This window comes from Ostrea edulis, chromosome 4, assembly GCF_947568905.1.
Source record: "Ostrea edulis chromosome 4, xbOstEdul1.1, whole genome shotgun sequence".
Taxonomy (NCBI): Eukaryota; Metazoa; Mollusca; class Bivalvia; order Ostreida; family Ostreidae; genus Ostrea; species Ostrea edulis.
Window position 1 is genome coordinate 74478321 of NC_079167.1, and position 144179 is coordinate 74622499.

Below are 144179 nucleotides of genomic sequence, written 5' to 3' on the forward strand. Positions count from 1 at the left end.
TATATAGGGAAAATCTTCTTAAAAATCACTGGCCAGGGAAGTTTACATCTACATGAAAGCTTCATGACATAGTGCAGATTCAATTTTATAAAAATCATGGCCCACGGGAGTAGGTTGGGGCCACAATCGGGATCAAAGTTTTACATGCGAATAGGAAAAATATGAGTCCAGGTGACTCAGGTTAGCGATGTGACCCAATGTCCTCTTGTTTTTCTCAGGTTTTGTTTTAAGAGAGACCTTAGTCGTTTAAACAGGTAGTGACAATTCCATCGCCAAATGCTCAGCATCAGGAGTGAATGTCACGGGTCCTCGGAGATGACCTTAAAAACGGATGTCCCGTGTCACATTAGGTGTGGAACGCTAAAGAACCCTCACTGCTCAATGGCCGTAAGCGCCGAGCAAAAGCCTAAATTTGAAGCCCTTCACAGGTCTTGATGACATCGCTATATGAGTGAAAATTTTTCTAAAGAGACGTTAAGCAAGATACAATCAATCTATGTTTTAAGAGTACGCAGAGAAACATTGTGATCACAATCTCAGATGTGATAAGAGAAGATGCAGGTACAGTAGTTATAGTCCTATTGTATTGAACATGGAGGTATCATTTTTCACTGTTAATGCAATACTTATGAAGTAATTGCAAGTATCTTCTCCAAAACATTTTTTCATTGATCTTAGAACAATATGTTATAGAATTTTTAGGGTAGGGGTTACATGTATAATTAAGGGTTGGTCCTTTTAGCAAAACCAAGCAATTTTTATTTTAGGCCTTATTTTAGGTGAATATAGTCCAATTTCACCCCATTTTATTTATTTTTAAATGCAATGGTTATAACTTATACAGTTTTTATTTCAAGGATTTATCCCTCAACAAATATAAAGATGCAGGAAAATCAAGGTTTTATGCATTTTATATCTGACAGCTAAAATCATCAAAATTGTTGTATTTGCTTTTTTTTTCAGGCTCCTTGTTGCAAGAAGATTTACACCTGTCGCGTGTGTCATGATGATAAAGAAAACCACGAGCTCATCAGGAAGAAGGTGATGCAGGTGTGTTGCCTTACCTGTAACAAAGTCCAGCAGGTGAGTTTTCAACATCATCATTATTTCAGCATATCAGATGTTTTCATACCGTATATATTCGCCTATAAGTTGGATTTTTTGGAGCTAAATTTTGGTCCAAAACTCTATGTCTGACTTCTAGGAGTGTCCTAAGAAGATTAGTATTTTCTGGACGGCGTAATGTATAGCTTAGTATTTTTTTAACAACAAAAACATGGACAAAATAGTAACTGTTTAATTTGTTGAGAATAAAAAATGAAATATTGATGTATATATCCCATAATATTATTGAACACAGAGAAATACAAAAAGTATTGATATGAAATTGATTTGTCGAGAGAAAAAATCAAATATTGACACACTTCTCAAAATATTATTTGAAACACAGGTAAAAACATTAGAGCATTGATTTGAAATTGTCAACCGATTCTTGAGAATTGTTAAACCGACTTATAAATGGGTCAATGGCAATTCCCTCCAAAATAACCTAAAAACTATACACCCAACTTATAGGCGAACCGACTTGTAGGCGAGTATATACGGTATTTGAAATCTTACACATTTTCACATTGGAATTCAGTGTTTTTACACCATGTCTATTGTTGTCTGTGTGTGATATTATGATATTGCCATATGATATGAAATTTTTGTTTGTGATATTATGGCATTGCCGAATGATATGAAATTTTTGTGTGTGATATTATGATATTGTCGTATGATATGAAATTTGTGTGTGTGATATTATGGCATTGCCGTATGATATGAAATTTTTGTGTGTGATATTATGGCATTGCCGTATGATATGAAATTTTTGTGTGTGATATTATGGCATTGCCGTATTATATGAAATTTTTGTGTGTTATATTATGATGTTGCTGTATGTTATGAATTTTTGTGTGTGATATTATGGCATTGCCGTATGATATGAAATTTTTGTATGTGATATTATGGCATTGCCGTATGATATGAAATTTTTGTGTGTGATATGATATGAAATTTTTGTGTGTGATATTATGGCATTGCCGTATGATATGAAATTTTTGTATGTGATATTATGGCATTGCCGTATGATATGAAATTTTTGTGTGTGATATGATATTGCCATATGATATGAAATTTTTGTGTGTGATATTATGGCATTGCCGTATGATATGAAATTTTTGTGTGTGATATTATGATATTGCCGTATGACATGAATTTTTGTGTGTGATATTATGGCATTGCCGTATGATATGAAGTTTTTTGTCTGTCTGTGATATTATAGTATTGTCGGATGATTTGGATTACTGGCTTGGTTATATAGTTTAGAAATTTTGGTATCTTTGGAACATATTCCTGACATCAGTCCTGGCCTGGATTTCTCAACAACAAAAAACGAAGTCAAAACTTGTTACTTAACAAATAAAGGAAAACCCGAACTTAAGTTCGAGATTTTTTATTCGAGAAATCCAAGCCTGATCTGGTGGTCAATGAAGTAAACAGATACATCGCTCTTCATTTCTGATACAGTTAGGGTTCATCTATACTTCTGTGTATTATGAAGGGTCTGGTGTAAGCAAAAGTGAGGATGTGGGTGTACTGGCCAGACTATTAACACACCTTGACCTTTTGGTCACATGGGGAGATATATGATGTTGGCACTGACATTGTGGACTGGTTCTCTCCCCCACAGATGCTGGTACATCCCACACCATAGCTGTAATACTTTGATATTCCGTGTACTTGTGTACACAGTCCTCTCTTGACTAGTACCCTTAAGCAAATGTACAGACTAAAGTGAATTGTTGTACGCCTTGCAAACGAAGTTCAGAGGGGGCATACTGGAATCCGTCAGCCTGTCTGTAGACATGTATCTTTAACACTGATGAACAGAATTTACTTAAAATTTGTGTATATCTCAATGCATGTATATGAGAATAATGAAGTTGTACACCTGCTGTTTTGAGTGAGATTTTTGAACAATGAAGGAAGCTATTGGATAATTTTTTTTCTATTTTGAGGATGTGTGTTATGTTGTTATTGTCCAGAATATATCTTAAAAACCATTTATTCTTTAATGATCACTAATTCACTATTTCTCACCATCCAAGGTACCGAGCAAGGGGTATTAGTAAGGACAGTTCTAGCTTGGATTTAGCTGTACCCAGCTCAAAATGATAGTTCAGATTTAATAAAAAAAACTGGTACTTCTTTGCAGGTCCAGAATGCGTGTGAGGAATGTGGTGCTGTGTTTGGTAATTACTTCTGTGCAATCTGCCGTCTTTATGACGATGAAGACAAGCAACAATTCCACTGCGATGGATGTGGACTTTGCAGGTGAATATAACAATTAGCTCCTTAACAAAAGTGTGTTAACTTTGATGAAAAAGTTAAAACTTGAAGTTCAGGGGACCACAATAAAACTTTCAGTTTTCTTGAGTCTAAAAATTTGCACTGTGATCAACCATGCAGTTATAAGTCTTACACTAACCAAAATAATTTAATTTTACTTGTAACATGCAATTTGATTGGCTGAGCACACTGTAAAATATTAGTTTATATTGTATAACCTGACATATACAGTGTAGTATGGGGGAAACGACCCTTTGACAACCCAAGACAGCACTAATTTTTTCTTCATTTTAATTTACATCACAGCACTGTTAAATTGTAGACTGATTATCAAGTAGAAAATCAGCTTAATTCAACTTGCACAATAAGAGACTTTTGTAGGACAGATTTTTGGTCGATGTCAGGTAAGACGTAATTGTACAAAAACTCTGTGATAAAAATTCAGTACAACCTCTGTATGATATTTAAAGGGAAAGGCAACCCTAACCAAATTGTTGCCTTTATGAATAAAGTATTACTTACCGATATCGTAAATGACAGTCTTTAACAACAAAAATCCTTGCTTAACAATTAAATCAATATTAATCGATCTTATTTTTCAAATTACCTGCCGCTAAGAGAGCGGCCATTGAAGTTTAATTTATTTTGTCACACCGTCGGTTCCTGTTTATTTCATCAGCAGCACTGTAAACATGACAAGTCATGAACAGTTAAGTTTGGAGCCATATAGATTTGAGCCCATTCTTTTGCAAGAAGAATTTAAGAAAAGAAGACGTTCAGTCGAGTCACAAACCAAGCACATGGTACTCGTTTCGTCATACATGTAAATGTCTCAATTTAAACCTCAACTTGTCATTACGCAAAATGATGGATCCACAGTTTACAGAATTTTCTTTTCAAATAACTTTGTTGGGTCAGGAATTTCGGGGGGAAAACTTTTTTCACATCTCCCCTTCGCATTAGTGTAACGAACTGCTTGACAGGAAGGCATCCACCTATTTACAATGTATTCGTAAATTCTACCACATGCACATCTTTGATCTCATCAAAACTGGAATAGACGGTGTGACGTCAAAATTATTGATTTTTGTGGTCTTGAATACAAAAGAGTTCTGCATCATGGCAGCCTCTATAGATGGCGGGAATTTCAATTTTTAACGTTTTAAAATTAGTACTGAAGCTTATCTAGGCCGTACATCAAAAGAATAATATGACAAATCTTTATCATATGATTAATCCTATCATTTGTCATGTAAATTTTTTTTGGGTTGCCTTTCCCTTTAAATAATAGCAGAAAACAAAGATATGATATTCAAAATATTAGTTATTTTGCAAATTTTGCTTGACAGTTTCGACAAACATTTTAAAATGCATTTTTCACTGGAGAAAAATTGCTCGATTTGCCTCTCAAAGCATAAAATGCATCACATTTTATGAGATGACATCATGTCACATTGACCTATGGATCGCGATTAGTAGCTTACTTTACTGTGTCAGATTTAATTGGTGACAATGTTGCATGCAATGGTAAGTTTTGATGTAGTTTAACCCCCTCCCTCACAATCACGCACTTTAACACATATACCTTTGCCCCACAATCACACACTTTAACACATATACCTTTGCCCCACAATCACACACTTTAACACATATACCTTTGCCCCACAATCACACACTTTAACACATATACCTTTGCCCCACAATCACACACTTTCAATGCATATATTGGTACATACTGGTACCTTTGCCCCACAATTACATACGTTACCACAGTTTTATTGTGCATTTGTTTCTACTGCATTTTGTTGATGATGACAACAAAAAGAGTTGACATTTTATTACTATGTTGGGTTGTAAAATAAAATAATGATAAAACGGAGCAATTTTCCAAATTTATTTGATAGTGTAACAATAGCAAAGAGATAGATACAGTACGGGCAAACCACATCCATATTGTTAACTGACGGGGAACATTCTCGAGGAATTATTCATGTTTTGATTTGATTATCTAAATTTATTATATATCTACAGGGTATAGCATCAGAAGGAAAGGGGGGGGGGGGGGGGGGGGGGCAAAAGGCATCATGAATCACATAATGAATTTTTTGTGGTATGTATAAGTAGCGTGTATCAAACAAAGTATAAAAAAAGAATTAGATTTTTTTTTAAATTATGTATATATTTTCTCCTGAGAGGTACACACAATAACATTCTTGTTTTAAATGAGAGAGAAATTAAAATGTGTGTACATTTTCAATTTAGTCATGTGTAAGTGTTGATAAAGAGACCCTAGTCAAAAATCGCGTCTTTCAGAACTCGGACACACAGATAGCAAATAGACAGGAAGTATTATGCAACCTTAAAAATCATACAACATTAAAATCTATCGATAAAATAAATTAAGTCAGTCATGGACACGAAATCTAACATCTTATTAGATTTTAAATGAAATGATTGGCAAAATCTTTTCTTTCTTTTTTCGTAAGTGAAAAATTAATTTATTGAGGGCTGATATCTTGCTTGGATCTATTATATGATATGTGGAGGGGGGAGGGGGTGCCTCCAATTCAGCCAAATTTCAGGTAGAATTTTAGTTTTTGTTCTTTTGCATTAAATTATAAGGAATGATTTTAATTTTGGGGTATATTATTGAATATAACCTGGTTTGGGTCAAGTTACGCTTTTTTGTAATCGGCTTTGTCCATAAATCAAAATCATTCCATAAATAATTTATGTGTCATCATGTGAGAATCCCGCGGGAAAATTCCCAAATAAGGTCAATTAAAATTAATTGATAAATTATCATCCCCCCCCCCCCCCCCCCCCCAAAGGGCCCACCCCAATTTTTTTTATATTCGCAAAAATTACAATTTTAAACAAACTTGCTTCCCAGTGATATATGAGTGAATGGTTTTGGTTTTATATCTTCTACCAAGGATTCTTTGAATGCTAACTTGATTAACACTGTGTGATGCCCTTTGTCATTATTTTTTTCTCGGGAAATAAAAATTAAAAAATAAAGTCCTCCCACCCGCCCCATATTTTTTTGTGACCCCGGATGATAATCTACTAATTAAGTTGAATTGGCCTAATATATTTTTGTAAAACTTTAATTCATTTTGAAATAGGAATAAAGAAACAAGATATCTTTATTTTTAAATCATTCAGAAATCTTAAGTTTACTTGTTGCAGCAATAAGCATGGCTCAAAATTATTATCTCATGATAATTAAACTTTCAGAATTTAATTAGGTTGATTAATAATTGCAGCCAATCATTTTAAAACAGACCAATTAATCCCAAGGTTGGGATGGCTAGATTGGGTGAATGGACGCTATTGAAATTCTTAACATATATGTCCTGCACACAGGCACTCGACGTTTTAAATATATCCATAATAAAAAAATTGTCTTCCTGTAAACATAATATTATGTTTACAGGAAGACATTTTTTTTTATTATAGATATTTAAAACATCGAGTGCCTGTGGTCCTGCATGAAGAATTGCACATTTGTACAATATTTTGATTTTAAAATGAACTTGTGAATAGAAAATACTTCTGATTAAAGTTCGATTATCTTATCTTTTTAGTATAAAAAAGAGCAAGAAAAAAAAGATGATATTACAAGGAATATCCATGAATGTTACTAAAGAAATGTAAAGTTTTAACTACTGCTGTCCATTTTATAGTGATGTAACTGACTAAATATGCCATGGTTTTAGGGTTGGAGGGAGAGAGAACTTTTTTCACTGTGATGTGTGTGATGTCTGTCTAGCAGTAGGAATGAAAGATAACCACAAGGTAAGTCAATGGACACGGTTCAGTAACCACAAGGTAAGTAAGTGGACACGGTTCAATAACCACAAGGTAAGTCAGTGGACACAGTTCAGTAACCACAAAGTAAATCAAATGGACACAGTTCAATAACCACAAAGTAAGTCAGTGGACACAGTTCAATAACCATAAGGTAAGTCGGTGGACACAGTTCAGTAATCACAAGGTAAGTCAGTGGACACAGTTCAATAACCACAGGGTGGGTCAGTGGACACAGGTCACTATACACAGGTCACTATACACAGGGTTGAGTTAGTGGACACAGGTCACTATACACAGGGTTGAGTTAGTGGACACAGGTCACTATACACAGGGTTGAGTTAGTGGACACAGGTCACTATACACAGGGTTGAGTTAGTGGACACAGGTCACTATACACAGGGTTGAGTTAGTGGACACAGGTCACTATACACAGGTCACTATACACAGGGTTGGGTCGGTGGACATAGGTCACTATACACAGGGTTGGGTCGGTGGACACAGGTCACTATACACAGGGTTGGGTCGGTGGACACAGGTCACTATACACAGGGTTGGGTCGGTGGACACAGGTCACTATACACAGGGTGGGTTAGTGGACACACGTGACAGGCCACTTAATGAATAATAACCACAGGGTGGGTTAGTGGACAAAGGTCACTCAGACAGCAAAATGTGCTGTGTAGGTGTCACATATGTTAAACATTAATTTATTACAGATGTATTTAGATTTCTTACAAAATGATGAATAAAAAGTTAATATTACATGTCAATAGGATATTGAATACCCAATATTATATAAGTATTTACATGTGTTAGGACTATTGGCTCCTAAAGTTGTTTTGTGGTATAACTGAAGTGAAAAAATTATAGGTTTCCTGTTCAGTGCAAATTAGTAACCGGTTTTTAGGTCACCTGAGCAGGGATTATTTAGGGTCTGTAGAGGGCAGAAATATGACCCCATTCCCAATGCTAAAAAGCAGGTATTTTCCCCGATTTTTGCTTTGAAATTCCCAAACAATGAAAACAAATCAAGCAGGGTAGCCTAATTGTTCATAAATCTTCTTCACAGGCCCACAGATTACAATTTTTGCTTCAAAATTGTAAAGTAAACCTAATTTTTTGGCCTCTGCTTATTTGAATGAGGTAAGCTTTGACCAAATTGAAAATCAGAAGGAGCCCAATTATACCTTAAAGCACTCTGGATTGGTTTTTTCCCTATTTCTTTGTATGAAACATTTTTCCCAATTTCAAGCAAATGTCACTATTTTTCCCAATTGGAAAGGCCCAGGCCCTTGAAATAAAGACCTTTTAAAAAACACCTTGCCTGAGTCACTCTGATGACCTGTTGCTGTTGATCTTAGTACGTCGTCGTATGTTGTCCATTGTCTGTTAACAAATTTACATTTTTAACTTCTCCTTGAAGTTAAAAGACCAATTGTTACCATTTTTGGTGTGAAGCATCTCTAAGATAAGAGGAAATTATGAAATTTATGACCTTACCACCCCTGGGTTGGTGGGGCCAAATATGCTAGAAAGGCCATGTTTTAAAAATGCTCCTTATCTATTCCCAAACTAAATGCATGATTATGATGTCCATGAAGCTCTTTACCTAAATTATGAAAGTCATGGCTCCTGGGTCAGGGGTCCCATCTCTAGGACAGGGCCAATATGGCCATATAGTTAAAATGTATTAGATCTTAGAATATCTTCTCTACTCCCATATGTATCTGAGAAAAACTAAATGCATGATTATGATGTCCATGAAGCTCAGTACCCAAATTGTGAAATTCATGGCCACTGGGTCAGGGGTTCAGGCCCTAAGATGGGGCCAATATGGCCATATTGTGAAAATGTATTAAATCTTAGAAAATCTTCTTCTCTACTCCCATATATATTTGAGAAAAACTAAATGCATGATTATGATGTCCATGAAGCTCTGTACCTAAATTGTGAAATTCATGGCTCCTGGGTCAGGGGTTAAGCCCATTGGGCAGGGCCAATAATACGGCCATATAATGAAAATGTATTAAAAAATTAGGGAATGTTAAAATGATTTGTATCCTTAATACTTCCATTTTTCTTTAGGAAGTGTATGTATTTTGAAAGATCATATATATGTACATGTGCATAAAAGACTACATATTGAGGCTTTATTTTTACAAATATGAGACTCCCTGTATGGGTTATGATACTTAGATGACTGTTAAGGCCCATGAACCTCTTGTTTTTACAAACTCAATTTTCCTAAATTTTCAAATGACTCAAAGCTTGCTGGAAGTCTTTTGAAAATCTAAAACAAACAAAAAAAACCCCAAAAAATCAGCAACAAGAATTTGAGAAAAACAGTAGGTATTGGTAATGAGCACGTGACAAGACCAGTTTCTCCCATATATACTTGTACTTGCAAGATTTTTTTTTTTTTGGTAAATGCGTTTCTTTAAATCAGGTGATATCAACTCTATTGAAAAATATGCAATAGACACAAGTGCTCTTGATGATCTTTCAAAATGTACGCGGTAAAACTTTGAAAATTAAAAACAAGCAATCATCAGATTCGTGACATGTTAGTATAACACCCCCCCCCCCCCACCCCCCCAAATAAAATAAAATAAACTGTGCTGGAGTGATGAAACACATTTGAAAATTGTTTTCACAACATGTACATTTTGTGTTGCTTTTTCTCTAAGGCAGATTGTATTGGGAAAAAAAAGATTGGATTTCACCTTTCAGTTATTAATTTTTTAGGTTTTTTTTTTCCATTAAGATTTCTTTTCATGGTGTGTTGATTGATTTTTTTAATATAGTGTATAGAGAAATCCTCCCACTCAAACTGTCCAGTGTGTTTAGAAGATCTCCATACGTCGAGAATTGCAGCTCATATCCCGCCCTGCGGTCATCTCATTCACTAGTACGTATTGTAGTACATTTCAGCATGCTTTAATCACTATTGAACAGCTTCATCTAGCAAGGAACTGTATTTTATAAGGTGCGCTCTGCTTGCCCACGAAAATTAAGTCATGCTTTGTTTCAAAATTAAGTATGTTGTGTGAAAGAATATATTCTGCAAGGCAGCTGTTTTTCTCAATTTGACTAAAATGACCTTCATCTAGAATTGTGAAAGCGTAGATATAATGTTTTCCCACAGCATTCAGTATTCTGACGTGAAATGGCTCTTTGCACATAGTTTTTCTCCCAGAAAACATTGAGCACAGACTTGGGCAGACTTGTTTTAAGCCATAGATTTATCTTTGTGGTATACATTTGGGATTGGTGAAATTTGTTGGTCTACAGTTGTGCTCTAAGTTTTTTGAGAGGTAAATGACAAGAATATTGCAGGAGCTTGATAACGTGAATTGAGTAAAATTGGGAAATAACTTTTGATGACATACTGTAGGTCCAAGTAACCATAAACGTTTTTAGTTTTATGAAGACTAAACAAGGTTTTCTCATTTATAGTATTTTTACATTGATGTTTTCAAATGGATGTTAAGATGATCAATAGATTTCTATCTCATTAATTTATGCTACTGCAGAACATTTTATTTCGTGAGACCTTATTTTTTTATGGATACAATGATATATTTATTCACGAGACATAACTTTTGTAAATCATTATTCGTTGATTAAATCTTCTTCATCATATACAAGTTTATTTTTGTTAACAAAATTTTTGCAAATGACTATTCTTGCGAAATTACGCGTAAATACTGTTCTTACGAATAGAATGTAATTTACTGTGTCAATTTTGTGAGTTTGACGAGTTGTGTGTTGTTTCTTTCAAGATTACATTTGCTTTACTGACTGAACTAAAACAATAGTATAGAAGAAATATTCTACACAGGAAGAACACGAGGTCTGATTAACAAAACAAAACAAAAACAGAGAAACAAAAAATTTACACTTTTTAAATATCTGAATTATTGATTAACTTAAAAGTATCAGGAATAATGTTTTATGTTAGTTAATTAAAATTTTTATTGTACATGTATCTATAATAAAATGTAACTCACATAATACAGATGTATTTAGAATATTTCTATTGTAATATTTTTCAGCAAATGTTTCAAAGATATGCTTAAAACCGGGTGAGTGTTTGAAATTTTGACAATTTTTTGTAATGAAGAGGTATTAATTTTAAAATAACACACACATATAGTGGTCATTTTATATATTTTGTGTCTCATTGTTTGAAAAACATGATGCCAGTTATATTCAACGAACGGAGCTCGTATTTAACCATATAGTAACGTACATGTATATATAGTAACGTTATTTAATGTGGCCAGTCCGTGCTAGAGATATTAAAGTAACATAGTTCATTAACTCATATATGCAGTACCTACGCCTGTCGTGTATGTGGCAAGTTCTTTCTAGGTATGAGTGACATAGACTCTTTATTACTTACATTAACTATTTCTATCATATACTAGTATATGGCCAGTCCATGCTAGATATGAGTGACATAGTTCACTGTTTTAATATTTTGATACACAGTGACTATGTCTGTTGTGTATGTGCCAGTTCGTGCTGGACATAAATGACATTCCATTAGTTCACAATCTACAGTAACTATGGTTACCCAGTATGTGGGCGGTCCTTGGTAGACATGGGTAACATTGTTCACTATCTGTTATCTACAGTAACTATGGTTACCCAGTATGTGGGCGGTCCTTGTTAGACATAGGTAACATTGTTCACTATCTGTTATCTACAGTAACTATGGTTACCCAGTATGTGGGCAGTCCTTGGTAGACATAGGTAACATTGTTCACTATCTGTTATCTACAGTAACTATGGTTACCCAGTATGTGGACAGTCCTTGGTAGACATGGGTAACATTGTTCACTATCTGTTATCTACAGTAACTATGCCTGCCCAATATGCGGCCAGTCCATGTTGGACATGAGCGATGTCTGGGAGAATGTAGACGAGGAAGTGTCTCAGTGCCCGATGCCCGAGGAGTACCAGGATTACTATGTCCAGATTCTGTGTAAAGACTGTCATGAGGTATACATAGACTATGTAAAACAGCATAGTATGTCAAAAGACTTAATATTGAGCAAGCTTTTCTTTTATTGTTATGCTGATTTGCAAAATGTGTCATTTCTTCTTTTTTTTAACTCTAAGAAAATACATTTGCAATGAAACAGATTTCAGGAGGCACTGATTTATGGAAGGAAATTATGTATATTATATATATATTGATTATATTAATGAAATTAATTCAATCTTAAGAGTTTGATCTATTAGATATCTTAAGATACAGAATGTTGATGATAGATCAGTCTCTATATACAATTTTAAAACTCTTTTTAATGTTTTTCGCAAGGAAAGCTAATTTTAAGTTTTAATTGGTCCAGACGTCAGGATTATTGTCATATTTTAAAAAGAGATGATTACTTTTATTTTCCAGGAGAGTCGAGTGTTGTTCCATGTCCTGGGCCTAAAGTGTCAACACTGTGGGTCTTACAATACCTGTCGTACCCAGGAACCGGAGGGGGTGGAGGGGGGTGAATCTCTGTCACCAAACCCCAGTTTGACCTCTCCAAACACCGGAAGTGTAACGGAGGCTTCTGTGAATTCTGGGGCAGACGGTGACCTTCCAGCTACATCAAGTAGCTCCACAGATGTCACAAATCTAACAACATTGGTAGATAATTTAGATACCTCAAGAGAATCTGCAGGTAGAATTTCCAGTCACTCGGATAGCAATGAATAACAGCAAATAAACCATAAGATCAATGCATGATCAAGTTACTAGTTAATATTGTACAATTATTGACATTGTAGAGGTCAATACGACTCTTTAGCTAACCTTGGAAGTACAATATTTACCTAGCCATGAGGGTAACTAAACCATCATATTGACTGAGAAAAAATTGAAATAATTGTTTTTTATATGATTGAATAATTCAAGACTGGCTAATAGAGATTAGAACCGATACCTGGTCGGTCATCTTTGATACAACTATACAGCATCTGTTAAACTATCTGTTAATTCTTGACAAGCAAAATTTAAGTATTAAAATAAGATGTGAAAAGTTACTTAGACCCAAACCTCAAATTCTTAAATTGGTAGGGGTGTTCTTCCTTCAGTATAGGGGTTCAATTCGCCAGTTCAAACTGATATTTCCACCACCAGTTACTAATGCCATGAAGGGGGAAGGTGGGGTCATCCAGCCAATATAAATTAAACTTGGCATGTAAAGTAAAAGTAACAGGGAAAGTACATCATTGTGTGAGTAATTGCAAGACTGTGTCAAAGTGACTAGAGATGCCGCTTTTCATTGGACAACCACAAAAATAATAAACAGTTGTACAAATCTTGAAATTCCCAATTATTTTGGCCCAATGTTGGAGAAATCAAATGACTTTTTTCACTTTGAAGGCATTTGCATCTATTTTTTGTAGTTTGTTGCATCTTGGTCTATCAAATAGCAAGAAATTATTCAATCATATATGAAAACCCATTATAGAATGAAATTTTTTATCAATTACTAATGGCAAAGAAGTGCATATCTTGATGTACACTGTGCATGTTTTAAATTGAAATACTGGTCTATCATTTTATTTCAATTATTTTTACAAGAATATTTTGTGACTTTTATTACGGTACTTTAAATAGATATATCAGAGGTGTTAGTATGAATTTGTTGTTAAGCAGGCAGAAAATCACCACTAGTCTCTGTACAATTTAACTCATGTGTCAACTGTGAACAAAAGATATTTATCATATCTAGATGTCGTATGTATATGAATAAAAGTTATTGTTGACGCATGCAGTCCATGATTTGTGCATGAAAAAAAAGTTCACATTTTGTAGAATTTTCCAAGGAAAATGTTAGAATATGCGATAATAGGAATCAATTTGGGGGATAGTGTTTTCTGGATTTTTTGTTTTTTCCATTCCACAGTATTTCACAAAATTGCTGAGAGAAATTGAAGAATGTTAAAAATTGAGAGCCAGTTTTGGCTGTTCTTATAATCAGGTATTATGCATGAATAGTAAAGGGAGATAATGTTCATATATGACTGCCATCACTGTAAACATTCTCATTTATAAATATTTGACATTTCTTTGAAAATTCAGTTTATATGTACCAGTAATTAATATGAAATGAACAGTACTATGTATTGACTAATGATAATTAAAATGAACTTTTTGTATCTACAAATAAAATAGTGATTAATAGTACTTGTACATATCAACAACAAATAAACCGGTGCAAAGCAGTTATTATTACATGAACAATTACTGGCATACATGTATGTGATAAACTGTTGCACTGTTTAAAGAATAATGCTCCAAGTTCAAATTTTGATTAGGATTATAATGCCTATTTAATAATATGAATCTTAAATAACATATTTAGGTCACTGTTACAAATCTTAAAACTGGTCACTTTCAAAATGTAGAGTATAATTCATTAGCTTGTCCTCTCTCTCTCTCTCTCTCGCTCTCTCTCTCTCTCTCTCTCTCTCTCTCTTGTGGTAATTGGACTTTGTTGCACAAAATTTAGTTGAATAGCACTGGCAGTAAAGTTGTCATTTAATCTTATATTTATACATTTTTACATCGTTTATACTAATTCCTCTGTCCCTGTTAATAAAGCTCATCAACTGTAATGAGATTTTTATACTCTGTAGAATGAGTTACACTGAAAATATTTTTTTAACTCATGTAATCAGCTTACAAATCGGAGATTTACTGTAAGGTTTTATTTTGTATAGAGAAAAAATATCAGTTTTGCAGGAACCTTTTTATTCGTAAACTGTTGTTTGAAAATATATTTTTTTGGTAAAAAAAATCTTGTGAAGCAATTGAAATATTTGTTCAAGAAGTGTCACATAAGTTATCACAGATGGCTGTAGATTTGCAGGCTTTCCTTAATTTCTCGGAATGAACGAAATGTGCAGAGGACGATCAGGGGTCATAACGGTGTTTAACACAGCTCCTACCGGTCCATGGTTGTACTCTAAGCGGAAGTTCTGAACAATCTAAAACAGAGTGTTGTGTTATTTCTATAGATCAGACAATGTCTGGCTGTTAATGAATTAGATTCAGATATCATTGAACATGAAGGGAGAATTGTTTATTATCTGTATTATCCATATTGACAGGTTGCTTTTCTTGCCCTCTAGTTTTGGGGCGATACTTACCTTTGTTACTAATATATGCATTTCCTGTTCAGCAAATCTGCGTCCTGCAATAAATAGATTTTTTGGAATACATGTTGTAGTTCTATTAAATTTAATGTGAAGGTGTGTTGCTGAATTCTAAGTGACAACGAGAAAGGAAGTAACTTGCCTATGCACATGCGTGCCCCATGACCCCACACCAGGTTCGAGAGAGCTTTTGATTCCTGGTTCATCTGGTTTTCCTTCAACCAGCGCTCAGGTTTGAAGGTTTCCGGTTCAGGGAACAGTTTGCTGTCTCGAAACATCCCATACAAGTTCCCCTGAACGTGTGTCTGTAGAATTTAAACGAAAGTGTTACACAAATGGCATATCTGTGAACTATTATTGGTGAGGGACCAAATCATGGGTTCTGTGTATGTTTGATGTATGGCCGGTATGTATATGTCGTGGTGTGTATGTTTGATGTATGGCCGGTATGTGTATGTCGTGGTGTGTATGTTTGATGTATGGCCCGGTATGTATATGTCGTGGTGTGTATGTTTGATGTATGGCCCGGTATGTATATGTCGTGGTGTGTATGTTTGATGTATATGTCGTGGTGTGTATGTTTGATGTATGGCCGGTATGTATATGTCGTGGTGTGTATGTTTGATGTATGGCCGGTATGTATATGTCGTGGTGTGTATGTTTGATGTATGGCCGGTATGTATATGTTGTGGTGTGAATGTTTGATGTATGGCTGGTATGTATATGTCGTGGTGTGTATGTTTGATGTATGGCTGGTATGTATATGTCATGGTGTGTATGTTTGATGTACAGTGTATGGCCCGGTATGTATATGTCGTGGTGTGTATGTTTGATGTATGGCATGGTATGTATATGTTGTGGTGTGTATGTTTGATGTATGGCCGGTATGTATATGTCGTGGTGTGTATGTTTGATGTATATGTCGTGGTGTGTATGTTTGATGTATGGCCGGTATGTATATGTCGTGGTGTGTATGTTTGATGTATGGCATGGTATGTATATGTTGTGGTGTGTATGTTTGATGTATGGCCGGTATGTATATGTCGTGGTGTGTATGTTTGATGTATGGCCGGTATGTATATGTCGTGGTGTGTATGTTTGATGTACAGTGTATGGCCCGGTATGTATATGTCGTGGTGTGTATGTTTGATGTATGGCCGGTATGTATATGTCGTGGTGTGTATGTTTGATGTACAGTGTATGGCCGGTATGTATATGTTGTGGTGTGTATGTTTGATGTATGGCCCGGTATGTATATGTCGTGGTGTGTATGTTTGATGTATGACCGGTATGTATATGTCGTGGTGTATGCTGTGCTGTGTAGGTTACTACCCACCCCTGCTGGTATTGTGTAACCAGCTACTTCTGTGTCCTCTGCTAAATATCTGGTTGTGGCGAAAGTGATTGGATATAACCTTCCACGAAAAAAATAAACGATATATAATACTTGATGCTTGCAGTACACACGAATAGGTCAACATGGCTCGTTACAAAATCAGTAAAGGCAAACATTCAAAGGAGATCTGGTTTAAAATTCATTGTGATAATACTCCTTGTCCGATCACTCACTTTTTAGGTCACCTGAGTATACTCAGGTGACCTATTGTAATTGGTTATCATCAGTCATTGTGCGTTAACAATTGAACAGTTTTAACTTCTTCTTAATAACTACCATGCCAATTCTTTTCAAATTTAGTATGAAGCATCATTGGGTAAACTAAAGGGGGACATAAATTGTAAATTTCAGGACACCAGCACTCCTGGGGGCGGAGCAAAAACTGAACAAAATTTAACTTTATAACTATCATTCCATTCTTTTCAAATTTGGTATGAAACATATTTGGAACAAGGGGGACATAAATTGTAAATTTCAGGATTCTTGGGGCCTTCGGGGGAGGGCAAAAACTGCCCAAAATAGACCAATATTCAAAAATCTTCTTCTCATGATCTGCACACGTGTAAGAAAAACTAAATGCATAGTGATGTAGAGCAGGAAAGCCTCTACCAAAATTGTAAATTTCATGATCCCCGGGGTAGTGGTTCTGACCCCAGGGCGGTACCAAACTTGTTATATAATGTTTATGTGTAAAACACTTGAATAACGTCTTCTTTAGTGCTATTTATACTAAATTGAAACTAAATAGATAGAGCAGGTAGTCTTTTACCAAAATTGTAAATTTGATGATCCTCAGAGTAAGGGTTCTGACCCCAGGGTAGGGCCATACTTAGTATATAGTATTTATGTGTAAGTTTGCTGATCCTGTATAAAATCTAAGTGTATACTTAGGATAGCAGAAAAATATGTACAAAAATAGTGAATTTCATAACCCAAGGTTATGACTTTAGGATGAGTCCAAATTAGTCATATCTTTTGATGTTTTAATGTTAATACACCTATTATTTAAAACCTTTCATCAGTGTATGCACTTTTGAGGGCAGTGAAGTTTTAAGAACACATTTTGTTTTATACTGAATTTAGCTTAGATATTCAGAACAGGAATTTATTTTCTAGATTTCATAGCCCATGGAAGTAATGATACTTTTCCACTAGTATTCAGGTGACCGATAAGGCCTGTGGGCCTCTTGTTTAAACTCACAATAGTCACTGTTAGCAACATTAACTGCAGAAACTTTGTGCACGAAACGCTGTGTGGCTCGTGATGCATTCGGATGACGTCGAAATCGAAAATTCTTCAAAGTCAGTATAGAGGAAAATTAGTCTGGAGGGAGGGGTGGGGAGAACTTATTTGAAATGCTGCATGGCCACGGGGTTGAGAGTTGTAACCCAGTTTTCATAGTCTTATATTTCACGTTAGGAGTTTGCTGATTTTTTTAAATATTTTATTTTTGCAACACGCATGCTCTAGCTGTTTACTGTAATGTCACATTGAAGGATATTTATACTTTTCTATAGACTTAAAATCATAAAATGAGAATATTGCATCGATGATCCTGCTGAACAGGCACAACTGGATCATGTGAAATGGAACAATGGCTGGTGTTTGATTTACCTCCCTTCAGGAACTTTTTACTCATATTGAGACGTCACCAGCTGTAGGTGGAGTATCACAAATTTTAGCCTATGCTTAGCACCCAGGGCTGTAGTAGAGAGGGTTTTATTACGTGCCAACGCCAGCCGTGACACAGGACCTCCATTTAAAGGTTATATCCAAAAGACCCGTGATTCTCAAACTCCCTGACGAGGGCTTGCGGAAGTGTGTCGTGATTCTCACTTCTAAATGCCACTACCTATGTTTACGAGACCTGTTCGATATGTAATGTGTATTGTACCACAGCGCGATAACGCTTTGCACGATTTCGTGGATGATGATACTCTTGAATAGCACTATTCAATACCTTTCCAACAGTATAACACGAACCTTCAGCTCCACATAGTTTTAAACTTATAGTCGTTTTAATTGAGCAGGTCGTTGACCACCGTTGTAAAAATGGTTGGGAAACGGGTTGAGAATATTGAAGAAATTAGAGCTTATATAAAAGTTCGCACAAAACTCGGTCATTCGGTAATGCAGATTTTTACTGAATTGGGGGAAATTTATGGGTCTGATAAGGTATCTTATGAGACAGTTCGTAGGTGGAGAAAGAAATTTCTGACTGGCACAGAGTCCGTCAAAGATGCAGCAAAGTCAGGCTGACCTGTGACTGTAACAGGCAAGGCAAAAGCCAGGGAAATAATTGAAAGTGATGGAAGATACACGATTCGTGAGATTGCCAAAGCTGTTGGCATATCGCTATCGCAGGTGCATTACATTTTGAAAGTACGAAAAATTTCTGCCAGATGGATACTACATATATTGACAGATGACCAAAAACGGGTACGAGTACAAACCGCTAAACAATTGCTCAAAATGTTTCCCAAATTCGATCAAAGACAATTTGCAAACATTGTTACTGGTGACGAAACATGGGTTCACTATTTCGAACCAGTAAGAAAAATTGGAAACAAAATATGGCCAACTAAACAAGGTAGAAGGCGTGTAGTTGCCAAAAGAACCATAAGCACAAAGAATGTTCTTTATTGTATATTCTTCTCATGTGATGGTATAGCCGTACAAATTCCGGTGCCGAAGGGCAAGAGTGTTACAGGTCGGTATTACCGAGTTGTTGTACTAAAAAAACTCAAGAAATATTATCATAAACGACGACCTGTGTCAGGATTTAGGCATGTTCGTCTGCTTCATGATAATGCTCCATCACATACATCTGAGCTTGTGAAGCAGTTTTTGAAGTCGTCGAAGGTTACCGTCTTGCCACACCCACCATACTCTCCAAATCTAGCCCCATGCGACTTTTGTCCTTTTTCCAAAACATAAAAAGTTCTTATCTGGTCGCCGTTACAAGTCCCGACAAGCCCTCGGCTCAGCCATCAGTCAGTGCCTCAGAGGTCTACCTAAATCAGCGTACCGTGACACATTTCAGAAATGGATTCAGAGATTGAAATTACTTTGAAGAGATGTACAGTGTAATGTTCATTTCACTATTTCAGTCGAATGCTTTTGAGATATCGTACAATACACATTACATATCGAACAACCCTCGTATATCTTGGGTTTGACAAGGTCATGGAACGAACAGGGCCCACCGGTTACGACATGAACGCTCTACCACTGAGGTAATACAATGGTTGGTGTGGGTGGGAAAACCAACCATGAAGTTTTAAGAGAATTGACGGTTCAAATACTGTTTTCCAATACATAGGACTTGGTCGAACGTGCGATCGAAATACATGTCCAGATTGAATTACCTGAAGGTCTCTTTCATTACGGCCTTGACGTATTGGAGTTGTGAAAGTGTTTCTGGTGTGATTGTTTCATTGTTCGGTAAAACTCGCTTTGTTTCTTCATATAACTTCGCTTGGACTTCTGGGTTGTTGGCCAAGCAGTATAATGCCCAAAGGGTTCCAGATGATGTCTGAAAAATGCAACAATAAGTTATCTATTTATTGATTCACATCAAATTGCAATGGAAGACTAGGATAGGTGATGGAGGTCACTGTTGCAGAATATTTACATACCGTTTCTGTAGCACTGATGAGCATGTCCACGACTGTTGAGAGAGCTTCGTTTTCAGTAAGGGATTTCTGATTCATCATGTAGTGTATGAAGGATGATTTTTCTCCTTCTTGAAGGGGATTTTGCTGGAGTTGGATAGCTTTCTGTATTGTACATGTATAATTACATTATGACCAGGCATGCTTTGTTCTCTTCTGCATGAGAGCAATGTATTAAAAATTCTAAACAGTTGTGTTATAATGAACATCAATTTCGATTGTAACAAAAATACATTTATTCAAATCATAGCTTCTTTTACCTTGTCGACAAAGGATCTGCCAATTTTGAAAATGTTGTCTGCATGCTTTTCGTACTGTTTCCAAATTTTGGTAGGAACTATTTTGTAGAGCGGGACATTATACATAAGAGGCTGCATCAGCTTGAAGAATCCTTGTAAGTTTTCAATGAAGTCCTGGGCATCTTGGGGAGGATTTGGTCCTAGACAACCAATCCTTGAGTCGAATAAGAATGTACCCATTGCTATTTAGATCGAAGAAGAAACAATCCCCGTATTAGTTTTCATAAAGGTTGAACTTTTCTCAAAACTAAACAAGATGTATTCGTGAAATACGATAACTCCGTGTGTGGCTTTGCCTTTTATAGCTCTGACCTTGACCCCAACCCTTTCCTTCAAGGTCACCAAGCATGTCGTTTATCTACTATAGGTCAACAGTTATGACAAATGGTAAATTTGTCGAGAAACAAAGAGATGGGGCAAAAACCCGATTTTCACACATCTTAAGTGATATTTAATTACGATCGACTTCATAAATAATTTTTTGAAGAATCGGTTTACACATTGCAAAATTTACATAGAGACTCTTTGTCTGTTCAAGGGGTGTTGCATGTACATGTAACCAACGGAAAGGTACTTTAATTTTGTCAATGAGACAGATTTAGACGGCATAACTAACTGGGAGACTAATCTTGATAGTTAACTCACATTCCATGGACCACTTGAAGAGTTCCTTTTCGATGCCCACGACTTCATTCTGTTGATTTCTGAGGGTGGACAGGTGGTCAGTGAAATCCCGGGCCACCTCATCCATGTCCGTGCAGTAATCAAAAACTTCTTTCATCTTTAACATCTTCTTGGAAACAACGGTACGAAGTTTGTGCCATTCAGAACCTTGTCTAGAGAAAGACGAAATGAACTGATTTCTTATCCAATGACCAAAACACACAGTGAATCAGAACACAGTATAAAGCTAAACATGAAAGAGGGACATGCAGATTGGACCTCTTTATGTTTGGTCTCACAATCTGATTTTATTGAATGAAAAATCGCATCATTTTTATCGCGTCTTCAAAAGTGGACCATCTGAATTAATGACTTGTACCATAAAAACAGCAATACGCAACATTTTCCAAACACTGCGTCATGGTTTTTTTTACTGGGCATTTATAATATCTTTTATGACAATTTGCATGGTAACTTTAGCAGACACGATTCTTTGTCTTCCAAATCACATTCCTCTAAGCATGAAAAACATTCATTAGGAATCTACGACACCTTTCTATCTGATCTTTGTAACAATTTCATACACTTGCACATGCACGCACGTACTCGAATGTACAAACTGTTGTCCTATCCTAGAGCTATTCCCGTACGTTTGAGATACACATACTTACGAATCTACAAGGCCTTGTCCCAGCTTCTTTTTTTCCCTGTAGTAGTACCAGGGCTCCATCAGATGACGCTTGGGATGTTTGCCGTCTGCTCTGATGACCTTGTTGTATTCAACAGGGTCGCTGATGACAACAGTTGAAATGTTAGCTATGTTTTCTTTGAAAATGGGTCCGAATTGTAGAGCTCGTTGTCTGTATGCCTGCAGATGTGTTAAATGAAAGAATCCATGTACTAAATGACGAAATAGAACTGTACTTTTAAAAGAATTTAGTACTTGATCAATGCAAAAAGTTTTGTTTGTTTTTGTTTTACGTTCCATCGAATGTGACATCACCAGCTGAAGGTGAAGTACCACACATTTAGACCTCTGCTTAGCGCTCAGGGCCGTAGCATTGAAGGATACTTAACGTGCCAACACCTGTCCCGGCACAGGACCTCCGTTTTAAAAATAAAAGGGCGAAAAATAGAAATATTTACTTCGAACAGTTTGTTGAAGCGGAGTCCGTCTTTCTTCATGTAATCAAAGAGTGTTCCTATGACGGGGAGTCCCTTTGGCCCGGGAATGCTGTCGAACGACTTAAATGAGGATGTTTGGACCTGTGGTGTTGGTTCCGTTGGTGTTTTAGTTGGTTCCATAATTCGATTTATTGTAGTCAGTGCTTCTTTCACTGGACACTGCAGGGATACCATTAAAGCAAATGACACTAACGTTAAGATGTCTTCGATGACTTGTGTCATAAAACTGGTATTTTGTATTGTTTTTCTTAATATTTTTTTTTTTAACATTTAAGAACGATTATGTTTAATCTGTGCATTATTTCCATCTTTCTTTTTTTTCAGTAAGAGACGTTATCAAACGAGTATAAAATTTCACTTGTACCACAAAGCCGCCTGATACAGTAATACTGAATGTTGCGAGGTCTTACCGAAAGTGGTGCTACTTCTGTGAAGGCGATTGCCTGCCTGTTTGTAGATGAGGTGGAGAGGACCCGCTTTTGAAATCCGAAAGATTTTGTCAAAGCTTTGCTTAGAGTGGTTCCTTTAATTGCCATTTTGGTTCTGAATATTTATAGCAAAACTCTGTTAAAATTTTGAGTTACAATCTTTCTACAATGCAATTGGTGTTTTTTTTCTAGCTGTAGGGATCGTAAAAACAAATGGACCTGCCCACGTAAATTAGTACACTTCAGCCGTTTGAGATTTGAGTATTTGAGAAAAACACTTCTACAGATGATAATAAATAGTAGAAACTTACCTTGTTTGTTTATTCCCTAATTTTTGGGGCCGAAAAGTAGCGGGATTTTTCCACCTTGTGTAACACTTATGGCACCAAGTAGCGCAATAGTGGCCGGTATCGTTTCCCTTTTATACCAAATTTTGATGTCACGTGATTTTCGCTGATGGTGACAAACAGAAGTATCAGCATTTCTTGAATCGATCTTTGATGGTCTTTTTTTGTAATTAGCAATAATCTGTGGACCCAGCTGCAAGTCGGTTAGATGGTTCCGCGGAAATCGCATTTACCCCGTGGAGATGTTGCATGAATGAAGAATTGACAACATAGAGTTTCCTGTGGAAATCAGTCGGCTTTATATTTAGATTCTCTAATCGTCTTGGTCCTTGAGGTGTGTTTGAGATGGAGTGCGTGATAAGGAAAATTCTGGCATGATTCTGAAGGCGGTGAAGGTCTTTTCTATACGATGACGTGGTATTTTTCAAGTTTATGTTATAAAAATTGACCTGTTATTGTTTCATCACATTCATACGTCATATTAAACCAACTAGTAGGAGTAACATGAACTTATGTCCATTCGTACGTCGCAGAAAAAAAACTTTGAAAAATATTATTGGCAGCGATTTATTTCGCATACGTTTACAGACATTTCTCATTTACATTGCATTGGGACATCCCAAATTTATGACGTATATTCCATAAAGTCTATACAGATATTATCTTCGGAAGAAAATATTAACTATCATGCCTTAAGTTATCTTTAAAAGCAAATTTTGATTCTGAACTAAATTAGGAAAACCATGTTAAGGTATGTGATGTTCTGCTTGTAGACTTTATAGAGCTTGATTATGACGCCTATTTCGTGCTGATTCTCTCTCTCATAAACCTAATAAGGGGCGAGATCTAAAGCTCAATGCCTGACCAAAAAAAAAACAAAACTAAATTCACATAGTTTTCATCAAGACGACCCCCCCCCCCCCCCTTAAAACTAAATATGATGAATGTTGAACCTAATCGATTAACAAGTAAAAACATATGATTATAAGTAACACTATGCATACCTTTTCTACTGTTTATTCACAAATGAAAGTGTACATTAATTAAAACCATTAAATGTTCATTAAAATGTAATAAAATGTATTATTATGTGGTTTTTAACAGTCATTTGTATTTTTTCCCCACTAAAGTGCAATCAATGTCGGATTACAGAAAGTAACTGGGATATTTTATCCCCCTCTCGCTAACTATTTGAATTTAGATTTTTATCCGACATCGATCTTTTGATCTCGCCCCTTACGTAAATTCGAAAATGTTTGCATCAATTTATTTTTGCGAAATTGTGCTAAAGCACTATAAATTAAACTTAGTGTATTTAAACTTTACGAATTTACATTATTGTTAATATTAAACACATTATCTATAGATTTTATTCTGCGAAAAATGAATATTTCGAATTTAGTAGACCCTTACAATTGCTAAAAATAATTCTTCCAAAAAAAAAAAAACAAAAACAAAAACTGCCGCAACAATTACCAGATTTGTGGTATATTGTCGTGATAAAAGTCTGCATGGTGTCTAAAATGCTAGAGGACACAAAATATCCATAACAAATTGTTATATTATTTCTATGTAAATGTTTTATAATATTGCCAAAAACTCTATTCTCCCATGAAATCACCTTAATGTATGCATCATTGACAAATCTTTATTTTGAAAATTCAATGTGAAAACATTGCCCAAAATTCGAAATTCTTCAAAAACATCGTTTTAATTTCCTCACAATTCATGATTTACTTTGTTGTTGGATCAAATGATAGAAAATCCCACATAAACACAGTAAAATCCTATTTGATTTGATGCGTCCGAAATCTTGGGTATCCTTGATATCGATCTTAATACAATAATTTACCAAACTATTCAGTTGAAGGATACATTTTTAGGCATTGGCCAAAAATGCAAGGAAATCCACTACCAAAATCTTGTCCATGAATGTTTAAATTCTACCCCAAAAAATTACCATCATCCCAACAACCCATTCCATGGTTGTACAGTTACTGGAAAAGTAGGCGTGACCAAATCAAGAAAGATGTTATTTACTTGGAGTGGCAGGTTGAAAACCGTTGTAAGACGAGACGTTTTAACACCATAAAAAGTTGCTTCTTCAACACAAAAAGAAAATATTCATATCTAGTGATCAGTCATCCAAAAATTACTTTGATAAACACCACTCTGATTTCACTTTGAAGTTGAAATAGAAATTATGCTGGAAATCCTCATTGATAATATCTTCGTAGTCTTTGGGGATCAGCTCTTCCAACACTTTGTTGGAAATGCCATGGGCACGAATTGTGCTCCGTTGTTCGCTGACCTGTTTTTATATTCTTATGAAGCAGGATTTATTAAAAAAAACTTTTACATGAGAAGACAAAATCTCTAGGTGTAGCCTTCATCTCGATATGTAGATATATCGATGACGTTTTAGCTATTAACAATACTAATTTTCATATATGTCGAATGGATATATCCCTATGAACTCGAAATTAAAGGCACTACAGAGTCTGCATCATCCGTAAATATTTTATTGCAAATATATGTTAATGGCAAACTAACAACTCAACTTTATGACAAACGGGATAATTTCAGCGTCAATTTCCTATATTCATGTAACAGTGTTTCATTGTGACCTGCATAATGAGTTTATATCTCTCAACTGATTCGATACGCAAGAGCTTTTTTTGCTTAGGTTACTTTTAAATCTAGACAAACTACTGACAAACAAGGTGATGATACAGGGGTTTCAACAGTCTAGTTTAAAGTCAACATTTCGCAAATTTTGTGGTCGTTATAACAATCTGTTTTACCAATATAACCTGTCATTAGGTTTGATATTGTCTGACATGTAAGGCGAAGATAGCGAACACTGATAAATCTGATAACTCTCACAAGGAATACGAAATAGAGAGTTGGGGGAAAGACTGACCCCTGGATATACCGGAGGTTGGATTAGATGCCTAGGAGGAGAAAGCATCCCCTGTCGACCGGTCACATCCACCGTAAGGGATAAAAGAATTAGGTAGGTTACATGAGGAATATGTTTTGGTTCCAGCTGACAAAGCTAGTAACAACATTGTCTTTGTTTGTAAGGCTCATTATTACAAATGTATTTTAAACGAACCTGGCATTAATTCCACTTTTGGTAATCATACTTATACTCCAACTGCCCTTTCAAAAGATGAAATTCTTCAAAACCATGCTTCAGTTTTAGACACATTTGATATTTCAGTCAATGGGTCGAATGAATATGAGTTACCGTACCTATACTGGATTGCTAAACTACATAAAAACCCTTACAAACAAAGATACATTGCTGGATCCAGTAAGTGTTCTACCAAACCCCTATCTTTGCTCCTCACGAAAATGTTAACAGCTGTGAAGGAGAAACTTCAAACTTACTGTGTGACTACATATGCCAGAAGCGGTGTTAATCAAATGTGGATTCTAAAAAATTCTAAAGAACTTTTAGTAAACTTGAAATCGCAAATTCTTTCCCAAATCAATAACATTAAAACTTATGACTTTTCAACACTATACACGACCATTCCTCATGATCAATTAAAGACTAGACTTTTTGACATCATAGACAGTTGCTTCTTCAACAAAAACGGAAAACGGAAATATTCATATCTAGTGATCAATCATTCAAAAACTTACTTTGTTAAACACCACTCTGATTTCACGCACAAGTACTCTGAAGTTGAAATAAAAAATATGCTAGAGTTCCTCATTGACAATATCTTCGTGGTCTTTGGTGATCAGGTCTTCCAACAGTCTGTTGGAATTCCCATGGACACGAATTGTGCTCCTTTGCTAGCTGACCTGTTTTTATATTCATATGAAGCAGAATTTATTCAAAAACTTCTACGTGAGAAGAAAAAATCTCTCGCTGTGGCCTTCAATTCAACTTTTAGATTTATCGATGACGTTTTGTCTATTAACAATGATAGCTTTCAGTCATATGTCGATTTGATATATCCCTGTGAGCTCGAAATAAAGGACACCCCAGAGTCGTCCATTTCTGCTTCATACTTAGATATTTTATTGAAAGTAGACATTAACGGCAAACTGACAACTCAACTGTATGACAAACGGGATGATTTCAGCTTCTCCATCGTCAACTTCCCATATTTATGTAGCAATATTCCATTATCACCTGCATATGGTGTTTATATATCTCAACTGATTTGATATGCAAGAGCTTGTTCTGGGTATAGTCAGTTTTTAAATCGAGGTAAGCTACTGACAAACAAGTTGATGGTACAGGGATTTCAACAGTCTCGATTGAAGTCAGCATTTCGCAAATTATATGGTCGTTATAACGATCTACTTCGTCAGTACAACCTCGCATTGGGTCAAATGCTGTCTGACGTGCTTCATACCGATTGTTAAGCCGTTCTAAGCACACTGATTTTGACTGCGGATAACTCCGTTTACCTGATCAGGATATAGGGCTCACGGCGGGTGTGACCGGTCAACAGGGGATGCTTACTCCTCCTAGGCACCTGATCCCACCTCTGGTGTGTCCAGGGGTCCGTGTTTGCCCAACTATCTATTTTGTATTGCTTATAGGAGTTATGAGATTGATCACTGTTCGTTATCTTCACCTTGCCTTGATTAAGGCTGTCCTTTACACACTATTTTCTAATGCGCTTAACATCTTTGTCAAGACCTAAGTTATGTATCATTGCACCTACCGGCTACCGTAGTGTTTTGATTTAAGAACACTCTGCATCATTTATACAAATCACGTGCATAGGTCGGTAGCCCGATCTCTACTGTATGGGTAAGACCATGTACTGCAATTAATAGCGCAATGAAAATATACTCACATGCTATTTTAACTAAAATAGTCAATAATTACACCATGGAATGAATAGCCAACTGATGAAAAAAGAAAGAAAACAACCTGTAAAGGTTCTCTATATCAGTTCTACTCTGTGATTTGGATGAAACAATGCATTCCTCAGATAATACAAATCAGGCTCTTGTGCAAGTACATACGTACGAAATTCAGAACTCAAAGAATGTTCGTAGCTTGTGTTTTGTGACACTTAAAAGCTGCTGACGTCACTAAATGAGTAAAAGATTTTCAAGGGAATGGAAGAAAAGCGTGCATCTCTAAATTAAACTTCACTGATTGATTGTATCTTGCTTAACGTGTCTCTCCAGAATTTTTCACTCATATGGAGACGTCGCCAAGACCGGTGAAGGGCTTCAAATTTTAGGCCTTTGCTCGACGCCTACGGCCCTTGAGCAGTGAGGGCTCCCCAGCGTGCCACACGCACTGCGACACGAGACGACCGTTTTTATGGTCATCTCCGAGGACTCGTGACATTCACACCTGATGCCAAGCGTTTGGCGATGGAACTGTCACTACTTGTTTTAACGACTTAGGTCTGTCGCGGCACATCTTTAAAATCGCATTCTATAATATGCATGAATAATCATGATTGCTGTTCGATGATGTCGCCAAGCATAGATATAGAAATGATAGGACGTAGTCATCTACCCATACGAGAAAATTGTTTCTCATACAGTCATTAGTATAAGACTTTCATTATCCATGTGAGACAGCCTTGTTAGATTTTTTGTAGGCCTATTGTTTTCTTCAAATTTCGATTTGAAATAGATTTTGGGAAGAGGCTTGGGTTGTTTTTGTTTTCACTTTGTAGGAATTCTGAATTTTCTGAAGGTTCCTGAATTAATGAACCAAACTGCACGGATGAAATGTGAGAAAATGATCATTCATTATAAACTCATTTGGTACAGTCAAATTCCACCTAGTGGCCAATATGTATTTTAAAAATTAATAGCAAAACAATTTAGTAAAACCACCGAAGTATTATTCATATGGAAAAAGATTTTTAGTGTAATTCACACAAGGTTGACACACAATCCTATTCTAAATTATGATTTATTTCGCTATAATCTAATGGTTGATTAATCCAAATTGTTCATATCGACTTTAACAAGATGCATTCTATTTATTTTTGTATGAAAAAAAAAGGGGGGAAATAAATTAACAACAGCAAGGTATTCACTATGTAAATGTGCATTTGATGTTAAGGTGGTGGTTTTTGCTCTGATGTACAAAATGTAAAACTTTTGAGATTATTCAAGCTCTTTCGTATAAACGTGGTTGGTTTTTAAAAAAAGAAAATGAATGAACTGATGAACATGTTTTAAAGTACTAGTCTCGGTAAAAATCGTGCAGAAGATGGCACACTGATAATCTTGGATTTTAACGAAATTTTCCATAGTTCTTTATGATCATGACATATGAAGACAAAGTAAAAACTCTGTATGACAACTGTTGCTACGGAAAATTGATTATTTGGTTTCCCTAGCAACCGCTGCATAGTGAATTGCAAAGTGAACAAAGACATACTGAAGTGAAAATGACAAGTTTGGGAGTGGCAAAGATTATCTCAAAATAAAAATCGACAACAATAATTAAATTGTGTTATGTTATGGTTGTAGAGGGTAATGGAAATGACATTGTTTTAATATTTATCATCTTTCTGTAAATTTGACAATTCTATGGTATTTTAAATGCACATTAATACAGTTATCGGAAACATGACAAATTCTGATGCAAACATGTTAAACAATGAATACTAAGTACATGTGTTAGTGTACTTTTAAAAAATATCGGAAAAACACACAGTACTGTTGGATAACTCTTGTGCTCATTTCTAACACACTAAAACAAGAAAATGTACAATGTAAATAGATATAGTTCATAATGTTCCCAATATTCCCTTGATATTTCAGACCCATTGCAAACTTCAGATTTAACCGTATCACCATAGCAGCCAATTTTCCAAAGCAACAGAAACACAAGTTTTTAGAGTTGTATGATTTAGTTGCACTATAATGAGAATATAATACAAATACACCATCACATAATTTTCTGCTAATATGCCTGGTCTGGCCCATTGAAGACATTGGATTTAACCTTGTCTCCATAGCCACCAATTTTCCCTAGCAACAAGTATAAAATTTCAAATTGTATAATTGAACTGCACTGAAATGAGAGTTTAAGGTAGATCGATCGTCATGTGATGTCATAGGTATTTTCAAAAAATCTTTATCAAATTAAACTTTGCGCATGATAGAAATATACATTTCAGAGAAATTTTATTCACTGGATGAAATAAAACATTTGATATACTATTGATCGTGAAAAAAGTTTATATTTTTCATAGGAGATCAATCATCTATCATTCAAAGATTTTGTGAAGGACAATAACTTATATGCAGTGGCATAGCTTCCATTGAGGCAACCGAGGCAGCTGCCGCGGTAAAAAAAAAACCCACCTTTTACGTTATTAAAATGTCGATAGCTTCTGGGGGCGCAGCCCCCCAGACCCCCTGCCTCGGTAATATTCGAACCCAAGCTACGCCTATGATATGTTGGCATTTCGTCTACTGTATGGTATCATGAAAGGTGAAGACAACGAGCAGCGATCAATCTCACAACTCCTATAAGCAATACAAATAGAGAGCTTGGCAAACAGGAACCTCTGGATATTATCATGATTACAATAATTTCATTAATATCAACAATTACTGTGGCATCATTAGAATTCGTGGTGGCTCAAGTTTTGTGGAATTCGTGAGTACCCCTCACCCACGAATTTACATCTTCAACGAATAAAGACAAAGCAAACACTCCAGAGTTATTTTTCTTACAAATAGATATAAATCCACGAAATTACGTCCCCACGAACCTGTAAAAATTCATCAATCCACGAAAATTGGCCCCCACGAATTTAAACGATTCTACAGTAATTTATCACTGTTCGTTATCTTCGCCTTCCACATATTTATAAATTAGCATTGGGAGTGGGGTGGGGTGGTGCTACCTTAAAGTCATATAAATATCATGACGTCAAATGACAGTCCTTAAGATATATTTCTATCACGTGCAAAGGTTTTAATAAAGATTTTTGATAAACCTATGACATCACATGAGGATCGATCTACCGTGAGAATTAACAGCATGTTCGATGAACTCTAGCACTCTTGAGTCATTACTGTCCATTGGAGAAGGTGGGGGGGGGGGGCAGAATTGCAATCAAATTAATCATTGCTCCCATCAATTGCATTAATTCAATTGGTCAGAGCAACATTGCTACATTTTTAAGTGGAAACATTTAAAACACTTTTGACCTTGGTCTGATTGGAGAAATATTTTAATCATTATAAAACATCACTTTACTATGAAAACAGAACAGCATGCATCTCGCTTACATAAGATGTGATTTCCTTATAGTATGGTACCTTATCAGAAGTATATACTTAAAACTAAAACTGAGAGAGAGAGAGAGAGAGAGAGAGAGAGAGAGAGAGAGAATATAGTTGAGTAAATGGTGACAGTCAGTTTCTCTATCCTGTCACCTACACGCTACCGTATAGTGTTTTGATTTCAAAACACTCTTGCATCATTCATGTAATAATCAGATACAAAGAGAAAGCTTAATCATTGAATATAAACACGTGCAGGGTCAATAGCCTGCTCTCGACCGTGAGGTCACGACCATATATTACCATTAATAGCACAATGAAAATAAAAACTCGTGATATCTTAACTTAGTTAATCATATCATGGAAAAAATAGCTAATTGATTTAAGAAATACACTTTCATATGGAGGCTGTCTATGCCAGTTTTACTCTGTGATTGGATAATACTATTTTCTACTGGTACATACGTACGAAATTCAGAACTCACAGCACCTTTCATTGATTTTGACACTTATGCTTCAAGGGGCAAGGAGATGATCTGAGCTGAAAATGTTCAAATTTTGTTTTTCCATTTTTAATGTTTACAATGCTTAACTATGATATTTCTAATGGTCGTGAAAATATTTAATGTCAGTTGTTGAGTTACAAGAGAGACATAGAACTCACAATTCTTTGTAATATAAACATGGGTCGTGTCGTGTTTTTGTTTACAGAGGTTAAATATACTAGCAAAAGTTTAGTTTAAAGCAGTTTTCCGTTTACAAGTTACTTCTGGCCACAAACAGTTTTTAGTGTTTCTCACATCTCATTTTGTTTTACATATGCTATTTTCCATTAAGCAATCTATATGTAAACAAAAACATAGCAAAGCATAGTGAGTGCTGTATCTCACTTGTAACTCAACAACTGGCATTAAAATTTTCGCTGACCATAAGAAATACCTTAGTTAGGCATTAGGCATTGTAAACATTTAGAATATGGAGAATTTTTTTTTGGAACATATTCAGTTCAAATCGTGTCGATGTCCATTGAAGAGCTGTTAACGTCACTAAATGAATGAAAGATTCTCAATGGCATGGAAGTAAAGTGTACATCTCTAAATTAAAGTTCACTGAAAGCACATCTTTAAAATGAAAGGTGAAGATAATGAACGATGATCAATCTCATAACTCCTATAAGCAATACAAAATAGATAGTTGGGCAAACACGGACCCCTGGACACACCAGAGGTGGGATCAGGCGGCCGTTTCACTAAGCGATCGTAGATCGTAAACGTACGATTACGTTTAAGATCATTTGACTCGCACGTATACGAGCGTTTCACGAAACCTATCGTAGTCGTAACACTTACGATTGCGATTTACGTCGGACTTTTTAGAACTCTTTTCTCTATGGAGGTAGATTTAAAATTAATCCTACCATGAAAAGAAATATTCATTCATTATTTCCTCATGGTTTTAAACATATCCTTATCGTCTGCAGTAACCCATGCAAGTTGTCAACAAAAATAATGGAAATTTTGAGCCCGATCTCTAGTGTAACGTAAAGAAAATTCCTAGAATGTTTAAACAATTGATAGAATAATTTTTATTGACTTTCATGTAACTAAAATGGGGGTGGGGGTGATATAAGAAATAACATAAAAGATTTACATTTTAGAATTTTAAATGCCATGTATCGATCTGCTCATGTGAGCCAAATTTCCATCAATAAGTAAACTATGTTCAACGGATTAAAAAAAATGAATAAGAAAATGAAATTATATTGATAAAAGCAAATAATAAAATGAAAATAAAATTGCACACAAGAATAGGAGATTTTATCCTGCATCAAACCATGGATATGTACGTACTCCGGCGTTAAATCATTGTTGTAAAATAAGCTGTAACACTAATGACATATCTAGTCACTTATTTGTATAAATTTCAAACAAATCATGGGCTCAATTTGTCTCTAAAATGACTTGAAATTTATTTTCCCCATGCGTTTGTCTTATATATATATATTTTTCCGTTTAGGCATGTAAGCATATGCTAACTTTCGTCTTTACGTGATGATGTATAATCCAGATCATTTATTAAAAATTATTATTGATATTACACTTTATGATGATTGATTTTTATATTGTTTAACGTCCCTCTCGTAAATTTTCACTAATATGGAGACGTCACCATTGCCGGTGAAGGGCTATAAAATGTAGGCCTATACTCGGCGCTTACGGCCATTGGGCAGGGAGGGATCTTTTTCATGGTACACCTGCTGTGACACGGGACCTCAGTGTTTGCAGTCTCATCCGAAGGACCGCCCCATTTAGTCGCCTCCTTCGATAAGCAAGAGGTACTGAGGACCTATTCTAATCCGGATCCCCACGGGAGTGCACTTTATAAAAAGGGGTCGGAACCCCAAGGGTCCGATAATGACCCTTCCCTTGTCTGTGTATACATATAGGTCTAGTCTGTATGTTTAATTTCTAACGACCTTCATAAAACTACAGAAACAATCCACTTGCAAAATTGGGATTTTAACCCCTCTCCCATTACCAAATCATTTTATTATCATATTTTCCTTAAAATGTGCATGTATTATGCAGTTAGTCAGTTGCATCAAAGGTATTGATCTGACGGGGGGAAAAAGCTGAGTACGTCGAATCGCAACGTCTTGGATCATTAAATCAACTGTTTCTAAAGAAATTTAATTTCTGAACATGAGAATAATGTCTTGGATCCTCTCTAATGTTAAATATACATGTGATCTAACGGTGATGCAGGCATATGTAGCTATCTCCCCATATCTGTTCTCGTTATTATTACATGCAAAGTTTGATATATTGACTAACCCCCCCCCCCCTCACTTTATAAAATATGAATTCTTGCATTGTCTTTATATTTATTTCAGCAAACTGGTAACAAGGGCTAGGCCCGTTTTGGACCAGAACTTTGTGATACAATGAATTTACTCTATTTGTGGTATCACAGAGCCCGGGCCCAAAACGGACTTGACCCCTGTGAGACTGACATTTCTGTGGTTGTGCGTAACAAAGAAGGATAACTCTAATTGATTTAAGATTCGGGCTCGGACTGTTCAATATTTTTGTGCAAAAGCAGACTGCAAGTCATTGTGATTGTTTTCTTCCTCCAAAGTATAAACAAACTCAGTCAGGTAAATACTACCACAAAATGATCTCAGGCGGGCCAGCATGGCGGCCATATTGCTCATTTACGTTCATGTAGGAGCACTTACGATAGCCCTAGACCACTCGTAGGGTTACGATCAATATTGATCGTAAATCGCAAATCGTAACTTTTAGTGAAACGGTCTTACGTGCTACGTTTACATTTAAGTCTACGTTTACGATCTACGAGGTGTGATCAGGTGCCTAGGAGGAGTAAGCATCCCCTGTCGACCAGTCACACCCGCCACGAGCCCTGTATCTTGATCAGGTAAACGGAGTTATACATAGTCAAAATCAGTGTGCCAAGAACGGCCTAACAATCGGTATGAAATACGTCAGAAAGCATTTGACCCAATGATAGATTGTATTGGCAAACTAGATTGTAATAACGACCATAGAATTTGCGAAATGCTGATTTTAAACGAGACTGTTGGAACCCCTGTACCATCAACTTGTAGCCTGCTTCGATAAAAAAAAAAACCTGACCATAAGCAGAACAAGCTCTTGCATATTGAATCAGTTGAGAGATATAAATACCGTGTGCAGGTGATAATGGAATATTGCTACATGAATATGGAAAGTTGACGATGGAGAAGTTGAAATCATCCCGTTTGTCATAAAGTTGAGTTGTTAGTTTGCCGTTAATATCTGTTTGCAATAAAATATTTAAGTATGAAGCAGAAGTGGACAACTTTGTTGTGTCTTTTATTTCGAGTTCACTGGGATATATCGAATCTGCATATGAATGAAAATTATTATTAAGAGATAATACGTCGTCGATATATCTAAATGTCGAATTGAAGGTCACAGCAAGAAATTTTTTCTTCTCATGTAGAAAATATTTGAATAAATTCTGCTTCATAGGAATATAAAAACAGTTCAGTTAACAAAGGAGCACAATTCGTGCCCATGGGAATTCCAACAGACTGTTGGAAGACCTGGTCAAAGATGCGAATTTAATGCTGCTATCATTCCTTAATGCATACACAATAGGAATGAATTTAATACTGCTATCATTCAATAATATGATGTGAATTTAATGTTGCTATCATTCAATAATACTATAGATACACTAGAGATGTCAATTGAATGTTGCTATCATCATTCAATAATACATACACTATTGATGTGAATTTAATGTTGGTATCATTCAATTATATATAAACCAAATATGTGAATTCAATGCTGCTATCATTCAATTATATATACAATATACAAATGAATTTAATGTTGCTATCATTCAGCTATATATACAGTATAGATGTGAATTTAGTATTGCTATCATTCAATTAGATATAAACCATACATGTCAATTCAATGTTGCTATCATTAAATAATATATACACTAGAGATGTCAATTTAATGTTGCTATCATGTTATCTTTGATTGGATGAAATACAGCAAGTAAGGAGAAGGGTAAAATTAGATCGAAAACAGCCATAACTCCACCCAGACATAACAACAGGTCAGGGTAAAGTGAGAGACAAATACCTCGCATGTCACATAAAAGTTATTATTTACAATAATCACTGATTTCTATTATTATTATTATTATTACCAACATGGTGATATAAAAATTCATAAGTCTGCACTTGAAACAAAATTCTTGATTATAACAGAGAGCTCAAAAACGTGCTGCCATTACGCGGCGCAATAGAGCATTCATTCAATTATATATAAAACATACATGTGAATTTAATGTTGCTATCATTCAATTATATATAAAACATACCTGTGATTTTAATGTTGCTATCATTCAATAACAGATACACTATATTCATGAATTTAATGTTGCTATCATTCAATAACAGATAAACTATATACGTGAATTTAATGTTGCTATCATTCAACTATATATACAGTATACATGTGAATTTAATGTTGCTATCATGCAATAAGATGTGCATTTAATGTTGCTATCATTCAATAATATATACACTCTAGATGTGAATCTAATATTGCTATAATTCAATAATACATATACTATAGACGTAAATTTAATGTTGATATCATTCAATTAGATATAAATCATATATGCGACTTTAATGTTGCTATCATTCAATCGCAGAATTCCCCCCAAATCAATAACATTAAAACCTATGACTTTTCAACATTATACACGACCATTTCTCACGATGAATTAAAGACTAGACTTTTTGACATCATAGACGGTTGCTTCTTCAACAAAATGGAAAACGGAAATATTCATATCTAGTGATCAGTCATTCAAAAACTTACATTGTTAAACACCACTCTGCTTCCATGCACAAGTACTCTGAAGTTGAAATAAAAAATATGCTAGAGTTCCTCATTGACAATATCTTCGTGGTCTTTGGTGATCAAGTCTTCCAACAGTCTGTTGGAATTCCCATGGACACGAATTGTGCTCCTTTGCTAGCTGACCTGTTTCTATATTCATATGAAGCAGAATTTATTCAAAAACGTCTACCTGAGAAGGAAAAATCTCTCGCTGTGGCCTTCAATTCGACATTTCGATATATCGATGACGTTTTGTCTATTAACAATAATAACTTTCATTCATATGTCGGTTAAATATATCCCTGTGAGCTCGAAATAAAGGACACCCCAGAGTCGTCCACTTCTGCTTCATACTTAAATATTTTATTGAAAGTAGACATTAACGGCAAACTAACAACTCAACTGTATGACAAACGGGATAATTTCAGCTTCTCCATCGTCAACTTCCCATATTTATGTAGCAATATTCCATTATCACTTGCATATGGTGCTTATTTATCTCAACTGATTCGATATGCAAGAGCTTGTTCTACGTATAGTAAGGTTTTTAAATCCAGGTAAGCTACTGACAAACAAGTTGATGGTACAGGGGTTTCAACAGTCTCGATTGAAGTCAGCATTTCGCAAATTCTATGGTCGTTATAACGTTATAATGAACTACGTCAATACAACCTATCATTGGGTCAAATGCTGTCTGACGTGTTTCATACCGATTGTTAAGCCATTCTAAGCACACTGATTTTGACTGCGGATAACTCCGTTTACCTGAACAGGATATAGGGCTCACGACGGGTGTGACCGGTCGACAGGGGATGCTTACTCCTCCTAGGCACCTGATCCCACCTCTGGTGTGTCCAGGGGTCTGTGTTTGCCCAACTATCTATTTTGTATTGCTTGTAAGAGTTATGAGATTGATCACTGTTCGTTATCTTAACCTTTCAATAACAGATACACTATATACGTGAATTTAATGTTGCTATCATTCAACTATATATACAGTATACATATGAATTTAATGTTGCTATCATTCAACTATATATACAGTATACATGTGAATTTAATGTTGCTATCATGCAATAAGATGTGAATTTAATGTTGCTATAATTCAATAATATATACACTATATATGTGAATTTAATGTTGCTATCATTCAATTAGATATAAACCATACATGTGACTTTAATGTTGCTATCATTCAATAAAGATACACTATAGATTAAAGTTTAATGCTGCTATCATGCAATGTGATTGATTGATTGATGTTTTCTGCCACACTCAACAATTTTTCAGTTTTATGGTGGCGCCCACTTTTTTATTGATGGAAGAGAGAACCCAGATACAATGTACCTGGGAAGAGACCATCGACCTTCCGAAAGTAAACTAGGAAACTTTCTCACTTACCGGCGCGAGCGGGATTCGAACCCGCGCCGACCAGAGGCGAGAGGCAGTGTGATTTTGAGCGCGATGGTCTAACCACTCGACCACGGAGGCCCCTTTTGTCATGCAATAAGATGTGAATTTAATGTTGCTATCATGCAATAAGACGTGAATTTAATGTTGCTATCATGCAATAAGATGTGAATTTAATGTTGCTATCATGCAATAAGATGTGAATTTAATGTTGCTACCATGCAATAAGACGTGAATTTAATGTTGCTATCATGCAATAAGACGTGAATTTAATGTTGATATCATGCAATAAGATGTGAATTTAATGTTGATATCATGCAATAAGATGTGAATTTAATGTTGCTACCATGCAATAAGACGTGAATTTAATGTTGCTACCATGCAATAAGACGTGAATTTAATGTTGATATCATGCAATAAGACGTGAATTAAATGTTGTTATCATGCAATAAGATGTGAATTTAATGATAAAGGGAATGGTCCTCTCTCTGGTGTACTAGAAGTTTTCAAAATTATTAGATGTATTCAAAATAAATGTGGTCGTTTTTCTAAAGAAAAAAAATATTTTGTGTACTTTTTGTCTACAATTAATAGAATCTAATGAATGTATGATATACAATAATACTACATACTTCGTGAACGAAAATTGTATTCATGCACTTCTTTGCATTTGTAGCTCCATATAATTTATAAGATTGTATGGCAATCTTATAAATTATAGAGAGCCATTTAAGTTTTTGAAATTGAATTAAATCCTTTTGATATAATGTTAATGAAATTAGCGCCTCACCATTATTTTTTGGATTTAAAAAATGTATTTTATGCAACTTATTTGTCAATTATGCAACACAGATCAACGTATTGTCAAGTGGATTGCAGTTAATGATCATCAGAATTTCAAACGTTTCATCCTTGAATCAGCCTGCTATGCCTGAAGACCTCGGAATGCTCTAATGGGGATGTCAGTACCAGACCAGATACAATTATCTGATGGTTGAGTGTGTGCGCTACTATGTTATGGCATGTAGTGCGAGCACTATGCTATGATGTAGAAAGGAATGAATTGTATTTCCATTTCGTATAATGTACTTTTGGGGCATTAAACACCATAACCATTGTAATTAGGATTATCCCAATGTAGCTGGTATTATAAAATAATTTGATTTATTTCAACTACATTGTATGTTGTTTAAAGCCTCATTAGAGAATTTCTCCGTTAAATGGAGATGTTACCAATACAATTGTTGACTAATGCATGACGCTCAAGGCTGTCACAGTGAAAGTTCTTTATCGTGCCAATGCCTACTGTGCATATCCAAAAAACACGTCATTTCCACTTCTAATATAATGCTGGGTGCTTGGCGAGGAACAGACACTACCTATCATATGTTCAATGTCTTGGGGTTGACATACCGCAGGACCGAGAATCGAACCCGAGAACTCCTGGTGGCAAAGCGAGGGCCCTAACTACAAGGTTAACGCGACCAGTTCAATTAGTATCCAAGGTTGTGTGCACTGAGATAATTGTAATTTAGTATAGCGAGAAATATTTGTCCTAACGACATGATTAGATTTTCAATAACGGAAGTGTCTTGGGGTTATTTTGAAAAGTTTACATAGCAATGACCAATGAGATTTAAGTATATTATTATTACATGTTCGATTGAAAATCTCGTGGCTGTATTGTCACTTTCTAGCGCACGCTCTTCTTGAGCAAGTCAAGTTTTTATGTTAAAGTTATATTTGAATTAAAACATCGATTTCTTTTTTTTTAAAATGAGGGTCCGCTATTTGTTTTGTTTACCGTGCACTATATCGCCGCGGACACACGGGTTTCAATTGCAATATTTCTACTATGTAGTACTTGTATGATTTTCATGTCGACAAGTAATCATGGATATATATGAGTATATTTTCAATGTGTTCACATGTTTCGGAATACGTATTGGAAAGCTACAGTAAATCAAGCCAGTTAGCATTTAGCCAATTGTTCGAGCTAGGAATGAATTCAGTGAAATAAAATGCACACGTGTAGTATTTGGAGGAAGATATACCTGTTGTATAATGCCGGTCCCACATAAGACAAAGAATTTTTGAAACAATATTTCACTAGACATTTTGTGGACAGTCACAGCATGGCTTCAGCTGGTCGTTAATTCCGTCTGAGTAGGTTTTATTTTTCGACTCATCGCCAGCAATGTCCACCAGACGAAGGTCACGATGCCTGCTTAGAAAGCGATTTTTTCACTTCTAACTGTATTCTCACCCAGACGTGAACCGTTATCTTACATCTATATGAAATTCGTTCGGGGAGACTTAAAGCTTCGTTTACAACAGGAGGACAAGGACGTCGCGTACTGTATTCGGAAATAGGATATGGAATTTATAGGAAATTAATATGCTGGTTTTGACTTAAGTCTGTGTAGAAATATTATCATGTTATCTGCACTTCAGTAAATTGTTTGTCATTTCATTTAATTATCAGGAGTGTAATTAGTGAAGTGTGGATTGTATTTTATCGTCAATTTATCACATTATTAACAGCTCAATATGTATTTTCTTGCTGAATTTGTTGTTAAAATCAATAATAATAAAAACCACCACCTGGATGTTCCTTTCATTTCTCCCCCCTTATTCAATAGAATAAAAATAAATACGAAAGCAAAGCTGAATTTTATTCATTTGTTCTTGCAAACATTGACATTCACAAGCCACAACAATGCGTTTTTATTTCTCAGTACAAAGATGTTGCGAGATATTTCTTTACTCTTCTTATCCTGTTACTGTGAGGATTCCTCGTTTTATCACATTACTGCAAAAAACTTTTTTTCTTTGCCTCTCTGACTTTTGTGGGGTTTTTTTTTTACTGTCTTCAGAATACCAAATTTTATTCTTGATTTTTGCAGGATTAGGAATAGGGAGACTCTTTCTCTTTCTTGTTGTCAATACGTCATCAAAATGACGAATCAGTAGCGTACGAATTCGTGTGATACGTGACGGAGATTTTACATTTACAGTTTGTTTTGTTAGGTCCTTGGGACGAAAGAAATACGCAGAGGACGATCAGGCGTCATTACGGTCCTCACAACAGCCCCCACGGGTTCGTGGTTGTACTCCAAACGAAACTCCTGTATAATCTGTGTAGAAAATACGACATGTTCACTCGCATACATCTACGAAATAGTATATGCATGTACATTTTGTGATATCACGCTCAATAACAATTACAGTATACCTTGGTCACGAGGATATGAATTTCCTGCTCTGCCAAACGACGACCTGAAATTACAGCAAAAGAAAAAAGAAAAAATCTGAGAGAAATGCATGACAAAAGAAAAACCTTTCTTCTCATACTATTTCGTGAAATAACAAGAAGATATCTATGATTTAGTTTAAAACAATGTTTTTACCTATACACATGCGTGCCCCGTGACCCCAGACAAGGTTAGAAAGAGCCTTCACTTCCTTGTCCATTTTATTTTCTCTCAGCCAACGTTCAGGCCTGAATGCCTTGGGTTCCACGAAGTGTTTGTCGTCTAGGTATATTCCGTACAGGTTGCACTGAACATGGGTCTACAATGTTTATTTGTCTGGTTTAAATGCATGGTTTGTTCAATACTTTCAAAGGTGTTCACGTGCATTTTAGAAGTTACCAAAATTACACCCTATAGAATGATGATGATTGCGCGCTCTCTTTACATGCTATCACTTTTTATGGTTGTTATAACGATTTGATTTACCAATGCAATCTGTCATTTAGTCAAATGCTGTCTGACGTGTTTAATACTAATTGAGACCATTCATTGTACACTGACGTTGACTACAGATTACTCCGTTTACCTGATCGAGATATAAGACACAGCGGGTGTGACCGATCGACAGGGGATGCTTACTTCTCCTAGGCACCTGATCCTACCCTTGGTATGACCATAGGTCCGTGTACTTGTGGGAATCCGGGTTAGAAAAGACCCCAAGTACCCCTTGCTTGTCGTAAGAGGCTACTACTAGTAAATGGAGTAGTCCTTCGGATGAGAGAGAGCAAAACCCGAGGCCCTCCCTACTCAAAGGCCTTAAGCGCCAAGTATACATGTAGGCATAAATTATGCAGCTCTTCACTGGTAATGGTGACGTCTCCATATGAGTGAATAATTCTCGAGAGGGACGTTAAAGAATCAATCAATCCAGGGGTCCGTGTTTTCCCTATTCTTAATTTTGCACTCTTTATAGGAGTTGTGAGATCGATCACTGTTCATCTTTGTACTGTAAAATTTAATCTGAAGCTTACCCCTAGTGGTATATTATATCCTGCTATCTCAATGTCCTTTTCCATGAATCTGCTCGTGGCAAACGTGATTGGGTACATTCTTCAAAGCAAAGTTCAAGTGAATGTCAACAAATGATTCATAGTTTTGGTTTTTTGTGTGCTACTGGATTGAAAGTTAGAGCAAACAATTGCCTCTCTAAAGTCTTACACTGTGACAGTAAATCTGTTTCTGCTCACAAAACAAATACCCTGAATTTACCGACAGTGCATACAGTACAACTTATTGACCTAGTATATACATCAAAAGGTTTATTGGACAGGGCCATGTACCTTTAAACATGTTCAATTACTTTACAATACAGGGACTTCAACAGTCCCGATTGAGGTCATCATTTCGCAAATTCTATGGTCGTTATAACGATCTAGTTCGTCAATACATCCTATCAATGGGTCAAATGCTGTCTGACGTGTTTGATACCGATTGTTAGGTCGTTCTTGACACACTGATTTTGTCTACGGATGACTCCGTTTATCTGATCAGGATATAGGGCTCACGGCGGGTGTGACCGGTCGACAGGGGATCCTGACTCCTCCTAGGCACCTGATCCCACCTCTGGTGTGTCCAGTGGTCCGTATTTGCCCAACTATCTATTTTGTATTGCTTATAGGAGTTATGGGATTGATGATCACTGTTCGTTATCTTCACCTTTCATCTATGTATTTTTTTCAAAAACGGTTTTTGATTTTTTTTTTAATTCTGTAGAAATAATATAGTGCGTGTACTCAGTTTACATTGTCGTATGATTATTATGCAGACATATATATCGAATGTTCAACATTAATGTATGTGCACTTATGTTGGTGTATTCACGGTATATTGTATGTTGTGTAACCACTATACACACAGTATTGTTTTATGTTTATATTGCTGTGAATTTCTACATAAATTATGTATATAATATATGCCTGTAAAACCGTATGATTTTGTGCTAATATCGTTGTAAATTTATACAACAATATCATGTATTGATCAGTACACCACACCAGTTAATTGCATTACCGAAGGGTTTCTTTAAGAACAGCCTTGACGTACTGGAGTTGTGAGAGCTTCTCCGGAGTGATCGTTTCTTTGTTTGGTAAAACACTCTTTGTCTCCTCATACAATTTCTCTTGAACCTCTGGGTGTCGAGCCAGACAATACAACACCCACAGGCACGCGTTTGATGTCTGCAGATTGAGAGATAGACAGATTAGGGTTTTGCCTGCGTCTGAAGTCTGCAGATTGAGGTATAGTCAGATTACGATTTTGCCTGTGTTTAATGTCTGCAGGATCGAGGGATAGACAGATTAGGGTTTTGCCTGAGTTTTAGCAAGTTCTTTAGATTTTTGTTACTGTGCAGCCTTAAATCAAATACATTTGATTTATATGCTACTTCACTTAACATGGGCATTTCTACATTTAAAAAATAAATAAATTGATATACATTTCAACTACATGCAAAGTAATACGTGCACAAACGAGGGATTTCTCTCTCCTTAACTTAACACTTTTTGCATAATGCTATGTAATTTGTGATTAAATCAGTAATAATTACCTTATTTTACAGTTAATTCCGTTCATACTGTTTCACCAAGTTTACAATATTTGAACAAACCCACCGTTTCTGTGGCCCCCACTAGAAGGTCCACAACTGTAGATAGAGCCTCGTTTTCAGTAAGAGATTCCTGACTCCTGATATAGTGGACGAAAGAAGATTTCACTCCTTTCAGAGGTTTGTGTGCGATCTGGGATGTTATCTGAAATTGTCTGATTTCATTACTCCAAGTGAAAGTTTCTTCCACTGGTATTTTGTCCCTTAGAATCTCAGTTACGGAATTATAAACAATAAGCATATATTTCCTGGATTTGCAAAATCAAACGGAAGACAAAAATGTATTACAATTATCTCATGATACTGTCTCAAATTTATAAAACAAAGAAGGTTTGTCACTAAGATTTCGAAAAGATATACAGTTCTAGTGTAAGTTTACAGTAGAGTATGGGAGAAGTAGGAAACTACATATCATTATCTAATCATGACATAATAAACATATTTTTCTCCCGCCATTTTACCACTCAGACAGAAGTCACATTATTCAATGGACTGAACTCAAACTAAAAGCTCAACTCTGAGACAAACGGGATGAACTTAGCTTCTCCATCATCAAATTCCCATATTTACGTAACAATATTCCATAACCACCCGCATCTTTTGTTTATGTCTCTCAGCTGATTCGATGAGCGAGATCATGTTCTGCGCAATATTATTTTTTTCTAAATCGAGGAAGACTACTGAAAATCAATTTGATGTTACATGAACAGTTTCAGCAGTCTCGTTTAAAGCCAGCTGTTTGATGGTCGTTATGATGATTTGATATGCAAACACAGCCTGTCAGTTGGGCCAATGTTGTCTGACGTGTTTCAATACAATTGTTGAATCGTTCTTTACATGCTGTTTTTGACTACGGATTACTCCGTTTACCTGATCAAGATATTGGGCTCACGGCGAGCGTTTCCTGTCAACAGGGGATAGTTGCCTCTCCTAGACACATGATCCCACCTCTGGTGTGTCGAGGGGTCCGTGTTTCCCCTCTTAATTTTTTATTCTTCATTGGAATCATGAGATTTATTACTTGTTCGATATCTTTACTTCTTCATTTTAGCACATACGTCACCCTAAACCAGACAATATATATATATCTAACATTAAAAAATTCTTATGACTGTGGACAATGTGGTACACGCAGATGATGTAACAATCATCGTTATCCTTCATGCGTTTTAATCGGTCATACACATAATGCCAGTTTAATGAATTTTCAAAGTATTTCAAGTTATAGGGCTGGTATAGCGTGAAAACGCATGTTCTTAGAGCAATGTTTTAGATATATATTTCATCGTATTACATACATGTATTTCTCGCATAGTAACATACAGGTTAATTAAAATGAATAGACTAAAATGTGACTACCTTGTCCACAAATGATCTTCCGATCCGGAACACGTTGTCAGCATATCTTTGAAAATGCCTCCATTCTGTGGTCGGGAAGATTTTGTACAGTGGAAAGTTGTAGGTCAATGGCTGCATTAATCTGAAGAAGCCTTGCAGATTGTCTATGAAGTCCTGTGATTGTTTCGGTGGATTTGTTCCCAATAAACCAATTCTCGAATCGAACAAGAAAGTTCCCATTGCTGTAAAAATCAAACTAATAAACTAAACTGTATTTTGCTTGCTAGCGTTATTCATACAAAGGTGATATTATACGATATAACAAGATGTCTTAATTTTCAGAATGATGAATGAAAGGTGAAGATACTGAACAGTGATCAATCTCACAACTCCAATATGGAATGCAAAACAGACAGTTGGGCAAATACGGGTCCCTGGATATACCAATGGTGGGATCAGGCTTGGATTTCTCGAGAAAAACCCCTCAAACTTAAGTTTGAGTTTTTTTCTTATTTGAGATGTCAAAATTTTAGCAAAATTTCAGACTTAAGTCCAAGGTACTACTTAAGTGTCTTTCGAAGAATCCATGCCAGGTGCCTAGGAAGCGTATGCATCCCCTGTCGACCGGCCACATCCACCGTGAGCTCTATATGTTGATCAGATAAACGGAGTTATCCATAATCAAATCATTGTGCCAAGAAAGGCCTAACTACCCGTATGAAATACGTCAGACAGCATTTGACGTAATGACAATCCAATTAAAATAAGATCTTCTCTAATCGTTACCTTCACCAGTGTAACGGTTAGAGAAGATCTGATTTTAATTAGATTGACCTAATGATAGGTTATAGTGGCACACTAGATCATTATAACGGCCATATAATTTGCGAAATACTGAATTTAAACGACATTGTTGAAACCCCTGTAACATTAACTTGTTTGTCAGTAGCCGGCATCGATTCAAAAACTGATCATACCATGTGAATGAAACAAGTGTATACACGAATGACGAATTCGGTAGCAGAATTCTGCCATCTGAAATCATATCTGACTAAATAACCATCATTGTGAAAAATGAAGCTAGTCATTAGAGATACATAAGATTTTCAAATAGTACTAACATTAAGGTGATGCATATTTTGATACAATAGGATGCTAACAAGTTTCCATATCATAAAAATAGGATGAAGGATTTAGAGTTGTATGGTCCGAATTTCGACAATTTTTTTCCACCTTCTAAAAACACTGTGTAGTCATCGCACGTACGTATTGATGAGAATGTAGGACATGCCACGCATTATTTCACCCGGTTTAAGCAGACTTATTTGGTTTATATCACCCGGTTTAAGCAGACTTATTTGGTTTATATCACCCGGTTTAAGCAGACTTATTTGGTTTATATCACCCGGTTTAAGCAGACTTATTTGGTTTATATCACCCGGTTTAAGCAGACTTATTTGGTTTTCAATCGGTGTTTACAAACAACTGTCACTGTCAATTCAGAAGATGAATCGAGTGAGAGCCACGTGTTCAGACTTACAGAGGTAAGGTCATTTGTGGTGTTATCTGTGTAAAACTGTGTGTTTGGTTGTTACAGTACTGTGCCATAAGTTTAAAAGAAATAAAAGCAAATTTCTCATAGTAATTCCTTGTTTTAAATATGCTCTTTCAAACTTAAATTTAGACAGTTGCGTCTGAGTTATATGCATGTACATTATTTTGGGATTCCCCTGATGCCCGTTGGGCTATTTATAGACGCCTACAGACTCGCATTGTAACGAGCGGAACATGTATTTATGGGTTCCCACTATATCTACTTCTTACATGATCTTCTCACCGTTTCCTTCTACATGCAAATGTTTTCAAGCATGTAATTAAGGGAAAGTAAAGTTCTGATCCGAAAGAAAAGCTCTGATCCTTAGACTAATTTGACTTCCGTCTTTGGCACTCTGATTTTCCTTTAGTTCCTACAAGTTTATTGTTATATCGGATTTTCACTATTTCGGCTTGAGCATCACTGAAGAGACATTATTTGTCGAAATGCGCATCTGGTACATCAAAATTGGTACCGTATAAGTTTTACATTAAAAACTTTAAAAACTAATTTATCTGCTTTAAAGTAATTCTGCGCAAAAATCAACATCCAACCATACAGCTTAAATAACAGCTTCATATCTTCCAAGTACCTTTGATAATCTTAAAATGAGTACATCGATTTGAACGAATTTTACCAAACTTTTAAAATGATAAATAAAAGATTTAAATGTTACTTACACTCCATGGCCCATTTGAAAATCTCCTTTTCGATACCCAGAACTTCGTTTTGGTCATTTCTGACTTTGGAAATGTGAATTGTGAAATCGCTGGCGACGTTGTCCATATCTGTACAGAAGTCCAGTACTTCCTTCATCTTCAGCATCTTCTTGGCAGACACCGTCCGAAGTTTATACCATTCTGCACCATTTCTGGGGGAGAAAATCACATAACATCAGTGAAGATTTAACCCCATCGTTTTTTGTGCTTACCGGAAAAATTCATTTGAAAATCAGTAACCTCTCAATCGCTTTTTCGTTCACGCGGTTTAATGTTCTAGACAATTCTATCCAATTACTCGCATAATTTCTTTGGACAGACAAAAATTCTATCCATATACGTTTGTTTGTCTATTTCGTTATTTTACGTCTCTTCAAGAATTTCTCACTCATGTTGAGACGACACCAGCTGTACATAGGTGAAGTACCACAAATTTAGACCTATGCTTAGTGTTCAGAATTGTAGCAGTGAGGGTTCTTTAACGCACCAACACCTGTCGTGACACAGAACCTTCAGTTTGTAAGGTCATATCTGTATCTGAAAGACCCGTGATTCTTACTTCTAAATACCGAGCGTTTGGTGAGGGAGCAATCACTATTTATGTTGTATTTCTTAAGCTTGACGCGGCCATGGTCACAAAAGGAAAGCTCTAGCACTGAGCTACTGCCACTGTTTTCCAAATACGTAATTCTTCAGGATAGACAAAACTGAAGAACTACAATGACATAGTATGCTTCTTTGGAATATTACTGTTAGCAAACATTATTTGAGATTTACAATATTTACGAATTCACAAGGCCTTGTCCAAGCTTCTTCTGCTCCCGGTAATAAAACCACGGTTCCATCACACTCCGGGTTGGGTACCTTCCCTCCGTCCTCACGATTTTATTGTATTCAGCAGGATCGCTAACAACAACTGTTGATTGGTTGGCAATGGTCTCTTTGTAAATCGGTCCATATTGGAGTGCTCTTATTCTGTATGCCTGTTTGTACATAATGAAAGTTTAAAGCTACAAAGAACTCTGTAATGATTTTGTGGTTCACGATGATGCAGTATTCAGAGAGAGAGAGAGAGAGAGAGAGAGAGAGAGAGAGAGAGAGAGAGAGAGAGAGTTTGAGTTAATGGTGGAGAACACTTGCAGACAAGACAACAGTGGCGGGTCTAGAGGGATGTGTGGGGGTTGCAAACCCACCCACCCCCTCTTTGGTTAAACAGTTTTAACAAAATTGTAATTTTTTGCCATTTTTATGTTTTCAATTTCCCCTAATTTGGGCTGGAAAAGTACAAACATGGAACACAACTCCCTTTTGAAATTTTTCTGGATCCACCCCTGTGTATTGAATCAAAACAAGTAAATTCTTTCTTTTAGGTTTGGAAATAAACAAGGTCTTTACCTCAAATAATTTTGTGAACCGGAGTCCGTCTTTCTTCATATAATCAAAGAGAGTTCCCACAACAGGAAGTCCTCTTGGCCCGGGAATGCTCTGGAATGGTTTGATTACTGGGGTTATAGTGTACCTTTGTTTTTCGTCAGAGTGTGACGGTATATCCGGACATTTCGTGTTCTCTGTCACCAGAAATGGACACTGCAATTACAAAAGATCTTGTTCAATTTAATTCTTTTTGTAAGTACATGTATGATGAATATAAACACGGGTCCAATCCTTATACACTATCTTTGCATTGATTTCTTTGAAATAAAAAGAAGTTTTAATTCAAAATGAGATCTCATTGTCTTTCCTAATTATACTAGCATATCGACATATCATGCATAAAACCAAGAGGATATAAACCCATTTGAATTACATAAAAACTACATTAAAAAGTGAGTTTTTTTAAAACTTCTTTGCCGTTGAAAATCTATTAATGTCCCGGAAAACGGCATTGTTTTCTTTTTGATATCGGGTAAGACCAAGAATTTTCCCAAATCTTGTTTAACGTCTCTCAAGAGAATTTTACACTCATATAATCAAAACCAAAGTCATTTTATAGTTTTTATCATTAAGAATTATGCCAAGTTCAGTATACATTTACCGGAAATGACGATTCCTCAGGGATGGAGGTAATCCGTTGCTCGCTGTTTTCGTGGTGGGAAATGAACCATCTTTGGCCTTGAAAAGGCCTGGTCAAGCATCGTGTCAGGATCATTCCATTTCTTTTCATATTGGTTCTTTATATATACACAAAGAGATATGCAATTAAAGACTGATACAACATATGTACATGCACATCGAATGAGAATGAAATGCAGGGAAAAAAAACATACCTTGGGTTGTTAAATTTCCATGAAATTTGATTTTTTTGTCCAAAATTTAACAAGGTCTTTAATAGAACTATGCAGCAAATATGAGTCTGAGATTGAGTGTTCATTTCATATCTTTAAGTAGTCACGTGGTTTACCAACAGTGACGCTGCTTGAATTCTGTGATTACGTCTATGTATTGCATTATATGAAATAAACTATCGGGGAGCAGGTGCTTGTGGAAGGACTTAGCTATATGCTCAGGCTATTTTTAACGGAAATGGCGAACTGAATATTGACTTGCTGCCTTCAGACTCTCTTTCAAATATCTAGAATTGATTTAATCGTATTCCAAATTCTACTTTTTTATTTGCATGCGGACATTAAATGGCGATTTTCTAACAAATGTTGATAATTAGGATAATTCCATGTATAATTCTTGTACATTACAGCGACACCATGCTGCTGTTGACATATTAAGATGTTGATGTCGTGTTGTGTTGATGTTGTGTTATATATATATATATATATATATATATATATATATATATATTGTGCTAGGCACCTAATCCCACCTCTGGTATTGTATTGTTTATTGACTTTAAGCCTTACGGCTCATCAGCATAGTACATATTCAATTACAAAGTATAAACAAAATAGATGTATACAGTATGAAAAGTGGAGTGAATATTAGAGGATGGACATACATGAAGAGAGTTATAAGTCAAGTTTACATAAAAAGAAACCAACAAAAACCAGCATATACATTAGACGATAGTTTGGCTAGATCATAAGAGTAAAGCACTTTTAAAAAAAATTTACCCAGATTACAGAGTTGTTTTCTATTATGAATTGACATCAGTTGTACCAGTTTAAACATAGAAGCATGCGACCTGTCGTTCATAACGTTTGTATTCACTTTTAGCTTCAACCAGATTACATCTGTTTTCCGGGCTACGCTCAGAATTAAAGATGTACATAAAATGACGAAAAGTGTTGTACAGGTGTTTACATTTTTCGTCGAACCAAGACTGTGCGTTATCTTCAAAAGCACGAAAACCCAACAACACCCTACTTTCTTAAAGTGTCGGATCTAAGAAGATACAAGGCCAGTAAAGAAATTATAACCATTTTTCTCACTCAGTACAACAGTGTATCACTCTTGTTACCAATGTAGATTATTGATACTTGTCGTTTTTTCGTGGTGTGTGATATTTGTTTATGTAATATATGTCTCTTGATAAAGTCGCGGGTTGCGTCGAAAATTTGAGTTTTAAATAACCAACAGTGTCGTGGCCTTTTCAGTGCTTATATATATATATATATATATATATATATATATATATATAGTTAACTTTTCGAGACGAAACGAATTAGATAATGTGATTAATATTTGTACGTAAAGCATTAATCTTTGATCCTCACGAAAATATCAACTGTGAAGGAGAAAATGCGTATTGTGCCACGACACATGCCAGATGTGGATTTTAAAACATATTGAAGAACTTCTAATAAATTTTGAAATTAACAAAACTTTTCTGAAATCAACAACATAAAACTTATGAGTTTCTAACACGACCATTCCTCACGATAAATTAAAAACTAGGGTTTCTGACATCACAGAAAGTTGCTTCTTCAATAAAAATGGGGGAAAATCCGTATACCTGATCCGGATATAGGGCTGATGGCGGGTGTGACCGGTCGACGGGATATGCTTACTCCTCCTAGGCATCTGATCCCACCTCTTGTGTGTCCAGGGGTCCGTGTTTGTCCAACTATCTATTTTGTATTGCTTATAGGAGTTATGAGATTGATCACTGTACGTTATCTTCACCTTTCATTCATATTTTGTGATCAATCATTTAAAAAATTATTTTGCTAAACACCACTCTCATTCTACGCACAATCACTCTGAAGTTGACGACGACGTACTCATCACGGAGTATTCAACATCTGTTTTATACTTTGATGATTTATTAAACATATATGCTAGCGGCAAACTAACAACTCAACTTTATGACAAAGAGGATGACTACAACTTCGCCATTGTCAACTTCCCATATTCATGTAGCAATATTCTGTTATTACCTAACCGGTCGCGGTAGCTCAGTGATAGAGAGTTCGCTTGGTAACCGGGAGGTCACGAGTTCGAGTCATGGTTGCGTCAAACCTTAGACTTTAAAATAGGTGGTGACAATTTGCCCCTTCGGCAAATGCTCGGCATTTAGAAGTGATAATCACGGGTCTTTCACAATCTCGGCTGAGAATCGGCTTGGCTGAATATTTGGACTGACGCCTTCACCGAATCTCGGAGCAGTCCTTCATAATTCATGTCTGGAAATTCACTTTCAGCTTCGGCCGGTTCTAGCAATTAAGGTGCACTGCTGTTCGCTTCAAATAAGTTACTTGACTATTAAACCAAATCTGTATCACTATTAATGCTGCATTACTTACCGTCTAAGTATGTAAATTCCATAAAATATACTATTACTAAATTTTCGATTCAAATGATGAGTTTGATGGCGCAATATTTTAACTCCTGAAATTAAAGAGTTCCAATAGTGTTTTTTTTAAAAATTAGCGATATACAAAACGGTATATGGAGATACACTGTATCAGTAACTAGATAATACAGACTATAGGAACTCTTCAATTTCAGGAGATAAGATATTGTGCCATGGAAGTCATCATTTAAACGGAAAATTTAGTGACTTTTCATTTTAGGATTTTTATACCTAAACGGTAAGCAATGCAAAGTCAATAGTGATAGAAAGTTAGTTTAATAGTCAAATCACTTATTTGAAGCGAACAATAGTGTCACCCAAGTGCACATTAATTGCTAGAACCGGCCGAAGCTGAAAGTAAATTTCCAGACATGAATTATGAAGGACTGCTCCGGGATTCGGTGAAGGCGTCAGTCCAAATATTCAGCCAAGCCGAATCTGAGCCGAGATTAGGGTCTTTCAGACCTTAAAACGGAGCTCCCGTGTCGCGGCAGGCGTTGGTTCGATAAAGAACACTCACTGCTACGGCCCTGAGCGCTAAGCATAGGTCTAAATTTGTGGTACTTAACCTACAGCAGGTGAAGCTTCAACATGAGTTGAAAATTCTCGACGGGACGTAAACAATCATTCAACCATTATCACCTGTATATGGTATTATGTTTCTCAACTGATTCAATATGTAAGAACTTGTTCTGCGCATGGTCAGTTTTTAGATCGAGGCAGACTACTCACAGATAAATAAGTGATTGTTTCAACATTTTCGTTTAAGTTCATGGTCATAACAACTTAATTTACCAATACTCCAATCTAATAAAAATTAGCTGTTTTGAATCCGCTACCACTTTAGCGGTAGCAAATTCAAAACAGCTAATTTTAATTAGATTGCCAATGCTCTTACAAGCTGTCATTGGGTAAAATGCTGTTTGACATGTTTCGTGCCAATTGAGGCAATTCTTTGCACACTTATGTGTCATATGAACGATTTCTGAATTGATATTCTACCAAGCCTCTATCTTTGCTTCTCATGAAAATATCAACAGCTGTGAAGGAGAAACTTCAAACGTACTGTGCCACGACATATACCAGAAGTGATGTAAATCAAACGTGGATTCTAAAATATTCTTTAGAACTTTTAGTAAATTTGAAATAGCTAAGCTTTTCTCAAATCAACATGAAAACGTATGACTTTTTCAACACTTTACACGACCATTCCTCACGATAAATTAAAGACTAGGCTTTTTGACATTATAGACAGTTGCTTCTTCAACAAAAATGGAAAAGAGAAATTTTTATATCTATTGGTCAGTCATCCAAAAAAAAAAATAACTTTGTTAAACACCACTCTGGTTCCACTTACAAGTACTCTGAAGTTGAAATAAAAAATATGCTGGAGTTCCCCATTGATAATATCTTTGTAGTCGTTGGTGATCAGGTCTTTCAACAGTATGTTGGAATTGCCATGGGCACACATTGTGCACCTTTGTTAGCTGACCTGTTTTTATATTCTTATGAAGTAAAATATATTCAAAAACTGTTACATGAGAAGAAAAAAATCTCTTGCTGTGGCATTCAATGCGACATTTAGATATATCAACGACGTTTTATCTATTAACATAATAATTTTCATTCATATGTCGATTTGATATATTCCCATAAACTCTTAATAAAAGACACCACAAAGCCGTCCAATTCTGCTTCATACTTAAACATTTTATTGGAACTAGACATTGAAGGCAAACTAACAATTCATCTTTATGATGAGCGGGAGGACTTCATCTTCTCCATCGTCAACTTCCCATATTCATGTAGCAATATTCCATTATTTTACTGCATATGGTTTCTATATCTTTCTCATCCGATTCAATACACAAGAGCTTCTTTTGCGCATGATAAGATTTTAAAGGAGTTTCAACAGTCACGTTTAAAGTCAGCATTTCGCAAATTCTATGGTCGTCAAAACAATCTATAGTGAGAATTAGGTGAACGTAGTTTAAAATAGTTTTCACCTGAATAACTAGATCTAGAATCACAGAACTTAAATAAAAGAAGAATCATCATTAAATAGTGTAGATTCACAATTGTTCAAATGATAGTCCGTGGGCTTAGAATGAGGCGAATAAAGAGAGCTGAAACTTTCATAAGAATAGGTGAACCAGTTTAAAATCTTCTCTGGAACATCAAGACTATACAGTATGTCAAATGAAGATGAAAGTATCTTCATACAGACCCAGTTTAATTCAAATTGTTTCCTAGTGTGCTTACATTGATGCATCGTTATCCAAAATTGAATGGTTGATTGAAAATGCACCATCTGTGGCACTCCTGATGAGGATTTGAAATGCATTTCAATAGATACTTTACTCTGATTATGTACTATAAGAAGGTAAAAAAGAGAGAGAAAACCTGAGTGTATTGAAACGGGATTGGAATTAAAGCACAACTTAAGGTTTAGAAAGAAATCTATGGGTTCCGTGTTTGCCCAACTGTCTATTTTGTATTGCTTATAGGAGTTATGAGATTGGTACCTGTTTGTTATCGATATTTATATTTTTACTATCTTGATAACAGAAAGAAAATATTAAAGACACCACAGTCTTCCAAATCTGCTTCGTACTTTGATATTTTATTGAAATAAATGTTAATGACAAACTAACAACTCAGCTTTTCGTCGTCAACTTCCCATATTAATGTAGCAATATTCCATTATAGTCTGCATATTAACGATCTAGTTTACCAATACAACCTGTCATTTGATCAAATGCTGTCTGACGTGTTTTTTTTATCAATTATTAGGCCGTTCGTTGGATACTGATTTTGACTAAGAATTACTCCGTTTAGCTGATCAAGATATAGGGCTCACAGAGGATGTGACCAGTTGACAGGGGATGCCTACTCCTTCTAAACACCTGATCCCACCTCTGGTATATATAGGAGTCCGTGTTTGTCCAACACTCTATTTTATATTCCTTCAAGGAGTTATGAGATTAATCACTGTTCGTTATCTTCACCTTTTCATTGAATTATTCCCAATATCTACATTACACCAATGCATCTTGTTACAATAGTAATCAAACAACTAAATACACTACATAGGGCATGTTTTATTCTTTGTTCAAAGGCAGTTTTAATTTTGATGTCTAGAAAAGTATTTTTAATGCATTCTATGGTTATCACAGTTGTCAGTAGATTTGCACACATTCCTCAGTCTCTGGGAATGAACGAAAACAGAAGAGGACGGTCGGGGTTCATCACTGTGTTTAACACGGGTTCCACTGTGCCGTGGTTGTATTCAACCTGGTAATTCTGTACAATCTGGAAATAAGAAAATACTTTATGAATTTCACTGCATGAAAGCAAATTTTCGTTTTTGATGTTTTCAGTATACTTGACGTCAATGTTATTATCTTTTATACCAGTTGAATATTCTAATTAGTAAGATACAAAATAAAATGGATAATGCATTTATCTTCAATATTGATTATCTGTTTTAGAAAGGGGACTTATTCCAAAGTTTCTTATAAAATTTGATACATACATGTATATAAACTGACCTTTGTCAAAAGAATGTACATTTCTTGTTCCGCAAATCGCCTTCCTATAGTAAAATACATGTAGATATATTTATTAAGTCAAATGTGTTATTTGACATTTTCTTTGAAAAGGGAAGTTTAATATTTATCATACGCATACCTATGCACATTCGGGCGCCATGCCCCCAGACGAGGTTGGAGAGAGCTTTCAGTTCTTTGTCCATTTGATATTCCTTCAGCCATCTCTCGGGTTTAAATACCTCTGGCTCTGGGAAGAATTGGTTGTCCCGGAACATGCCATACAGGTTAGCTTGAACATGGGTCTGGAACATACATTGGGAAACATACATACGTTTAATGTTGTTTTGTTAATCTAAGTGATGGATATATGTCGAAAACAATTCTGTATGAAGAATTGCCCAATATTTTTTTTCATGCAAAACTAAAGGGGCCATATACAAGTATCGTAATTAAGATATTGCCCTTTCATTTTCATTTGTTGATATGTTGATTTACTTGAATGTGAAGGATATCAGTACCGAGACAATCTGATATTGCAATTAATATCATACTGATCACTAATAGCAGACGACCAAAGGCCCATTCTTAAACTGAACGAAGGGAGGAATAACTTCACAGGTAATAATATTCGTTAAACCAATTCCCGTTATATTCGGATCAGATATAGGTCGGGTGTACTTATCTGTGACACGTATATCTTTTAGACATAATGAAGGCAATCCAGTGATAGAGGGTGTCTTAGATAAATAAACATTGAATTACTTCGTCGGTTAATAAAACAAACTCCCCACATGGCCGTATTTTCTTACACGTAGATATTGATCAAAGGTTTTTGTGGCAAATTTTGAAATTGTATTGACCCGCAGTGGCCCCAGTCTTTCAATGTCTTGAATGCAGAATGTGAATGCAGTAATTACATACCCCGGCAGGAAGAGTGTAACCTCCGACCTCTAAGTCCTCCTCCACATATCTACTGGTTGTAAAGGTGAGGGGATATAACCTGAATAATTGGATTTTATTCAGAATTAGAATTGATAACTACATGTATGTGGTGATGAAGGAATCGATTGACATTAAAAACAATGGAAGCACCATCGGCGAAACCTATATTGCATAAATTATCTCCTGGCTTTTATTGTCTTAAATCCATTTTTATGACAAGTGTTTTATCGAGAAATACAATACAATTGCATATTGTAACAACATTAGTTTTAGTACAGGTAAAACATTGGTGTATGTAAATATTGACATTTTGATTAAGACGGAACTTGTCGAATAAAGGAATTCTTTATACATCTGATCAAAGCGCACCCTCCTTAATTAGAACATGCATTTAGATAATGGCTGTACATGAGGCACTTCATTGCGGACTTAAAACAATTTATATATAATTCGTTCATTTCAAATCCACTGATATAATGTGGCCAATACGAATTAATACACCATTAAAGAAATCTCAGGTTAACCATTAACGACATTCTTTGCCTCACTTCCAGACTCGTCCTTTAAGGAATGAAGTTCTTAAAAGACTTCAGTAATAACTGTGGTAGATATACTCGTATCTATATTCATGTATGAAAGGTGAAGCTAAGGAACAGTGATCAATCTCATAACTCCTATAAGGAATATAATATAATGAGTTTGGCAAATACGACCCCTGGACATATCAAAGGTGGGATCAGGTGCCTAGGAGGAGTAAGCATCCCCTGTCGACCGGTCATACCCACCGTGAGCCCTATGTCTTGATCAGGTAAACGGAGTAATCCGTAGTGAAAATCAGTGTGCCAAGAACGGCTTAACAATCGGTATGAAACACGTCTAAGTTGAAAATAAATGAACTAATTGGTTTTGGTAATACATGTGAGTAGCAATATTATACCTGTTACATTTAGAAAGTAATACTCAGTATGTTTGTTCTACATTTATTCTTCTTTTAATGCAAGGTGAAGATAACGAACAGTGATCAATCTCATAACTCCTACAAGCAATACAAAATAGATAGTTGGACAAACACGGACCCCTGGACACACCAGAGGTGGGATAAATTACAGAGATATGATAAGATGGATACGTTTTGTTCTGAGTTCAATTATATTTCAGTCAGGGGAATCCACATGAGTTTATATAGACCTATGGTACCCGAATGTTGCTGTGTTTCATACCAATTGTTAGGCCGATCGTTACATACCAATTTTGACTATAGATTATTCCGTTTACCTGATCAAGATATAGGACTCACGGTGGGTGTCATTGGTGACAAGGGATTCTTACTCCTCCTAGGCACTTGATTGTACCTCTGGCGTGCCCAGGGTTCCTTATTTTTGTAGTCTTTATGGGACTGATGAGAATGATCCCTGTTCGTTATCCTCACTTTTTTTTCAACCAAAGCAGTCGACGTGATTTTTATAGATATATCTGAACGTTTAATCTCTGTCATAAAAGTCTACATGAGTTTATATAGACTACCTGAATGTTTCCTTGATGACTGCTTTAACATACTGCAGTTCAGAAAGTTTCTCGGGTGTGATTGGTTCGTTCTTGGATAAAACTCGTTTTGTTTCTTGATATAATTTCTCCTGGATCTTTGGGTTTTTGGCTAGACAATACAATGCCCATAGACTTCCATTGGATGTCTGTAGAATAGAAAAGCGGATATTGCATAGTATCATATGCATATTTACTATTCAAGTTACACTGGGAAGGATACTAAAATAAAAGGGCATTGACGAAAGTATGGTGTGAAATATATCAGCTCTGTCAGAGTTACTAGTCAACATTTTTCAATTTCGTTGCGATTTTCTTGAATATATAATGCCATGAAAACATCCAGTTCTTTTCGGTGCTTGTAGGATGGGTACCGTTTCTGTGGCGCCGACAAGTAAGTCAGCACATGTGGATAGAGCCTCGCTTTGAGTTAGGGATTCCTGGTTCATCATGTATTCAATGAATGACATCTTTTCCCCTTCTTTGGTGGGGTTTTCTTGAATCTGAGCAGCTTTCTGAAATAAAACTTGTTGATTTTGGCTCAAAAGTAAAAAAAAAAAAAAAAAAAAAAAAAAATACCCATTATTTGTTAAACCTGGTTTAGAACGAGGCTCGCTACACATTGACGAAACTGTCAGTACTGATGCCTTGTTTGATATATCTTAGTCGTAGCTATGACGTCAAACCTGCTACGTTAAGTTACATTTCGATATAAATTAAATCAATCTAAAATTATCCGTTTATTCTTGTTACATATACCTTGTTGACGTATGATCTCCCAATTTGAAAAACATTGTCGCAGTAGGTTTCAAACTGCTTCCACATTTTGGTAGGGACTATTTTGTAAATGGGAAGACTATACATTAGTTCTTGCATAAGGTGAAACAGGCCCTGAAGATTCTGAATGAAGTCCTGAGCTTCGATTGGTGGATTGGGTCCAAAGCAGCCTAATCGTGATTCGAAGAGAAAGGTGCCCATTGCTGAATATATGAGAAAAACACTTTTCATAAAGTAGGATAGCAGTAATCATTTTGTGTTTGGTAAATCACTGTCAAGAAACTTTGTAATGTTTATCAGAGTCAACATTTGGAGTCCCCACAAATCGAGATTAAATTCGCTCAGTTCAAGGACTATGGGGGTCACAATGAATTTTGGGGATTCCATCTTTAGAGAGAAACAATAACCTCTAAAGAAGATCGAAGAGAAAATTATTATTATTCACACTCCAAGTTAATACTCACATTCCATGGCCCATTTAAAGCATTCTCTTTCAATGCCAACAACTTCGCCTTGCTGGTTCCTCATATTGGAGATGTGTACGAGGAAGTCGTCTGCTACTTTGTCCATGTTTGTGCAGTAGTCCATAACTTCTTTCATTTTCAGCATTTTCTTGGATGCTGCACTACGATATTTGTGCCACTCAGGACCTTGTCTGTATACAAGCAAACAAAACCTTTTTTAAAGAATTTCATATAATTTAGATAATTAAAACAGTCTATACCACAGAATATCTCGCATTGCTTGCACTAGGGTTTAAATTGAGGTAGTAATTTATTTTCTCAAAACCCCTGCATTGAAAAGACTTGATGATAAAGGTAAGAAAAAGCACAACAGCTTCCAGGGACTCCATCAAATCTAACGATATTGATCATGCATTTTGATATATACATTTATCTTTTTTTAAAAAGGTAAAATTTACGAGTTAACAAGGCCTTGGCCCATCTTCTTCTTTTCACGGTACATGAACCAGGGGTCCAGTTCCCGTCTTTTGGGGTATCTTCCCTCAGCTCGTATGATTTTGTTGTACTCTGATGGATCGCTGATGACAACCGTGGTCATATTGGCTATTTGTTCCTTGTAGACCGGTCCATATTGGAGAGACCTTTGTCTGAATGCCTATAGATAGATATATCAAGTCAGAATTTCTTCATACCAAGTAATAACTTTGCTGATGGTAGTTGATAAAGAAATTAATTTCATTTAAAAAAAAATATATATATGAGGGCTTCACGCCAGCATACCTCATGAAGCGTATTAGCAGTTGATGTTAAGTATGCTGGCGTAAAGCGTCGCAGTGCATGCCCTCTTGTATTTTCAAAAGTGAAATTTTTCTTTTATATTTTACTTTCATTTCTATCGAAAGATTTCCAGCTGTTGAAATAACCGTACTATATTTATCAAGATGCATACACATTCATCAGGAAATGGTTATAAGATATCGAAGGTGTAAACATTGGAAATATAAATTTTTCTCTGTATCTCTTTAATATTAGATCTATTCGTGTTCTCGTTGATTAAGCAATCGCGTATGGAACAATTTACTTCGAACAGTTTGTTGAAGCGGAGTCCGTCTTTCTTCATGTAATCAAAGAGTGTTCCTATGATGGGGAGTCCCTTTGGCCCGGGAATGCTGTCGAAGGATTTGACTGACGGCGTCGAAATATGTGTCTTTGGTTTCTCAGGAAATGTGAATGGAGTTCGTAATTGGTCCATACTTCCCAGCATTGTTTCTAATGGACACTGTTGAAATATACACGGAAATCGAAAATGGTTTTAGAATTGTATGGAAATCCGGCAAATGTGTTCCGGATATATTTCTCTCATTTTTATGTTATATACTACATGTACATCAATCCAAGATACTTAAAACAGAATTCAATTTCATATATTTTCATAGATTAAAATGAAATTCAATCCACACTAGATAGCGTTTCGTATGTATTCAGTACTACAGAGACACATTAATCAAACGAGATGATTACTGCGGTAGTGTAAGTTAAGGAGGAACAACACATCGTCATAATGGCTGACTTCCTTTTGAAACATAGATGAAAATATGAAATATCTGCAGAGGGCTAAAATAGCATATGCCTGCTACCCAATCCCATTCACTTATTTATGAATAGAATATAATTGTTCAAATTAAAATAAATATCTGCAATACTTGAATATATTCCTTTTGAATCTAATTGACTACTAGGTACAAACATACCTCTATAGTTTAAAATGTCGACTGCTGATCTGTTGATCATGGATTCGAGTTAACGGATATTTTGATTTGTTTTTTAATTGCATAACTTTCTACTAAAATTACTATTCTTTATAACTAAATAAGGTAAATTTAAAAGTTTTTAATTTCAAAACATCGTTGTTCTAATAAGATTTTTCAAATGTGCTATTCCTCCTTAAAAGATGAAATGTGAAATAAGGAAACATGATTTTGTAGCTTGTTAATTCTGGTCTTACTGTGAGGGGTGCTACGTCAGTTAGGGCGATCGCCTGATGGTTCGTGGCGGAGGTTGAAACGACCCGATTTTGAACTTGTAAAGTTTTTGTGAACAGTTTGCTGAAAGTTGTGCTTTTTGTTGCCATTTTGTCCTGGATAACATAGATTAAACAAGCATGTTATAAAAAAATAATTTAGGTGCATGTTAACATAGATAGAACATGGAAAATATTATGAATTGATAAATAAAAAAAACTTACCTTAAGTTAAGTTTTTCAAAAATGTTGTGGTTTCCTTGGCCGAAATATCGAAAATGGGGGTTCAACCCTTGTGTAGCACTTGATGGTACAGTTAGCACAAAACTTTCATAAATATTTAATGGTTTTTATATCTATTGAACTACTGTCACGTGACATACGATCGTAGTGACGTCTAAGACTATTGATTGTGACGCCCATTTTTGTCACCATCTCAAAGGTTCAATGGATTAAATATAATTCATTTTTGGGTTTTTTTTCCAGACTAGTTTAAAAGTCTATAAATTCATAATGCAATATTTTTCAATAATTTTGTTATTTTTTAAAATCGTAAAGGCTAAATCTCAGTTCTGCGGAAATAACATCATAGATCACGTGACTTTTTAAATATATAGTTGTATTGATTTTTGGTCATTCAGAATGAAGATTTATGATACCCAGCTGTGGGATAGCAAAGATTTGGAGAAAATCGCTTTATGTCAGTGGAGAGATTGCATGAATGAAAATATGACACGCATTTCTTGGCAGTTTTTCCGACATTATGTGTATTTTTGGCGTTTAATCTGATTGGTCATCATTAAAGGAGTGATCGAGTTTCTTTGTCTTAGGTCGTAATACCAAACAAAAAACAAAGCATTAATCTAAATCACTGTGGGTGGTGAGGTCGCAATGTGAAGACGATAAAAGAAACTTGCTTATTTTTCAACAAAATATGTAATATGTTTCCAGCTAACAAAAATGGTATTTGAATAAAAGTTGATTTAAAACAAAATCATGTTTGCTGGATTTGTTTCCCGCACTCTATCATTCGTCCTTTCGGCTGAGATCAAACATCTGCATTTTGGCCCTACAGTTTAGGTTTTCGTTGTTTCGTTATTGTGTAGGCGAAAAGAAACCCCCTAAAAATTATGATTTACAGTACCGGAATGCTGTTCTTATTTTCTTCTATACATGCATTAAAATCATTTCTCCGCAGAGAGAGAGAGAGAGAGAGAGAGAGAGAGAGAGAGAGAGAGAGAGAGAGAGAGAGTTCTGTATTATCTCATTCTTCATCAAAATTGTAATGCTTAAAAAGTTGTCTGATATTTTCATTTCTGTAGATCTACGCGAGAAGAAGTGGCGGAAGGCTGCATGTGAAAGGTTCCAACATATCACGAGCTTGGATTTGGATTTAATTTTCATTTTGACATGAACCTTTTCTTAAAAAAAAAAATCAAAAAACAAAAACAAAAACCAACCAACCAACAAACAAACCAAAAAACACCACAGCAATAATTCCTCATTATAGATTTGATATGCCCCATGTTTTTGCTTTTGGCATCTTGACAAATTGTAATGATAGCCATTCCCTCACGGATGTGCTGCAGTTATGAACAATGTGCGTATTAATCCGAGATTCCTCTGACTCTTACCCCCGCTTTTATATTTGACATGTGCGGGGTAGAGTCAGAGCGGACTCCATATTGAAAAGTGGGAATTCAGCGACACCAGCTGGTGTCGCTGCTTTACCTACCTCTTACAACTTTATTTCGCGGATCTATCTTCCAAGACGTGAGAATCCAGTTAACGGAAGATAAATCTATAAATAGATCATGATTAATACGATGCTATCGCCGTTTAAATGGCCCTAACACCGACAAATGGAGCATCACTTGAATTAGGTCGCCGCCTCGCCATTTGATTTCTTTGCGCATGACGTCAGCACATGTAAACACAAAATTCCATCGTTTAAACGGCGATAGCATCGTATTAATCATGATGTATTTGTAGAATAATCTTCCGATAACTGAATCCTCGCGTCTTGGAAGATGGGTCCGCGAAATAAAGTTGTAAGAGGTAGGTAAAGCAGCGACACCAGCTGGTGTCGCTGAATTCCCACTTTTCAATATGGAGTCCGCTCTGACTCTCCCCCGCAGAAGTCACAAAATAAAAGCGGGGTTAAGAGTCAGAGGAATCTCGGATTATGTGCGTATGAATCTTGATAAATATAGTATGTCCATTGTAACGGCTGGGAATTTCGACAGAAATGAAAGTAGACTGTAGGACTATATACACGGGCGTATGAACTGCAATGCTTCACTCATGGCGTATGAACTGCAAAGCTTCACTCATGGCGTATGAACTGCAAAGCTTCACTCGTGGGTACTACTTGAAGCGTCGCAGTTCATACCCTTACGCATTTTCAAAAATGAAATTTATTTCTTAAATCAGATTTCTCCACCGAAGTTTTATCATTTTGTTGGTAGCAATTGAAACTATGTGTACAATCAAACGTATTGAATTTTCTCTCTCAAAGTTATCATGAAGCGAGAATGAGCAGAGGTTTAGAAAGTAGTTTTTATTCAATCATTTTATCAAGATGTGTGGCCCACGGGCATCGTATTCTAATACATGCACTTAATTTGTTATCCCTATACTGAACACTGGTATATTCCTTACTACACTCTTGAGAATGTTTTGTGCCTGCTTCGAACCGGTGTCTGTGATCTTTGACCCTAGAATTCATGGAGCGCCAAGTTAACAGCAACTCAAATAATTGAAGATATGTTTAAGTATTTGAAGATATCATTAATTCATTTCATGCGCGCAGCAATTCAATTAAAGCTATCTTCAAATAATTAATGATATCTTCTTGTGCGCATTAATTGAATTGATGATAGCATTGCTCGCGATAATTGAATTATTGCTCTCTTCAATTGAATTGTATAGCGCGCATCGAAGTATTCATGTGAAATTATTCAAACAAGTTTTTAAAAAAAGAAAAATCTGGTTGCAAATATTTCCACGCACCAATGTCGCGCTAGCGGTGCACCTTTGCTGTTTCTTTCTCTGTTTATTTCCGGTTTGTTTACATTATACCAGGTGTTTGGACATTGCTTCATGTAATGGAAACATCTAAAACACTTATACTGACCTTAGTCTGGTTGGAGAAATATTTTATTCATTATAAAACACAAGTTTATAATGAAAACAGAACAGCGCGCATCTTTCCTGGGACCTTATCATGAGTATATACTTTTAAAAAACTACCGAAACGAAACGAAACCCACCGAAACGAAACATATTGTATAACCGAACTCTTTTATTACAAAATGCTGACCTCCTCCTGATATTAATGCATAAAATATTTTCCGTTTTCCGTCCAGTTTTTAATTCCCCGTCTTAGCAACACCCCAAATATATAGAGTTATCTTTAGACTTACTTCCCATCAATAATAATTTTTAATAATGTATGTATATCTTACCGAATTACATTCATATAATATGGTATAGGCCTACTATTTATTTTTTTCCATTATTGAAAGTACTCGCACCTCAGCAATTAGAGATAAAATAAGAGGTTAAGAGCTCTTCCTGCTTTCAACTTACTCAGACACCGGCTCCTTCCAACAATGTTTGATGCAAACCGATGGACCGCTTAAAAATGTATCAGTCAACCCGAAAGACCACATCAACATCAACAGGAAGAGAATTCCATTTATATGTGGTAACTTTCACAGGGACTTGAGATACCATTTTTATCATCATGAGTACACAGTTCGATTCTACATTCTGTTTTCTTTCGGTAGGTTTCGTTTCGTTTCGGCAGATTTCGTTTCGTTTCGGCAGATTTCGTTTCGCATTTTACAGGTACCCGTCTTGGCTTACTTTATAATACTTTCAGTACATTTGACCTTTATAGAGTACGTTTTATTTTTAGAAATATTAAAACACACAATTCTTTTTACAAGAAAACATTTACTTCGTTTAAATATTTATCACTTAGATATATTAATCATGAGTCAGCTCCTTACTCTTCACGGACTCTGATATGTTCAATCGATTTCTGTCAATGAGTTTGTAGACACAGTAAGAGGAAATAACGAAAACGATCTTCAAAATGACGTCCACGTGTACATGTGTATGCATTTAAGCTTTACAATTTGAAGTGAACTTTGGTTTGTTTTTCAGCCTATTCTGAAAGCTAGATACATTAGATGAATATCTTCTCTGCTGAGGTCAGCTTACAATACAGATTGAATGGGGGGGGGGGGGGGGGGGAATAAAAGCTGTTGGTATGACATAGTAATAGCAACTCAAAGCTCAGGAGAGCAAACTATAAACCAAAAAATATTCTTATATATAATTTTCTCAGTCGTTGACACTAATAATTTAGGGTTCAATCATATTCGGGCTCTAAACCAATATTTATTAGTCATTCAAAACCCTTCATTGCATTTTAAAATGGTGCATTATACTTTCGCCATCGTTACATCTTTGATTTGATAACGATACCGCTATAGATGTTTCTAATGAATGTAAAATGTCTCTATAAACTATCAAAGGCTTATTCAAAATCATTAAAGGGGTTTATTCCCACCTAGCTAACATTCGGAAATCGTTATTACACCTTAGCTTTTGTGATTTTCACACCTGAGTGATCCCCATGTATGGTAAATTTTGGACTACCTACCTGTAATCATATCAAACGTAATGTTCAATACCGGTATATATTTTACCCGTGGGGATCCGGGTTAGAAATGTCCTCAGTACCCCTTGCTTACATAAATGAGTCGGTCCTTCGGATGAGACCACAAAAACCGATGCCCCGTGTCGCCGCAGGTGTGGCACAATGAAGATCTCTCCCTGCTCAAAAGCCGTAAGAGCCAAGCATAGGCCTAACTTTTGCAGCTTTTCGCCGGTAATGGTGACATCTCCATATGGTGAAAGATTTACGAGAGGGACTTTAAACAATATTCAATCAATATATATATCTAACATTCCAATTTTATGAAATACGTTTATTTACAAGGTTGTTGATACTATATTTAAATTGCTAATTTTCTTGTGATTTTGTCAGTTCTTCGTATTGTACAAAGAGTGCAAATACCCCCCCCCCCCTCGTGTCTCCGTTAGTGGCGGTCTACTTGTTAATGCCTGTCCCTGCTATGTTCTGCGTCTACGGGAGCCAGGTACATGTAACCTGCAGGCTAATGTCCGGACTCGTAGCTGTGTACCTGACCAGTGGCTCCTTGGATATTTAAGGCGTCTGCAGACTGCCGTATACGTAGCTGTTCAGTCGCCTCACTATATACTCATATTACCGTGAGGATCCGGGTTAGAATAGGTCCCCAGCACCCCTTGCTGGTCGTAAGATGTGAATAGATGGGGCGGTCCTTCTGATGAAAACCGTAAAAAATCGAGGCCCCGTGTCACATCAGGTGTGACACGATAAAGATCCCCTTTTGCTCAAAGTCCATAAACGCCGAGCATAGACCTAAATTTTGCAACCCTTCATCGACAATCGTAACGTCTCCATATGATTGAAAAATTCTTGAGTGGAACGTTAAGCAACATGATATTGCTTTATCTATGTTTGTATGCGGCACCTTCTGAGTGGTGATTTGATTGCCACCTGTCGATCTTGAAAAGATCAAATGGGTTACCACTTCAAAATCACTCTTTACAGGAACATTTTAAAATAATATTACAATATAATAGCATTTTATGAATAACTTCCAGAAACCAAATGAAATAATGAAAGCAAAAATATAAAATCAGAAATATTGTTAGAATAAGATTATTAGAACAAAAATCTGGAATTAAAAATGTAAACAATAAAAACAATAATATGTTAAAATTAAAATATAGAAGGACAATAATAATATTTAAAACATATAAAAACACCTTTGAATAGTTAAAAGAGACCACAATTTAAACCAAGGCCCTGTGTCATAGCAGGTGTGGCACAATAGAGATCCCCTACCCCTACCCCCTGCTCAAAGGCATAGGCCTAAATTTTGCAGCCCTTCACTGGCAAGGGTGATGTCTCCATATGAGTGAAAAATCACCGAGTGGGATGTTAAAACAAAAATATAATATTGGATTAAATACAGAACAAAAATGTTACAATAAGATTGTTGAAACAAAAGTGCTGAGGTATAATTGTGACACTGATCAATATTCCCCCGTACTAAAATGAAATGTGAAAATTTTATACGGAGCGCCAAATCTTCAATTATTTGAACATATCATCAATTCATTTGATGCGCGCAACAATTTAATTAAAGATCTCTTCAAATAATTAAATGATATCTTCAATTCTGAATTAATTGCGCGCATTAATTTAATTGATGATAGCATTAATTCTTCAGCTGAATTGATGCGCGCTTTAATTGAATTAATGATCTCTTTAAATGAATTCATGATATCAACAATTGAATTGATGCACGCTACAATTCAATGAAGAGAGCAATAATTGATATAATGCGCGCATTAAATCAATTGATGAGAGCAATGATTGAATTGATGCGCGCATTAATTCATTAAATGAGAGCAATAATTGATTTAATGCGTGCATTAATTCAATTATTGCTCTCTTCAATTGAATTAATGATACAATGTATCTTTAATTCATTTGAAGAGAGCAATAATTCTTTTAGAGAGAGCAACTGTATAATTAAAGATATCTTCAATTCAACATCTCCACAATTGAATTAATGATCTCTTTAATTGAATTGTTGCTCTCTTTAAAAGAATTGATGCGCGCATTAATTCCTTATACAAAAGCATTGTAAATAATTAAAGATATTATCAAATTATTTATACCGAACTCTAAATTAATTATTGCGAGCAATATTTCTACGAAATTGATGCTATCATCAACTGAATTGAAGAGAACGATAATAGAATTAATGCGCGCATTAAATCAATTATTGCTCTCATTATTAATGCGCGCATTAATTCAATTGATGAGAGCAATAATTGAACTGAAGAGCGCATTAATTCATTTGATGAAAGCAGTGATTGATTTAATGTGCGCATTAATTCAATTAAAGAGAGCAATAATTGAATTGATGATATCTTCAAATAATTGAAGATATCTTCAATTATTTGAGTTGAGTTTATGTTAATTTGGCGCTCCATAATTTTAAGGGGGTGTTGTCCCACCACCCCCCCCCCCCCCCCCCCTTGCGTCCACCTTAAAACTGTCAGTGATAACCTGATAGACCTGAGATTTGAATTTGAAAACTTATGAAAAGCACATACAAAATCTCTAAATGATGATTATTTTTGTGTGTTTAAAAAATACTTTCATTTGCTTTCATTTCAATTTCGAAGCAGCCTCATATAATTTATATCATTTTGATATTTTCTTTCAAATAATGAGTTTATTAAGTTTATTATATGTTTGTAATATTAGAATACATATGTATTTACATGTTTGAATGATATTTCAATTTTGAAAACCCCACCAGTGTTCTTACGTAAATGATAGTATCAATGCGTTTTAAAAGGCGAATGCTTTTGAAATCATTTCTTTATTTGCTTGTTATCAATTCGGATTAACGTTTGTCGACCGTTTTGGTTTTAACGATACACAACAAAAACAAGTTTTGTAATAACTTCAGACAAGCTGGCCAGGCTGCATAGTGACAGTGATAGTCGTTTCGTGGAGGTTTTATCGATTGTGTCAGTAAAAGTAAGAGAATGAAACATTGAAATACAGTAGCCATAGTTCAATCAACGCACGAGCACTTTGCAGACATATTGAGATGTCACATGCATTGAATCTATAGCACTTTTTAACTTTAGTCTAACTTCGCAGCTATTTATAAATAGTAGGTCTAATACATACAGCATGCAATGTGTCACAGCTATGAATCACATTGGCTTAATCAATTTCTAATGCACCTTTATTTAACCTTGGAAGTGATGAGTATTTAAACTCCAATGCATCTTTAGCATAATGTATAGTCCGTGCCTGGCACGGTAAATATCAAAATCATAAAAAAGCCAGGAAAACGTCAGATATTTCGGACTAACTAATGTGCAGTACTAACCTTCTAATGTACAGTACTAACCTACTAATGTACAGTACTAACCTTCTAATGTACAGTACTAACCTACTAATGTACAGTACTAACCTACTAATGTACAGTACTAACCTACTAATGTACAGTACTAATGTTGGTTACAGTGATTTGAACTGAGTGATGAAGGTTATCACTCATCCCACAGGGTTTTGACACAATATGAGCAATAGTATAATACTATTATACTATATATACCAATTTGCTCATATTGTGTCAAAACCCTGAGGCTCATCCAGTACAAGATCGTCCCTTGTTACATTACATAATTTTGGTGTATTTTTATTTACATTACATAGGTTCATAACCATTTTTTTTCATACAGGTCTAGAAATTAATTTTCCTAGATGATGATGCAAATTTCTTGACCTTCGAAGGTTTTGATAATGGCAGTTTTAAGGGGGGGGGGGGGGGGGGGGGGGGTTGTTAGATTGTAAGTTTTGGCCAAATGATAAAAGAAATTGGACTTCATTATCTGGAATCCATTTCCAGCTCTGCAATCCAACATACTGAATATATAAATATTGAAGAAAAAAAATTATGATATATATGAATGTATCTAGTTTTTTTGTGTTGTCTGTGAAAAAAATTTAGTTTTCAGAGAGACAATGCATGCAATTTCATCTGTTGTAGTTTAGAATTAAAATTAAATTAATTTATTTATTATATTAATATAACCAGCATCTCATAGTGATAGTACTCTTAGATTAAATTGCTGAATGTTTAGAACATTTATTTTGTTTTGGCCAATTTCTGTAATTTGTCATTTTGAGGAGACAGAAATCACTACTGGTGGATCAGTGTTGAACTGACTTAAATCATAAGGTGCAGTATTGGAGAGAGTGCTGAATATAGAATCCCTATAAATGAACCATCATGCACAGATAAGATTAATTCCACTAGACTAATGTTTGATGTGTGTTTCTTGCTTATTGAAGGTGAGGAGCTTCATTCTGTCACATTTAGCAGTATGACGGTGTATTTCAACCACAGATGAGTGGGGCGTGGCTCCAAAGTATTATTCACATTATGAATTTATTTTGTAAATGATCATGCAGTTTTATTTGGTAATTAAATGTGATGGAGATGAGCAAATTTAGGAATTAAATTGAAATTACGGTATCTGTTATCTTTATGGAATTAAATCAATATTTTTATTTTTCTTATGTACTGTACATCTGAATTATTGCATACTAGTTCTGCTAAAATCTATGTGAAAAATTATTACAGAATTTAGGATTAGTGAGTCTAAAATGTAGAGGACAGAAGGAATGCATTATAAAAATTATTACATGGAAAGAACAACGTGACATCAAATTTATTTCTCATCTATTAGAAACACATGAACTGTTCCAAATTTCAATTGTATGATCTCAAAATATTAATACAGCAATGAGCTATTTATAGTGTTTGAAATTCGTCACTGGGTGTGATGGATCTTTCACAGATATAGGACTCCACTTTCCACTTGTAATACTAGGTTCATAATTTAGAACATCGTGATATTTTGAATGTAATTCATGTTTGACTGACTTCACTGAATCACGGATATTTAAACTAGATATCCAGCCCTTTTTGTGTGTGTGGTTTCTCTGTAGCCCAGAGTCGTATGCCATTACCTGGTGACAGTGATGAAGAAGCTTTGCTAAAGATGACCAAAGGTCAATAATTAATGAACTTGTCCTTTTTTAGGTGAATCACGGTGATTGATTGATTGCCCAGTCACCTAAGTGCAATTGCACTGGTCGTTTTTGAACAAGTAGGAGTGCTGAAGACCGTTATTGGTAAGTTTTTAATTATGTAATCTAGTGAAAACAAATTTGCTACAAAACTAAGATTATATTTTAGGAAGAAAAGTGCTGTGTATTAAAAATTGGAAAATAGTTAAGTTTTAGCTTAGTAAATGTGCATAATAATTGAAAAGTTTAATTTTCAGTGTGCTTTAAATCTCTAAGTTTGTTTACATAATTTAAATGGGCCAAGCTAGGTGAAATTAGTTAAACCGGTTCTCTGCATGCAAAAAAATTAACTATTGGTAAGAAATGAATTGTCCATTTTAGAAAGAGGAGGGGGCTGGAGATGAGATCTAAATAGATTTTTATTGGCCGGGTTGCACGAAGTGCAAATCCGGTCTATAGTATGGTGAAGTGCGGGCGGGCGGTTGGGGAAATTTTTTTGAAATCAACTCCTCTTACAGTTTTTTATGTACAACCTTGAAACTTTGCAGAAAGTAAGTATATATATTGAAGTTATGCACTAGGTTTTTTGAAGTCTGACCTTTGTCGAATATGGGCTCTACAGCAAAAAGTTGTTACTAAAAATAGAGTTCAACTTGAAAAAGGTAAATGAGATTATCTTATGTGGTTAAATTTAGTTGCACTACCTCTGAGGAAAAATTCAATTATATATGAATGTCAAATTTTCTGGGCATGAGTTGTAAATTTGCAATATAAATAGAGAAATTCTGTTTCTTTATCATATAATCATATACAATTCAAGCACCTGAAGTTATTGTTCAATTTAGTTATTATTACTTAATATTACATATATCAGCAGTGCTCCAAGTTGCGAGTAAAACGGTCGACCAGAAAATCAATTTTGCGACTAGAGATTATAATTAAGTCGCATTTTCGCAAGTGAAGAAAATTTGGGCGACCAGTAAAATTTTAGAATCGGGATCGGAAGTCTGAATAAATATTTTTAGTCTCGGTCAAAACAATCAAGATGGCGGGAAAACGAGGTTTAGAGCACTTTGGATTTATAAATAAAAAACAGAAACAGAAGCCTCAGCCTTGTACATGTAACAAAGAAATTCAAGAATCACACGGGGAAAGTTATGCATCCTACATCAAAAGATGGCGTAGCAATGTCTAAAGAGAAATGCAAAAGTAAAGGAAGAACCCCAGTCCTGAAATGGCGGAGGAAATTTTCGTGATGGCAAAATGTTTTGCAGAATTTGTGAGGCCAATAAGCCAGCAACGTCCACAATTTTTAGACATCCATTGTCCTATTTCACCACGACCGAGTGTACATCTTTCAAACGTGGAAATGTGACTATTCACGGTAACAGTAAGAAACATGTCGTTGTCCGTGACTGCATTATTAGCAGTAAGTCGAGCGGGGCAACAGATAACTACCACCAAATAAATCCCTACCCAAATTATTTACTCTAAATATTGCAACCCGGCCAATTGAGTCTTTGACCCATTTTTAACTCACTTGATTATGTCTTAGACTTGAAATTTATGTAAAAGAAGGGTATGTGTAAGTGGATCTGAAAAAGATGAACAGCTTTGATTTGTGTGCATATATAGTTTAGAACAGGTGTGGATCCAGGATTTTTATAGGTCACCTGATTCATTCCGGTGGGCTTTTGCTATTGGTCTGCATCTATTGTTATCTATTGTGCATTAACAATTGAACAATTTTAATTTCTTGATAACTACCCTTCCAATTCTTTTCAAATTTGGTATGAAGCATCTTTGGGACAAAAGGGACATAAGTTGTAAATTTCAGGACTCCTGCACCCACCAGGCCTAAGGGATGGGTAAAAAAAACTGTCAAAAATTTACCAACTTTTAAAAAATCTTCTCCACAACTTAACATATCTGTAAGAAAAACAAAATGCATAGTCATTTAGCAAGAAGGCTTTTACCAAATCGTAAATTTTATTGATCCCTGGAGTAGAGATCCTGACTTGAGGGCAGGGCAAAACTAAGTGGCATATTGTGATTATATGTAAAACGTACATTTAAATAGGATTTTTACACCAGAGAAATTTGATATGGGTGAAAAGTGGAGGATATGTGTACAACAATATTTTGAAATTGAAAACTTTCACATTTACTTTATTTAGTCAATGAAATGCAATTTGATAGAAAGCAATCTGTAAAAACTTTAAAACCCCAGCTGGACTTGAACCCATGATCTACAGTTCAGCAGTCAATGTGCTAACCTACTGTCAAGCTACTCAGCTACATGTAGGTAATGATATTTGAACTGAGTAGACAAATATTGCTGTCAGTATTTATATTTTCATTCATGTTTTAAAAGGAAGTCAGCCATTATGACAATGTAGAGTACCTCCTTAAATAACATCAGTTTTGTTTGATGAGTTGACTTGCATTTACTCACTGGTTTCAGTGTGCTTAGAAGAACTGGAATGATGAGGACAAATGTGACCTTCACCTCTGTCTGTCTCCTGTTTATGGGTCATGTTGTCCACTCACATGCAGTAAGTATATGGGGGGGAGGGGGAGGGGGGGGGGTTACCACAAGTTCTTCTGTATGACAATGCATAAGACCTTCATGTAAAATAACTATAATGTCTCCAGATATAAGTCATATATGAATAGGGGTTAGAAAATGAGATTGAGAACAAGGCTTGCAATTAAGTCCTCTTCATGTTTTAGACCAGAGCCCAAACAGCAATTCTATTTCAAGACAGAATGTATTATGTTTATCCTGCAAAAGAATACCTACTCGGATTAGATTTAATTTATCCAAAATTGATCATTTGATGTTAGAAAAACTTAGTAGAAAAGTGTCACCTTGACAGTGGCATAACTGACTTCTTGATGTACGCTATGAAAAAAAAGCCTGTCACATCTAAAAGAATGTACGAGGCTATTTTGGCATCAACCAAATACAGTAAACCAACTTTTATTCGCGGCTACTTTATTTCGCAATTCACTTGTGGCAAACTGGTTTGTGGCGAGTTATTTTCACGACCAAGCCTTTTTCGAGCCTATGACAGGCATTCAAAGACTTGTTTGCGACAAGAAATATTCTCTACGGTGAGGTTCTTGCGACTCTCACAACATTTTTTTCGCACACGAATAAAAGTTGGTTTATAGTATAGCATTGTTTTATTTGGTTACTTTTATTGGGTAAGTAATAAGGGTAGCTGCAAGATAAAATACTTTTATGAAGATTGTGTGTCAATAATACATGTTCTAATTTTATTTTCAGAATGGCAAATTTTCGCAGGATTCAGACTGTGGCAAGACCAAAGGTTGCTATAGTGACTGTGCGGAGGGCTGTACCTATGAGGTGGCATGGCAAGACATGGGGACCTCAGTGACCTTCACCATCACGTTCGACTTGGGGACCAATACAGCATGGTGGGCTGCTATTGGACTGTCTCAGGATACAAAGATGGTAGGTGTGTCTTCTGTTCAAAGAGTGGACACAGGAGTAGGCTGATGATACTAGTGTCCCTATCAGGGAGCGGACACAGGAGTAGGCTGATGATGTCCCTATCAGAGAGTGGACACAGGAGTAGGCTGATGATGTTCCTATCAGAGAGTGGACACAGGAGTAGTCTGATGATACTAGTGTCCCTATCAGAGAGTAGACACAGGAGTAGGCTGATGATACTAGTGTCCCTATCAGAGAGTGGACACAGGAGTAGTCTGATGATACTAGTGTCCCTATCAGAGAGTGGACACATGAATAGGCTGATGATACTAGTGTCCCTATCAGAGAGTGGACACAGGAGTAGGCTGATGATGTCCCTATCAGAGAGTGGACACAGGAGTAGTCTGATGATACTAGTGTCTCTATCAGAGAGTGGACACAGGAGTAGGCTAATGATGTCCCTATCAGGGAGTGGACACTGGAGTAGGCTGATGATGTTCCTATCAGAGAGTGGACACAGGAGTAGTCTGATGATACTAGTGTCCCTATCAGAGAGTGGACACAGGAGTAGGCTGATGATACTAGTGTCTCTATCAGAGAGTAGACACAGGAGTAGGCTGATGATACTAGTGTCCCTATCAGAGAGTGGACACAGGAATAGACTGATGATACTAGTGTCTCTATCAGAGAGTGGACACAGGAGTAGGCTGATGATGTCCCTATCAGAGAGTGGACACAGGAGTAGGCTAATGATGTCCCTATCAGAGAGTGGACACAGGAGTAGGCTGATGATGTTCATATCAGAGAGTGGACACAGGAGTAGTCTGATGATACTAGTGTCCCTATCAGAGAGTGGACACAGGAGTAGGCTGATGATGTCCCTATCAGAGAGCTGACACAGGAGTAGGCTGATGATACTAGTGTCCCTATCAGAGAGTGGACACATGAATAGGCTGATGATACTAGTGTCTCTATCAGAGAGTGGACACAGGAGTAGGCTGATGATGTCCCTATCAGAGAGTGGACACAGGAGTAGTCTGATGATACTAGTGTCCCTATCAGAGAGTGGACACAGGAGTAGGCTGATGATACTAGTGTCCCTATCAGGGAGTGGACACAGGAGTAGTCTATACTAGTGTTCCTATCAGAGAGTGGACACAGGACTAGACTATACTAGTGTTCCTATCAGAGAGTGGACAATTAATCCAGGTCACAGGCTTTCTAGCCTGTTTATAGCAATTTCTAGCCTGTTTATAGCAATTATTGTTTCAAGAAATAGCAAGAATGGGTCATCAAACTTCACAGTCAGATTTGTTTTGCATAGTACATGTAATGACCTCAATTCTGTTTTCAGGTCAATAAGTCACTGTTTTCTGAACAGGTATTTCAATGTGGGGAAGGGGATATATATTTTACAAGCATGTTTTGTTTTACATATTCTTTGAGCATATACAACATGTACATGAACTGAACAGGTTTATTTTCAAATCTGTGATGGTTATTTGGTTTTTAGGGCGGTGATGAAGTTGTGGCATGTCATAATGAAAATGGCGTAAGAGCCTACAGATCAGAAAACATCGGAAGAAGCAACTCACCAAGTGTAAGTAATGCATGTATAACACCACTTACAGATCACTTACAATGGAAGACACAACTCACATAGTGTAAGTAATACATGTACAACACCACTTACAGATCACTTACAACACAACTCACCTAGTGTAAGTAATACATGTACAACACCACTTACAGATCACTAACAACACAACTCACCTAGTGTAAGTAATACATGTACAACACCACTTACAGATCACTTACAATGGAAGACACAACTCACCTAGTGTAAGTAATACATGTACAACACCACTTAAGATCACTTACAACACAACTCACCTAGTGTAAGTAATACATGTACAACACAACTCACCTAGTGTAAGTAATACATGTACAACACCACTTACAGATCACTTACAATGGAAGACACAACTCACCTAGTGTAAGTAATACATGTACAACACCACTTACAGATCACTTACAATGGAAGACACAACTCACCTAGTGTAAGTAATACATGTATAACACCACTTACAGATCACTTACAATGGAAGACACAACTCACCTAGTGTAAGTAATACATGTACAACACCACTTACAGATCACTTACAATGGAAGACACAACTCACTCAGTGTAAGTAATACATGTACAACACCACTTACAGATCACTAACAACACAACTCACCTAGTGTAAGTAATGCATGTATAACGGAAGACACAAGTCACCCAGTGTAAGTAATACATGTACAACACCACTTACAGATCACTAACAATGGAAGACACAACTCACCCAGTGTAAGTAATGCATTTACAACACCACTTACAGATCACTAACAACACAACTCACCCAGTGTAAGTAATACATGTACAACACCACTTACAGATCACTTACAATGGAAAACACAACTCACTCAGTGTAAGTAATACATGTACAACACCACTTACAGATCACTAACAACACAACTCACCTAGTGTAAGTAATACATGTACAACACCACTTACAGATCACTTACAATGGAAGACACAACTCACCTAGTGTAAGTAATACATGTACAACACCACTTACAGATCACTTACAATGGAAGACACAACTCACCTAGTGTAAGTAATACATGTACAACACCACTTACAGATCACTAACAACACAACTCACCTAGTGTAAGTAATACATGTACAACACCACTTACAGATCACTTACAATGGAAGACACAACTCACCTAGTGTAAGTAATACATGTATAACACCACTTACAGATCACTTACAATGGAAGACACAACTCACCTAGTGTAAGTAATACATGTACAACACCACTTACAGATCACTAACAACACAACTCACCTAGTGTAAGTAATACATGTATAACACCACTTACAGATCACTTACAATGGAAGACACAACTCACCTAGTGTAAGTAATACATGTACAACACCACTTACAAATCACTTACAACACAACTCACCTAGTGTAAGTAATACATGTACAACACCACTTACAGATCACTTACAATGGAAGACACAACTCACCTAGTGTAAGTAATACATGTACAACACCACTTACAGATCACTTACAATGGAAGACACAACTCACTCAGTGTAAGTAATACATGTACAACACCACTTACAGATCACTTACAATGGAAGACACAACTCACCTAGTGTAAGTAATACATGTACAACACCACTTACAGATCACTTACAATGGAAGACACAACTCACCTAGTGTAAGTAATACATGTACAACACCACTTACAGATCACTAACAATGGAAGACACAACTCACCCAGTGTAAGTAATACATGTACAACACCACTTACAGATCACTAACAACACAACTCACCCAGTGTAAGTAATACATGTACAACACCACTTACAGATCACTAACAACACAACTCACCTAGTGTAAATAATACATGTACAACACCACTTACAGATCACTTACAATGGAAGACACAACTCACCTAGTGTAAGTAATACATGTACAACACCACTTACAGATCACTTACAATACAACTCACCTAGTGTAAGTAATACATGTACAACACCACTTACAGATCACTTACAATGGAAGACACAACTCACCTAGTGTAAGTAATGCATGTACAACACCACTTACAGATCACTAACAACACAACTCACCTAGTGTAAGTAATACATGTACAACACCACTTACAGATCACTTACAATGGAAGACACAACTCACCCAGTGTAAGTAATACATATACAACACCACTTACAGATCACTTACAATGGAAAACACAACTCACCCAGTACAAGTAATACAAAACCATATACAGATCAGCAAACACTAAAAGTTACAACTCGCTCAATGTTTGTAATATGACATAACTTCCTTTGTCTGTGATTCTTGCCACATCTAGGATAAGTTATTATAACACCCACTGTTTTTCAGTATGAAAATTGTGATATAGAAATATAATTTTTCTTGCTTTTGGTATACAAAATTTCTGATAAATTTAAATCCTGCATGACCAAGAGAATATGAACAAGGATAAAGAAAGACAACTCTTCCATCAACAATTATACAATTCTCCACAAATATACCACCCATACAAGTCTCCACAAATATACCACCCATACAAGTCTCCACAAATATACCACCCATACACGTATCCACAAATATACCACCCATACAAGTCTCCACAAATATACCACCCATACAAGTCTCCACAAATATACCACCCATACAAGTCTCCACAAATATACAACGAATATAAGTCTCCACAAATATACCACCCATACAAGACTCCATAAATATACCACCCATACAAGTCTCCACAAATATACCACGAATATAAGTCTCCACAAATATACCACCCATACAGGTCTCCACAAATATACCACCCATACAAGTCTCCACAAATATACCATGAATATAAGTCTCCACAAATATACCACCCATACAGGTCTCCACAAATATACCACCCATACACGTCTCCACAAATATACCACCTATTCAAGTCTCCACAAATATACCACCCATACAAGTCTCCACAAACACACCACCCATACAAGTCTCCACAAATATACCACCCATACAATTCTCCACAAATATACCACCCATACAAGTCTCCACAAATATACCACAAACACAAGTCTCCACAAATATACCACCCATACAAGTCTCCACAAACATACCACCCATACAAGTCTCCACAAATATACCACCCATACAAGACTCCACAAATATACCACCCATACAAGTCTCCACAAATATACCACCCATACAAGTCTCCACAAATATACCACAAATGCAAGACTCCACAAATATACCACCCATACAAGTCTCCACAAATATACCACCCATACAAGTCTCCACAAATATACCACAAACACAAGTCTCCACAAACATACCACCCATACAAGTCTCCACAAATATACCACAAATGCAAGACTCCACAAATATACCACCTATTCAAGTCTCCACAAATATACCACCCATACAAGTCTCCACAAACATACCACCCATACAAGTCTCCACAAATATACCACAAATGCAAGACTCCACAAATATACCACCCATACAAGTCTCCACAAATATACCACCCATACAAGTCTCCACAAATATACCACCGATACAGGTCTCCACAAATATACCACCCATACAAGTCTCCACAAATATACCACCCATACAAGTCTCCACAAACATACCACCCATACAAGTCTCCACAAATATACCACCCATACAAGACTTCACAAATATACCACCCATACAATTCTCCACAAATATACCACCCATACAAGTCTCCACAAATATACCACAAACACAAGTCTCCACAAATATACCACCCATACAAGTCTCCACAAATATACCACCCATACAAGTCTCCACAAATATACCACAAATGCAAGACTCCACAAATATACCACCCATACAAATCTCCATAAATATACCACCCATACAAATCTCCATAAATATACCACCCATACAAATCTCCACAAATATACCGACAAATTAAATGACTCTGGAATTATGCTATAGTTTCTAAAACTATATAATTTGATTCCCACCACAATGAAAATGACAGTATTGCATCCCTTATGTTTGTGCTTTGTTGATCTACAGGCACTGCCAGGTCTGCAGCAGACCCAGGGCTCAGTCACAGGCAGCATCCTGACTTGCTCTTTTGTTCTGCAGAAAGCAGATTTCACTCTCGAGGCAGATTCCTATCTTTTCTTTGCCAATGGAGCTCTCAATGGCAATGGTAATAAACTATAATTTTCACTATTGAATATTGCATGGAAGCAGGCTCCTAGGGCATCCGCACTGATGTATCAATGATAATTTTTTTTTATTTTCTGGAGATTGTTTATAACCAGTGGTTTTGAATTTTTCAGAAGGGATTGTTATATTTCAATTTCAGATAAGCGCATGCACTCCAAAATTCCGCAGATTTCCCCAAGTGTTGTGGACTTTCAGTCTGTGCAGATCATTGGAGGGACAGCTATAGAAGTTATGATTAAGGTTCATGGTAAGTACTGATACTGTGATGAGAGTGGAAAGGTAAAGAGAAATTTGACTACAGGATTTTTTATGAAGCCACCGGAATTGATTTGTGGTATGCACATGTTGAAAATAAAAGATTCTTCTATACTCCTCATGATCTGCTGTTACGTGTATAGTTTCAGAAAGTATAGCTAGCAATCTTAGAACATTATCAAATTGAGACACACCAATTGTTAATATCTCATATGATAAGTGAAAACAGTTTAATTTTAACTCACATAGTGCCCTTGATTTCTGAGTACAAACTGCTTTTTGTGTTAAAAAAAAAAAAAAACACACCAAAAAAAACTTCCCATCTTTTTGATGTCATAGTTCATTTGGAGATGAGGAAGAATGTTCTCTTTTATTGACTGAATCTCACAGAAAATGTCCACATCTAATGGCCAGAAATATCTGTTATTGTATCTAGTCTCTTGTATATTAACAATGATTAATTTGAACATGTGCATATTGCATTTTTTTTTTAGTTTATTTATTTAGGAAAAGCACATATACATTATAAATACAAAACAATATCACAGAGGAACACATAGTTAAAACAAAAGTTGATGTTAAATACATAAGATAAAAGGGTATAAACTTTAACAGCTATTTGACTTTAAGAGCACAGTGAATAAATTAATGTATATGCCTATGCCAAGGATAACCCATGAATTTCAAAGTCATATGGCTTATTTCCAATGGGGACCTTTGTAGGAAGCATTGTTTTGTAAAGATTCATGAAATGATGAGGATAAAAAGTTTTGAACATTTTTATTTTTATTTCAAGCACAACAAAGCTTCAGTGTAACATAAGTAAGGCAATTAATATATGTTTGGTCCAACCAACGTTCTTAAAGGGGTGGGGGGGGGGGGGGGTTGTTACAACAGAGGTACACAATATTATGATATCATAATCATACAGGAAAGGTTTTGTATATATAGTGTTGATTGAAGTGCAAAAGTGGGCTACAATAAAGACCCCAAGTTGTATCTACTGAGGAATCTTATTTCATCTAATTTTCAGAAACAATTTACTAGGTTATGTTTATAAGAGCTAATATGCAAGGGCCTTTATGAAGCATAAATAAGATCTGGGGTCTGAATTTGTTCAAATCCTAGGCATTGGTTTAGTTATGGACCACAATAAGGAATATGTGTAAGAACAAAGAGATTCAATGAACTTGTTTTTCTGTGAAATATTGACCCCCGAAGGCTTCTTGACTCAGAGGGATATTCTTCGAAAATAAAATTAAGAACAGATGTACAAAATAAGAATGTTAATTTATTGATTGAATTCTCTCTCTTTCCTGATTGGCTAAAGCTGTTTATGTTACTTATATGGTTGTAGTAAAATAAGAAAATATCTACTCATTAAACACTGAACAGAACAAGTGCTAAATCATGATTACACCAAATAGTGTATTGGCTCTGATTGGGACAACGCAACTATGTTAATTAAGGCTTCCCGGAGTTTAAAATGTATTGCGAGGTCAATTTTGGTTTTAACTTGTAATTTATATACTTAAGTACAGACAATTTATATAGAAGGTTCTCTCGGCTATATATTAGCATATTTGTTATGATATCACATGACTTTGTTCATCACATGACGGTCATTTATAATTGTTTGAAGTGTTTTACATAGCGCAGCTGATTAAACAATCATTTTTAACTTTTTGTTTTATAAATAAACTCACCATATCCTTGTGTACCCGAAATGTGCTCGGGAAAAGTGGTAGTATTACTTGTGTACAAAATACACGTATTTCATGAAGAGTTCAACTTGCTGACACACTTACCGACACATTTGAGGGTAATCTGTATTGAAACAAAGCCATCACACATTTTTCCCAAGCAAGATTCAGGTAGAGAACAAACTCCTCTTACAATTTCCGTAAAAGATCTCAAATGAATCCTCATAAATTGCCTGCGCTAGACTCTTTTATAAACACATCATAAATTCTACCTCTAACAACTGGTATAAAACAGAGTACATTTCAAAAGTATATTTTTCAAAAGCAGTTTGAACACGCTGAATTTCAATCAAGGGTAATTAAACAAACTATTTTAAAATATTTGGACATTCAAGATTTTAAAATACAATTCAGACTTGTGAATTTTGCAATAGCGTTTTGACATCTTACAGGCAGTTAGAAATGAGGTCTAAAGTTTATGACACTCTTCCCGTCATAACAGCTCAAGTTTGCAGTGACTTGACATCATTTTCTATTATGTATTGTTAGTTCGGAGAAGTAAAGGCACAAAGTGCATTGTGATATTCTATGGGAAGCCTAAGCCAACGGGTGAAAGTTTAGACATGCTATTAAGAATAACAACACATATAGTAATCACATGCTTTTGGAGGAAAATTTGAAATATGAAAGACAAACTGATAGACATTAGGACAAACAGATAAATTTGATTGGAAAACTGTTGGAGAAGGCATAGTATCTATGGGATTTTTTACTTGGTGACGCTGCACATGAAATATCAAAACTGTTGTAAAAGTTGCATAATGAGAGTCTTCTATGTGAGTCTTCTATCAATCTGTAGGTCTGTTGATGATAGCTGCTTGGATTATGTGCGCCAGCATTGGGGTGGTAATGGCCAGATATTATAAACCTATGTGGGCAGACAGAAAGCTTCTGGGTGAGAAGGTGTGGTTTCAGGTGAGTACTCCAAACTTTATGTTAGGTGGAACAGATCAATGTCTGCTGGATCTACAGAGATCTGTAGAATTCAGTTTAACTTCAGTCTTTGATCCACTCTTTTATCTCTCTACACAGAATTCACAAACTGAGGGAGTCATTCACAGGATTTAGTCTGACTGAGTAGAATTCAGTTTTTTTGAATATACAGTAAATCAATGTTATAGTGGACCTCCAGTGACAGTGAAAAACTGTTTAATATATTAATAACCAAACTTCATTATATCCAATACAATTTTCATTTCATGGGGGATTAAATATCATTTTGATGTAAGCATGAATTCTTTATAAATGTATTTGTTATAAGCATGTTGTACTGTAGTGAATTAATATGAAGATTTATACAAATGTTTCTAAGTTTTGAGATGAGTTTGAACAATTAAGAATGTTTTGTGAAATTAAATAATTGTTAGGAGTTAAGTAAGTAGTAAGTAGCTTTTTAATTCATATCACTTTATTATACACCCCCTCCCCCCCCCCACACACACACCCACACACACAAATTAATGTAATTTGGTGGGTATACTGGGACCACCTAGTCCATTTGTTCCTCCATTCATCCACAGACATAATTTGTGTAGAATAATTATCTTTAACATCGATGAACAGACATAATTTGTCTAGAGTATATCTTTAACATTGATGAACAGATTTGATTAAAACTTTGTGTACATCTTATATTATTATGAATAATGAAGTTGTGAACCTTTTATTTCAATTGGAGATGTTTTAATATTTAAGGAAGTTATGGATTTTTTTCCATTTTAAGAGGATGTGTGTGTTGATGTTATGTTGTCATTATCCAGATCTTTTAAAACCATCTCATCAATGAGCACAACTTCATTATTTCCCACCACCTATATGTGCCCTGCTGGGGGTATTGGTTCTGTTCCCCAAGGGGTGTTGGTTCCGTTCTGCAGGGAGTGTTGGTTCCATTCCGTAGGGGGTGTTGGTTCCGTTCCACAGGGGGTATTGGTTCCGTTCCGCAGGGGTGTTGGTTCCATTCCGCGGGGGTATTAGTTCCGTTCCGTGGGTATTAGTTCCGTTCAGATAGTTCTAGTTTCTTCTGTTTTAATGGATGAGAAATGTCACAAAATCCACACGATAGGGAAAATAACTTGCTTTTGACAATGGCAGTACTGTGATGTCTTACGATTAGAGTCAAGACTTGTGATTTTATTTTTAATTTCATTGAATAATTGATGTACAGTGAAAATAATAACAATATATGCTCAATTCTAGAATAATGATTTTAATATTGATATAGAAGGGTACTCTGCAAATTCAATAAAAGGGCCCTAAAGCGTTTATATTTATACACTGTTGTTGTAGATACATCACATTTTGATGATCCTGACTCTGTTGTGTGTGGTGGCTGCCTTCGTTGTTATATTTGTACACTGTTGTTGTAGATACATCGCATTTTGATGATCCTGACTCTGTTGTGTGTGGTGGCTGCCTTCGTTGTTATATTTGTACATGTAGAAGGATGGAGCCAGGTAAGTATTGTATATAAAATCTGAATATGTTACCCTTCGCCCTTAAAATTTCTACATATAGGATAACAATTGCACCCTCTTCGACATTGCATGCATGGATATATTTCAAAAGATATTTCTTGTCGTAAACAAACTGAAAAGTTGCCTATCCTTGGCTGTTGCAGATCTCATAATTTTTTAAAACAAAAATGGCAAATGAATATTAGTGACAGTGAATGACAGATAGGAATAGTGACAATGAATGACAGATAGGACTATAGTGACAATGAATGACAAATAGGACTATAGTGACAGTGAATGACAGATAGAACTAGTGACAATGAATGACAGATAGGACTATAGTGACAGTGAATGACAGATAGGAATAGTGACAATGAATGACAGATAGGACTATAGTGACAATGAATGACAGATAGGAATAGTGACAATGAATGACAGATAGGACTATAGTGACAATGAATGACAGATAGGACTATAGTGACAGTGAATGACAGATAGGACTATAGTGACAATGAATGACAGATAGGACTAGTGACAATGAATGACAGATAGGACTATAGTGACAGTGAATGACAGATAGGACTATGATAGTCAAAGTGTAGAAAAAACTTGTGAAGTCTGGATTTTGGGATTTGTATTTCTCTGAAGTCTCATGCTTTCTTTGTTTTCTCACACTTATTGCATTTAATGTACAGGTGTACATTCTAACTGAATATTAACTACTAAATTACTGGTGTGCTGCATTAAATTGCATAAACAGAGCAAACTTGAGAAATCACTTTAGTGAAAAACTGGCTGAAAATAAGAATTATATTTCCTTGTATTAGAATATTCTGTCTTATTTTTTTGATTTTCTAACACTTTCACGTAGATTTCGGAGGACGACGACTACAAGAAAGCCCACCCTTACCTCGGAGTCGTTGTCACTGCTCTTACCATTATGAATGTAAGTATATACTGGGATAAGGCGAGTTAAAAAGGAACAAGAGAAGGCATTTACCTCATGTTAGTGCATCACATGATAAATCCTAGTCATTTCATTGGATAATGTCGTCTATAAGTGATAGTGCCAGGTCACTATTATGCCGAGTGCCGGGACTATGATCTTTTGCTTTACAGAGTTATCTTTTGTTGATAAGAACTGCTTGTACTACTACTAGCCAGAGGGCGCTGTTTTGTTTGGAGAGGATCAGGAAAATGAAATAACAAATAAAAGCAACAAAATTGGCATTAAGAATTATGGAAAATGTAGAAAATATGAATGAGAATCAAATAAGTATATATAATCAAATTACACTTACTTCTTATAGGAATAATGTCAATATTAATTGTACCAGTCAAATAAGTACATATAATTAAAATACACCTACTTCTTAAAGGAATAATGTCAATATTAGTTGTACCAGTCAAATAAGTACATATAATTAAAATACACCTACTTCTTATAGGAATAATGTCAATATTAGTTGTACCGAACTAAATAGCGCATGTACACCAAACTTCAACTTTAGTAGGTCTGTTGTTGGTACTTATAACAAATAAACTACAAACTAGTATTCATCATGTTCATGTTTATGAAGCAGTAAGTTCTTGTAACGGTTGTTTAAAACGCATTGTTACAGTTTATATGTTATCAGTTATAAATGTTTGAAATTATATCAAAATACAAAAAATATATTTATTTTGTATATCATTCTGTGAGTGTTAAGTGAAATTATTGCATTCATTCATTGATATGTAAATCTCCTTTTGGAGGAAATAAAGAATTAATAAATATATATATATGTATATCATTCTGCTAGTGGTAAGTGGAATTATTGCATAATTGGCCATGAAAATAATTACAGAAAGAAAACAAAAGGATGGATATAAGTTTTATTAATACAGAAATGCTAGTGCCTTGATTTATCATGTAATGCACTAATAAGGTAATCAGTTTGGTTATTGACATTTCCTTACTGGCAGATAGTCATCATCTTTAAGAACTCTTAAGAGTGTGCAAAATTTAAAGTTTTCATTTCTATACCTATAATAGAAAATATCAAATTGATTGTATCCTGCCTGTTGCTTTCCTTTATATTAAGATAATTATGTTAGTAATCAGTTCTAATGAGCATTAATTGTAATCGTCGTTTTCCAGCCCTTAATGGCACTATTCCGTCCCCACCCAGAGGACAAGAACAGGGTTATCTTTAACTGGGCCCACTGGCTTGTTGGAACGTGCGCTCGGATACTGGCAGGTGAGAATTCTAATTAAATTCTAATTAGAATGTGTGCTCGGATACTGGCAGGTAAAGATTTTAATTAGAATGTGTGCTCGGATATTGGCAGGTAAGAATCCTAATTGAATTCTAATTAGATGCTGTACGTAGCTCCTCAATGAAAAACAAAAGAATTAACATGAGCATGAATTTGTGAGAAGCTATCCTTGCAGATTCTAAAATTTCTTATTTATTTGCATTTCCAATTGTACTATTTACAAAATTATTACACACTAATGGCAGAATAAAATTACCACCATAGAATTTCTAGTAATCATTTCTCGTGTAGTAATTTGAAACAGTCATATATTCATGGACTTGTAATCTTACGTTCCCGCAATTTGCACAAAACAATGGGTCGTGGATTTAAATTCTCATGTAACACACAGAATCTACAGTATAAGATACAGGTAAACTTCGGTATCTCGAACATCGATATGTCAAATACCACGGATGTCTCGAAGTGAGTCGACGGTCCCAGCCAGTTTTACTATATTCATGATTCTAAAAAAAAAAAAGTATCTCGAACACGGAAATCTCGAATACCTGGCTTATCTCGAAGAAGATTTACTGTCCCAAGTGCTAAAATCACATGCGTTATCTCGAAGTCCAAGGAGTTCCTTGCTTCATTGACTTCACACCTGAAGTACACAATCATCCCGTTATGCTAATTTACAGTCTGTTGGACGTTTCTGTTAGTTCTAGCACAGGCTTCATGGAACCATTGCCGATAATCACACTTTATTAGCCCCAAACTGTTGATTAGGGAGCTTTATCTAATTATGCAGATTGGGTTGTTTGGAGGTGATCATGAAATGCACACTTATACTTAAGATGACACAATAATTCAACAAGCACCTTGGGGACGACTACTGAAATAGGAATTTGATTTTGTCGTAACACACATTTACACATGCTATTACAAGTCAAAGTAAACTCTAAACACATAAAAGTGATTTAGAAATCAAGAATCAAACAATAAAAGACCTGATTTTTTAGCATAAATAAATATCAGCACCAAAATTTGAAATCTTCAGTATCTGATAAGCAATCTACATGTAACGAATGACCCGGTATTCAACCCGGAGGATAGTGGGATTATCTGGCAATCGTATAAAAAGGAATCTTAAAGTTCATATAATCGAAACAAAGTTCCGGGCTATAACAGCTAGAAGTCAAAAAAGACAAAATCCAATGCAGCGATATTTCCCGTCTTCGTCATTATTACAGTGATCGGTTTATCATTTACAAAGTGTAACACAAATCCGGGTATCAGAAATACTGAACCGAACGTGATAACCAATTATCGCTATGATAAACTACCGAAATTTGTAAAATGTAAGTGTTGCAGTATCAAATAAAGTAATATATACACAATATACAAAAGTATTGAAAAACAGCTCAAAAACATGAACACCAAGAAAGCCATAGGTCCTGATAATATCCCAAACTGGATCTTGAAAGAGCTATCACATATCATGGCTAAACCAATATGCGCCATCTTCAACAGCTCACTATGGGAGGGCACTGTACCATCATGTTGGAAAAAGGCTGATGTTGTCCCAGTACCAAAAGTAACTCCCGTATGTAATCCAATGAAAGACTTAAGGCCAATCTCACTGACACCTATTTTGGCTAAACTTTTGGAAAAGCACCCAGTTCAACATCTGAGAGAGTCCTGTCCGAATGTGGATCCTAACCAATTTGGTGCAATAAAGGGCAGTTCAACAACTCACGCTCTCCTAAAAATACTTCAACCAATTTATAAGGCTCAACCAATTTATAAGGCTCTGGATGACAGCAAAAATTTTGCCAGACTTTTGCTAATTGACTTCAGTAAAGCATTCGACCACATATACCACAAAAAAACTTATGGAAAAGCTAAGTAATAGTGATACCAATCCTATGATATTACAATGGTTCCAAAGTTTCCTTACAAACCGAATGCAGAGAGTCAAAATCGAGAACAACAAATCAGACTGGGTAAAAATTAATGGTGGTGTTCCACAGGGAACTTTAAGTGGGCCAGAGCTTTTTATCCACATGGTAGCAGATCTCCAAACTGAAGTTCCCAATGTTAAGTTCATAGATATACAACCTTCATCGAAATCCTACAAAAAGATGCTAACTTAAAGATGACATCTACTGTTAAATCTATCTTGGAGTGGTCTTCTGAAAACCAGCTTGGTATAAATACCTACAAAACAAAAGAAATGATTATTTCATTCGGAAGAGAACCAAATATTGATAAACTGAACATGAATGGTACAGAAATAGATCGTGTGTCAGTGAGTAAACTATTTGGGAGTTGTAATAAGTGAAGATCTGAAATGGGGACCACATGTGAAATACATAACAGAAAAGGCCTCAAAGCGTTTATTCAACCTACGCCAATTAAAATACTCTGGATTAAGCGAGAGTGATCTTCTTCGAGTTCATAAGTCCCTTATAAGACCGATTGGTGAATATGCATGCCCGGTGTGGTCCACAGGCATCACATCTACTCTATCAGATCAAATCGAATCCATCCAAAAGCATGCTCTCAAGATCATACGACCATTAGACTCCTACCAAAAAGCTTTGGAATATACCCGACTTGAAAACCTATCTGATAGATGCAAAAATATATGTTTAAAACTTTTCAAGGATATGGAAGACCCATCCCATCGACTCCACTGCCTCCTTCCTGACATTCGCGAAAACCTATATAATCTAAGAAACTCCTCAAAATATTATTTACCAAAAATTAAAACAAACCGTTACAAGAACAGTTTTATACCCTTGTGTATACTAAACCAAAGGCATACATAAGCATACATTGTATTCTGAAAACTATTCAGCAGACTTTTAATCATTGATTTGTTTTGTTTTACCTTATGTACGTCCGTTTATTTATAATTTTCTCCAAATATTTTTATTGCATGTAAATGCTTTTAATATTATTATTTGTCTTTTCATGTACATTCTTATCACGTTTATATGTTGCTAATATTCTTATGTGTTTTTTAAATTTAGTTATTGTACTTTCAACTTTTAAAGTTTCCAATGAATAAATATCTATATATGTACATGCAAATGCAAACGTATTAAAAAGAATCTCTAACTTCAAACTAAAACTTTTACTGCTTTTAAAAGGTGTATTTATTTACCTGTCAAATAAGACATGCAATATATTTGCTTTGACACAGTATTGGTGTCAAATTCGTTAACTTCGATTTCTTGAACCCTCGGATATCTCAAAGTTTTTCTTTGCTCCTAACAAATTCGAGATATCGAAGTTTACCTGTAGTGATGTGGAGGAAAACGTCAGAATAAGGGCTTTGATTCTGAGCAGATTGTGATGTACAGGAAGTTCTGAAAGCCTCATTATTTAAGCATATGAACAGAAAATAACTCTGATGGTATGTCTGAATAGTCCATTAAAATTTCAACCAAACTTGCAGTGTGTCAGTTTTTGTGCAAGTGAATGGTCAATTTTCCTACTACAAAGGGATATGATGAAGGAAAGAAAAAAATAAGTTGGTAGCTAGGGTTTTAAAAATCTTATAAGAGAAATGACAAAATGTGTTTTTCAACTTATAGTTTGTTCAATATGTTAACCCTGGGGTCATGAGATGTCATTATACATGTAGGTTCACAGTTGGGTTTCAAGTACATGTAATGTAAAATAATAAACTTGGTACTAGAGAACTACATTATGCAAACCAGTTGGTGAGAGAGAGAGAGAGAAGGAGAGAGAGAATGGAAAAGAAAGACTGACATGAGCTAAAGATACTACCATGTAAGTGGAATTTTTAGCAAGACACTTTAGTGATTCATCTATAAAAATGGGAAGATATATTTAGCGAGAGCTAAGGCCACATAAAATTAATTCTCTGGTTCTCAGGCCAATTTTCTCAAAAACAGATGAGGGAGGGAGGCTTTTTTTCTTTCTTTTTATTCGTACCAAAACAGATGAGGGAGGCTTTTTTTTATTTGCCAACTTGACATAAAACATATAATATCAAGCAAATTCTTTATTGTACCGTCACTATACATATGAAACAAATTTAACACATGCTATCTTAACAAATTGTCTTGTGTGGTCAAAATAATAAAGCATATGTACTACAGTTAAGTTGCATAGTGTTTTTTCCCTTCATTTTTTCTGCTTTTTTGCTCTCAAGCTCTGAACATTTTTCCTTTTCAATGGAGGCTGTAACTTAGAAACCACACAATCTGGACACATAGGATATTGTCCCTCTTCAGTATCTGTGTCTTGTGCCCCACAGTGGTAGCAAATTGGAGGAAATACACCAGAACTGTAATAGGGTACCTCAACAGGAGAAGTGCATGATAAATTCGATTTAACAAATACTTTCTCCAACAGAGCACTGATACGAGGTGCTCTGACGGGATCCTCTGGTTTTAGTTCCTGAAGTTCAGAACCACACGAAAACTGATAGAGCCCAAGAATCCTTTTCAGAATTGCACTTTCTTGTGCACTCAGTTTGTTTGCACTGTATATGACTCTAGGCTTTTGACAATCTATACAGGTTACTGTCTGATTCACTGTTTTGGCGGTCTGTGCAGATGGACTGAAAGGAATTCCATGGCCGGTAGAAACTGCGTTTGATTTTTTTTGCTGACAATGACGGGCAGTGCTCCTCTGTGGTATCGGTGCCAAAAACCTCCCTGAATTCTTTGAAGTGTCCTTCTTCTCCTAAAACATAATTGATTAGAAATAGGACAATAAAATAATATTATAAATTAGCCTACTTAGTAGATATTGAAGTGAATGGATGAGATGAGTACTACATGTACATGTATCAAGGCTTAAATACCTGGAACTGGATCTGGAAAGTTATGTAGCTGGCTGAAAATATCAATAGGGAGTCTTGGGGGTGCACATATCTGACAGTCACTGGCACCACACTTCTTCACAGTAAAGAAGTAAGTCCTGGATACACAGCAATGATCAATAAACTCCACAAGCTTTGGGCTAGAAATTTGAACATCTATATTAAGAACCATTAAATGCATACAAACATTTTTTTTTACTGCAAGTGACAATATATAAATATTTCTATATTATAAAAATATAGGTATTTAAAGGCAAAAAGGATGGAAAATAGATATAGTTATTAAGAAATAGCAGTGCATACAAACTGCACATGAGGTAAGGCATCATGCCAGCTTGAATGAAATTTCAGCTTTAATACTGGATTTTTAGTGAATAATGACAAAATTGCATGAAAAATTGACAAAATAACATTTTCACTGGCATGATGGAAACATCAGAGGAATAATCCCAACCTATATTTAAAGCTACACAGAGTGCATTCATTTACATTCACCACACACAAGATTATAAGCTGCACATTAGGTATTAATAGACTGACTACATCAGAACTTACCACTTGTGTCCTATTAAAATAAATATTGGTTGAAAAAAAACACATTTAATGATAACATCAATTAGGACATTTCCTCTCAACTTGCAATTTATATCTTATAAAAAAGAATGCTGTTTTTTATATGCAAAGGTAAATGATAACTGTACATACCAATCCTTCAAACTTTTCTTTAAGTCATTCTGTCGTTTTCCAACAGGTGGGTTTCCAAACTTGGACAACTCTCCCCAAAGTCCATCAAGATCTGTTTCAGAAGCAGAGTTGAACAACTTGAATTGCTTATCTTTCAATTTCAGACGTCCAAACAGCTGAGACAGAAGAACCTGTGATATATAGGCAATTCATATAAATTCATCATACCAACAATAAAATTAATAATCATGAAGGTTTATAACATGGCTGCAATTTATACTTACTTTCACTGGTTCAATTGAGTCAATCATCTCCTCATGGAATTTGGGATCTTAGCAATATCCCTTAGCTGCTGAAGTCCACTGGCTGATTTGAGTTTCTGCTCAGTTTCTGCTGAAGTTTCTTTCCTCATCAATCCAACTGCCTGTAGAGCCAAATTCAGAATAGACATCACACGTTCTGGTGGATTTTTCCAAGATGCCAATGGTGGTGTCCTTGCTGCTACGATCATGTCGTAATTTCCACTGAGAAAAAGGCATATAATGGATAGCTGGACTGAGAGAAATGTCAGTCTGTGATCAGGTCCACCATCTGTATAGATACACAAAATAGGCTTTGTAAGTCCTTCCTTCCTCAAAATATCTTTAAGCTCCGCAATGTGACGCAATGGACTGGAAGGTTCTAAAGCTAAATCCTTCACACCAACATACACTTGGCCTCTATAAAAGGACCCTTCACTCACAGATTCTGGTATGTCAATCAACATTGTTACACTTGGTACAATACTGAATTTGGTAAAGTCATGATCTGAGACTGCAAACACTTTATCTGCAGCAACAACCACTCTCTTTCCCCGCTCTACTGCTGCCACTGGGTGACCTGGTTCTCCAACTTTGCAGTGGTGTTTATCATCCATAGCCACAAGCACACAAAAGTCTCTGAACTTCACTGCAAACTCTTTGAGGTATCTAAATGCAGCTGATGCATAATGGAGGTCAACATGCGTCTTTCTAAGCTGCCGACTTTGAACTTGGAATTTGACCTTTAAACTCCCAGTATACTGTAATGATGCAAGAGCTGATGGGTTCTTGGGTGCAAACTGTAGACGCAGCCATTGTTCTGAAGGTATCGGTGTATTTTCAGGGCATATATCTTTAACTTGTTGAAGAAGGTCAGGCACTGACATGGCTTGGGCAAGGTGTGTGAAACGATCATGTCTTCGTTCATCAACAGCAGTCTCTACAACACTTTCCAAATATTGCTTAGCATGGTCAAAGAAAATGTGATATCTGGAGGGTTGTCCTGTATTATGATGCCTGAGGTCCGTAATTATGTCAGGATCTTCCATTTCAAAAGCTTGTTGCACTCTCAAGTCTATTTCTTTTTCGGATTCATTTTCTCCCAAACTGCAATCCCCTGCTAAAGATTTGTAGATGTACCTTGCATCACTTGTCTTCAAACTGCAAAGTAAAGATGCTTTGTTTATAAATGCTCTTCTCATTGCACGAGTGTGGTATGAGGGAAGGTCTTTGCTCAAAGTCTGAATGACATCTGAGTTCTTTTGCATGATGTCACTATCAGTCTCGGAAACACATCCAGGAATCTTCCAAAGAAAATTGTGCGACCCAAGGTTATTGCCAGCACTGAACTTTAGGTGAACACATTTGTATGGTAATCCTTGTTTCATGTTGTCTAGAAAATAACGACGCTCTCTTGTGTTCTGAGGTGTATATTCATCTAAACATATTGGCTTGAACATCTCTAGTTTTTCGACACAGTCTACAAGAGTTTTGTACCGAGATGCGGCACCAGGTTTCACAACATAGCATGGTCGTATGACAGTTACACTCTTTGTTTCATCCAAGCTTCTCACAGGAAACATGAGTTGTCTTTTTTCATTCATTTTCTCTGCTTTCTGCTTTAAATACTCAATATACTTGTGAAAGCTGTCTGATAATGTTTGAGCAGCAGTCCTGATAGGTGCCCACATCACTTTGGAAATCCATGTTTTCTCTAGACAAGCATCTAAATGGCAAGCTAACGACAACAGGGTTGATTGACTCAACTCACCCCTCTTATGTTTATGATTTTCGGGTACATTGTAACCAAACAGATTTTCAAAAAGAACTGGAAGAGCAAAACACCGATCTCTGAGGGTATCAACAAATGGGTCTATTGTCCAAATACAGTTAGTTAAAGCATTTATGAAATCTTTACCTTCATCTATTGTCATTGGTGTAAAACCCAAGCCTGCGTTTCCCAACAAATATAAAATTTTGTTGTAAACAATTCGCTTATTGTTTGTAATTTTGTCATCTTCAGAGAATGGCTCTGGAAGGCAAAGTTTACGTGCGTTAAAAACCAACACGTCGTTGATATTTCTGGTGGCTCTTCCCGGTTCTTGACAATCCTTGGCATTATTATTATGATCATCGGCACTATCATTGTCGAAATGTGCAGAAACATCGGCGGGCTTGGTTTCACACACCGTATATCTCACAAAGTGGCCGAAAACAGGTGTCGTTGACGATACTTTATTTGTAATGATTGCAGAGTCTAATTCGTTCTTGTTCTTACCGACACTAACGGAGACAGCGGCATTTTTTAATTTCTCAGGAAACGTCCAGCTTCCCAAATCGAACTTCATTGCTTTCACACCCTCATAAAGATCTAGGAAGGTACATCCCTCCGAATATCCCTCTATAATTGTCCATGGTAGAATGAACACTGCTCCTTGTCGAATACTTATTGACACAATAGACATTCTCAAAATAATGCTGCAACCACGTTGTTATACATCGGAAGTCTTTATTGCGAATGACAAACGAAGATTTCCGGTATTCGGTATTCTCTGCTAAATACAGCTATTCGTATACTGAGACAGGAGGAGCTCCGAATAATGCGGAAGTTTTGAAAAATTGAATGCGGAAATTTTTTTTCCGGATACGTCGCCGCATTACCTACTTTTTATTTTATTAAAAATGCAATAAAATTTGCAATGCGGGCACCTCAAAACAGATGTGCGCGGGCCTGAGAACCGTAATTTCAATTTATGTGGCCTAATTTTAGTGACTTTATAATTCCAAGAAAGATAACTGTAATTACTTGCGATGTGGAATAAATTTTAAGTGACATTCAACTTTGGCGATCTCTACACCCTTGCTAATAATGCCAAAATTAAAACCTCGTTAAAAATTCTGTTGATATGGTATATGATGGTCTATTTCAATGTATAAGATATCAAGCTTTGTTGTCTCTCCGGAAGTGGTAAATCCTGTCACTGTTTAATATAGACCTTATATAGATAAAAATAAGTAGGTGCATAGAGTAATACCAAGATTTCTCAAGAATAGTATCTTTACTTGCTGAGTGTGAATTCTGTCTGACATTTATCCTACGTATATTTACAGTGATCACAGTTTTCATTGGAGTCACTTTGTCAAAGTCAGGTGCACCCGATTACGTTATCTACATCCTGGGGGCATATGCTGCGTACCAGCTATTTATAGAACTGGTTCTGGAGTTCCATGAATGCTGTGTTGTCGGAGCAAATAAAGGTATGTTTTACAGAGAGGAATCCCACTAATGTGATTTTAAGTAACCTTAATACTTATGTGTGTTGAGGGTGATGAAATTCTTATAACAGATAGATATAATAATATGCATTATGGTCTTTTCTGCACACCTGTGATGTCTTCTGATTAAGCCAGGTGGTTCCAGGAATCAGGCATCCAAAAAACATCTCCTATTGAGAGTCAGAATTCTCCTAGATCCCTCAATAAAACCAAAATATGAAATTATAAAACAAGAATTCACATCTCAAGGAAACCGAGTCCTACTTTATTTCGATTGATTAGTCACACACTGATGACCAGCTAATCAGTGTCTTTTATTTGTTTAGCATGCAGGTACATGTCAATAATTAATTAGCCTAAAACAGTTAATAATAATTGCTTTGAATGTACCGCATGCTTTGTCAATGAGTTCTGGGGATTTAGAGTGCCTACCTTCTCCCTCTCAACCCTCTAGCTTCCCCAGTGTAGGCTAGAGGTTAAAAATAACAGTGATGCAACACAGTTTTGCTTTTACTATGAAGCTGACTAATTGATTGGCTAAATCAGGGAAGATTGGATAATGGACTGATAAACAATAATTGTCATGGTGTATCACCAGTACAGGGACTGACACTAATTTTAATACCAACCTGTCCCTTCGGACAAGTTAACATGAAATTTAGGTTGTCCGAATGGAAAATGTACTTGTCCGAAACTGACCAACAAAAAACTGTAATGTATATGCATTGCATTCTCATGAGTGTTTTTTTTTATTAATAGTGTTACCCTGGTTTTCTTGTGATCTCCAATGGATCAAATAATCAGAGAATATTCCCCTTAAATTCTTTTTAATAAATTATTATTTGATAACCTATTGATAATTTTTCATTTTGGACATGTTTTTCGTAAAAATTATTGAATTTTAACTTCGGAAAAAGTGTTCTATATCTGTTTGTTCACTTCCAAGAATCACGCGACAATAGAGACATCTGATTGGCGCGATTAAAATACACCGTGAAGCTGATTGGTCGATATTAATGAACAATCTAAATTTAGATCAGGGAAAACCAGAAAAACGCCATATTGATTATCAGATTATTTCTATCGACGAGATGTACTTCAAAAACTTTAAGGACTCTTTTCACGTAGAATTTATTAAAATTTCACGGATACCCTTCATTTATTTTTGGTTGTCCCATCGGACAGGTAAACTACAGAACTTAGTTGTCCGACCACCGTTTTAAGTTGTCCCGGACAATCGGACAGCCGTTAGTGTCAGTCCCTGCAGTATAATGTTTAACCATGTCTAATGGACCGTTGTATTATATCATAGTTGTACAAGGGTAAAGGTGATACTACTAATCGCAAATATTTAAGCAGCAAACCTTTGTTTTCTACACACTTGTGGCCGAGCACAGGAACCAGAAATGTTGTCTGTATAATAACGATAGTAGGGGTCTATACCAAACCACCTCCTAATAAAAGATAATAGTAATCTTATTAGCTGGTGGTTTGGTAAAAATATTTTCTGCCTTGCCAGACCCTCCAAATATTCTTTGGAGGGTCTGACAAGACAGAAAATAAGTGTATCAACTTAGGCAGTGCTAATGTTTTAATGATTGTTATTTTCCCAGTAGGTGTCAAGTCTCTTTTTGCCCATGATCCTAATAACCTTTTAATTGAAGTAATTTTGAATTGATAATTACATGTTATATCTTCAAGGTTTTCGGTAAAATTTATTTCAAGAAGTTTAAAACTGTTTTTACCCCAGCATATTTGCAAATCAGGACACAAAGTCTCAGCTGAATCAGTTCTACTGCCAATCCATACTGCTTGTGATTTTGTAATATTAAGTTTCAGGCCTGAGATACTACATGTACCAAACTTGTCCATAATTAAAATTTATGTAATGGGTGATACTCCACCGGATGAAAAAGTAAGCACGTGATAAATGAAAATATCACATACTTTTCAGAAAATTGAGAGTATTTGAGGAAAGTTAAAATTGGAAGAAGGAAGCTGTTATCTTAAGAGTGAAAATACCATAAATGACCTCTTCATGTATTGCTTCATTATTGTTCTCCATTAATTATTTCCAACAAGCTTATAAAGGATCTGTCATTTAAATGTCCATGTTGCCTTTAATACTATGCAATACAGTGGATAGTGAATGGAAAAAAAAGTTCAAGCCAGGGAAACTTTGGTCATGTTTTGGGACCTGTCAGAAAGAAAGGGTGAATAGAGGAGTTAGCCACAAGAATTTAGAAATAAGATTTCTCTGGGCCAAATCAATGTAATTTGACAATGTTAAACACTGTTCTTTGTAGGTAAAGGCTCTGCCTGTGTTAAACACTGTTCTTTGTAGGTAAGGGCTCTGCCCAATGTAATTTGACAATGTTAAACATTGTTCTTTGTAGGTAAGGGCTCTGCCTAATGTAATTTGACAATGTTAAACACTGTTCTTTGTAGGTAAGGGCTCTGCCTAATGTAATTTGACCATGTTAAACACTGTTCTTTGTAGGTAAGGGCTCTGCCTATGAAATGAAAGGCATCACAGACCCTGACTCCAGACCTGCTCAGGCTGTCCCCACGGTAAGTTTACTGGGATTAATTGCCATTCTCTTCTTCTCCTTGTTAGCACTTCAGACAACTGCGTAGCTTTTGCCCCAAACATGGGTATGCAATCAATGCTCGAGTCTACTGTACCTGCTGTCTTGGAAGTTGTGTATTGATGTTTTGGATAAATTCACATGTTATAGCTGATCATATACATGTATATAATAGGAGCTTTCAGCTATATCTTATTGTGTAGTGATTTTCAATGACAATGAATGATAAAGTATATCAAAAGGATTTGAATGTCGCAGGGTCACTGTTTTGTTTCAAACAATACAAAACTGGGTCGGTCTCTGACAATTTATTTTTCTCAATAGAAGGGGGAAAAAACCTAAAAAAATACGAAAACATACTCAGAAACATGCATACAAGACAAAAAACATCATAAAACACAAAACATAAAGGCATTAAAACATTTACGATAAACGATGATCATAAGAATATTGATAGGACTGCCAGTATAATTACTATATTTAACAAGTAAATAAATTAGATAAATGTAAATCTTACCAGGTATCCAGTATTATAAGTGAAAAAATATTAACGTCACATCAAGTGAATCGATATACATGTATGTTACCCAGGACTGTCCAATATAACCGTATGGGTATAAAGCTTAAAGTGGGGATTTTGGCGGGGTTTCTAACTTTATATAGTGTACGGGTTAGTAAAGCATGCATAATTGATTAGTATTTGGTAAAATCCATTGGTCCACAGTATTATGAACTCAGACCACTGGTCAGTCAAGCGTAAAGTTGAACTAAAAATAGAAATAATTATATTGTATCACCTGTACAATACAAAATGTTCACACTGACTCTCACATACTTGAAAAACTAGTTTGTATTCAATTAGCTATGTGCACCAATAGCAATACCGATATAATTATATATAGCGCATAAATATATTTTTAAAAATTGCAACTGTGACATGAATATAAGTATATGAAGGGAAATAATCGCCTTCATTTTATTTTGCTCCCTTTGCCCTCGTCAGTGGTTGAATTTAAGCCTGGACGAAGCCATTTACTCTCTTTTAATGCAACTGTCACACTGTGTCTGGGTGAAATTTAAATAGGCTGAAACCATCTGCAAGTGTGGAAGATCAGACACAACTTGGCTGTATATGCTTATAACAAGGACAATTAAACTGTCCCTGGGGTTTCATAATGATTTTTTACCATAATTGCTGTACCTAAATCTGAGCTTGCTGTTGGTTGGCCCACAGAACTATTAAAGGACACAAAATCACTCTTTCACCTGCTTTTGTGAATAATTCCACACATGGTCAAATGAAGTTGAAAGTGAGAAGTACCTTTATATTTTTAGTAATTTAGTACAATTGATGCAATAGAACCAGGGATAAGTTAGTCTCAGGACAAAATATTTATAAATTGAAAATTTGCAGACCGTTGCAAGATGACATTTTGACTTCTTCTTTTTTCAGGGGGAAACATTCAAAACAGTTGTTCTTGGATTGCATGCACTGGTGATTGTAGGGTTTACATCTGCAATTATGATCACTGTGGGTATAAATTAATTCAAGAAGAAGTGGAGAACAATAAAGCTGTCAAGTGAAGTCTACGCAAATGTTGGATATGTGATCTACATAAGCCCACCATGCTGTATGCAAACATTGGTGGAAAACTAATGCAGAACAAAAAGTGCATTGTACTTTATATTTTTGATATGAATTTGTGAAGACTGTAGTTAATGCTGGATATTTTAAATTAACATCAACATTAACTTTTTAAAGAACTTTTTGGATGAACTTTTGGAAGAATTAGTGCATTTGTACTACATGTATGTGGAGGAATAAGCTGTACTGCAGAAGTACAGTGTACATTTTTGTTTATTGTTGATTTTTAGATATATGCTCAATGTAATTATCAATACTGGGTATTTTGAATTGAGATCTCTCTTATATTTCATTGGATGTTCATGCATTTCATTTCCTTCTTGTCCTTTTTTTTTTTTTACCAGAAATTTTGAGGGAGGTGGTATTGTGTAACTGATATGTCCTTATTTACCTAATTACGCAGTTAATGTGTTCATAGAAATTTTTACAGGGACTTCTTGAATTACATGTACCAAAATTTTGAAATTTCAACACTCATATCAGAAAATTCTATTACACTGCATCAACTGCTTTTTCAAAGTCTCTAAGTAAAATTAATCCAGAGATATTTTTAACATACATATAATTCATAATATCACCAATTAATCTTTATTTGCTGCAATATATTTCACCCTTTAATTATATAAAACCCTATTGGTCTCCTTGTATAAGTAACAGTATAAGGTAGATTTTATTCTGTGTGCAATACACCCTGAGGTAATTTTGTAATGGCTCACGAGCTGTTCTTCTACAAGTCACCCAGTCCTTAGTTTCTTTGTCTCTGTCTCCTTTTTATGAACACATTTTTCATTTTGACTGCATTCAAAATTAACTACCTGGAGAACTGTTTGAACTTTGTGAGCTATCGTAATTTTCAAATGGCTGACTGAGCTATTTTTGACTTTTCTCTGTATTGTAAATTACATGGATCTTGTTATGTTTGTTTACTCAAGATATGATCCCAAGGTATTGCAACCATAACATTTTCTACTTGGTCAAGGTGTCTCTTCTTTTAATGATTAGATCCATTGAGGTGAAAGAGAATTTCTGAGATTCAGTTTTAGCCTTTTTTTTTCTGATGACATGTACCATATTTCTTGTCCATTGTCAGGTAAAAAAATATGTTTATGCAAAAAAAAAAAAAAACAACCAAAAAACTTTCAGATAATATGTCCCGATACTAGGAATTTACGTGTAGAATTTTCCATGCTTTTAAGAATTTATATATACAGTATTTATTTACTTAAGTGTTGTGTTTTTTTAAAATGTGCATAATTTATTTGATATTACTAATGTGTAGTCTCTTTACATTAGATGGTTGTATCGTAATCATATTATCCTCGGTCACTCTTTGATTATATTGTTTTATGTCTGAAAATTTCAGTAGCTGTTTCTTATTATACATTCTGTATGTACATCATATTTATCACTTCTGCACCAATTCTGTATTTGTATGAGCAGAAAAATTGTATGGTATTTTTTTTTTTACCAAAACGCTTTAAAATATTACTCAATCTGTAGAAAATGTACGATTAAATTTGTATACAGAGTAATTTGTATTTGAATGTTGATATTATATTAGATTCTATTAAATATTATGTAAAAAGTGCATTCTACGATTTCTACTTGACTGTAAATAGTATAATAATTCATCCAAATGCCAAATTTATAGAATTTTTAAGTCCCACTTTGGTCGTGAAAAATACCTTGAAAATTTACCTATTAAACTTAGAAAAATATTTATCAAATTCAGAACCTCGAATCATCGGCTCCCAGTAGAGACAGGCGGGTGGGCAAATATTCCTTTGAATCAAAGATTTTTTACACTTTGTAATTCAGGTCAAATTGCAGACAAGTATCATTTTATTTTAGAATGCAAATCAATGTGTGCCATAAGAAAACAATTTTTACATTCTAGGTATTCTACAAATCCAAATGTGGTTAAATTTTCTGAAGTAATGTCAACTACAAGTGTTAAAAAATTGAGAAACCTAAGTATGTCTGTTTATAACAAAAATATACGATTTAGTATGTCCTCCATAACTCAGATATAATCTATTTTGGGTTTTTTCTCACTTTCTTCTTTTCTGCCCTGACCTTATGTGAACATGAATATGTTTGTGTCTCTCCCCCCATTGGAATGTATCGCATGTATTTCACCTGGTGTACCACGTATTGTTGGTTGAGTGAATAAAGAAACTTGAACTTACGGCACATTTGGTCGCCTTAGTACGTTTGGTCGCCGGTGACCATTCATGCCACACTTATCGTCGCCAGATGACTAAACGTGTCTTTAGAGTGGACACGAATGGTCGTCAATATTTAGGCCATACCCGAGCACGAATGGCCGCCACCCAAGCCCTCAGTCCCTAACCCCAATTTTGCTTTTCTCCTCCCTCTCCTCCTCCAGCACCTATTCCCCTTCCTTCTCTTTCTCCTTTTCCCGAAGGTCTTATCCAATTTCTTCTTTTTCTTCTGGTTTGAACAAAGCGAACAAGTCTTTTTAATTGGTGGGTAATAACTAAGGAAGATGTGGTGCTTTCTGGTAGCCTTCTATGAGCAAACAGATGCTATTGGACTCTTCAAACCTTCGACATGTTTGCAGAGAATAGGCCTAATCTTGCATTTCATAAAGGTGGCGTAAAAGCGTAGTCCTACAAGCGGAGAGAGTGCACAAAACACATGGATATACCCACAAAACTGTAGTACATGTATTCCTATATAGACTTCATTATGTCAGAGCTATCCCCGCGCTGCCCCACCCCCAATCACCGCCATGTAACCTCTCCCTCCCCCACTCACGCCAAAATTCAATAACAGAGAGAAAGAGAACGGTGTGCTAAATACTTTTAAAAATAATGGCTCCACTTTGAAAGAGCCAATTTCAGGTATGAAAAGTGGTTCAGACCTATGAAGTAGAAAATTCATAAACAGAAGAGCTTGACTCTTACAGTATAGAAATGAATAAAACACGTAATCTAGAGTCAGAACTAGATGAGTTATATGACAAAAAGATGTCTTCGTGAGGTCACGATCAAAATGGATGCTGGAAGGCGAAAAATTTTCAAAATTCTTTCTAAATTTAAAGAAAAGTAGGCAGAAACAAAGTGTCATAAAAGAATTGAAAGTTAATGAAGATACTCGCATGGAAAACATCAACGATATTTTAGGTGCTATGTGAGATATCTACAAAAGTCTATACTCGTCTGATAATATATAAGGTGAATGCATAAATAATTATCTATCGTCTATTGATTTAGAAAATGTACTGAGTGGGAACGATGCAAACTATTGTGAGCAGTTCCCACCTCTTGAGGAATGCACTGATACTGTAACATTTAAAAACGAACAAATCTCCAGGACTGGATGGTCTTACAAACGAATTTTACCAGTATTTTTGGAATGACATAAAAGACCTATCCTATGAAGCGCTAAAATTAATATTTGATAATGGTCAAATGCCTTTTTCACAGAGAACTGCTATTATCTCCCTCCTGTATAAAAAAGGAGATTAAACGAACCTTAAAAATTATCGGCCAATTAGTTTGACTAACACGGATTATAAAATAATTGCTTTTATTTTTGTGAGAAAACTGCGAAAGATTGTAGGAAATATCATTAATGAACATCAATCAGCATACATTAAAGGAAGATATATTGGTGAAAATGCTAGAGTACGTGTGTAATTTTAGATATATTCCAATATTGTGAGGAAACGGACACGGACGGAATATTGCTATTTTTTTAATTTTGAAAAGGCGTTCGATTCAATAGAATGGAACTTCTTATTTAAAACTGTAGAGAAATATCATATTAAACATAATTTTATAAAATGGATGAAAATTCCTTATAAACATCCGCTATTTCGATTTAAAAACAATGGCTGGATCTCATAGTTATGTCCCAAGTCGAGGGGCATAAGACAGGGATGCCCTATTTCGGCAATTCTATATCTATTTGTCGCAGATATTATAGCCTTAAAGATAAAGACAAATGATAAAATTTTAGGATTAAACCCACTGAATTTAGTAAAGAGTATAAACATCTTCATCATGGAAATGATCTGAAACTATTAATTAAAAGTATAGAATCTTTGAAGGAGTCTTTAACCCCCTTCCCCACAATCACGCACTTTAACGCATATACCTTTGCCCCACAATCACGCACTTTAACGCATATACCTTTGCCCCACAATCACGCACTTTAACGCACTTTCAATGCGCATTTGTATTCACTGCGTTTGATCGTTGATACAGCGAAAAGTGTTAATTTTATTTTAATATCTTGGGTTGTAAGACAAAATAATGATAAAATGAGCCATTTGCCAGATTTATTTGATAGTTTCAACAGTAGCAAAGAGATAGATTAGGGGACACACTACTGCAACGCAGCTCCATTGTTTACTGACGGGAAAATCTAACGCGGTATTGTAGAGGAAATATTCATGTTTGATTTTATTTGCTTATTTCTATTATATATCTACAGGGTTATGAATATTACTGATCGTCAGGAAGATTATCATTTTATTTTAAAGTAGCATCAGAAGGGGGGGGGATGTTAAAAATCCAACACAAAGTACATCATGAAATTCGTGGTATGCATAAGTTATGTATATCAAACAAAGTATAATAAATGGGGAACATATTTTTCAAAAGACATATGCATATGTATTCTCCTGCGAGGCTAACACAACAACATTCTTATTTTAAACGAGAGAGTAAATGTGTGTAAATTTTCAATTTGGTAATTTGTAGTGTTGATAAAGAGACCCTAGTCAAAACCGTGCCTTTCAAAACTCGGCCGCACAGATTACGCAACCTTAAAAAATCATACTACATAAAAATTTACCGAAACAAATGAAGTCAGTAATGGACACGAAATCTAACATTTTTTTTTATTAGATTTTAAATGAAATGATTGGCAAAATGAAGTATATATGTAAGGGGCGAGATTTAAAGATCGATTGTGGATAAAAATCTAAATTCAAATAGTGCTTTATGTCATTAATATTAGCGCTCTACGTGAGAACATTTACATTTATTCCCTAGCAGTACAGCTGTTGGTTATTAACATTAAACATCAAACCAATGTGATCAGTAAGATAGAGGGTTTTGGATCTCTCAAAGAATGAATACCATACACGTGGTTACATGTATTGTCAGTATTTCACCAAAAGATAGTATAACATAAAACTGACAAAATATATTAATATTAAGGGGTTTTACAGACGCGTGCACCAACTAACGCGTGGAAACCACTGGGATGCCATATTGATATTGACAAAGCGAGTAGAAAAACACCCTCTTCAACATGGTGAGAATTTAGGGTACATCATATTATCAATTTGGGTGGCGGGATTCATGCTTTCTATTTCAGAGGCATATGTAATATTCGTGGTTACGAAACAAACGCTCTACCACTGAGCTACTGCTTTTTATTTTCAGCATTTGGAAGTGAGAATTACGGGTTTTTCGGATATGACCTTACAAACGGAAAAAAAGCATTGACACATTAAAGAACCCTCATTGCAACAGCCTTGAGCGCTAAGCGTAGGTTTGAATTTGTGGTACTTCACCTACAGCTGGTGACATCTCGTTATGAGTGAAAGATTCTCGAAGGGACGTAAAACAAATAAGCAATATCGGTATATTACTAATGCGTGTTGACCAGCGCATCCTGAAATATTTAGAAACTCTGTGTGGCAGTATCTATACGACGTGAATATCCTTATAACTAGATAATGGATGAAAGTGAAAGATCGCTATAGGCTATATTTGTTTATTCTCCCTTCCCAATATACGGTATATTATAAGTAAGTTTTTGCCTTTGATATCTTTACAAGTGGTAACGATTGGTTTTTCCTCGTGAACGCGCTGCAATTGAAAACACCACGTGTGAATACAGATCTACTTTATAAATATAGAACGTCTATTTTAACAACTAGGGATTTTGACAGATATGACAGTAAATTGTAAATACATTTCATTTTTGAAAATGCATGAGAGTATGAACTGCAACACCGGCATACTTTTCATGAAGAACTAACTCGCTTCATGAAATGAACGCTCACTGCTACGACCCTGGGCGCTAAGTATAGTTCTAAATTTGTGGTACTTCATCTACAGCTGATGAGCCTCAGTATGAGTGAAACATTCTCGAAGGGACATAAAACAAACAAGCAATATTGGGATAGTACTAATGTGCGTCGCCAAGCACATCCTGAAATATTTATCTACTTTTTATGAAGATCTAACGCGCCTCATGAAGAATGCCGACGTGAGGCATCGCAGTTCATACTATTTTCAGAAATAAAATCTATTTCTTAACTGAATATTACGTACGGTAATTTCATCACTACATTGTTTTTTAAACTTTGGAAGAATTAAGATGAAAAAGTGAAGATAACGAAGTTTCATATAAAGAATACAATATAAGAGTAGGACAAACACAGGCTCCTGGAAACGCCAGAAATGGGATCATGTGTCCAAGAGGAGTAAGCACCCCTGTTGCCCTGTCACACCCGCCGTGAGCAGGAAATAGGAGTAATCCGTAGTCAAAATCAGTATGTACAGAACGACGTAATAATATATTGCGAGTAAATATGGTTTATTTTCCTGTAGATATCGTAATATGTAAAAGACAAGTACACACATTCCAGAGATAAACACATAAATATATCTTCATGACATGGCCAACATTCTCATGATTGACCGACATTTACTGGGAACACCATCCAAATATGCAATCAATAGATAAAGACTTCCATCGACAGTCACTTTGATAATGCACTAACGAGGGATAGATCAATTTTACTCTATAGAACCATAAATAAATGGCTCTTGACAAAATTATAAAATTCATTGATTAAACATGATTATTTACAGCATAATATTCTTTAATTTTTTATTATGCCTCGGATTATTGTACAAAGACAAAGGAGATAGATAATTACCAAAAACAAAAATCATTACATGTAGTTTTCATCCGGCGCATAATGCTAAATAATGACAAATCTTTGAACATTGATATTAAATGTTTCCGCTTATACAAGATTAAAAAAATAAACGAAGTGTATGGAATTCAAATAGCAATCAAATTGCACTTTGGGAAAAATATGAAATTTTGTTCACACAAATATTTCGTCACTGCAGTATATGATATCTTAAGCAAGTAACTTTGGACAAAAACTTTTGAAATTTAATATGCTGTCTGGCCAATCGTTCTGCGATACTTGTACCTTGAAATGTTAACTGTGCTGAATCCTGTCATTTGCACAAGACTGTAGTATTAATATACATGTATGTCTGTGCAGACTCTTTTTTTTTTTTTTTTTTGAATATTTTTATCATCATTTTCTTTTTTACAGTGAAATCTCTTCGTCGTACGTAATGTTTGCTTTTAACTATTTTCACACGATAATGGGAGGTAATCACCGTCTATACAGCCCTTGGTTGCACTTCAAGGTTTTCATCATATAATGATAATGCATTGATAAGTAATCTATCAAAAGTAAATTAAGGAACAAAAATGGGGGGTAGGAGATTGGAGATACGAACACAGAAGTTTATTCATTATTGCAGCTGTTAGCTATAAATGTTTTCTTTCTAGAAAAATACCTGTCGGGCATATTTGCCAATTGATGAAAGAGATGGAATAAGAGTTGATCCACTCTGACGCCTTTCATAATAAAATGTAATTGTACTTGTAGATAAAGACAGAACAATAGTATTATGTAATTTGTGGGCGGTAAAGAATAGTATAGATGTCATAAATAGGTTACGGTTTTCATGGAACCACAACCAAACAAACAAAAAGCGTGAAGATGTTAATTCCTCTCTTCACATTGAGTTATGTACACTGTACTGGCGAAGTTAACTCGTTCAAATAATATCAGTTATTTTCAACGAGAATGCTCTCTAAATCGTGTAAAAAAAATACTCATAGAAACCTGCTAGAGTGGTGCTGTTTGACGTCTATACACACAGTCTTGATAGAAACCTGCTAGGGTGGTGCTCTGTGTGACGTCTATACACAGTCTTGATAGAAACCATCTCGGGTGGTTCTCTGTGACGTCTATACACACAGTCTTGATAGAAACAAGCTAGGGTGGTGCTCTGTGTGACGCGTATACACAGTCTTGATAGAAACCTGCTAGGGTGGTGCTCTGTGTGACGTCTATACATACAGTCTTGATAGAAACCTGCTAGAGTGGTGCTCTGTGTGACGTCTTCACACAGTCTTGATAGAAACCTGCTAGAGTGGTGCTCTGTGTGACGCGTATACACAGTCTTGATAGAAACCTGCTAGGGTGGTGCTCTGGTTGACGTCTATACACACAGTCTTGATAGAAACAAGCTCAGGTGGTGCTCTGTGTGACGTCTATACACACAGCCTTGATAGAAACCAGCTAGGGTGGTGCTCTGTGTGACGTCTATAGACACAGTCTTGATAGAAACCTGCTAGGGTGGTGCTCTGTGTGACGTCTATAGACACAGTCTTGATAGAAACCTGCTAGGGTGGTGCTCTGTTTGACGTCTATACACAGTCTTGATAGAAACCTGGTAGGGTGGTGCTCTGGTTGACGTCTATACACACAGTCTTGATAGAAACCTGCTAGGGTGGTGCTCTGTTTGACGTCTATACACAGTCTTGATAGAAACCTGCTAGGGTGGTGCTCTGTGTGACGTCTATACACAGTCTTGATAGAAACCTGCTAGGGTGGTGCTCTGGTTGACGTCTGTACACAGTCTTGATAGAAACCTGCTAGGGTGGTGCTCTGGTTGACGCCTATACACACAGTCTTGATAGAAACCTGCTAGGGTGGTGCTCTGTTTGACGTCTATACACAGTCTTGATAGAAACCTGCTAGGGTGGTGCTCTGTGTGACGTCTATACACAGTCTTGATAGAAACCTGGTAGGGTGGTGCTCTGGTTGACGTCTATACACAGTCTTGATAGAAACCTGCTAGGGTTTGTTTGATATTCGAAGGATTGGTTAACTATATACCGTTAACCCATTGGTGACTGTATTATCATCCATAATACTATCCATCTCATTGCGATCCAGCCTCACCCTCCAACACCTCCCAAATGCAGCAACATAGTGAAGTTGAAGTGTGTTGTAGTAACATACATATGCTCCGTATGGTACGTATGGGGTTGTCCCATGGTTTAAAAATAAATAAATAAGGACCATCGTGTATCAACACGTCTGATGACTGTGGTACTGTCTTTTGATGGCCGGACACATATATCATAAATTATAATGAAATAAAGAAGTAACTTATATTTTATTTAAAAAAAAATTTAAAATGATATCGATTTAATTATAAATAAGTAATAAAATTGAAAATCATAAATAAGTAATAAAATTGAAACTGAAAATTTATTATTTTATTTAAGGATTTTATTAAATATATGAAATAAGTTTTATTTAATTTATAATATTAATAATATTTTTTAATATTAATAAGAATTTTTATTTAATTTATTTAAAACTTTATTTTAATAATTTATATAGTAATAATTTGTATTTAATTTATTTAATAACATTAATAATAATTATATTTAATTTTCTTTAATTTATTTAATAATTTAAATAATGATTTTTGATTTATTTAATAATTTTAATAATAATTTATGTTTAATTTATTATAATATTTTATAAATAACAGAATATTTAATATTTATATGGATTTTAATAGAAGGTAATAATTAGTCATATTAGTAACAGGTAATAGTAATACGGATGTAGGTATGTATATACATGTGAAATAACTAAAATATATACAGAAAAGAATTAGGGTAGGGTCGCCAAAGAAAATTTGATAATAGAGTGCCACTAGTTGTTAATCATAAATTATGCCAGACAACAATTTTGAGATCGTCGTCAGGAATGAATTTTGAGGTCGTCGTCAGGTGCTACACCTCAGACCCTGTACCATGTTTCTGTAGCTAGATCCAGCTCGTAGCACGACATGGCTCCATAATTCTTATTCGATAGTATGTATTATGTGTATAAAACTGAAGATGCATAATGTGATAAGTGGTGAGTTAGTACTTATGTTAAAATTGTATGACAGATAAAATATCAACCATAAGAAGTGGTATACTTAATTACATAATATATAGATGCAAAATCACAAATCGCATACATCCAACAAGCAAACATATATTAAATATAATAGTATGCAGCAGGCCTGCATGTATACAAACTGCGACATTGCATCTAAATGGTTGTCATAAAAGAAGTTTACAAAATACACACGTATAATAACATACCTGAATTTTTTGTATATTTGCATACACAATGTGATAGAAAACCCGAATTATATGCTTAGTTGTTTATATAAGTATAACACATGTAGTTGTTTTTATATTAATAAACGCTATTCGATGGATCACCTTAGAAGCAATGCTTTGTTTGTTTGATATTCGTAGGATTGGTGAAATAACATTTTGGATACATTTATGGTTCTATATAAAATAATTTCATTCTAAAGGGGGGTGGGGGGTGGGGTATATACATAAGATCTATACAAGCTATCCACATTTCAAGTGCCTATGATAGAACTTTGGACAGTACAGCTCATCAGTATTAAAATGTAACAATAAGATAATACATACTTATCACTTAAAGGGGGATAGGTGAAACCCCGGATCAAGTGTTCTACACGTCCATTTCCTTGTAGATATGTATATATATATATATATATGATTTTATGAATAGTTCAATGCATAATTGGAAAGTAGTATTTAACAATAATATACAATTATTTCATGTCTACTCGGGAAACAGTCAACACTATTGTCCCGAGGTAGTGGCTAAGACCCGGGAAACTGTTGTCAGAGGCCGTAGCATAATGAAGATATTTTCCCAGAGCAGCCAGGGTAATTGTGCGTTGTGAACCCAACAAGTAATTTATATCAACTTGACGATTTGTAATAGTATTCTCCGAGGTATTTTCCTTAGATGGAGTATTTAAGACACTGTAAGATAAAATTAAATCCACCCTCAATCTGTTGGGTGTCACAAACTCACATAATCTATGATACCTGCTCTCACCCTGGTATCTTCCAGTTTCAACATCCAAACTGCGACGAAATTCTAATGAGAGAGATATGTTTCTTTAAATTGCTCTGAACTGCATTTGTTAATTATGGTTGGATTCTACAAAAGTCGTGATGTACAAAGTGCATATATAAAACACACACAGAGAGAGAGAGAGAGAGGGGGGGGGCGGCATTTTATTCTGCTCTTCATCATTTCACAAAATACACACTCGCACCTTGGAAACCAAAACTGACCTTGCAACAACCTATACTTGTGTTCCCAATTCCTGCCAACTCATAGATTTACAAAAAATTTAAAGATCTAAAATGATTGAACTTAAATTTATAAATAATAAATTATTTGTTCTTAAATTTCATTATTCCTTTCCCCCAAAACACGTTTGTTCGCAGCAAGTTTCGTTAAATTCCCAGCCAGTCTCGGACTTATTGAGCAGGGTCCTGCAGTTTAATTATGACAGCCTAAAGCGCCATTCGCCAATCAATATTGCGATCGATACCGTATGGAAAATCGACCGTTATCAGTGCTGGAAAATACAATGTCAGCTGATTACTCACCGTAACGCATTATGTCATATTACGTCACCTCAGGATATAAGATTAAACGTGTAGGGACAAGGGTCCATTCAATCAACGTACAGAGCACATGTCCGCGTTATTTATGCAACCCCGCAAACAGCCGACGAGCGCTTGATTTCAACGGATTTCAAGGTAATTATGCATTTTTTTTTTTTTTTTTAGCAATGTAATGCATCTAATTTATATGTAACTTACTCGTTGCTTCTACTGCCAGTATTTCAAATTCTGAATTGCAATGACTGTTTTAAAATAACCCCCCCCCCCCCCTGAAATAGAAGAAAATATTTAACAAACGCTTCATTATCACTTTATCAGTTATTAGAATGATTTATATTTGCACCAGGTATGCATGAAAAAAAAATGTGGGCAGAATAAACGTTTCGTTTACCTGAACATCGATTGCCTAATATATACAGCCTGATATAAGTCGTTTTAACATATCATATAATCCTCCATAATGCTCAATATTTCATTTATCGATGCGATTAGGGAGCAGATCATTCAGATGCATGTACATTGAATTTAATTCAAAACTTCTTTAACAATGGTAGATATTAATGTATGTTTGTACTTTTGACCATTGTTATGGTGACCGTGGTATTAAGGCGTACGTATTACGTAAGGGTTAATGTACGAGTATCGCTCCATTCCTTAAAAGTAATAGACCGAGGCCCCGAAGGGGCCGAGGTCCATTGCTTTTAAGGAATGGAGTGATACGAATACATTGACCCACTTAAAATCCACTGTAAACATTAATAAAAACTAAATTTTAATTTAATTTTAATCATGTCTTACGTTTTTCATTCTTTTGTTGCATGCATTTATATCTACTTGTATAAAGGTTGACCTACTTTCCGAACTCTCCATTCCTGAAAAATAATGGAGTGTTCGAACAAAAGAATGACGTCATTGGTGGATTTTAAAGTTTATTTCAAGTCAGAATCGCACGTTCACGTTTTTTGATAAAACTATTTTTCAATTTTTATGTTAAACATTTGAAATATAACTCATTCAATGTTGACTGACAAAAATTTGGCCTTCTGAATGCAAGGATAAAAACAATATCAAAATCGAGTCCTTTTGTTTACAAACAAAGCATTGAAATGTTAATTTTGTGATATAAAGTGTACCTTATTTTTGCTCAGTCACAAAATTAACTTTTAAAAGACACATTTTACCTAAATAATACGCGAACAGTGATAATAAACTTAGATCGATATTAATTTCTTTTGGAAACTCCGTAAACAGTAACACAACGCAGTCTTTGTTTACAAAACAAATAGTAAGCTCTCTAAAGTGAGCTGCTTTGACAATAGCCTTAATTTTTTGTGAAACCCTATGAACACATTAGACAGCAGATTTTGGTCATAAAAAGTGAAAAACAATTTCATTTTAGGCAAATCAAGTAGAGAAAATTTATACTGCAGAAATAGACAAAATCAAGGACGTTAACGTTGTTTGATACTAAAATTATGGAGTTTCGGGGGTGGGGGGTCCTCTCAATCTTCATATTAAAGATGTCTACCTTGAATTGTTTTTGCACATATTATGCATGAACGAGTTCAAATTATAAAACACAATGTTGTTTTTTTTTAAAATCCAGACTTGTACAACTTTTTAGTATATATAACAACTATTAAGTTGCTTTGTCAGTATTTATTGAAGGCAGCCAAACAAAGAGAAGCGGCATATGTTAGTTGCCATTTATGATGTTTCAGTTTTAGTTACTTTGATTTATTACAACTTTTTATCTGATAATTACATGTTTACATATTGTATTTCTTAATCCTCTGCCATTTGCTGGTATTGTACACAGCTTACCTATGAGCCACGGGGCTCCATTGGTCAATAAACAAACAAAAGTTGACATTGTGGTACAGTTTGTTTGGCGGTGACACGATAATTGACACCCTGATCAGCGGGCCTTGGGGTCTTAACGTACAATACAAAACATGTTTTAAGGCGATGTTCATTTCTGAGACTTGTTGACACGTAAAAACAAATCCTGTAAAATGCCGCAGGGGATAACTAGATCTTGATTGTTCAGTTATAATTTTAAAAATGGACAAAGTTGTTTAATTAATCCTTAGAAAGAATCCTAATTCTAATTCCCCAAAGAAACATTGGCCCAAACAAACGTTGGCTAAAGCTTATCACCGATTTAGGGTTAGGATTTAGAAATCAGAAAGACGCGGAAATACAACAACATACACGGCGAACATCATTATCTTAGACTGCTTTTAATATCACGCTGTTATACTAGAATCTCGACATATGATATTTATCTGTATGGATATAAATGAATAGTATTTGTTACTAAGTTTGCTGGCTGTCTATCAGTATATATCTACAACACATGTTCTACAGAAACTAAGGTGGCAGGGGACAGTTTCTTTGGGTTTGAAACATGTGGATAGGGGGTATACAGCAAAGTCAGATTATGACAGACTAATGAAAAATCATATTTCCCTTTTATGTCAATACTTGTATTTCATATTAGTGTAGCTAATAAATTATGACCCTAAATTACATGTAATCTATAAATACTGGCGCTGGTGCACAAAACATGCTCTGAGCAGATTTCCCTTTTTTGCTTTAATTTTCCCTAATTTGGGCTAATCCGCACCCCCCCCCCCCCCCCCACACACACACACCATCACAGTACCAAACACGGGGATTTAGACACTGTGCACAATCAAGAACCCTATCTGCCCTTCTCAAAAATCTACCTCTCATATGGGGTCATCCACCTTCCCTCACAGCTACAGACCTTTTGCTAGACCCTGCATGTTTTCACCGGAATTTCTTCAGCAACCGACCACGTGTCTTAGTTTCGTATTTGCACCCATCTATATGCTAGGAATCATGGTGACACCTACATGTTGTATATCAACATTTTTATAAGCACTCAGCTACATTTGACATGCATCCTAAAATTATTGTATACATTTTTACACATGTAATATCACTTCAAATATGGGGTATTTCCATTTTTTGAAAAAGTTGACCGGGGCCTATAGTGCGAAACTGTCCCCTGCTACCTAAACACAAGTAATCCCAGTCAGTTTGTACTGTGAGGATTATAAGAAACCTAATATACATACATTGTACTAATGGCAAATACAAAGAAATCAAATTAATGTTGTTGCTTTTATTCTACAGACTTGGGGAGAGAAAAGAAGAAGAAAGTGAAAATGGAAGAAGCACCGTCAAACGTTTGTGATTGTTTGCTGGAAGGCATCCGTAAAATGTACAAAACGCAGCGGTTTACGGATGTCATCATCCATGTGGAAGACCAGTCCTTCCGGTGTCACCGAGTGGTCCTGTCATCTGTATCTTCCTACTTTGACGTCATGTTCTCCTCTGGGATGATGGAGTCCAACTCCATGTCCACAACTATTCACAACGTTAGCTCTCAGACATTCGATAAAGTCCTGCAGTACATCTATTTTGGAAAAGATATCATAGAACCAGACAACGTCGGGGAACTCCTGCAGGTTTCCGCTATGCTCCAGATTGCGCATTTACAGTTTGAGTGTGAAGAGTTCATCCTGGGTAACGTCGACGTCAACAACTGTTTGGGGGTCTGGAAACTAGGGATATCTCATAACATAGAGTCACTGACAGAAAGTAGTCAACCATTTCTCTTATCCAATTTCGACGAAATTAGTCAAAGTGACGACTTTTTAAAGCTTGAAAAGGACGAATTGGACCTCATATTACGCGACGAACGTCTTATCTCCTCTGGGGAAGAGATTGTTTGCAAGGCTCTCTTTCGTTGGATAGAAGCGGACGAAACTCGTCGAAAAGTTGCTTTGCCAGATCTCTTTGAAAACATTCGACTTACTTCAGTCAGTCTTGAATACTTGTTGGATCACCTAGATCAACATCCGTATATTCTTGAGCATGAAAGTTGTCATAAGGAAGTCAAAAATGCAATCAAGTACCACGCCTTGCCTTCCCGGCGCCAGGAGCTGATGTGGGATGAGAAACCGTACAGATACAACGCTGAGCAAGAAATGGTTCTAGCGGTTGTAGGGAAACGCCTTGCCAGCGATGGTTTGATTGTTACAGAGTTCATGGGATACAGCTTTTCAAACAAAAGGTGGGTTGCGCTTCAACCGATCCATACCCCACTTGGAGACGACTTTGCAGCTTGCTCTTATGGTAACGACATATTCATAACCGGTGGAACTTCGAATATGACCTCTTGCTTGAGATATTCCGCCAAATTTTCACAATGGAGTAAGCGCTCGCCGATGTGCTGCGGCAGATATAGACACTCAATGGTGGCAGTGCGAGACTCGCTTTATGTACTTGGTGGCTACAACTTCGGGACTTTAAGTAGCATCGAACGATATGACATGGAGACCGAGAAATGGGAATCGGTTGGAGAACTCAATCACGGGGTTGATAAATGCTCCGCGGCAGTCATGGGCGAGAAAGTTTTTATTTTGGGAGGTTGTTTAAGCTTTGCAGCGAAAACAGCCGGGATACAGTGTTTCGACACTAGGACTGGCACGTGCACATTAATTGCAAACCTCCCCAGGTCCCCTAAATTCACAAATGCTGTAAAATTCGACGACACTGTCCATGTCGTCTGCGATAATGGGGATATAATATCTTTCAGTGGTAAGGAGGAACGTCACACACTGCGAAAGATCAAGGGCTTTTCCAAAAGGGACTTTGGACTTTACATGGACCACGGATCACTGTGTATTGTTGGTGGGAACCTGAACTTGATTTCCGAAAAGGAAGAACTTTGTTGTGACGTGATAAAGGTCGAAGGTGAGGAACAACATATATGTGAGCACCTCGAACTACCGTTTCCTATGAAAGTCACCCAATGTTTACGTATTGTTGTTGAAAGGAAATATCCACTCTTGGATATTCATTCTTTAATACGAGACTTCGGGAACATTGAATGATTCTGCTGATCACTTGCTTCAAACAAACCTGGACTTGGTCACCTTCTTGAATGTACAATATATTGTTTGTTCCATCCAAATTACGCCTCGTGAATGAAATATCGTAGGTTCAAATCATGTCTAATTATGCTATCTTTTTACGAACAATGACTTATTTGTTTTTACATTTATTAGCGTGTAGTACATGTATTCAATGAAATGATATATTGTAATGTATGTTCCAAGAACAATCAGATGTACAATTTCTAATATATTTACGGAAATTTCGTATTAACTAATCGGAGTTCCATGTCATAAATTAAAATTTTTACTGTTTTAGTTTTGTGATTTGATTCCAACAGTTATTATTTGTTTTCTTGACTTACATGGAATGCCAGTAATAGATATGTATTTTATATGTGTAAATTTTACTTCGGTCTGTCAGTTTTTCTGGAAAAATTCAGGGTAATTGTAAATTTAAGTATGCCCATTGTCTAAAGAGTAAGTAAGCTTTTGTTTATTTATGTTTTGAATTGCTCGAGTGCAATTTTGTTATTTGTTTTGTATTTGCTTTATTCACATGTGTGTTGGATAGTTGCATGTAGTCCTAGGAATATTTTTTGGTAGTTATTTTTTCTGTTTGTTCCAATTACATGTTTGAATTGTTGATCAAGATTTATTTGATCAATAAATTTCTTTTCAACATACATAGAGTTTTTGTTGTAAAGTAAGGAGGAGACATAAATATATTTACGGAAATTTCGTATTAACTAATCGGAGTTCCATGTCATAAATTTGAATTTTTACTGTTTTAGTTTTGTGATTTGATTCCAACAGAAGAACGTCCAGAGACGTCATGCGCTTTTTGTGCTACATTGATTTGTTATCGTTAAAATAACGTTTTTCACGTTACATACAAATTCAAGATTTCAATACCCACTGCAGTGTGGAACATTAATACTGAATTTAATGACACTTGCTGCAAAGAAACTTTTTTTTTCAAAATTATAAAAATTGAAATGAATTTTTGTGTTTTCATGAGTAAACTCAATGAATTTTCCAAACATACAGGATCAAAGCTACATGTGGATAAAATCGAATGTATATCGACAGGTCCACGTAGGTTGCATCGTAACATAGAAAAAATTGAGAGAATAAAAGAAAATACATCATCTGTAAAATGTCTTGGAATATATATTGATGTAGATAAAGAAGAATGTTACAAAAGAAACTGGATTGATAAAAGTGAAAAAATGCAAAAACTTTTTGAGTCATGGAAAAAGAGAAAACTTAACAATTTTTGGTAAAACTGAAATAATTAATGATGATAATGATTGGTTTTATATAGCGCTTTTTCCAGCGTATGCTGCTCAAAGCGCTTTACAATGCATTAATACTTTAGGCATAAGCAAATTCATTTATGTTGCATCTATCCTACCCCTCCCTAGTGAAACTTTTATTAAACAGCTATGCAGAATTATTTTTAATTTTCTATGGGGGTCAAAAGATAGAATAAAAAGAAAAACATTGATTGGTAAAATAGAAGATGGCGGTATTGGAGTAATAGATATACTTACTAAATTCCATGCATTGAAAGCTGCCTGGATACCGCGATTTATAAAAAAAAAATGATGGTCATAACTTTATACGTTCACGCCTTGATCAACTATTAAGAGCTTATAATGTAAATCTAGAATATATATTGAAAATGAATTGTACTGATTTAAAGAACTATGATATATTTACCAAACTTCCACAATTTTATAGAGGTGTTTACTTACTTTAATCAATGTAAAAAAAATCCTAATGTGCAAAATATGAACAATAATGAAATATTACGAAAACCAATTTGGAACAATAATTTAAGCAGTTTTTGTTTAATGGCACGACTATATATTCTAAAAATTGGATACAAAAAATATTGTACGGTTGAAAAACAAAAATGTAAAAAAAAAAATTATGAAATACTTTTGAGTAAATTGTTTATATCACCTAAGCACCATAATTTGTATCACAAAGAATATAATGTCAGTAAAAAAAATGTGGAAACACATTTATCAACAGAAAATCAAGTTAACTTTAGATAGAAATATTGCTGAATTTAATTATAAACTGATGCATAACTTGCATTCCTGTAAAAATACATTTTTAAATGGAAAAAAGAATCTTCTGACATATGTTCTCTGTGTCTAGAAACAGAAGATATGAGACATCTTATATATGTCGATTTGATATATCCCTGTGAGCTCGAAATAAAGGACACCACAGAGTCGTCCACTTCTGCTTCATATTAGATATTTTATTGAAAGTAGACATTAACGGCAAACTGACAACTCAACTGTATGACAAACGGGATGATTTCAGCTTCTCCATCGTCAACTTCCCATATTTGTGTAGCAATATTCCATTATCACCTGCATATGGTGTTTATATATCTCAACTGATTCGATATGCAAGAGCTTGTTCAGGATATAGTCAGTTTTTAAATCGAGGTAAGCTACTGACAAACAAGTTGATGGTACAGGGATTTCAACAGTCTCGATTGAAGTCAGCATTTCGAAAATTCTATGGTCGTTATAACGATCTAGTTCGTCAATACAACCTCGCATTGGGTCAAATGCTGTCTGACGTGTTTCATACCGATTGTTAAGCCGTTCTTGGCACACTGATTTTGACTGCGGATAACTCCGTTTACCTGATCAGGATATGGGGCTCACGGCGGGTGTGACCGGTCAACAGGGGATGCTTACTCCTACTAGGCACCGGATCCCACCTCTGGTGTGTCCAGGGTTCCGTGTTTGCCCAACTATCTATTTTGTATTGCTTGTAGGAGTTATGAGATTGATCACTGTTCGTTATCTTCACCTTGCATATGAGTGTAAAAATGTTTCATTGGTTTGGAATATGGTATCTTTGGCGTGCAAAGTCAATATTCAATGGAAAAGTATTGTTATTGGTTTTTATTTTGAATGTAATCAAAACACACTCCTGCTTAATAACTTTATTTCCTTCATTGCTTTGAAGATATAAAAATATAAAATGTTTTGTAGACTAAGCAATCTTGAAGAAACTGAATATAGTATATCAAATCATGTCAAAAAATGTACAGTTCTGTGGTGTAAAGTTATAAAGTATAGTAATTATGCATTGAAAACAAATGCTATTGAAAATTTCATAAAACTATTGTACAGTGGTTGGCCTAAATTTCTTTTTTAATTTTATTCATCATAGTACTAATGTTTTTTTTTTTTTTGTTGTTGTTGTTGTTTTTTTGTTTGTTTTTTTTTTACATTAGGTAACATGTTTTAAAAATGGTAGATTGTTGTTCATGAATATTATGTTCATTAATATCAAAATTGTGCACGCAGTGTAGTTTATGCCGAATCTAAAGATTTCATTTTCTTATCCAACCATGACAAATGGTAGTAAATGTAGCACATGCTTTGTATTTCACTCTGTGTGCTCGTGTGTATTTGTATGCGTGTTTGCGCGCTCATACATAGCACGCCATATTTATTCCTCTATAAAGATATCTTATATAATTTATGAGATATCTTCTATTTTTGATAAGATATCTAATAAATTCTATAAGATGTCTCATATAATTTACAGTTTATAAGATTGATTGATTGTATCTTGCTTAACGTCCCTGTCGAGAATTTTTCACTCATATGGAGACGTCACCAAAACCGGTGAAGGGCTTCAAATTTTGGCCTAGTGCTCGGCGCTTACGGCCATTGAGCAGTGAGGGTTCTTTAGCGTGTCACGCCTACTGTGACATGGGACATCCGTTTTAAAGGTCATATCCGAGGACCCGTGATATTAACACCTCATGCCGAACGTTTGGCGATGGAACTGTCACTACCTGTTTATAAGATATCTTATAAACTACATTGCATGTAAGATATCTCATAAACTTTATAAGATATTTTGTATATTAAACAAAATAAAAGACATCGTATAAATTTATTTCTATAACATATCTTATAAAATATATAAGATATCTTATTTGTTTTGTAAGATATATCATAATCTTTATAATATAAATATATTTTATAAGATATATGATATCAGATATCACATATATTCAATGAGATATCTTATAAAGAAAAAATATATAAGATATCTCATATCATTTATAAGATGTCTTGTAAAGGAAATGAGATGTCTTATAAAGGAAATGAGTTTTTTTTTTAGTTTTGTATTATGTAATGAGTTTTCTTGTAAGTTTTAAAATTTATGAGATATCTTTAAAGAGGAATAAATTTAAAAATGGCGTGCCATAAGGATGGTGGTATGTAACAAAGAGCATTGTGTTACTAAAATGTTGCCACTCATATGTTTGCAAAATAAATTCACATCAAATTACATCCAGAGATACCCAGGTTTTTCGTTTGGTTTATATTGTGTTTGTGTCACAAATCTGTGCACATGTGTGCGTGTGTTATACAAAACAAACTGTATTACACATGAATGAACAAACATACGCACGCTAGCACATACCATATATGCACACATACTCACACCATCACTCAAATACACAGGCACACACGAACGAACGCGCACACACACCTTTCTTGCAAATCGAAAGGAAATGTCAGTTTGGGATAGGTGGTTTGGGTGGCGACCATTCGTGCTCGGGTATGGCCTAAAATTGACGACCATTCGTGTCCACTCTCACGGCACATTCCGTTGCCTAGTGACGATACGTGCGGCATGTTTGGTCGGCGGCGACCAAATGTGCCGCACGTATCGTCGCCAGGTGACCGAACGTGCCGTAACATGGCCTCATCCTACTCCCACCCCGGGTCATGATCTGAAGGGACTTGATCGAATCTGCAGTATACCTGAGGCTGCATGCATTTGACCAACTATCCCATGTAAGAATTTGTTCCCTTATTGTGACTCCACCTTACCCCCGAGGGCCACGTTTTGAATACATTGGAAATGGTATCCAAGGATGCTTGTCTATCAACATGAATGGTTTCTGAGAAATATTTTAAAGACTTTTTAAAAGGACATTCCCATGTATATACTGATCCAAAATTGAACAAATTTGAATCTGTACTTCCCGAAGACGTTTTTAACCCCTTTCACCGAAGGATACTCTGCCATAGCTGGTTGAAAATGGTTTCTGGAGAAGACGAAATAGAAAAAAATTACATTGACGCCAAAAGTAACGAACAAATTTTGATCAGAAAAGTATTGAATGAAAATGTGAAGACAACAATCTCATAAATACCATAAGAATACAAAATTCAGTAAACATGGGCCCTATGTATTAAAATAAATTTCTCTGACCGAGAATTTTACTAAAAGTTCGAAATCTATAAAATCTATAAATGCATGTACAATACTACCATAGGATGTTAGGGCCTTAAACATATAATATCAAGCTCATAGCTCCATGTGAGACATTTGGCTCATGACCATAGGGATATACTATATATACCAGTCCAAATTTATCAAAGTACTGTGTAAATAAAGTACCACGAACGGTATATCATACACCCGTGGGAAATAGATGATAAAGCTTTCGTGCAATATCTGTATCCAGGAAACTATTTGACCTACTTTTAGCCCTAAAGTAGGTCACGGCGCACCAATTAAGCTGAAATGCAAACATAATCTGTATTTCTCTTTGAGGAAGTTTGTGACTAAATTTCAGGGCAATACCTGTATCCATAACGGAAAACAAAACTGTTTACCTACATATGATTTTAGCCTTAAAGTTGGTCACGGTACACCAACCTAGCTGAAATGCAAACTGCATTGGTATTCCTCCTAGAGGAAACATTAAATTTCAGGGCTACATGTATATCTGTATCCGTAACGGGAAAAGTCCGAAAAATTTCAATCCTATAATAGGTCACAGTGCGTGCACCAATCTAGCAGAAATGCAAACTAAACTGATCTTCCTCTGAGAGGAAGCTTGTGACTAAATTTCAGGACACTATCTGTATCCGTAACGACAAAATGGCCGGAAAACTGTTTTATCTACTTTTAGCCCTAAAGTATATCACGGTGCACCAATTCAGCTGAAATTAAAACTCACTTTTACACTTCTTGAGGGAGAAATCATGACCAAATTTCAATGCTGTACATGCATCCGTTACGGGAAAAAATTCCGGAAAACATGATGTCAGACGGACAGCCATCCGGATGCACGGACAGCGCCATTACATGGTACGTCCCATCTAATGACAGGTGTATAGATATAAACAGATTAAAAGAGTTTTTTTTAAAAAGTCCAAAAACTATTCAAGATTTATTTTTATCCAAATCACAACATCCGCTTATTTGTGAATCAAAATAGACAAATCATAGACAAATAGTTCCAGACTTCACAAAATAGACAAATCATAGACAAATAGTTCCAGACTTCACAAAATAGACAAATCATAGAGAAATAGTTCCAGACTTCACAAAATAGACAAATCATAGAGAAATAGTTCCAGACTTCACAAAATAGACAAATCATAGAGAAATAGTTCCAGACTTCACAAAATAGACAAATCATAGACAAATAGTTCCAGACTTCACAAAATAGACAAATCATAGAGAAATAGTTCCAGACTTCACAAAATAGACAAATCATAGACAAATAGTTCCAGACTTCACAAAATAGACAAATCATAGAGAAATAGTTCCAGACTTCACAAAATAGACAAATCATAGAGAAATACTTCAACAAGAAACAATAACCTTAAATATACAATAATTATTATACAATACACATAAAAGTAATGGAATTAACAAGTACATGTACTTATCCATGCCAAAAATTACAGATAATACAGTGTGTTTCACTGAACCAGCAATTCTCCAACCTATTCCCCTCATTGTCCTTCAGTTACAAAAATCTGGTCATGTTTGTCAGATTGGATATTTCAAAAGTCTCACAAGAGAGTATCGCTTAGTGTTCAAATTATATTATTCAGTTTTCCTGAGAAAGATGATGGTCCAGTAATTCTAATGACTACGAACATGTAAATGAACAATACATAAAAAAAAAAAAAAACCCACAAAACAACAATAAATTAAAAAAAAAAACCCACTGCATCTGGAAGGATAATTTGACATGTTGGCATTAAAATACAGTACTAGATATTGAGAGAAAAGCAATGATGTACTAAACTTAAAAATGGTCGAAATGGACATTTTTTGTTTCATTCACCATATTTTCCTAGCTTGGTATGGTATTTCGCTACTTATAATTTTATATCATTGTATTTTTTTGCCCCTCAGTATAAACAATGAAAGGATATGAAAAGTGATTATGTGTTTATAATTCTGAAAATGCTGCGGGAATACAAAATCTCAATATTTACTACACAAAACAAAAAGTATACTATTAGGTTACTTCAAACCATCACTACTCGCTATCGTGGAAAAATTCTACCCCAATCACCGTTGAAAACCCCACTACAGTGTAGAGCACGTTATAAAGATTATACCCCTGCGTTAGTTCTTTTTGCAAAATCTCGAAAAACGTTACATAGAAAAAGGTCCCCGTGGCTAAGCTTTGAAGCACCCCTGCTGCGATTTTCTGCGCCAGTCCTCCATCTCCATATTCCGTCACTAGGAAGCCAATGACTACTCCCACCGGAGCCACGACAGAAAATGCTAACAGTGACAACAGGACGGACTTTAACGTCTGCAGACTCTCACTGAGCTGGAGACCCACGCTGAAGGCTACTACACACTTATGGAGGGCGAGAATTCCCAGAAGACTCCAGACTCCGGCATCCGTACGCTCCAACCCCAAAGCGAGGCCCTCGAAAATCATATGAAACGAGAAGGCTAATAAAAGAACAAGCGCTCTAAGTTTGGATAGAGTACTCTTCTCCTGTTCAATAATATTTTGAGGTTCTGCCTCCATCTCAATAGTTTCTTTCCCAGGCCGAGTACTTTTGGTTTTATTCGACATCGTCTCACTTGCTTTGTTTTCGATACCTCCATTGCTTGTTCCGTTTGATATTTCAGTGTCGTTCAGGTAAACTTCAATGTTTTCTGTGACGGAGTTAAGATCAGTGTGACTTCTACAACATCCTATGAGATGTTCTATGAACAGCAGAAGAAAAAAGCCTGCACCGGACAAAGCACCGGAAACTGGATATTTCATTGTGAACACACCCTCCAAAAGTTCAGTTGATTCTGGTATCAAATGAAGAATGGTTGTGGCAAAAAATACACCACCCGCAAAACAGTTCAGAATAGTGATGCACCGTTGATAACGTTTACTTCTAGAAAATTTACTCTTTAAGAACTTCAGTAATCCGTGGGGTAAGACTCCGATAATGAATGTTGCAAAGAGGAGAACAAAAATTGAAATTACTTTAGGACCGGAATTCATTGTGACCATTTCAAGGTATGAACAGGATGTGTCCCTGTTCTCATTTAAATATACAGGTCCCATGTTTACTTTTCTCAGATAAAACTCCGATAACGTTAACATTAACCTCACTGTGACATCAACAATGAAGGCGAAACGTTAGTTTGAAATTAAACAAAATATCGGAAAGTTTTTACTCTAAACTAGAGTTGAGCTAATGAGACAAATATCCCTGCTGAGTGTATGGAACTGGAGCATATTAAATCTCTCGTACCAAAAGTTTTACATTTTATCAATGACCTTGAACCCGTGCATATGACCTTCTTTCGGGATCACGACACTTTGGTCATTGACAGCATTTGTGTCAGATATGAGCTTTTGATCTCTCTCCATCACAAAGATATGTCCAGACAACATTATTTTATATCTTGTTGTGTATTACTTGCACTCGATTGACACCTGTGACCTAGATTGTTCATGAGGTCGATGTTTACTTCCTCAGTAGAAAGATGACGTAATGATTGCATAACTGTGTCTTTTAAGACTGTACTAGAAAATTCATTCTGATCATACATACACTGAATTTTTATGATAAAAAAGCTCTGATTAGACAAGCACTTGAGGCATTTGGGTTATTTTATTAATAGGAACTAGGATTTTGGAATTAACTATTTTGTGTAGATTCAGCTGGTCACGGACTTTGATCATTTTTTCACCTATTGTAAGTTAGTATTTTTATTTTTAACAAATTAATAATTGTAAATAAATCTTACTAATTGTTTAATTGCCTTTGTCAGTAAATTTTGCTGCGCTATTAAGGATTTGCTCTGACCCATAACAATAATTCTTCATAGACCTAACTTTTGCAGTCCTTCACCGGCAATGGTAACGTCTCCATATGAGTGAAAAATTCTCGAGAGGGACGTTAAACAATATTCAATCAATCCTCATATTTTCTTAATGTGATCTTTACCTTGGTCAAATACATTGGTTCAAGTTCATCACGTCGTAGTTTAATTTAATTCTCAAGGAGAAGGGAAAAAACCATGCTCGGTAAAAAACTTTGCTATATGCCAGTTTTCTCGGCTTTCTCCGCGCTCGGGCTGCGGAGGTCAAAGGTTGTTACATCATTCTTTAACTAGATCACAGCATATTTTCATTGAGAAATGAGAAAAAATGTGTTTTGACAATTAAATGTTAAATACGAGAAATTCATAGTCGGAGACATTTTTTTTTGGTGCCTTGAGCGTATTTAATCACAACGCTAATTAAATCGTATTAAATAGGCTTTGACGCATCGTTTTTCAAAGAAGAGATACTTATTTGGTTCAGTTGGAAATCAATTACGTGCTGAATTCGAAAATTGGGGTCTGATAAACCCAAACCACCTACCCGAGATTTGTGTACGAGCTGACGGGTCATCCAGTTCACAAACATTATATATACGTATTTGTCGGAGTCATCTCCTATCAAATATGTGTATTTGTACACACGAAACAGAAAGTGCTGGGGTCATCTAGTTCACAAACATTTGAATTTTAATGTTTGTGAACTAGATGACCCCAACACTTTCTGTAACAACCTTTGCCCGAGCGCGGAGAAAGCCGAGAAAACTGGGAAGATGTGAGGTGTGAGGAAGAAGACCTAACGCGGATAAATTTTGGTCGGCGCAATTCGAGGATTTCCCCATAAAAAAAAACCTCAGAGGCTTTCAGTTTAGTTTAAAAATATTTATTCGTAAATAATTTGATAATAATGTTTACAAACAATGCCTTATAATAGATTGAGAAACAAACCAAAAGGCTTATATTAATATCGCTCTCAGTTACAAGTGAGAGGTGAATGAAAATTCTAAGTATAATAATAAGTCATATACCAATTATTACAATAATACATGATGAAAAAATGAAAAAGGAAAAGAAGAAAGAAAAGCTGGAATTGAGTATTGAAAGAAAAATAGCACACGTTTATGCATGATAAATGTCGATACAGATCAAATGAATATAAACTATTGACAATGTTGAAATAACAAATTGTAGAGTTATGCTATATAATGATAAATAAAAAAACAAATAAATAAATAAACACAGGTTTACTACTTATTACAACCCTGGTGCATATGAGTATATTCTATGTACAATATTTTTATTTTTTTTTTTATTTCACTCAATCGACATACATTTGCACAAAAGTAGATACAAAAGAATATGAATATATTTAAGCGTACATATATATATATATATTATAATGTTCATTTTCTTTTTATGAGAGAGAGAGAGAGAGAGAGAGAGAGAGAGGAGGGAGTCAATTGATTAAAGGAGACAATTTTTCCCAGTCCATTTTAAATTTATCTAATTCATTTCTTTCCTTATAACTATCCAGGTTGATTTGATACAATTGTTTCCAATCATTTATAAGGGCTTTAAGTGTTAGCTGATTTTTTTGACATCTATTCCTATATATATATTTTTTTATTATTACAAGTAATGGATTGTATGACCTGAAATGTTTTTGTTTTGTATCACCAAATATAAAAGTTTTGACATCAAATTCTATTTCAATCCTCCTTTGAATTGCAATATCTGATAAATTCTGATAATAATTGTTGTACTTTAGGACAATCCCAAAGTAAATGGTAAATTGTTTCGTCTTCCCTATCACAAAAGGTGCATAGTTTAGAATCTACTCTACCTAATTTGTACATATAGCTATTAATAGTTAAAATGTGGTGGTTAACTCTGTATTGAAACCATAATAATTTGGAATCCAATGTAGTCAAGAATGGCAGGTAAAAGATTGCCTTCCATTGGTTATCAGAGGTAATGAAATATCTACTCCATTTCTTTTTTCCTGTGGGTATAGCATCTGATTTATTGAGAGTATCATACATAGGTTTCGACCCTTTCTTTGTTAAAACAAATAGTTTGATATTCAAGGGGATAAGGGGTTTTTGCACAGATGCTTTATTTGTAAAGTTATACTTTTTCATATCTGTGGCTACTACTTGTGTTATACCCATATATGTTAAAAAATTCATTTGTAGGTTAAATCTGTCTTTAAATATTTTAAAATTTATAATTTCTCCTTTTTCGTCAAGTAGATCATGTACATTTTTTATTCCTTTATCATACTATGTTTTATAGAAGATGGACTGACTTTCTATCTTGAACTTATGATTATTCCATAAAGGTTGGCTCATATAGTCCTCCCAAGATTTAATGACAACTTTTTCTTGAATTTCCTTAAAAGCCACCATGACATCTTTCCAGAAGTCATTTTTTACATTTTCAACTATCTGTAAGATATAGTCTGAACCTGTATTTATTAATTTGTCCAAGTTTACAATATTTCTAAGGAGACTTTTCCATTTTGAGTTGTCCTCCATAACCAATCTCCTTATCCAAGTCGACTTTAGTCCTTTGATATAACAATCTAGATCAACCATTTTTAGTCCCCCATATGCATACTTTTGTGTGGCAACTTTTCTTTTAATTTTATCAGATTTTGAATTCCAGACATATTCAAATAAAATAGTATTAAGTTCTTTTATGAAAGCATTCTTTGGGTTTGGTAAGGCAATAAATAAATGATTTAGTTGTGAAATTAGGAGTGATTTCACTATAGAGTTAATTTCGTTTACTCCACTGGTCAATAATTGACTTAATCTTCACAAGTTTTTTGTCATAGTTCAATTTCAAAATTTTATTTAAATCCACATCATAATGGATTCCTAGTAGTTTAAATCGAGTTGTCCATTTGAAATTCATATCAGAACATAATCTTTCATCTGAATATTTTTTACTTCCTATCCATACAATCTGAGTTTTATCTCGGTTTATTTTGAGACCAGATAATTTATAAAATTCATCAAGTTCTTTCAAGGTTTCTCAATGAAACCTCAGATCCGTCAAGGATAATGGATGTGTCATCTGCGTACTGTGACATTAGATATTCTGTGTTATTGATTAGAATTCCCTTTATACTTCTGTTATTTTTATTTTTTATAGCCAAAATTTCAGCGCATAATAAGAATATGTAAGGTGATAGTGGGTCCCCTTGCCTACAGCCACGTCCTGGTTTAAAGAAATTAGATAAAAAGCCTGCTTGTGTCACACATGAAACCGCATTATAGTGAAATGTTGTAATCCAACTACAGAAATAAGGTCCAAAATTAAAGTATTGCAAAGTATCTTTTATAAATTTCCAAGAAACAGAATCAAAGGCTTTTTCAAAATCTATCATAACTAGCACTCCGGGAATATCATTTGTTTCTGTATAATTCATTAGATCATATATTAATCTACTGTTTTCTACTATGTACCTTCCAGGTATGAAACCTGTTTGATCATTACTAATAATTTTACTAAGCACAGTTTTTATTCTTGCTATACAGCCTGACCCAATTTTATATGTAACATTGAGAAGAGAAATTGGTCTCCAGTTGTTTAGAGAGAATTTTGATTTTCCCTCTTTGGGTATGCAAGTTATAATTCCTTGTTTTTGTGTTGATGATAATTCTCCTTGGTCAAATCCATAATTTAATGATCGCACGACAAAAACCCAATTTTTTTCCAGAAAATTTTAAAGAATTCAGCTGTGAAGCCATCACTACCAGGGCTTTTGTTATTTGACATATCCTTTAAGATTATAGATGCTTCTTTGTGAGTAATATATCCTTCTATTGTTTTTTTTCTCTCGATCAGATAGTTTAGGAACACTAAAATCCTTTAATATATCAGATATTTTACCATCTGCTTTTTCATTTATATTTCTATTACTCGAATATAAGTTTCTATAAAAATTTTCCACGTCCATCAGAATGTCTTCTTGTTTGATTATTTCTCTTTGTACATCATTTTCTACAATTATTACTTTTGGAATGATTTTATTTGTAAAATGGCGATTCTCTAGGTTGAGAAAATAATTAGATGGCCTTTCTCCTTCATTTATCCACTTAGCCCGGGAACGTACCATACAACCATTGACCTTATGATTTCGTATATTTTCAAGATCTTTTTTCTTTTCATTTATAGTTTCAATATTTCGTTCAAAATCCCTCTCCAATTCTTCTAGTTGATCTTGTAAATCCTTTTTTTTTTTTTTTTTTTTGATCTTTGCTTTTTGATGTAACTTGCATATGAAATTGTTTTTGATCTGATTTCCATCAATAGGGTCTCTAAAAATAGTTGTTCATTAATTATAAACTGTATGTCTGCTTCAGGATTGTCTAAAACTGACTCTCTTTCATATACGGGAACTGCGTATTGTTGTTTTATTTGATCAATATGATTATTAATACATTTAATATACTCTATGTCTTTTAAAAGTCGTTTGATATACTACATACAAATACACAATATCCACATGTATACATATATTTGTTTTTAGAACAAAAATACTGAAACATGTATTTATGCCCCAAAGCGGATCCAACGCCGACGACCCCATCCCTCGTTTAGTGTGTTTCCCCAGACCTCTGACCTGTGAGACTGTAACCTCCCGTTCTGAAATTTATGGATCCGAAGCTAATTGCACATGGTATTTATGTGCTTTGTGCTTACCCCCCCCCCCACCCCTTTCTAACTTTTAAAACTTTGTATCAGTCAAGCCGAAAGCCTACATCAAAGGGGAGGCGAATTTTATTTATATGTGTAAACTTTAACAGGGGCCTGAGATACCATTTTTAATTATTATAATTAAAAGAGTTCGATTATACAATCTGTTTCGTTTCGTTTCGGTAGGTTTCGTTTCGTTTCGGTGGGTTTCGTTTCGGTAGATTTCGTTTCGTTTCGGTAGATTTCGTTTTTTCGTTTCGATTTCGTTTCGCACTTTACAGGTAACCTGGCTAAAACGCATCAGGTTTGAATGTTCAGACTCGGGGAAATTTGTCAACATCGAAATGAATGTTGTACATGGTGAATTATGGTGTATAAAAGCTGAGTTTTCAAAAATATTTAACACTATTTTTACAATCAACTGGAGGAGGAAGGTCTCATGTGACATCACTGTACCACGTACGTGACTACCTAACTAATTAACGAGACTTTTTAAAATCGGGGCTTAGGTTTTTAAAAAAAAACACTTTTCGTGGCTACTGGCTAAATATCGCAATATTTCAGCGAACTAAGTATTAGAATTAATAACTATATGCATAAGAAAGACAAAATGTATCTATAAATTTTGTATACTTGAAAACATGCGATGTGTCCTTTAAGCAGCTATAGGGTACCGCTAGATCTATGTCCAGGGTCAACAGTGAAATTTGGGGTTTTCATAAAGCACCGGACATTGAAAAGGTGCATCTTTCTTTTTGTAAAAAAGTGTTAGGAGTAAACAAAAGAACCAACAATAGTATGGTATATTGTGAACTTGGCAGATTTCCACTTTACATTAGAAGAAAATTTAGAATTTTTAAATTCTGGTTAAAAATTAAAACCACGAATAACTGTATTTTGAAAGATTGTTATGAAAATATGATTGCAAACAATGACAGCTGGATTGTTAATGTGAAACATGATCTGTCAAGCATTGGTTTAGAATATTTGTTTGAAAAGTCGTGTGTGAATCAGCTTAAAGATTATAAAATAATAGAATTCAGAATATTGGATATTTACAAACAAAACATAATGTCGTCTCTTTCAAGTTCACCAAAAAGTGTTCTTTATCAACATTTAATAGATAACTTTTGTTTACAATCATATCTCAAAAGACCAATCAACTTAAAAGGGAAAAAAATTATCATTAAATTCAGAACGTCTTCACATTCTTTGAATATTGAAAAAGGCAGGTACAACAATGTTTTAAGGACTGCGAGGCTTTGTAAATTATGTGATTATAATGATATAGAAGATGAGTTTCATTTTATCCTGAAATGTCCATTTTACAAAGATTTGAGAAAGAAATATATTAAGAGTTTTTATTACACAAAACCAAGTGTCTTTAAATGAGTTAAGCTCCTTAGTGTAGACAATACCAGAGAACTCAATAACTTGGGAAAATTCTTAGTTCAAGCTGTGAAAATACGAAATTGTAGCATTGTAAATCAATAATATAGTTATACTATTTTTCTAATAACATGTGCATCTCATAATGCGATTACATTTATATTATTTTTATTTGTAATTTCTTCTCCTCATATCTTCTCCTGTCCACTCACCTGTTGTTTATCTTATACATTTTGATATATTGTGTATACAAATGTACATGTACTAGATGTATTCCGATGAGTTGTATAACTCAAGGACAATAAAGAATTGAATTGAATTGAGAGTTCTTTATAGTGTCGACGCCCACCGCGACACCGCCCACCGCGATATCCATTTAAGATTATATCCGGAAGACCCGTGGTTCCCACTTCCTAATACTGAGAGTTTGGTGAAGGAGCAAACACTACCTATGATCACGTGAAGTCTTAAGTGAACGCGACTATATGGCACGTGCGGGGCTCAAACTCGTCGAACCTAGTAACGAAGCGAACTGTCTAACCTCTGAGCGACCACAACCCTTGCATTGTACTTTAATTCTTCTTGATATATACATATATTAAAGTTTCGATCGTTTGTTTGCTTTATTTACATCTCTTCTAGAATTATTCACTCATACTGAGAAGGTGAAGTACGACAAATTGAAGAAGGTATAGTACATCGTCAAGAGGAAGATTTATGTACTTCAGAGTTATTTCGGGTTTCAAACATTTCGGTTGAGCATCACTGAAGAGACATTATTTGTCGAAATGAGCATCTGGTGCATCAAAATTGGTACCGTATAAGTTTTACATGTATCCGCAATATCTTTATTTTACACTTAATTGCCTAGCTGGGTAGCTCAGTATGTTAGCGTGTCGACTGGTGGCCCGTAAATTGCAGGTCCAGCATGCAGGTGGTTTTTTAAAAATTTTGTTCAGATTACTTTCTACCAAAACTGCATTTTTTGACTAAATACTAAATAAAGTAAATTTGAAAGTTTTCAATTTCAAAATATTGTTGTACATATCATTCACTTTTCATAAAATTTCTATTTCTTCCAAACATTTCTCCTGACCACATTTGTAGTCCAATTTTAATGAAGTAAAAAAAACTCTATAATCACCGATTGTAAAGATACATGTATAACAATTTTTAACCTATTTCAGAAATCATGCTAGAACTCTTCATTTCGAGGAGATAAAAAATATCTCATAGCAAATGTCAGGAACGTCGCGAATGTCCTTAATTGCTTATTGTGTGAGTTTTATGAAATCCACACTTGATATATTGATTTTTTTTCTGCGACCGCTAAAATTTTTGTTCGAGATGAATTCCGCACAGGTATGCAAGGTGAAGATAACAAACAGATCTGTATTTTTTGTGTACGAGATGACTTGTCGGGTCATAGTCTTATTGACCGTTACAAAACCAACATTGCTCATTTTCACATCCGGGGTCGCTAAGCGTACTGTCCTGATCGACCTGATAAGATTTGTGTAGAATTTAAAAGTAATGCATGTCGTACATGTATGATAATATCTTTGTAAACATACAGGAAGTATTTCTCAATCATTACATTAAAGGGAAAGGCAACCCAAAAGATTTTTACATGATAAATGATAGGATTAATCATATGATAAAGATTTGTCATACAATTCTGTTGATATATGGCCTAGATATGCTTCAGTACTAATTTGAAAACGTCAAAAATTGAAATTCCCGCGATCTATAGAGGCTGCCATGATGTGTAACTCTTTGGACCACAAAAATCAATAATTTTAACGTCACACAGTCTGTTCCGGTTTTGTGAGATTCTAAGATCATCCACAGGTGCTTGGGTTCAGGACACACCCCCACCCACCCCTTACGAATAAGCTACATGAGTTGATTTAATTATTTTTTTCTTGAAAATATTTCTATTGCATGTCAACAACGTCTTGCATACCCATAAAGTCCAAAATAATTCAAAATAAGCCCTTTGAAAAAATACCCTCACTGGTTATTATAACAGAACTTATACAAATTTAATAACCAGTGAGGGTATTTTTTTTAAAGGCTTATTTTGAATTGCATGTATTTTGGACTTAATGGGTATGCAAGACGTTGACATGCATTAGAAATATTTTCAACAACAAAAAATCAACTCGTGTAGCTTATTCGGAAGGGGTGTGTGTGTCCTGAACCCAAGCACGTGTGAGATCATCAAAGTTGTTCATGTGGTAGATTTTACGAATAAATAGGTTGAAGCCTTCCTGGCAAGCAGTTAATTACACTAATGCGAAGGGGAGATGTGAATAAAGGTTGTTGTTGTTTTTTCTCCTCGAAATTCCCGACTCAACCAAGTCAGACTACGTAAACTGTGGATCCATCATTCGCATAATGACAAGTTGAGGTTCAAGACATACATGTATGTATGAAGAACGTTTGCCGTCTGCCTTGTCTTCGACGCGACCGAACGTCTTCTTTTCTCAATTTCTTAATTCTTGCGAAAGAATGGGTTCAAATCTATACGGCTCCAAACTTAACTGTTCATGACTTGTCATGTTTACAGTGCTGCTGATGAAATAAACCGGAATAGACGGTGTGACGTCATAAATTAAACTTCAATGGCCACTCTCTTAGTGGCGGGTAATTTAAAATACATGATAGATTAATATTGATTTAATTGTTAATCAAGGATTTTTGTTGTTAAAGACTGTCAATTACGATATCGGTAAGTAATACTTTATTCATAAAAGCAAATATGTGGTTAGGGTTGCCTTTCCCTTTAATGTAAAACTTATACGATACCAATTTTGATGCACCAGATGCGCATTTCGACAAATAATGTCTCTTCAGTGATGCTCAAGCCGAAATTTTGGAAATCCGAAATGACAATAAACTTGTAAGAGCTAGAAGGAGAAACAGAGTGCCAAAGACTGGAGCCAAATTTGTCTAAGGATAGAGCTATGCATGAGGGAGATAATCCTTAATTTTGAAATGATTTTCTAAATCTTATCACAGCAATTAAATATACATCCGTATTTTCAAGCTAGTAACGAAATACTTAGCTACTGGGCTGTAGAGACCCTCGGGGACTAACAGTCCACCAGCAGAGGCCTCAACCCAGGGGTCATAATGTAAAACTTATACGGTACCAATTTTGATGCACCAGATGCGCATTTCGACAAATAATGTCTCTTCAGTGATGCTCAACCGAAATGTTTGAAATCCGAAATAACTATGAAGTTTTAGATCTAAATATAGCCAAAAACAGCGTGCCAAACAAGTGGAGCCAAATTCGTCCAAGGATAAGAGCTATGCATGAGGGAGATAATCCTTAATTTTGAAATGAATTTCTAAATTTTATAACAGCAATTAAATATACATCCGTATTTTCAAGCTAGTAACGAAGTACTTAGGTACTGGGCTGTAGAGACCCTCGGAGACTAACAGTCCACCAGCAGAGGCCTCGACCCAGGGGTCGTAATGTAAAACTTATACAGTACCAATTTTGATGCATTTCAACAAATAATGTCTCTTCAGTGATGCTCAAGCCGAAATTTTGGAATTAATCTGAAACATTAATATTTCAGCTCAAATCACATTTAAATGTTATTCAAATATAACCATACCTTTAAAAAGAAACCTCTTATGTCGCTACGTCGTGACAAGAGATCGAATTAATGAGTAATTTACGGGTAGTTGTGTTTGCTCTTTTATTTTCTATCGATGTTCAATACTTTTCAAACTTTTAAAACAAGAAGCCCGCATACAGGCATCTTTGCTAGCCAAGGGTTTTCGGTCCACTCCGCTCAAGGAGTGGAGTGGACCAAAAACCCTTGGCCTGCGAAAATGATCCACATGCCTTATTGGTCACATGAGCAACAGGTCTTTGTTTTACGACCCGTCAAGAATTTTTCACTTATATTGAGACGTCACCAGTTGTAGGTGAAGTACCACAAATTTAGACCTATGCTTAGCGTTTACGCCAGCCGCTTCACGGGACCTCCGTTTATAAGGTCATATTAGAAAGACCTACGATTTTCACTTCTAAATGCCGAAAGTTTGGCGAAGGAGCAATCACTACATCTACTTACATCTTGCCGCCGTGGTGGTCTAGATGTAGAGCGTTCTCCCAGCATGCCCCGCATGTGGAAGCTCGGGGTTCGAATCCCGGCCGCGACAAACTAAGTCGTTAAAACAGGTAGTGACAGTTCCATCGCCAAACGCTCGACATCAGGTGTGAATGTCACGGCTCCTCGGAGTTGACCTTAAAACGAATGCCCCACGTCGCAGTAAGTATGGTACACTAAAGAACCCTCACTGTTCAATGGCAGTAAGCGCCGAGCATAGGCCTAAATTTGAAGCCCGTCACCGGTATTGGTGACGTCTCCATATGAGTGAAAAATTCTCGAGAGGGACGTTAAACAGGATATAATCAACCAATCATATTTACATCTTAGGTTTGAGGCGACCACGAGCCAGGTTCAAACTCACGACCTTCGGTTACGAGGTGAACGCTCTATCACTAACCTACCGCGATCATTACTATCCGCAAGGGCTACGAAAAATAATTTCCTCTTCTGCATCTTTAAGCTAACTTCTTATATTCAGCAGCAGTATAAAAGATGATGTGTTCTTAAATCACAAATGCCCTCAAAAGTGCCCATACTCAGGATACTGATGAAAGGCATTACATAATGTAGTAAATGTTGTATTAACACCATATGAATAATTTGGAACCGCCCTGGATTCAGAACCTTGGGGTTGGGAAATTCACATTTTCATACATCCCTTTCTTCTTTTCCTAAATATATACATATAGTTTTTAGGTCACCTGAGTAAATTCATGTGACCTATTGCAATTGGTCAGCATACGTCGTCCCATCTTTGGGACAAGGGTTACATAACTGTAAATTTCAAAATTGTCTAATTTTCAAAAATCTTTTTCTCTAAAACATTAAAGGGAAAAGGCAACCCTAACCACATTGTTGCTTTTATGAATAAAGTATTACTTATTGATATCGTAAATTGCAGTCTTTAACAACAAAAATGCTTGCTTAACGATTAAATCATTATTAATCCATCATGTACATGTATTTTAAATTACCCGCCGCTAAGAGAGCGGCCATTGAAGTTTGATTGATGACGTCACATCGTCGGTTCCGGTTTACTTCATCAGTAGCACTGTAAACATGATAAAGTCACGAACAGTTTAAAAGTTTGGAGCCGTATAAATTTTAGCCCGTTCTTTTGCAAGAAGAAATTAGGAACAAAAGACGTTCAGTTGAGTCGCAGACCAGGCAAACGGTACACGTTGCTTCATAAATGTCATCCCGTGGGGATCCGGGTCAGAATAGGTCCTCAGTTCCCTCCCTTGCTTGTCGTAAGAGGCGACTATATGGGACGATCCTTCGGATGAGACAGCAAAAACCGATGTTCCGTGTCACAGCAGACGTGACACGATCAAGATCTCTCCCTGCTCAAAACAAAGGCCGTATGCGCCGAACATAGGCCTAAATTTTGCAGCCCTTCACCGGCAGCGGTGACGCCTCCATATGAGTGAAAAAATTTTGAGTGGGACATTAAACAAAATATAATCAACTTCAAATTCCCATTTTTTATGTAGCAATATTCCATCATCACCTGCATATGGTGTTTACATCTCTCAACTGATTCGAGACGCAAGAGCGTGTTCTGCGTATGATCAGTTTTTAAATCAGGCTACTGACAAACAAGTTGATGGTGTAGGGGTCCCAACAGTTGCGTTTAAAATCAGCATTTCTCAAATTCTATGGTCGTTATAACGATCTAGTTTGCAAATATAACCTATCATTGGGTCAAATACTGTCTGACGTGTTTCATGCCGATTGTTAGGCCGTTCTTGGCACATTGATTTTGACTACGGATAACTCCGTTGACCTGATCAAGCTATAGGGCTCAGGGTGAGTGTTACTCCTCCTAGGCACCTGATCCCACCTCTGGTATATCCAGGGATCCGTGTTTGTCCAACTCTCTATTTTGTATTGCTTTTAGGAGTTATGAGATTGATCCCTGTTCGTTATCTTCGCCTTTCATAAGATTTTAAGTGGAACTCCCAATAATCACAACATCCACGTGGTCCATGTTTTCGGTTAGCCTGATTTGGATAAATGGAATAAATTTATACCCGATACGCCTATAAATCTTTATATCAGTTATCTTAACGGATACATGCATTCAGTACTCGTATGATTACTCAAACACGAATCAACGTACTCTGGAATAAAAAAAATACCTCGAAAATTGTTCGGACTTTGGATTGGCCCATACATTCAGGAAATGTCCAGTCTTCCACGATTTGTAAGGGAAATAACCCAACAAATATATATATGTTCTCCGTATGGTCAGTTTTAGACACATTTAATATCCCAGTCAAAGGGTCGGATTAATATGAGTTACCGTACGTATACTGGATTCCTAAACTTCATAAAAACCCTTGCAAACAAAGATACATTGCTGGATCCAGTAAATGTTCTACCAAGCCCCTATCTTTGCTCCTCACGAAAATATTAACACCTGTGAAGGAAAAACTTCAAACGTGCTGTGCGAGTACATATAACAAAAGTGGTTTAAATCAAATGTGGATTCTAAAAAATTCTGAAGAACTTTTTAGTAAACTTGAGATCAAAAAAATATCCTATATATAATGATCAGTCATCCAAAAAATTACTTTGTTAAACACCACTCTGATTTTACGCACAAGTATTCTGAAGTTGAAATAAAAGATATGCTAGAGTTCCTCATTGACAATATTTTCGGGGTCTTTGATGATAAGGTCTTCCAGCAGTCTGTTGGAATTCCCATGAGCACGAATTTTGCTCCTTTGTTAGCTGACCTGTTTCTATATTCATATGAAGCAGAATTTATTCAACAACTTCTACGTTAGAAGAAAAAATCTTTCACTCATATGAGGTTGATCACTGTTCGTTATCTTCACTTTTCATTCATATGTCGATTCGATACATCCCTGTGAGCTCGAAGTAAAAGACACCACTGAGTCGTCCACTTCTGCTTCATACTTAGATATTTTATTGAAAATAGATATTAACGGCAAACTGACAACTCAACTGTATGACAAACGGGATGATTTCAGCTTCTCCATCGTCAACTTCCCATATTTATGTAGCAATATCCCATTATCACCTGCATATGATGTTTATATCTCTTAACTGATTCGATACGCAAGAGAACCGCCGCGGTGGCCGAGAGGTTAAAGCGTTCGCCCCGCATGCGGAAGGCCGGGGTTCGGATCCCGGCTGCGACTGACCTAAGTCGTTAAAACAGGTAGTGACAGTTCCATCGCCAAACGCTCGGCATCAGGTGTGAATGTCACGGGTCCTCGGAGATGACCTTAAAAACAGATGACCCGTGTCACAGTAGGTGTGGCACGCTAAAGAACCCTCACTGTTCAATGGCAGTAAGCGCCGAGCATAGTCCTAAATTTGAAACCGGTCTTGGTGACGTCTCCTTATGAGTGAAAAATTCTCGAGCGAGACGTTAAGCAAGATAAATCAATCAATCAATCGATACGCAAGAGCTTGTTCTGCGTATGATCATTTTTTAAATCGAGGCAAGCTACTGACAAACAAGTTGATGGTACTGGGGTTTCAACAGTCTCGATTGAAGTCAGCATTTCGCAAATTCTATGGTCATTATAACGATCTAGTTCGTCAATACAACCTATCATTGGGTCAAATGCTGTCTGACGTGTTTCATACCAATTGGTAGGCCGTTCTTGGCACACTGATTACGATTACGGATAACTCCGTTTACCTGATCAGGATATAGAGCTCACGGCGGGTGTGACCGATCGACAGGGGATGCTTACTCCTCAAAGGCACCTGATCCCACCTCTGGTGTGTCCAGGGGTCCGTGTTTGCCCAACTATATAATTTGTATTGCTTATAGGAGTTATGAGGTTGATCACTGTTCGTTACCTTCCCCTTTAATTGATCACTGTTCGTTATTATTATGTTTATTCAGGCAAAGCGTCATATAAATTACAAATCTTAATCATATACATTGTAAAATACATTAGTAATGTCAATTAGGGATCATAAATGAATTTTTGGCACATTACTATCATATGTACACAATAGCACTCCAGATATTATCACAGCTATAGCCACCAACAACATCATTATCAAAATACATGGTTATCACAGTACCAGGTCTTTTCACAGACAATATAAATTATATACTTTAAATAAATCTTTGCCTAGGATAACCCATGAAAGCAATTTATAAATCTTGCGTATTAATTATAAATTATGTATGACTAAGACAGCATAGACAAAAATAACATTGAACATAAGATGATTTTCTTAGCCCAAATTAAGTAAAATTATGTACATTTTTTGATTATATATTGATACAAAATATTTTTTAAAATGTATCATTATACACCATAAAAAACGTATATAAATGCTTTCTTTCCTCCTACGAGCTTCTTCTGCAAGATGCAACTTGACAGCAGATTTAAAACTAGCTCTATTAGCTATATTTTTACTTCCAAAGGAAGAGAAAAGGAAGAAAATTCCAGTTTAAAATGGCATGATAATATAAATTTGAACTATTGTAGGCCCTAACCCTGATATGATACATAATTACAATTGGAGGCTCCCCTAGTAGAATTATCATTTCTGTCAAATTTCTCATTTAAATAATTTGGTGCAAGACCATGGTTGATGTTAAAGATAGGGTTGAGTCTTAATTGTTTAATAGAGGGCGAAGCCCTCTCACGGCCCGAAGGGCCGTGAGAGCGGAGCTCTCCCTATAGGTAACACGTATATACATGTTTAAAAGGAAAATATAGGAAAATAATGAAAAATTAAACCATAACTATGGAACTTGAAAATTTTGGTACTAATGGCGTCGATTCGAATATATTAGCACGTGGACATGTATTTCTCCATTTTGAATCTCGTCTGTCCTAGTTCACGTTGTTCTGAGATGTTACATAAAATTCGTAAAAGAATGTAAATCTTATTTTCTTAATCATATATAATCACTCCATGATTAACGCCATGTTTGTTGTTGTGGTTCAAACTTTGCTACATAACGACGCAGAATATGACGTCACAATGCACTGCTTATATCAATTGTGTTATATTTCCCGCGTTCAATATATAGGCGGATCAAATATCCAAAATTAGGATGCTTTGATACAGCTCCGTCCTCGTGCTAACTTCGGGTTGTTTTTGTTCTGTTTTGAACACAGGGGCTAAGTCCGTTTTGGGCCCGAACTCTGTGATACCATAAATATAGAAAGGGGTCTAACTCTGACACAGATAAAAAAAACTTACCACTCGCGAAGCTGGCTCGTACTGCGACCTCTAATGAGTAGAGCGCGGGAAATAATCCGAGCTAAATCTAAACCTCTAACAAGGAAATTTTTTCCACGCCAATCCCAGAAGTCCCTTGTCAAAAATGGCTGAGATCTCGCAAAGTCACACCTTCGAATATGATTGTGAATTTACGTGAATTATCATCCTAATCTTGTGGTCTCCTAGCTCCTAAATTCATTGCACCATTAGGCGAAATGTTTAACGAAGTGCAATGTTTATGAAAGGCATGCAAAGATGATGTGTGACGTCATGTCTACGTTTTGACGTATGTCATAATAAGACTGACAGTGGTGGAACTAAATACGTACTTGTTATTTACATTAAATTTGTAAAAGTCATACTACCGGAACAATATTGAATATACGTAAACATTAGGCATAATACATATAATATGGCATCGAATACAAATTGTGTATAATCGACTGCAAACCACAAATCTGATTAAAATACTAAATTCTCAATACGAATTTATTATAGGATTAAACATTCTTTTTGAAGAATTTATCGATGTGTAAACTCCGGACATTTTACTCACAAACTGAATAAAAGTGCGAAACACTTTTATGTTAAGTTTGTGAGTAAAATGTCCGGAGTTTACACATCGATAAATTCTTCAAAAAGAATGTTTGATTCTTATAATTCCAATTCATTCACTTTATTAACAATTGCAAAAATTTGAATAGTTTCCCCGCACTATGTTGTTTGTTTTCAGGCGTGTATGAATACATCGCGTTTTCGGATTTATTGATGTGTAAACTCTTGTTCAGCTTTATTTTTGTCCAATCAAAACAATTGTAATATATAAGATTGGAATTATTATTCTGACAAGACAAAAGTTAAATTGTTAGAATATGTGAGGGAGCACAGGTACTGAATTAGTGCTTTTTAAAGAATTACAAAAAATCAATGGAATTCGGTCTTATTGAAAACATTTTTAAAAATTTTTTTTTTCGCGACTAAAAATAATAAGTATATTGAATCCATTTCCTTTTAACGTGTCAGGTAATGCAAACCACGATGACATCCCCCCTCCCTCATGATAACCAACCATGCCACTTGCTATATTAACGACTGAAAAATCATTAATTAATCCTAGTTTTCTGAATTAATCTTAAATAATGTATTCTCACAACAACAGTGGTGAGGTGCTTGAATATGTTGCAATTTTATTCAATAATTATATGTGAATGCTGAAATATTTCATCATTGTGTTACTACTAGGATTATGTACAATATTGTAAAAATTGTTCTAATTTTCTCTTTTGGAACATACCATTGCTACATGTACAAGGGGATTATCATATGAATTTCATTTTTTGAAAAATTAGATAGGAGCGCATGGTGGTGGTGGTGTACGTGGTGGTGGTTGGGGGGGTATGGTGGTGCGTGTGTACGTGGTGGTGGTGGGTGGGGGGGGGGGGTGATCCGCGCATACATGTACATGCCCAATAGTTGAATTTATCGATTTATATAAAATTATCATTATATTGAAATGCGTTTTATGCTCCAAGGAGGTGCTGTTAACACAGTTTTACAAACTTGAAAGGTTTGGGCATTTTTATCATACAATTAGTAACTTGAAGAGATTGAGAGTAGAAAAAAGGAAAGTAGAGGCAGTTGACTGCTGAGAGCATACATTTCAGAACATTTCGCGTGTCACAGTGAAGGCAGCACAAATGAAATGTATATATAACATAAAAATATTTCAATCATACATGTTTTAATGATTTTTAATATAAAACCCTAGGAGAAAACTAAACATGAAGCTGCGCTCGCTCAAACGGTAGCACCGTCAACATATTACTAGTTTTGGGGTTCAGAATTAAGATG

The 144179-nt window shown here is 35.5% G+C and overlaps 8 protein-coding genes across 16 annotated transcripts in view; 3 read left to right on the forward strand and 5 right to left on the reverse strand.

The window, feature by feature from the left end:
- The window catches only part of LOC125668476 (tyrosine-protein kinase SYK-like), a 39256-nt gene extending 23815 nt beyond the window's left edge, over positions 1 to 15441 (forward strand). The window contains exons 15-21 of the mRNA XM_056163772.1: positions 964 to 1083; positions 3260 to 3378; positions 7116 to 7194; positions 10014 to 10117; positions 11265 to 11294; positions 12072 to 12216; positions 12623 to 15441. Of these exons, the coding sequence (XP_056019747.1) occupies positions 964 to 1083; positions 3260 to 3378; positions 7116 to 7194; positions 10014 to 10117; positions 11265 to 11294; positions 12072 to 12216; positions 12623 to 12928 (903 nt within the window). The 3' untranslated portion in view covers positions 12929 to 15441. The remainder of the gene's footprint in view (positions 1 to 963; positions 1084 to 3259; positions 3379 to 7115; positions 7195 to 10013; positions 10118 to 11264; positions 11295 to 12071; positions 12217 to 12622) is intronic.
- Positions 15087 to 25310, reverse strand: LOC125668475 (cytochrome P450 10-like). 2 transcript variants are annotated; one of them, XM_048902686.2, is made up of 12 exons: positions 23333 to 25310; positions 23004 to 23136; positions 22555 to 22752; positions 22080 to 22276; positions 21391 to 21581; positions 20707 to 20927; positions 20411 to 20551; positions 20141 to 20307; positions 16712 to 16790; positions 15518 to 15680; positions 15370 to 15413; positions 15087 to 15207 (listed from the first exon to the last, which is right to left on the reverse strand). In XM_048902686.2, exons 2-12 carry the CDS (start codon positions 23127 to 23129, stop codon positions 15097 to 15099), a joined length of 1638 nt encoding a protein of 545 aa, XP_048758643.2. In that variant the 5' UTR covers positions 23130 to 23136; positions 23333 to 25310; the 3' UTR covers positions 15087 to 15096. The 2 variants fall into 2 exon arrangements, with proteins under 2 accessions (XP_048758643.2, XP_048758644.2); XM_048902687.2 differs by lacking the exon at positions 23333 to 25310 and having other exon boundaries at positions 23004 to 23149.
- A 15857-nt stretch (positions 25311 to 41167) lies between these two features.
- LOC125669146 (cytochrome P450 10-like) lies at positions 41168 to 50188 on the reverse strand. Its single transcript, XM_048903596.2, has 11 exons — positions 50060 to 50188; positions 49420 to 49611; positions 48811 to 49007; positions 47986 to 48176; positions 45733 to 45953; positions 44381 to 44518; positions 43782 to 43948; positions 42743 to 42821; positions 41868 to 42030; positions 41693 to 41736; positions 41168 to 41594 (listed from the first exon to the last, which is right to left on the reverse strand). The coding sequence occupies exons 1-11, from the start codon at positions 50186 to 50188 to the stop codon at positions 41484 to 41486; spliced, it is 1632 nt and encodes a 543-aa protein (XP_048759553.1). The 3' UTR covers positions 41168 to 41483.
- A 5681-nt stretch (positions 50189 to 55869) lies between these two features.
- LOC125670614 (cytochrome P450 10-like) lies at positions 55870 to 62381 on the reverse strand. The gene is made up of 12 exons (XM_048905861.2): positions 62293 to 62381; positions 62053 to 62184; positions 61129 to 61326; positions 60506 to 60702; positions 60048 to 60238; positions 59566 to 59786; positions 59181 to 59321; positions 58789 to 58955; positions 57244 to 57322; positions 56462 to 56624; positions 56323 to 56366; positions 55870 to 56083 (listed from the first exon to the last, which is right to left on the reverse strand). Exons 2-12 carry the CDS (start codon positions 62176 to 62178, stop codon positions 55973 to 55975), a joined length of 1638 nt encoding a protein of 545 aa, XP_048761818.1. The 5' UTR covers positions 62179 to 62184; positions 62293 to 62381; the 3' UTR covers positions 55870 to 55972.
- Positions 62382 to 69623: 7242 nt separating this feature from the next.
- On the forward strand, positions 69624 to 102733 carry LOC125668426 (ferric-chelate reductase 1-like). Of its 7 annotated transcripts, XM_048902584.2 has the most exons (15): positions 69631 to 69751; positions 71835 to 71926; positions 73999 to 74126; positions 74286 to 74376; positions 75114 to 75302; positions 76795 to 76881; positions 80920 to 81058; positions 81218 to 81325; positions 83896 to 84011; positions 85463 to 85549; positions 86421 to 86495; positions 87690 to 87789; positions 96746 to 96892; positions 99411 to 99481; positions 100952 to 102733. In XM_048902584.2, exons 4-15 carry the CDS (start codon positions 74305 to 74307, stop codon positions 101042 to 101044), a joined length of 1284 nt encoding a protein of 427 aa, XP_048758541.2. In that variant the 5' UTR covers positions 69631 to 69751; positions 71835 to 71926; positions 73999 to 74126; positions 74286 to 74304; the 3' UTR covers positions 101045 to 102733. The 7 variants fall into 7 exon arrangements, with proteins under 7 accessions (XP_048758536.2, XP_048758541.2, XP_056019741.1 ...); XM_048902579.2 differs by lacking the exon at positions 73999 to 74126 and having other exon boundaries at positions 69624 to 69751; XM_048902582.2 differs by lacking the exon at positions 69631 to 69751 and having other exon boundaries at positions 71541 to 71926.
- Positions 91809 to 96396, reverse strand: LOC125668423 (uncharacterized). Of its 2 annotated transcripts, none has more exons than XM_048902576.2 (4): positions 93620 to 96396; positions 93357 to 93526; positions 92634 to 93216; positions 91809 to 92512 (listed from the first exon to the last, which is right to left on the reverse strand). In XM_048902576.2, the coding sequence occupies exon 1, from the start codon at positions 96097 to 96099 to the stop codon at positions 93643 to 93645; it is 2457 nt and encodes an 818-aa protein (XP_048758533.2). In that variant the 5' UTR covers positions 96100 to 96396; the 3' UTR covers positions 91809 to 92512; positions 92634 to 93216; positions 93357 to 93526; positions 93620 to 93642. The 2 variants fall into 2 exon arrangements, with proteins under 2 accessions (XP_048758533.2, XP_048758532.2); XM_048902575.2 differs by having other exon boundaries at positions 92634 to 92791; positions 93620 to 96338.
- Positions 102734 to 112714: 9981 nt separating the features above from the next.
- LOC125670502 (kelch-like protein 24) lies at positions 112715 to 118509 on the forward strand. Its single transcript, XM_056163761.1, has 2 exons — positions 112715 to 112903; positions 115934 to 118509. The coding sequence occupies exons 1-2, from the start codon at positions 112762 to 112764 to the stop codon at positions 117697 to 117699; spliced, it is 1908 nt and encodes a 635-aa protein (XP_056019736.1). The 5' UTR covers positions 112715 to 112761; the 3' UTR covers positions 117700 to 118509.
- A 5012-nt stretch (positions 118510 to 123521) lies between these two features.
- LOC130054313 (zinc transporter ZIP3-like) lies at positions 123522 to 126242 on the reverse strand. Its single transcript, XM_056163767.1, has one exon. The coding sequence runs from the start codon at positions 126134 to 126136 to the stop codon at positions 125054 to 125056; it is 1083 nt and encodes a 360-aa protein (XP_056019742.1). The 5' UTR covers positions 126137 to 126242; the 3' UTR covers positions 123522 to 125053.
- Positions 126243 to 144179: the final 17937 nt, after the last annotated feature.

What these genes read in the sequence shown, in the direction of transcription:
- LOC125668475 (XM_048902686.2), bottom strand. Translation starts at nt 23,129, where the DNA reads ATGGCAATTAAAGGAACCACTCTAAGCAAAGCTTTGACAAAATCTTTC. An exon ending in TCATCAGTGCTACAGAAACG is followed by an intron (nt 20,308 to 20,410) that starts GTATGTAAATAT and finishes TGCATTTTTCAG; the next exon opens with ACATCATCTGGAACCCTTTG. An exon ending in TGCATATATTAGTAACAAAG is followed by an intron (nt 15,208 to 15,369) that starts GTAAGTATCGCC and finishes ACTCTGTTTTAG; the next exon opens with ATTGTTCAGAACTTCCGCTT.
- LOC125669146 (XM_048903596.2), bottom strand. Translation starts at nt 50,188, where the DNA reads ATGAAAAGAAATGGAATGATCCTGACACGATGCTTGACCAGGCCTTTT. An exon ending in GGTTCACAAAATTATTTGAG is followed by an intron (nt 49,008 to 49,419) that starts GTAAAGACCTTG and finishes ATGTACAAACAG; the next exon opens with GCATACAGAATAAGAGCACT. An exon ending in TAGTGGGGGCCACAGAAACG is followed by an intron (nt 43,949 to 44,380) that starts GTGGGTTTGTTC and finishes CTCAATCTGCAG; the next exon opens with ACATCAAACGCGTGCCTGTG.
- LOC125670614 (XM_048905861.2), bottom strand. Translation starts at nt 62,178, where the DNA reads ATGGCAACAAAAAGCACAACTTTCAGCAAACTGTTCACAAAAACTTTA. An exon ending in CTGACGTAGCACCCCTCACA is followed by an intron (nt 61,327 to 62,052) that starts GTAAGACCAGAA and finishes ATATTTCAACAG; the next exon opens with TGTCCATTAGAAACAATGCT. An exon ending in TTGTCGGCGCCACAGAAACG is followed by an intron (nt 58,956 to 59,180) that starts GTACCCATCCTA and finishes TCTATTCTACAG; the next exon opens with ACATCCAATGGAAGTCTATG.
- LOC125668426 (XM_048902579.2), top strand. Translation starts at nt 74,305, where the DNA reads ATGATGAGGACAAATGTGACCTTCACCTCTGTCTGTCTCCTGTTTATG. An exon ending in GTGAGAAGGTGTGGTTTCAG is followed by an intron (nt 84,012 to 85,462) that starts GTGAGTACTCCA and finishes CTGTTGTTGTAG; the next exon opens with ATACATCGCATTTTGATGAT. An exon ending in GTGCGCTCGGATACTGGCAG is followed by an intron (nt 87,790 to 96,745) that starts GTGAGAATTCTA and finishes GTATATTTACAG; the next exon opens with TGATCACAGTTTTCATTGGA.
- LOC125668423 (XM_048902576.2), bottom strand. Translation starts at nt 96,099, where the DNA reads ATGTCTATTGTGTCAATAAGTATTCGACAAGGAGCAGTGTTCATTCTA.
- LOC125670502 (XM_056163761.1), top strand. Translation starts at nt 112,762, where the DNA reads ATGTCATATTACGTCACCTCAGGATATAAGATTAAACGTGTAGGGACA. An exon ending in TGATTTCAACGGATTTCAAG is followed by an intron (nt 112,904 to 115,933) that starts GTAATTATGCAT and finishes TTTATTCTACAG; the next exon opens with ACTTGGGGAGAGAAAAGAAG.
- LOC130054313 (XM_056163767.1), bottom strand. Translation starts at nt 126,136, where the DNA reads ATGTTAACGTTATCGGAGTTTTATCTGAGAAAAGTAAACATGGGACCT.